Source organism: Bombus huntii, chromosome 7 (genome assembly GCF_024542735.1).
Source record: "Bombus huntii isolate Logan2020A chromosome 7, iyBomHunt1.1, whole genome shotgun sequence".
Taxonomy (NCBI): Eukaryota; Metazoa; Arthropoda; class Insecta; order Hymenoptera; family Apidae; genus Bombus; species Bombus huntii.
In genome coordinates this window covers 14,230,788-14,338,099 of record NC_066244.1, presented here as the reverse complement: position 1 = coordinate 14,338,099, position 107,312 = coordinate 14,230,788, and the positions used below count along the sequence as shown (strand labels likewise).

General features: G+C 34.4%; 6 protein-coding genes and 3 long non-coding RNA genes across 30 annotated transcripts in view; 5 read left to right on the top strand and 4 right to left on the bottom strand.

Annotated features, from left to right (window-relative positions):
* Positions 1–13,890: 13,890 nt before the first annotated feature.
* Positions 13,891–18,094, bottom strand: LOC126867423 (glutamyl aminopeptidase-like). Of its 3 annotated transcripts, XM_050621845.1 has the most exons (13): positions 17,827–18,094; positions 17,605–17,697; positions 17,059–17,144; positions 16,882–16,982; positions 16,519–16,653; positions 16,146–16,444; positions 15,994–16,079; positions 15,775–15,902; positions 15,484–15,690; positions 15,257–15,351; positions 14,987–15,153; positions 14,721–14,853; positions 13,891–14,479 (listed from the first exon to the last, which is right to left on the bottom strand). In XM_050621845.1, the coding sequence occupies exons 2-13, from the start codon at positions 17,688–17,690 to the stop codon at positions 14,104–14,106; spliced, it is 1,899 nt and encodes a 632-aa protein (XP_050477802.1). In that variant the 5' UTR covers positions 17,691–17,697; positions 17,827–18,094; the 3' UTR covers positions 13,891–14,103. The 3 variants fall into 3 exon arrangements, with proteins under 3 accessions (XP_050477802.1, XP_050477803.1, XP_050477804.1); XM_050621846.1 differs by lacking the exons at positions 17,605–17,697; positions 17,827–18,094 and adding an exon at positions 17,428–17,568; XM_050621847.1 differs by lacking the exons at positions 17,605–17,697; positions 17,827–18,094 and having other exon boundaries at positions 16,519–16,649; positions 16,885–16,982; positions 17,059–17,108.
* Positions 18,095–19,131: 1,037 nt separating this feature from the next.
* On the top strand, positions 19,132–21,848 carry LOC126867425 (uncharacterized). The gene is made up of 2 exons (XR_007690295.1): positions 19,132–19,570; positions 19,643–21,848. It is a non-coding gene; the product is annotated as an uncharacterized LOC126867425 (long non-coding RNA).
* On the bottom strand, positions 20,188–47,648 carry LOC126867424 (acyl-CoA Delta-9 desaturase-like). 7 transcript variants are annotated; one of them, XM_050621848.1, is made up of 8 exons: positions 47,461–47,648; positions 33,407–33,552; positions 28,380–28,645; positions 26,457–26,587; positions 25,846–26,051; positions 24,988–25,170; positions 24,324–24,560; positions 20,188–23,978 (listed from the first exon to the last, which is right to left on the bottom strand). In XM_050621848.1, exons 2-8 carry the CDS (start codon positions 33,469–33,471, stop codon positions 23,858–23,860), a joined length of 1,209 nt encoding a protein of 402 aa, XP_050477805.1. In that variant the 5' UTR covers positions 33,472–33,552; positions 47,461–47,648; the 3' UTR covers positions 20,188–23,857. The 7 variants fall into 7 exon arrangements, with proteins under 7 accessions (XP_050477805.1, XP_050477806.1, XP_050477808.1 ...); XM_050621849.1 differs by lacking the exon at positions 47,461–47,648 and adding an exon at positions 46,981–47,144; XM_050621851.1 differs by lacking the exon at positions 33,407–33,552 and having other exon boundaries at positions 47,461–47,637.
* Positions 47,649–52,286: 4,638 nt separating this feature from the next.
* Positions 52,287–67,644, top strand: LOC126867756 (acyl-CoA Delta-9 desaturase). 7 transcript variants are annotated; one of them, XM_050622636.1, is made up of 9 exons: positions 52,298–53,150; positions 53,277–53,498; positions 54,072–54,137; positions 54,224–54,302; positions 61,196–61,605; positions 64,460–64,590; positions 64,863–65,068; positions 65,160–65,345; positions 65,863–67,644. In XM_050622636.1, exons 5-9 carry the CDS (start codon positions 61,338–61,340, stop codon positions 66,176–66,178), a joined length of 1,107 nt encoding a protein of 368 aa, XP_050478593.1. In that variant the 5' UTR covers positions 52,298–53,150; positions 53,277–53,498; positions 54,072–54,137; positions 54,224–54,302; positions 61,196–61,337; the 3' UTR covers positions 66,179–67,644. The 7 variants fall into 7 exon arrangements, with proteins under 7 accessions (XP_050478596.1, XP_050478593.1, XP_050478595.1 ...); XM_050622638.1 differs by lacking the exons at positions 54,072–54,137; positions 54,224–54,302 and having other exon boundaries at positions 53,277–53,333; XM_050622634.1 differs by lacking the exons at positions 54,072–54,137; positions 54,224–54,302.
* LOC126867762 (uncharacterized) lies at positions 55,602–58,060 on the bottom strand. The gene is made up of 2 exons (XR_007690407.1): positions 57,926–58,060; positions 55,602–57,723 (listed from the first exon to the last, which is right to left on the bottom strand). It is a non-coding gene; the product is annotated as an uncharacterized LOC126867762 (long non-coding RNA).
* A 371-nt stretch (positions 67,645–68,015) lies between the features above and the next one.
* LOC126867757 (acyl-CoA Delta-9 desaturase) lies at positions 68,016–72,601 on the top strand. 2 transcript variants are annotated; one of them, XM_050622640.1, is made up of 6 exons: positions 68,016–68,684; positions 69,037–69,179; positions 69,440–69,570; positions 69,681–69,886; positions 70,214–70,396; positions 70,919–72,601. In XM_050622640.1, exons 1-6 carry the CDS (start codon positions 68,575–68,577, stop codon positions 71,226–71,228), a joined length of 1,083 nt encoding a protein of 360 aa, XP_050478597.1. In that variant the 5' UTR covers positions 68,016–68,574; the 3' UTR covers positions 71,229–72,601. The 2 variants fall into 2 exon arrangements, with proteins under 2 accessions (XP_050478597.1, XP_050478598.1); XM_050622641.1 differs by having other exon boundaries at positions 68,016–68,953.
* On the bottom strand, positions 71,990–95,582 carry LOC126867758 (acyl-CoA Delta-9 desaturase-like). 3 transcript variants are annotated; one of them, XM_050622644.1, is made up of 6 exons: positions 95,330–95,582; positions 77,621–77,844; positions 76,618–76,748; positions 75,975–76,180; positions 75,490–75,675; positions 71,990–75,314 (listed from the first exon to the last, which is right to left on the bottom strand). In XM_050622644.1, exons 2-6 carry the CDS (start codon positions 77,829–77,831, stop codon positions 74,993–74,995), a joined length of 1,056 nt encoding a protein of 351 aa, XP_050478601.1. In that variant the 5' UTR covers positions 77,832–77,844; positions 95,330–95,582; the 3' UTR covers positions 71,990–74,992. The 3 variants fall into 3 exon arrangements, with proteins under 3 accessions (XP_050478601.1, XP_050478602.1, XP_050478600.1); XM_050622645.1 differs by lacking the exon at positions 95,330–95,582 and adding an exon at positions 79,709–79,865; XM_050622643.1 differs by lacking the exon at positions 95,330–95,582 and adding an exon at positions 79,350–79,613.
* LOC126867761 (uncharacterized) lies at positions 80,149–92,646 on the top strand. 4 transcript variants are annotated; one of them, XR_007690405.1, is made up of 4 exons: positions 80,149–80,294; positions 81,799–81,898; positions 82,113–82,211; positions 84,545–92,646. It is a non-coding gene; the product is annotated as an uncharacterized LOC126867761 (long non-coding RNA). The 4 variants fall into 4 exon arrangements; XR_007690404.1 differs by having other exon boundaries at positions 81,799–82,211; positions 84,545–90,101; positions 90,185–92,646; XR_007690403.1 differs by having other exon boundaries at positions 81,799–82,211.
* Positions 95,583–104,208: 8,626 nt separating the features above from the next.
* LOC126867755 (uncharacterized) overlaps positions 104,209–107,312 on the top strand; it is a 12,386-nt gene continuing 9,282 nt past the window's right edge. The window contains exons 1-4 of one of the 2 annotated variants that reach the window (XM_050622630.1): positions 104,209–104,501; positions 104,596–104,973; positions 105,274–105,458; positions 106,822–107,006. In XM_050622630.1, the coding sequence (XP_050478587.1) occupies positions 104,823–104,973; positions 105,274–105,458; positions 106,822–107,006 (521 nt within the window). In that variant the 5' untranslated portion in view covers positions 104,209–104,501; positions 104,596–104,822. Of the gene's footprint in view, positions 104,502–104,595; positions 104,974–105,273; positions 105,459–106,821; positions 107,007–107,312 lie in introns of those variants that run through there. The other variant, XM_050622631.1, reaches the window with a different exon arrangement.

Below are 107,312 nucleotides of genomic sequence, written 5' to 3'. Positions count from 1 at the left end.
TTACTATGAGGCTGGAATATCGAAATGGAGATCGATCGAAGGTGTAAGTATTTATTTAATTAATGGAACGACGGATTAACCGGGAAATTGAATTTGGATGATTCAACAGAGAAGGTGCGAGGAATGTTTGGATGCACGGCATTCATGAATGCGTATGTAAACTTTTTGCGAAGTAAATAGTTGTTCAGGAACTCGCTTCCAGAGGATTATTAATCGTTTTATTTGTTGGGAAAACTGAAATTCGTGATTGTGCTTATGCAGTCATTGGAAATTCTACTTTATATTTAAATTGATCGGATGCCGAGATTAAAATATTTGCAAATATGAAAATATCGATGTGAAATAATCAATGTAAAATGATATGAAATAATTAATGGAATATATTTGCAATAGAATGTTTCTGCAGGTATCGTTACCTTAAAATTATCTTCGATCTTCGAAACGTAATAATTAAATTTCAAATTTCAAACCGTAAGAAATTTATAGGAAATTCTCGAAATTTGAAATTAAATTTGAAATTATAATATCTTACGGCTAGTATCCGATTGCATGTTTCGAATTCGAATGTTTACGTTACGATAATTCTTTGAACCTCAACTTAGTTTCAAAGCTAAACTAATCGTAAACTATCCTTGAAAGTGAAATCTCCAAAATTTTTGATGACTTGCCTATCGTATGACGAAAGTATCCTAATAATATATAGACATAAAGTCCGAATATTATTTCACAATATGTAACTCTCGACAGTACTTTTTCTTTTAAACAGCCTCAAATTCTTACCATATGAATCTTAACCATATGAATTATAGTCTTGATGAATAACAATTTCCCTAGTAATTAAAAACACCAGATATTTCAGTCATGGATATTTCAACATAAATACATACGATCAAATATTAGACCATTCCAATCGTCTAGCAACAAAATGTCAGTCGCCGATTTTCAATCGAAAAAAAAAAACATACGGCTGGACGCTTGGGAAAATTGTCTTAAAACACGTGAAACTATGTAACAGGGAAAATTTGAAGAAGAAAAGAGAGCTGCATCTCACCTGTTGCACGGAATATGTATACTCACCCACCATGGGCCCGATTCTTCTTAACGTCACGACTTATCGAACGCAAACGATCATCCATGGAGCATTTTTCTCGGATACGAGACGCTTTAACTTAACTTGACGGATGCTAGGCGACCGATCACTATCGATTTCCATCGGCTATCGCTGGTTGCTCGAAACACGAACAAGCTGCTCTACCTATGTTGCTTTCCAATTTTAATCCACGGCGGAGGAACTGCGTCACCTGTTGCGTTCGATGCATCATAACGGGTCACTGCATAAGTGAAAGCAAATAGCGCCCTGATAATCGTGATAGCATTTTTTTAACATTATTTATGGATACTATCATCTAGAATTAATATCGAAGCTTATTTTATCTAGAAATTTAATCCTTCAGCAAACTCACCCGTCCCTTTTCTATGCTGATTAAACGGTTACCATTATTTCGAATTGATTTAGAAGAATATTTCATCTGGAAATGCAATTTCTCAGTAGAATTATCCCTCTCTTTTCTACGACCATTAAAATTATCGTTCGATATTGAAAATATTTGATTAAGAAATACAATCGAGTAAGATCATCCTCTTGTTTCCGTGTTAATTAATGGTTACCATTGTTTGGACTTAGTTTGTAGAATATGGTATTTAGAAATAGGATCCTTGAACGAAATAACCTCTCACGCTTCTATGGTAATTAATGGTTACAAGCAGGATTATTTCAGTGAGCACAACTTCAGTGCATCTCTTCGTTGTATTACTTTAATTGGCTCGTAAAGTAATTAGCGTTCCCGGATATTTTAATATTCAATCGAATCAAAAAGTGAGTCGTAAGTATGATGCATAACAATAATAGCGAAGATTTTCGATGCTTCGTTGATTCGTTACTTGTAGAAAATTTATTGCGTACAACCAACGATAAGTTTTCGGTGTTACGGATGCGGGAAAAAGTCAAGAACGCATATTTTTGGGATTAGGATGCTAAAAGAAAGTTTATGGCTATCCAAGGCTTTACGTACACGCGATCGAACGTCTTTTTCTAGGAATGGCTGCGTACTTCCTCCGAATTGAGTGAAAATAATCGTAAAACAGAGCTTCTACATGATATGGAAAATACGAGCGTAGGACGACAGTCGACTGGAATTGTGACTGGAACGGGCATCGTTTTCTTCCATTGAATTTTTATATCCGAGGATTATCTTAACATGTTGATTCATCTGGGTGAATTGATGGGCGAACATTTTTTAAAAATCCATACGACGATTTACGAGTGAAATTGTTGCGTTATTGCGATATACAGGGTGGTTGGTAACTGGTGGTACAAGCTGAAAGGAGGTGATTCTACGTAAAAAAAGAAGTCGAAAATATAGAATAAAAATTTTACCTTTGAGGCTTTGTTTTCGAGAAAATCGACTTTGAATTTTCGCTCGGTACGCGTGCACTTTATCAGGTCTCGTTATAACGGATTTCACTGTAGATCGTTGTCTCGATGGAAAAATTAAAAAAAACAAATTAAAAAAAAGATGTTATTCTATATTTTCGACTTCTTTTTTCGCGTAGAATCATCCCCTTTCCGCTTGTATCACCAGTTACCAACCACCCTGTATATATATAACATCGCAAGAAATCGGAATATAAAAAATAGCTTGAGAAGAGAAATGTATACTTCCTCGCCTTTGAGCCTTCGTTTCTCAACCTAATCCTAATACTAATCCATAAACGAGTAAACGTTTTTAGTCTACCGACACATTTAGCCTAACTGACAAAGTTAACTTTTTGATTTAATCAAGAAATCTCGCTCGGTCCGTATCATTGGAAGTTCTATGACCGTTTTCATTTCTTTGTTCCTGACTTCTGCCTCCTTTCTGGCTATATTGAGATACTTTTTCTTGCGAGAAAGGCTAAATATAACGACGACAACCTTTTATACACGTGCGTAACTTATAATGGATCTATTTTTGATTAAACAAATATTTTCCATACATTAGAGATTTTCCGTTCATTATCAGAGTCTGATGTCATCAGAATACATTACAGAATATCGTCCTTGACTCACTAGTCCAAATCCTTTTTCGTATTTTTAATTTAAATTATTTCGGATGTCGGGATGTCGTATGGTCGATCTTCCGATAATTTCTCCTTAGGAATTGATCCTGAAACTATCGACATTATGCGTTCGAAGAAATCTTGGTAAATGATGAAGTCACTGTTAACCTCTTATGAACGTTGATCAAGTTCGTTGGATTGCTGTTACACTTGGAATTATTCCAACGCAGAACTAAATTCTTCAAGCCTTCGAAAACAGAAACTTCCGTCCAATGATATCCGCAACTTTCCTCGAATCGCATCTCGAATGAACATTCTAACATTCCACGCTTCGTTTTTGAAATTTTATGATATCATATCGTTGAACGATTAAACTCAAGCAGGACTGCTTGATTAATACATCGTTCGTTTATTTGTCTGCTTTCGTGAGCACAACATTTTTCAATATTCAATCTGTGGCAAAAGAAATGGGCAAAAGCATCGAGTTACGACGAATTATCAATGAGGATACAATTATGAATAATTAATTATGATGAAAGATACGTAGAGAGGCAAAGATTGATGAAAAAACATTTTATTATATAATTTACGATAAATTAAATCTTTCGGAGCTTCTTACTTGAATTTTAGGACTTGACGATAAAAAAAAACACTTTATTATATAATTTACGATGAATTAAATCCTTCGGAGCTTCCTACTAGAATTTTAGAACTTCAATGACAAATCAGAATTTGCCCCAGCTGAGTAGTTCGGTGGTCCGACTAATTACTGTTGTGATTTCATGGCGAAAACTGGTTATGTTTTAGAATTATTACACCGTAACGCTTATTCATTAGATCAGAATCACTGTGGGACAGGATATGCAGTTTATTTGCGAGCTAAGGCTGAGAAAATTACAAAGGAAGAAAGATAGTCTTATTCTTCCTTCGACTGCAATAATTCCAACTCTACAATGATCGATCGAACATTCGAGAAACCATATAGTACACGGTCAAAGATCATCTTAGATTTCACTAATCTTGATTTCGATCTCGATCGATGTTTTTTCGGTAAGTTGCCAACGATTCCATCAAAATCGTGTTACCTAATACGCTATTACACGATGGATTAGAAGTTGATGTCAATTTCAATTTTATTTTATCGCTGCTTAACTTATTCGTGTGGCAGTTGTGATTTTGATGCGAGATGTATTGGGTTGGCAATTAAGTGATTGCGGATTTTGTCAGTAGGTGGTGTTGACAAATACCATATTTGTCAACAGTTTTGGTGTACTGTTCATTTCTACGTTTCAAGACTCTAGAAACGCGTGCTTTCCATAGATTACTATGAAATTTGTTTTCGAAACTTCACGGCTTTTAAGCTATTAGGTTGGCAACAACTGCGGATTGTGGTATTGACAATACCACCTAATTGACAAAATCCGCAATCACTTAGTTGCCAACCTAATAGTTTAAAAGCCGTGAAGTTTCGAAAACAAATCTCATAGTAATCTATGGAAAACACGCGTTTCTAGAGTCTTGAAATGTAGAAATGAACAGTACACCAAAACTGTTTGTCAACATATAATACAATTAACGAAGATTTAATCAACGATGAACACGTCGATGTAGAAGAAAAGAATCGAATTAGGATATAAACAAGCAAAGAATCTCCTTCGTGAATCTTATCTTGTGAACGCGAACGTGATATAGAAGGTTAGGTTGTCCAAAATGTTTCTTTCGTTTTATGAGGAAATAATAGACGCACAACGTTTTTTCTTTTATATTATTTTGTCGAATTACGTACGATCCATTTTGTTCTGTTGAGATAAATTTCACAGACTTGGTTTCACGTCTGTACAAAGGTGCATTGTTATAAAAAACACGTTTGCCAAAAAAGACACTTTTCGGACTGCAATTACAGGTCCATTTTGTATTTGTATCGTACGTACATCTTTATAAAATTGTAACTCAATAAAGGGAACACTGAATAGATTGTGTTTATCGTACATAATATAAAGCCTAAATCCGAAACTCTGTGATTAAGCTTTCCTTACTGATTACTGTGAAACTTCAATTTGCGTTAACCATTTTTTCGAGATTTTTCACGAAGCCACACTACGTTTTTTGGTATCTTCTATAACGGACAAATACGACAAAGCGAAAGTCGACTTTTAAAAGGTAAATCGAAAACACCGATGTAGCTCCTTTGTTGCCTCTCTTAGAAAATATAGATTGGAATAGTCGTGTAAAATGTGTATAATACGATGCCTTTTGTACACGTGGGTCGTTCAAAAAGATGATATGCTGAAAATGCTAAACTTTGATGTCGATGTCTCGAACGATATTTCATTCTATGAAACTCGCATACTACGGACGTTAAAACTTGAAGCGAAAAGAAGCTATAGAATACGGAATACATGAATTATTATTTGCACATGCAAATCAAACGTTAATGTTCTATGGGCCAATGTACAGTGTCAGAGTAAGAACGTCACCTGTTTTGGCCATAACAGAGATTTCTGCTATCTCTCGTTAAACGCGATTCGTTATAAATTCCTGAATACAAATTCCAGTTTTACCAGATACTTGGCGACACCTGCTAGGGAATATGACAAAATGAAACCACCTCGTTTGGTGCATCGATACCGATACGCGTACAAAACATACGACCTTGCGCCAAACTCGAAACGACTCGTGTGGATGCTGTTCTCTGATTAGTTCAACACAGTACGAGGAATGCTGAAAATTATACAAATTTTTCATACAAAATATTATTCGCAGGTAATCGTAGATCACTTAAAAATCATCTGACGAACTTTCAGATTCTATTTCACCAAATCCATGTTTCAGATGAATTATGGAAGATCGTGAAACGAGAGTTTGAAACAGCTTTGCTCTATACTTAATATGCATAGCATAAATCACGAGTACACGCGTCGCTGACCAGAACAGAGAGTAAAAATGGCGTGGAAACGAGAACGAATTTTAATTAACCGGTCACAACATAGCTTTCGGCGAAAACCAATTAACGGCGAACTGTATTTACGCCGTCAGCCAGAACAAACCATATGTTCCGATCACAAATCGTTGAATAATTAATTACGCGTGGAAAATATTGTGTTTCAATGAAAGTTGCGCCGAATATCGGATCGTTCTACTGAATGTTTAATAATCAGGGACTTTCAGTACGTGGGACGAGGCTGCTAATTGTTTTGTATCGTCTCGACAAATAGTAGCCTGTTCGATTGCATGATCCGGATAATATCGATGAATTTCCAACGATTCTATTCGTTGTTTGTTTAGTGTTTGTTTAGTTCTCTTCTGTTTCGTATCGTTTATACAGGGTGGTTGGTAACTGGTGGTACAAGCGGAAAGGGGGTGATTCTAGGCGAAAAAAGAAGTCGAAAATATAGAATACAAATTTTTCGTTCGAGGCTTTGTTTTCGAGAAAATCGACTTTGAATTTTCGCTCGGTACGCGTGCACTTTAACACGTCTCGTTAGAACGGATCTCACTGTAGATCGTTGTCTGGATGGAAAAATTAAAAAAAAAATTTGTGTTCTATATTTTCGACTTCTTTTTTCGCGTAGAATCATCCCCTTTCTGCTTGTACCTCCAGTTACCAACCACCCTCTATAATAATATCAAGATCTCCGATTCATTTCTTTTTTCTTTCCTTTTAGCGAATTACGAGCTTATTATTTTGTACCGCTTTTACATACATCGCTTTGATTATTATTTCCGACTTTTATTTTTGACTTTCATCAGACAGAAGTGTCGCTTTGAATCAACAGAATAAGTAAAAATGTCTTTTCCTTATTACTAATTAAGCTTTTTCTCTGTGCTCATAATTGGCGATAATTGAGCTTCAATATACTGCAGCTCCTTGCATAACTGTTGTTGCTTGCTTGCTTGCTTGTTTGTTTGTTTGTTTGTTTGTTTCTATTGGAAACTGAGTTCTATTTTGCTTTGATCAACTCATGGAGAACATGTGCTATTGTGGTTTACTGATCTAGTTCTGTTGTTTGTGCAAACAGGTTTCTAGAAGATGTTTATCGTCATTTAAGAGGATTTTAAGCACTTGTGTTGCTTGCTGCGACTTCTTTCTTTTTTTTTTTTTCTTTTGATGCCTTTTCGGAGATGGAGGAATCAACGCGCGTTGATGGTTTTAAACGATAAGATATTACAATATGTAGATATGGGATTTATGGTGCTGAAAGCAGAATGGCGAAAGGTTCTATAGCTTCGTAGTGCCATTTAAATCGAATTTCTTAGGAGGTAGCAGTTATATTTCAATGTTAACGTAAATAATCGGGTAATTAATTATTCGTAGGAATAAATTTGAAATATTATTCGCGCGAAAGTTACTGAAATTATACTAAGTTATACAATTACTGTATAAAGCCTAAATATTTCTACCAAACAGAATTACAGGAATTACAAATAAAGCGGAATTTTCGCGAGCGAATCTTTGCTTCGTAGAAAAAAGCTTTCGTAAAATTACTTTCGATCTCGACCACAGAAAAATACTTTTAGCTTGGCAAATCTGGACAGATGTTTCTGCCGTTTTTCGTCCACGCGACGATAATTTACACGTCAATAGACGGTTGTTGCCGTAACAACAGGCGAACGTTCGAAAGGAGCTGCATTCTGATTTTAGACGCGGGCAGCTTGCCAATAATTATAATGCATCGAGCTTTTCAATCGGGCGGAAGTCCGCGGAACCGGTTGCGTCTCGCGATGGATAAATCTGTTCGTGATCGCCAGAAGCGCAATCAAACGTTCTTGGTATCACGCGCAATTAACACGAAATGTTTTAATTCGACTGAAATTTGTCGCTAGTTCGCCTTGAAAACGGTAGATTTACATATTCCGCGACGATTAACTGTGCAAAATTATTCGCACGGTGGGACATTTCTTCGCGACGCGATCATATCGTATTGTAAAAAGATAAATTTTTTGGAAAGAATTTTGCCGATGAAGATAATGCGAATAACACGATGGTCGGATGATCTTTCAGGAATTTTTGAATTTCAAGATTACTTGTATTTTAGAGTAATTCTCCTAAGTGATAAAATAAAAATATTGGAATACATAGAATAAATCTTGTAAGAGAAATTCAAAATATTTTTAACGAAATAGAAACTTTGTGAGTCAGTAAAAATTTCCAGGGAATGATTTATCAGGCAGAAATAAAAATGACGAAGCGTCAGAAACCACGTAGCGTATAACGAAGCAACAAGGAGTTGATAATTCGTTTTGAAATTTGAAAACAATTGCTTGTTTCCTATTCTGCTCGATAAAATTCTCCACGCGTGTGCTAAGGGGACGAGCCCCGATTGTTCCCACGAAACGATCTGTTATTAAATTACACGCGACGTAATGACAAAGGACAATGTATGAAATCAGAGAATCGAAATGCAGAATAACGTGATTCTCTCTCTCCCTTTCTTCCTTGCACTTTCCAATAAAACATTCAACGGAGCTTGAAATGCTCGAAAAAGGAAAAAAGTAAGAAGAAACATAAAAAAATACATTCGGCAAAACACGGAATGAATCAGAACTGTCGAGGAACGGTTAAAAAATTCCGATGCAATAAGAAACTAGGGAAAGAGGAATGGATTCGTGAATTCTTTCGAAGAAAGTTGTTCGTCTTAATTTTTTATTTATATTCGCCGTTTAAACTTAGTTTCGATGAAATGATCGAAGATAAGTGGAACTATATCTGAAGATAAGTAGGATGATTTCGTCGTATAACACCGTATCAGGCTATCTCTTAACTATGATTCATTTATTACGAGCGAAAAATTATCGTTATTTCTTCGACGCCAGTTTTATTTTTCCAAACCGGACAAATTGAACGAAGATAAAAATTAATTCAAAACGTGTAACATAGCATTAGCAGGTAGAAACACGAAGAATAAGTATATGTTTCGGTGATTTGTCAAGACTGTGCTGTCTTCAATGATTTCTGACCAATTAATCTGTCACTATCTTTCGTACAGGACTTCAAGCAACAAAATTCTTTCGAAGATATCGAATACTTTCGATATTGAAATGATTATAATAATCTGAAATTTTGTAGTTGCTGCAATAAAATAAATACATTAATTATCGTTGACCTTTTAAGAAACTTAATTAAGAAATTAGAATAACGCAGGGGAATGCTAATATTACCGCGTAATTTCAGTATTACATGATAAATCTGAAATTTATCGGATGTTATTTTTTCAAAAGCCAATTTATAGTAAAATTGTGACTTTGATGCAACATCTTCTTACCAGCGTATACTTTCGTCTTACGTTCACGTTCAACCTATTTTTGTATTATGTTTTATGAATGATTAAATTCTCAAGCTCGGTTTACCAGAAAACGAAGTGTTGTGCGACAAAATTTTATTACTGATTTTATATTTATTCTTTTCACGTGAAATTAATTCTATCACGAATACCGGGATATTCCGAATGTGTTTTTTAGTGACGATCCCTCGAAGAAATCCTTCAATTCGAATCAAAAAGTTTGATAACCATAAGGGAAAAGCTGAAAAGCTTTTGCCATTTTATATCGGTTTCTTCGATCTTTTAGATTCGTAATGTTCTGGGTGGCGGAAAATCTCAGTGACAAGAAGAAGGTAGAAGAAACCCGATTGTGCGTGTAAATAGCTTGCGATTGAACTTTAAAAAGGTCGCCACGCGACGTGAAGAAAAGGTGAAAGTTACATGATGGAGATTCCGATTTTTCAAACTTCCGCTCAGCTTCCAAATGGAGCGGAAACAATTTCCAATCGGGTGAGTTCCATGCAAATTTCGAAATTCGTCGGAGGCGTTAATACGAGAGTTAGAAAGGAGAATTTTGACAAGAATGACTTTACATTTTGAAGCACGATCGAAAATTTGAGGGCTGAATGGAATTTTTAAAATGACGGCAATTGTTGGGAGCAATTTTTGGCCTATCGTGATCGAAGATTTGAATTTTTATGGCAACAGAGATCATCATGCGGAAATTAAAAATTTGCATTTTGAATTCCAAAGAATTCCAGAGTTAAATTTTCCATAATTAATTGTAGATATAATACTTATCCAAAAGCTGTTAAATATAGGAATGAAATAGGAAATCAAAGAAGTAACGAGACAATTTTAAACGATAATAATAATATGCATATTAAATATAAATTTTAAGCATAATCAAATTTAGTGAATTGTAAAATATTTATAGAATCTACGGAAAATTCACTATAGAGATATACTGAAAGAGTGTTACTATACGTAAAGGAAAAGTCGATAATGCTTGATCGTTCGGTAATAATCATTTATTCACATTTCGAAGAATAGGTTTTGTGTATTATACAAACACAGGTTGAAAAATTAAAAGCTCAAGAACGTCCAGCGCGTGTCGATAGAATACGAATGTACATAATCTTATCTATCGATAAGATCTGATAAACGAACAGAATTTCCATGCGAAGCTTCATGTGCGCTTTACTTGTCTCTCGAAGTGAAAAAAATCCACAAGAGAAATTCACGGCCACTTCGATACAAGGTAAAAAGAAGCGATAATCATTTGTGAAACATCTTTTCCACAGAAACTTCGTTGATTTTGTTCATCGAGTTTGATAACAGGGATATTTCGATAAATAGAAACTTCTGGAACTTATTCGATCGTTGTTGATAAATTAATTTTTCGAAGCCAGTCATATATCAAATTCACATATCCATAATACATTCTTGTATACATCAAATATTCCTGTATATATTCAAATAAAACCTGTATATATATTTTTTTTAAAAAGCAATAAATAAATTTCTCGAATTCGATCGCTTATAAAGTTTGACCAAATGGAAAATACTACAACATCACTGACGAAAGACTACGATATTCTACAGAAGGCGATCAATCGATTATTATTTTTTTTTTATGTTTATTAAAATTTACAATCAATTCTCGCGTTGAGAATTTTCAGTAATTTTTCTGGCGTGGCGCAGTAACGTGGCTAATTATTTATAATAAGTTAATACTTATTGTAGATAAGTATAATTAATCGATTATTTGGAAGCACTTGTTCATAAAAACATCACTTGGAAAGGCTAAGAACTATCGAAAATAATAATTAAAGACTGTTTTTCGAATCGAATAACGAGCGTCGACATTTCTCTAACATACATCCTAGATAAAAAAAAGTACGAAAGAGGATAACGCAGGCTGAAGATAAGTGATAGATAGGAAATGGTGTATAGTGATGCCACTGTTGCGAATACACTTTCATCGGACAGGAAATCGAAATGCTGCCGTGTCACGCTTCCGCTGAATACCTATGATATTACAGGATAGAGGACAACAGATGAAAAAATTAGCTAGATTACGTAGAAACCGGACAAATTGCCTATAAATTATTCTCTGATAAGGGAGCACCGCTTTCAGAGGGATGAGGATGTTACTATTATGCTTCTTCCCTAAAAAGGTAGAAATAATCTTGAACGATCATCTTTTTCTTTTTGATACCTAATGATTAAAATTTGGTAGATACACACAAAAACCTTCAGATCAAATTGAATATATCGAATATTCGATATATTCAATCCTATTTTATTGGGTTTCTTTTTAGATAATTGAAAGATCGTTTAACAAAATTTATTACTCGATGTTACTTAGTCGTACTTAGTTCGTTGATCGATAGATATTGAAAAAAAAAAAGAAAAAAAAGAAAACTATTCAAATTACACTACACCATCAGCATTTGGTTTCTTAAATCCACTACAATGAAAAAAAATATCAGTTAGTTTCTTAGTCATTTTCTTTCTATATAATTACTAATGTTGGGAAATTGTTCATCGAAATTTATTGTTCGATGATTGGTTTGTTAAATTCACCGATTAAAAGACGTTGATAAAACGATGTTCAAGTAGATTCGTTGTCTCAGTTCTTGCTTTTTTAAATTTGACGCAATACAGGAAAAATGATATGCAAATTTGTTGCTCGTTTGACGAACGAAAATAATCGTGTGATCGAGTATGCGCAGCGTTATCAACGCCAAATCCTCCTCGATATTCGTGAACTAACCTTTGGTAGTTGATTACGTAATGGATTATCATCGACCTCATTCGGATAACTAGATCTTGGATCGCGCGGCACAGCTACGAATTTTACCTGTTTCGTCTCACGAACATGTTTGAAGAAAACGAAAATATTTGTACCATACGGACAACTATATCAATGCAAACACTTATTAATTTCTAGACAATCTTTCCGCACTGTACAAATGTATGATTAAAATTCAGTGATGTTTATAGATTTATATGTTGGTTAAGATGTTCGTATCACCAATTTCTTAAAAAATACTCACAAATGAATGTTCTTCGACGGATTAGTAGTAACAGAATTTACTGTAAAAGAATTGTAATAGTATTCTCTACTATCAGAATTATTTTGATAAGAAAATTGCAAAGTTATTTTAATATTAAATTAAAATCCGATAATATCTAAAATTGTGAAAGTTTTGCGGTTTGTTAATTTACTGAAACAAATTTAATTGTACGAGCAAGTGTTTACACTGTTTATTTTTTCGAAAAAAGATCTGTAAGTTTACTCTCATAATTGAGCTTCGATATTTGCGGAGACTTAATTTCGACCTCCATTTGTGCAATGAATCAATTTGTGCAGCTCGTTTTGTCAATGACGGATCAATTGACAGATTATGAGACCCCTGGGTTGTGCGGGAAATCGATGATAGCGGAAGAACAAATAGATAGTTGTGTACAATAACGATTGTAAGCATTTGAGAAATTCAAAGAGATTTGAATTATGATCAATTTTTGTGGTATAATTGCTCCACCAAATTCTAATGATTGGTCAAATTACAATTGTGAAATTTTTCTGCGATTTACTATGCGACTTGTTGCCATTTATTTGAAGTTCTTCTTCAATTTTGTAAAAATATTCTACGAAAGTAGAACTTCGATTAAAAATTGCGTTCGAGCGTTATATGAAATAGAGTTTAGAGTTATAGATAAAATAGAAATATTGTTAATTAGTTTTGTATCTTTTCCATCTAGATATATGTATTTCTATATCTTCCAGGCGACGACAGAAAGATTTGAATAAGAAATATAAAAAGATATAATGAAATAAAAAATCATTGACAATATAATTTCTCGCTAATACAGTTATTCGTCTACAATATTTTCAATTCTAGTAGAAACTTCCGCAGCTCGACAAAGCTAACATCTCATTCTATGCAGTGACTTTAATAGTTGCCCTTTTCAGTGTGGACTACTCTAAACTGACGATATTGACGGATATAGAACACGGTTATATGTCAAGCCATTAACCGTGGAAGACAGGCGAAGGTAAAACACGTTCTATAAAGTCACGAAGACACGGAAACGCGACGGACAGGATGAATTAAAGTTCCGCATGTCTTTGTTGACAACGTTGATCATGATCGTCCAATAGAAGTGAATCCAATTGTACGATCCGGGAGGGAAGAACAATTATAATGGCTCGATTTATCCTGTTGATTACCCTTTGATCCGTGGAACAAAACATAGCATCGATTTCATTCGTCGAAACGACGAGCAACTTCGTTTGCTTCAGGATGTTTTCTTTATCAAAGAAACGACACGGATTGCTTACAATAAGTATAAATATTGTTGTATTATAATATACATGTAAAAGTATTTCTCCGATGTTCTTTTTTTCTTGAAACAATTATCTTCTAATGAAATTCTTGCACTTATTTCTCTTTCTTACACAATACTAACTCAACTAAACTAACTAAAAATAAATTTTCATATTGCAAGAAATTACACAACATATTTCTCCTTCTCTTTATTCTTTCTTAAATTAAATTAACAAAATAAAAACAAAAAACAAACGTAAATCTTATTCTTCTTCTCACGTTCATAACAGTACCTTCTTGCATGTAAAACTTCTTCTTTCCTTTGCAAATTCTGTCGATTAAGACAGAATTTTACATGCTTTTGATATGATTTGCCATAATAACAAGTGTCTTTATATCGACCTTCTTCACTTTTCTACTCTGTATCGAAGTAACCATGTTCCCAGCTTCATACGCGATCTGGCTCGCCATTTTATGTTATTGGATACTGTCTCTAATGCTTTGGCGCGATGCATGGCGCCAGCGCCAACATCGGGATACTTGGCAAAGAAGCATTCCATTTCGTCTAAACTTGTCTGTGTGGCGAACGTCTTCGTGATTGATGGGATCAACGAAGTGAGATGCCGGTCGTTCAGGGTATATCTGTCCACTAGGAACTCCCAATTGGAGCGCACCCATTCCCAGACTAATGGTGTTCCTACGGGATTTTCCGACATGGCGATTAAACAACCGAGGAAGTCTTGGACGGCGACGTATTTCTCGTCTGTGGCCGTTACAATGAATCTGCGAAGAAAATATAAAAAAAGATACAATGTAAAAGCCTATTACACTTCTATAAATTTATTCTCTTAGAGTACCATAATTTGAAATTTATTTCCATACATCTTTGTAGTTTATTTAAATTTATTTTTTTATATTTCTTTAATTTCCAATTTTTGAATAAAAATAAAACATATCGTGTGAAATTTGTAAAGGAATATTTTCAGATCTTTAAAGCTATTTTTAAAAGAAGCAAGCGAGTTACTGTTCCAAAATCGAAGTGTCCTTGATCGCGGTGAGCGTACGCATCAACATCAGTTTCTCTATCCTATTGTTCTCAGCTTTATATATTTTGAATATACTTTCCCATGCTGATATATCGCCAATGAAATGCATTCCTAGAAGAGTACAATATATGGTTAGTAAATTCAGTGTAAATATTACGTAAATGTAAAATTTCAATATCAATTGAATCTTTCTTGTGAAACGCAAATGTTGAATATTAAAATATAAACTAGTTAAGATGTTTACCGTAATAACTGAAAAGATCACGGATATAAGGGTTTGCTGGAACGTGTTCTATTCGATCTTCATCATACGTAGGAAAGAAATATTTTATGAATATTCGTTTGACTGCGAGACTACAATCTTTGTGTTCCACAGCGAGGGCGAATTCCAAGATTGTCTTTTGAAGTCTTCTACGTGAACCAGAGTAAAATTCGAAAAAATGTAAAAATAATGATAAAAATAAAAATTAAAAAATAACGACTATTTGTTTCGGGACAAAGAATTTTTACCTACATATCTGTATAATCTTTGTTTTTAGCGTCTGTTACTTCCTTCAATCCCCATCCTATTTCATGGTATATGCCGTCTACCAAGTCTCCCGCATATCTCTACAAAATAATTTAGCGAAATGATAAAATCACTTCGTTTCACAATTCTAAGAAACAATGCGGCCTGGTTGGGCCTAGATAAAATCGTAAATACTTGAAAAAATATAGAAATAAAATTAATTGTTCTTTTACCTTGAATGCCTTCGGGAAAACGCCCTCATCCCTCAAGAGAGAAAAGATGTACATTAACTTTGAGGAAGCCACACACCATGGAATAGGGTGTCTTTCTCGTTTCAGGTACTTCATCATATTCATAACCAGACTATAATCGAGTTGCCCAGCATAGGCTAAACTGAACACGTCTTCCAGAAGATGCGCTCTATCAAGCGCCGACAATGTCTAAGAATACGATAAGAATTTAGTTAATTGATTATTTAATTAATTATAAAGAATTGAATGACGAGAACATATTACATGTTTTACCTCATGTTGGCATCGAAGAATATTGTAAAGGGGATTCCACTCATTTTGTTCATAGTTAACACGATAATATCCAACTTCATGTGCGTTGAACTTGATCCAGTCAACTGGGTCGTCCAATTCAATCACCACTGCAAAATTCATATAATTAGATGATACTTATATTGTTGAAAAATGCTACATGAAATTTCCAAATTGTCCTAGGTGTAAAATAATATTTACGATCTTTGGCATCTTTATCGAACCACACAAGAATAGGTGTGGATATCTTGTTGGTGATGTAAGTAATAGGAATAGTCCATTTGTACCTTAAACAAAGATAATCTTCCTTTATTTTTTTTTTAAATGTGTTTTGACTGAATTTATTATATTACCCGTATTCGGATTCCGATGGATCAAAGTCAGCATTCGGATCGATCAAGAATCGTTTCTGCGTCAATATATATTTATTACCAGATTTCTTCACGTTCACCACTGGGAATCCTTTCTGTCTGGTCCACGTATCTGTTATAGCTGTCACGTTCAAGTTATCCAGAGAGCATTCTTGTAATATTTTGGAGAGGTAAGCGGCTTCCGAGTTTTGGTACATAAGTTTCTTTAGATCTAAGTAATTTTCCTTTTCAAAAATTGTTGATTTTATGGAATTCTCCATCATTCTAATTATCGAGGACATCTTGAAAATAAAGGAACGATATACATGTGAAACGTGGAGTATAAAAATCTAATATTTTTCTACGATAAAGTTACCTTTTTGTAAGATATTTCATCGAATATTGCAGTTACTTCATCGGTATTGTTAACAGTTTGAACGATAGGGTGCGAGCTCAGTTCCGCGTCGATTGCAAGAGCAGAATGCATTTGTTCGAGTAAGAACAAATCTGTCTGTAAATAAATTTATTCGATAATATTGTATTGATTGTAATGAAGTATTGATTCAATCGATATTCTATTAATATGTCGGTTCTTTTCAAGTAAAATAATTCCTTCTAAGTACATCTTTTAATTAAGAAGCAGAAATAACTTTGTAATGAAATTATCAATAAAAATAGTTAATTAACTAGATAATCTAAGAAAAAGTGTATCGAAATAGTTATAAAGTGAATAACTAACGACTTGCCAGCCAGGAAGAATTGCATCTTCTGTAACCTTATGCTTCAGAGAATAAGCAAAACCTTTGCTTAGCCATAACTCATCCCACCAGGACATAGTAACTGAATTAATAAGAGCGTTTTAATCCTTTTGAAAATAAATTTTTTTCTTATAAATGCAATAACTATCTGTATTTACCTAAATTTCCATACCACATGTGTGGAGGTTTATGACTGATTGTGCAACCATCTTTCATCTGTGTATTTAACCAATCCCCAAAATATCTAGAAAATTAAATTAAAACTCTAAATTTTAAAAATATTCAGCCAGTCGATCTCTGATTATTTTTAATGCGAAACATTTAATGTAAAATGTGAAATGTGTAAAAAAAAAGATAACGAAGAAATTGATATTCAGTTTCAAATTTTTCTTTTGACTATTTTGAATTATTTGAATTTTCGAAACTTTCTTTGCTCTAAAATCTAAAGAAAAAGAAAACGTCCGTTATGAAATTTGGACTATCTTGAAATCACTTTATTTCTCATTGATGATATCCCTGACACTTACCTAACTTTTGCATAGGATAATCAATGCGAAACAAATTAATATTGTACTTCATGGTTCTCGTGGCTGCACCAAAAGCAACTTTGGTCTTATTTCATTTAGCATACGTTGTGTATACGTTAATCGGGAATTAGCGATCATTCAGGCCCTTTACCTTTTTTGTGAAGAATACGAACTTACCGATTAAGAGGCAGATTAAGTAGATCGGATATCGGTACGCCTTGTTCAAAAGTCATCGATGTCATTTCTTGCGAATGGGGATACATTCGAATGCTAAAAAGTATAATAAATAATTAATATTTAGAATAAATATTTTGAATTATTTGTAACATAACAATGAAAATTATGCTGAAATAAGGTTATGCAATTCATTGATGATCAGGATCAATGTTGTTGGTGTACCATGTACGAGGAATCTGTTGTTGTTGGTGGTGGTGGTTGTGGATGTGGATGCGTACGTGAAACTTCCCCGAAAATAAGCTACATGTAGTCTATTGATTTAGTAATAACCAACAAAAGGGAAGAAAACTCATACGGGAGTAAATTCGTTGTTATTATAGTATAAGAATTGTCATTGCTGAAAACGGTACAGTACAGTTTTCAGCGCCCCCAGAACTGCGTCTCGACACCTTTGTCGCCATTCGAGCGCATGCGTGGCCGAGGAGTGGATCTGAATAAATTTTTATTTCACCTGGAACATCACGTGTTCGTTGCAATTTCTCTTCTTGTAACATAGCAAGAAAGAATCGTGAAACAATTTTCTACGTATCAACTGATCATTGAAATTGCATTTTTCAGAGATGAATTGAAGAAATAAGTTTTGGCGGGAGATTTGAAATAAAATTCCAGATCGAGAAAATATGTGGTAGAAAAGAACGTTCTTGGTAGATTTCCAATAGTTAATATATTCTTATGAAACAGTCATTTATGTAAATTTTGTTAAGATATCAACGTTGTTCACTATTTTTTATCGATAGTTTGGACCTGTGAGAAAAGTTATTTTTTATTATTTATTAAGAGTAAAACCACATTTTTGGAGTAGTTTTGTGAAACCAGATTCAGGACAAATACATTGTCGTTTACTTCATTAATAATTTATAAAAATCCAGTTCTGATATGTGACATTTAGTTCAATAGAAAGAATACATTGCAAACAGGTTCGTTTAATCATTCATCTATTCAACTTTAATTTCTTCGTTTCATTTAAATATGTAATTTTAATAAATTTAATTCAAATCAATCTCAGAATGTATTCCTCCATTTTTCACAAATAATTAACACTTTCCCTAAATTCCGAATCCGTTAAGTACTAACGTTTATTACATTATTATGGCACGAGCGACAACGACCGGAACAAATATTCAAATAGATACGGAACGAACGTGAATGACCAGTAGATGCAGCGAAGCTGGGAAACTCGACCAGACTGGAATGAAATGAAATGAACGCACGGTTCCATATCTGTACAACACTGAAACGAGTAAACTGACAACACTGAATGAGTTCATAACAGTTATTGAATTAGTTTTCTCTGTCTGTGAAATTGAATAATGATCAATCAAAGCCGGTTAGGTTAAACGAACCGCAATAAATATTTGGTAATGAAAATTTTCCTCGAACCATCGATAACGATCGTCGAGATTAAACATTTAATTGACTATCAAGTAATTATTCTATCATTCTACTATTAAAAAGCAATCCAATTACCTTTGATTTCCGGCGAACGCTTTCTCTACGACTTTTGATGTGACTCTAAACGAAACTCAAAATTTTCATCAGTTTCACGTTCTTCTTAATTTGGGCTCCAAACGTGACTAGATCTCGCTCTTAATTAAAATCAACTCTGCCACCCGATTGAATTACGCATTACATTAGGTGAAGCAGCGACCTTGACCGCGTTATCGAAATTGTTCGCAGCTACTTGTCTTTTTGTGATGCAGTTGATCCTTGAACAAATTCAACAATAAACGTATTAGCAAATGTAATAAATTGGACAGAAGCATTTGAAAAGTTTCGTAATAGAGAAGTTTCTGCTGGAAATTGGAAAGATTTCGAATCGTGCGTTTTTCTTTGGTTTCTTTCTTTGGTTGCTGACATTCTATCGAATTAGTCGAACGTGGAATCTGTGAAGGAATGTAAACACAGAGTAAGTAGAGTAAAACGACACACGAAAGTATTTAGGAATTTATAAGCAAGCTTTCATGAATGATATTTGTAGAAAAAACATTTTGAAATTTTATAACGAGATACGACACGCTATAATACCAATACTAGTTAAGTGGGAATAAGTGAAACGAATATTAAGACGACGTGTTTCTAACACCGCTTCACGGACTAATTACCTTGTCTTCAGTCGCAGTTTCTCACTGTTCATCGAAGTAGGACAAAGGAATTCGTCAAGTGCAAATTCGGCACGCGTAAATTTCATGATGATCATCTTCAAGACAAATGCTATGACAAAACGTGTTTGCAAACTGGGAACACTGAGTACACGAGGAAAAAGTTTGCATAAGAAATCCGTGGAGCAAATAAACTAAGCATTGCGATAGTATTAGACCATCCCATGTGTACTTAAGCATGTGAAGAGGTTTCTGTGTAAACTAAATTCGAAACAATGTAATTCGTTACGATAAGAGGTTTATGGAAAAAGAGTAAAAAACAGCACGTAAATTAACGTATGTTAGATCGATAGGTAGAAAAACGAGGACTTTCATAATTCGGTATCCGATATTACACGTTGCACAGTGACAAAGAACACGCGTATTTCTACGGATAACAATAATTTATTTATAAATACACTGAAAATTGTCAATATTGTCCACAGTAAAGCTTACATACGCAACGGAAACAGTACTGTTTCCTTTTCGCTCGTAATTAACCTCGTGTTTATATCCCCTACATTCTATTCATATTTTTTAACATATCTTTTTTTTCGAGTTTCTTTTTTTCTTTTGCGTTGCTTCCATTAATATAGACTTTACGAGTCGGACAATGTTCGCCGCTCCGCGCCTTGGACCCATAAGTATTCTTCTGTGAGATCTTCCAGTTCTTTTCCTTTAGCTAACTTGCAGCGTTTCCTTCCTTCTGACTATCTCTTGAAAACTGTCTGTCAAATGAATTATATGTAATTCAAGTACTACGATATCTGCTCTTTTCTCTACTCTAATCGCGACACATTTTTCTGTATATTATTATAAAGAAATTATTTAGAGTCTTATATGTTCATTCTGTTTTACTAAAAAAATTATTGGCGAAAAAATGTCTAACCTAAACCTCTATGTACTACAATATACTAGGTATTAAAGAGAGAAACGAATACGATGCTTATTTTTTTTTTTAATAATATTTAAATAATCGAGCATAAATAACACTCTGTATAACATAGCTATATATAAATATGTTTTATATGTTAAAAATAATTATCAATTTATTTACGTACACTGTCTTTGTCAGGACTTCGTAATATTTGCGAACTACGGCCAACCTATTTCCTTCTTTACGCGAATAAATATATACACCATTGTTTTTAGTCTTTTCACGCCTCTTTTGTCAGAAGAACGTTTACGAACGTCCAGGAACGCTTACGAAACTCACGATTAGATAATAAACGCGTTAGAGATGCCGACACTATTTCTGTGATTACTAGATAGGTAAAGTCCTGTTGTCGTAGAAATCCATATTTACAAACAAACGCAATAAATTAAAAGAAGCTCAAAATCGTAATCGAGACAGGATTTGGAAGAAACAATTTACAGCCGCACCTGCTCGTCCCTTTCCCATATTTCTTTTATCACTATCAAACTGAACGGTATAAATTATATAACCAGCAACGGATTTTCGTATTCTCGACAATAAATACATAACAGGCGTTGAACAGAGAAGAAACCCACGACCGCGTTCGTTCTCCTTCGATTCAACGATCGAAGTTTTAGAATCGTATTTTGCGAAATCGAATCGACCATCTGAAACAAGCGTAAGGAGATCTAATCCTGATACGGTCCTGATTTCACGAATTTTTATGGCCCAATCTCACTTTCGTTCGAATAAAGGGATCTTTTCTTAAATTTTACTACGAGATGATCATTCGTATCGAAAACGATTCTTTCACATTTTTCTTCCAGCTTAAAACATATTTTAACTATAGGAAAACACGATTGATAGCAAGGTTGGCAAAAGAAATCGAAGAATTTAGAAACTCCTAGCAATCACGCAGAATGTATCTGTATCGTTGTATACAGGCCGATCTTCGAGTAACCTCGTGAATCAAATTTCAAAAATTCTTATTACTAAATTGCGAATTTAATTACATTTTTATATACATTTTATATATTATCGATTTTACGTTTAACTACTGTTCAATTTTCTAAATAAAAAGGGTATCTGCATTTCCATCAAATAAAGCTTGGTTATATAAAAAAAAAAAATCATGTCGGATTAAGATTCTCTCAAAGAATCTCTGAAATCTTCGACTTCCTTTTCAGGCCACTCTACGAATAATTTTTAACAAATTATTCGCGCGTAATATATTTTTTAACAAATTCTACGGGATGGATTCGCGCGACAGGACAGTCTCTGACAAGACAGGATTCTTAAGACAAGTGGTCGATATTGGATTATCGCACTTGATCGCTGTCATCCGTCTGTCATTGAGGAACGATTGTCGAACTGTATGACACGTATTCGTGAATCGAACCGTTTCCACGACCGTCGATCGCCTCACGATCGAATTGTACATTTAATTGACGCTATGTCCTATGATGAAGTGATCGCGAGCAACTCGGGCCCGAATTCTTCAAGAAACATTTGACGGAAGACCAACGAACGAACATCGAGCCCGAGTCCTTCCATCCTGTCTACGATCGATCGTTCTCGTCGAATCGTCGCTCACGATGCCTGGGATCCTGCGATTATTACTCCCTTTCGCGTAATCTTCAAAATTCAAGGCATTACATTAATAGTATACAGTAAAATACTTGACGAGATTGGAAATTTCGAATGGAAGAATATTCCTGGTTGCTGAATTTCATAAATCGTCGATATCGTATAATATGTGCCAGGTGTGCGTAGATTGTGCGTGATTCTATTTTTGAAAATATTAGTGGAAGTGATCCTTATAGAATAATTAATCTTTCGTGTATTCGTAAGTTTGTATCTTTACAAAAAAGTATAGCTGGTCCTTTAGAAAATATCGTAGCTAAAAATGCTCGTATACAAGTGGACCCTATATACTGTATTTCCAAGTTTAGATATGTAAGCCTATTATAGTTTCTGTGATAAATATTCAACAAAATAAGTGTAGTAACATTTGATAGTTTCGTCTCGATTCGATAATAATCAGTGTATCAAAATTGAATCGATCGAGCAGCATTGCATGAAATTTTTACCGATCAACCGCGTTTCCCTATTACACGTTTACGCTATTCGTGGCAGGAATGACTATGTATCGTTTGCAATAGTAACAATTTACAAGCGTAAAATTCGGAGAGGCGACTAAGAGTAACTGTCGTCTGTCTTCGACCGTTTCATTCTACTTGTTTGCGTTGACGGAACGAGAGAGGAAGTCTTACGTGATCCCAGGCGATTAACCATCGTCAAGATTCGATCTCCAACGCGTAAAGTGTCTTTTCCGTCTGTGGGTCCAAGAACTAGTCGATCAATCGATATACAGTTTACTTGGTTACTTTGGTTACGATAAATCTATGCGGCTTGAAAAACACCACGATCCACAGTGTTGTATAACAAACATTGTATAACATAGAATCGATGTGATCAACCGATCAATTGTTCAACTACCATACGCCCGATTCTCCGGATCGAAGTATCTAAGAAACGCTCGAAAGTACGAAAAATAAAAGGTTCGCGACGTTTCGGACTATCGCGACACAAAGGCCACGAATGTAGTCCGATTCCGTGAGCTAACAGTTGACTGCTGTCAAGAGATTCGTAAAATTTATTTTTTTATCCTTTTTCGTTTTCATTCCTTTCGTCTGTCTTTTTATTTGTATCATTTAAACAGCGGATTTTTATGCAAATTTATATCTTTTTATAAATAGATTTAAATAGAGATAGAACCGCAATACAGAATTGTTCTACCTGTTAGAATCAAGTTTTATATAAATGCATAAAAATCTACAGTTTAATTCCTTTCTTGTTAATTTATTTTTTTTCCTAATATGTTTCGTGCTACGAGCGCAAGCTGATTATGACGGAAATTATATTGCTGTGCGTCGTCTGTGTCGAATTGTTTGTTTGCCTACGTTTCAGTTTGCTGGATTTCTGGAGCTTATTTTAAATGAAACAATTTCGATTAAGCAGCCGATCTCTTCACAGAGGAACGATAACCATAGACCACTGATAACATATAACGAATATTAATTGACGTAGTGAACGGTTGATCGCGTGTTGATTAGCGATATCTAGCACAAATGATCATTTAGTTGCTCTTATTAATGATTTCGACCTCCTGGATTTCCTCCGGCTTCATATCCGCGTCACCCCAGCCCCATTTCATGTCCACATGCATATGATGATGAGAGTCGTCGTGTTCATTGTACCTGAAAATTGAAATTTCCAATTTCAAAATCCTATCAATATTATCTTTCAAACAGTAAGAAGCGAAACCTTGAATCGTGATATTTTTGGAGTATCAAAAATTACTATGCAAAAATGGACGAGTTGTTTCCAATTTTTTGATTTTAAACTTTTTCGAAGTTCGCTTCTTTTTCTCCAAGATCAAAAGATCTTGGAGATTCTTGATCTTCTTGATCTATATTTGCCTCGATTTAATGAAAAATATTTAAAAATATAGAAAATTTGGAGAATTGTGATTGGAAAAATCGAAATTTTGCAGTTCGACGAGATTCTCTGTTTTAAGATATTAATAACGGTAATTTCGGTACTTAGTTCCATCGCCAGTTCTGATCGCTCGTCTTTTAATCGCCTCCACGGGGACGGTTTTCATGTCATACGCCAAACCCAACCGAGCACAGAAATCGATAAATGCGGTAGTGATGTTGACCTTATAGTCGCCGAGTTCGGCGGCTTTATAGTCCCACGGGAACACATGGTGGTAATTGTGCCACCCCTCACCGAATGCCACTATGGCTACGCTTTTATTTTCGGTCGGACCAATATTCCTGAAATTTATAAAGTAATGCTTTGAACAATTTATAAATCGTATTTCCTATAATAACCCTGGAAATTTACACAACCCCGTTTAATTCGATTTAGAATTTCATAGAATCGTATCTATTGCCTATAATGATTTTGAAAAGTTTTAAATGCAACGTTACAAAATTGTATAAACTGTGATAATTGTAATAAAATAATTAGAAATCAATTGAATGTACAACTGCAAATTTACAATATAATTTAATATACTTTAATTTAATATAATTAATATTTATATATATACATAAATTAATATATTTATAATATAATTTAATGTCAGTAAATCAAGTCCTTCTGATTGTTAATTTAATTAAGTATTATAATACAATTACTATTGATCGTTACCCAAAAAGATAAAAAATTGTTAGAAATACAAGTAAATTAATCGCTTACTTGTCATAAGGTTTAGCGCCCCAGATATGAGCCGCAGAGTTCACCAGCCATGTTCCGTTCAAGCTCAGTGTGTATCTAGTTAGAGTGCTGTACCAGGAATTAAATAACGTCTCTTTCCAGAGATAACAGGGCACCCACACGGGAAGCACGAAGCATAATGTTGGCACCAGTAAAAGATACAGCCTGTAAAACGTCAAAGAAAAAGGTTCAAGGCACATCCCGTGTCGTAAACAGTTTTCGTTTGTGTTTTTGACACGCATCAAGAGCTACTTTCATTAGAAACCAGTTGGCTTGTTACGCGATACTTAACACCACTAGGAGCAAGTCCTCCATTACGATTACTTTACAGATTTAACAAATATTTTCTACAATTTAATGGAATTTATTTTTATCCTCATAAAATCATCGCGATGAGTAATAGAATCCTGATTTTAAAGATCACTAAAAGTAAAAAAGTTTAACTTAGTTTTATTTATTTGTGTGCTAGCAAATATTTCTCAAACACTAAATATGAAAATGTTTTAGTAAAGAAAATCAGCAAATAAACGACTCAAATTTTAACGTGTGCTTTTTTTCTTTTTTACTTTCTTTGAGTGGACACTGCACTTACCATTTTTAGTAACAACCATTCTAAATGAAAACTAGCTTTCCTTGTCGAGAATATTCCAGAAAATATAATTTTTCAAGGCTCAACTTCCCATTTTTAGTAACAACCATTCTAAATGAAAATTAGCTTTCCTTGTCGAGAATATTCCAGAAAATATAATTTTTCAAGGCTCAACTTTAAGATCTCTTTTCACTCCTTGCTGGATGATTGTTATTAGAAATGAAAAATTATAATTCGTAGTCATTCTTCACCTTCTTTGCCAAACGACGATGGGGTCGTTTTCGAGATCGCTCATGTCAACTGTGGCACCTTTCTTCAACACATCCGGGTGCTTTCGAACTAGAAGCCAGCCTACGTGCGAGAAGAAGAATCCTCGTTTTGCGTTATGCGGATCTGCGTTGGTGTCCGTGAATTTGTGATGAACTCTGTGATCTCTCACCCATTCGTAAATGTGATTCTACGAAGCAATGTTGAAGTTTTCAAACGTTCTGATTTCTAGTAATATTGTTGAGGGAATTATTGGAACATGTTGCAATGAAAACGCGATATAAAATTATTCTCTTAGAGATACAAGAAGCCTGATCATGACCTCGATACACAAAAGATATTTCGAATCTTAGAATTATTTTTCTACGAACGATATGACAGGATTTACGAAACATCAACCATCAAGGATGAAAAGAAATATAGAATCAATTCGTATACGAACGTGGTAAAACAGTATTAAAGAAGTAAATAATTTAAATATGAAGATTTTTTTCTTTCTCTAAATATCATAACGATGCCTCGTACATTTTAAGTACTTACGTTTTAATTTTTTAATTTCTCATAAAGGAGAGAAAGCAGGGAAATAAAAACTCACTTGGAAGGCAATTGTCTGCAGGATCATCAATAGGAAACGCATGGGCCACTTCGCTTTGTACGTTCTGTGGGCCCAAAGTCTATGGGCACCAGCTGTGACACCCATCCCTCCAAGTGCTATCAGGCTGAAAACTGAAAGTATCACAGTTCATTTATTTCATTTTATTCCCCTACATTACATCTATATTATATTGTATTTCATTAGAATTTAACTATGCATATTACTTTATATCATATATATTTTTGTATATTTTACATTGTTTAAACTTGACCTATTTTCGTCCCCATTATACTATATTTTGTTTCTCTATTTCGTTCTACTGCTTGAATTATACTTGATTACCTTCATTCTACTCTACTTTCTTTCTTATTAACCTTCGTTTTATGTTACATCATGATATCAACATTTCCTACCTTATTGTGTTTCATCTTGCTGTCCTCTACTTAACCCTATTAATGGGTCCGCTATTTTATTTCATTCTACGCAACTTTATTTTTCCTCTATTTTACCTTATTATACTCTGTTGTTTATTGTCCTATTCGTTTAAATTATTCCACAGTAACTTACTCTATCTTGTTCCACTTAATTCCACTACAATCTATATACACCATCTGTCTAATTCTACTCTAACTCATTCTACTCTAACATAATATATCCTATTTACATTATTTGATTAGTCTATTTATGTGATTCTTTTCCTGTTTATTTCTGTTCTAGCCTCTTCTCCTTTAATTACACTTTATTTCTCGTTAACATGTATTTGATTTCACGAAAATCTTATTGTACTTGACTCTGCTCTATCCTATCCTACTTTAACTTTTGTCGTGTTCTACCTTCTCCTGTTCTACTTACTTTCACTACGCTTTACTCTATTTACGCCAGTACATCTCATTTCATTCCGCTACTGTTCTGTCCCATTCTACATTAATTTCCCTCTACTTTCTTCCCCTTCTACTCCATGTAGAGACAAAATCTCTAACACGAAATTTCATTAAATTCAAATACATACAACTAAATACGAAAAATCATTTCCTAAGCTCCAAATAATTCTCAATCCGAAAATCACGCCAGACTAGATCAAATATTTTCTCATATTCAATACCCATCAAAATATTGATTGTATATTACTTTATTGCAATTTAAAAATCCCTGAACTTATAAAAACGCTTAATAATAATACCAATAATAATAACAATTGTATAGACACGTGATTCCTTCGTTCACAATGAACTCGTATAAAACAGTCAGAACAGCATAGTTTAAAATGCAACCAGATGTACAGGACTCTAACGCAGTTCACGATCACGCTTTCATCCCATCGATTTCTACCAACAAGAAAGTGAAATGTTGCTGTCGAAGATCTTCATTGTAATAGGATCTTCTGTAAAATGTTGCGTAGCATTTATGCAGTCTTTGGCGTTGGCGACTTAGACTTAGATAGCTTTTTCAAAGTTGCAACCACGGGTATTCGAGGTCATGCGTTCTTAAGATTTCTATCTTCAAAGTTTCTATATTCGACCCAGTTATGCGCGGCTGTTATTAATAACTGTAATCGCATCGTATAAACATGATAGCGAAGAGAAGAAGAAGAATATCGTCTAGTCAGGCAAGATGATCATTTTTGTAACCGATCGAATACGAAGCACGTGATGCGCAATACCAACTTCAGGATAGCGAAAGAATGACGTTTCTTGTGTTTCTTCTGTGTATTTGAGTTGAAATTGAAATTCTAGTTGTAAGAATTCCAGTCATTAACTTTCGATCTTTTTCTTTCCTTTTTTTTCCATTCACCCAACGATTAACAATATCACCTATAAATAGATTGTATTTAAAAAAAAAAAGTTAAATTTAGAAAGAGTCATCTTTTCTTCTCAATTTTCTTCCTAAACTACATGCACGTTTCATCGAACAATTTATACTTACGCCATATAGTCGTCTGGTATTTGGCTGAAGTAAAGGCAAGGTATAATCCATAGATAGCTCCAATGTGAAGATAGGTGAATGCAATCACGTTTCTCCAAACGATTTTCCATTCATAGCTCGACTCGGTATTCGATGACTTTTCGACCAGCAATTCCTGATTGTTCGTCTTCTCTGTCGTCGATTTCTCTTGATGAATATTTTGCTGAGATGCCTCCAAATACAACGTGGCCGATGTACCAAACAAGTTTGGTGCCATCTTGAACAATCTGAAACAGATATCGGTTTCTGTAACGTCTCGCGTATCATCGATAACATATACAGGTTCGTTCAAAACAAAAGAAATCTTTCATCGACGAACGATCAGAGTGTCCTGTATTACTGTATATATTTTACGTTATTATTTTACGATCTAGAAAACCCTTCGTAACAGCTAAATAATATTTTTATAGCTTCGGAAGACTGGAAATTCAGCTCGGGAATTTTCTTGAACGACGTTCAACCAAGATGTCTATTAAACCAAAAACCTCGCCGGTATACTGTAAACAACGGAAAGCAATTCAGAAATTCGATATTCTCCAGGATTCTGGTTAATGAAAATGTTCCAACGTTTCAATACTAAATACTCCAAATCTTCCAACTATCCAAATACATTCAAAGTTTTCTACAGCCTACTTTTTAGATTCGATATATTAATATTAATATACTAATATTTAGATTCGATAATATAATAATATCGTGTAATACTTTCCAGCTTTATTAAATCAATTTTTTAAACAAATATCTAAACGTGAACATCATTGATCATAATAAGTGAGCGAATCCGGAGTTTCGAAAAACTGAAAATACTCTGCTAAATCGCTCTAATGACCAATAATTATAAGTACGATCGACCACTTATAAGGAAAAATAAGATGTTCTAACAGGTGGACTAGGTAGGTTTTACACGAGTCACTTAAGGCGATTTAACGAGAGGATGGTCTTCTTGGTTCAATTATCGATCAGGTATCGATCAAGGGCGAATCGTTTGGAAACGCGTGGTCTTTACTGGTTGCGACAAAACGTCTTCAGAATCGAGACCCAGTGACCTAGTAATAAACACTTTCAAAAAACGCAAAACCGCGAAGCGAGTCTCGTTCCACTTGCGACGCGTTTTTAGACGCGTGAAAGTTCGCACTTTATTGTGACTGCCAGATTAATTTCTAACGTGTGTCCAAAATTGTATTTTAGGTACATTCCACGTTTTTTTCAGTGTCTCTCGAACGATATAGACGACCTTTCCTTTTCGCTTCTTTGTTTTATCTGGAAGGAAAAAGAGGAGTAGTTTGTTCTTGAAATTGAACTTTCAGAATATTTTCAATTTTAGATGGCGCAATTTGAAGCATTTCGTCTTTTTTTTTGGTTTAATTTTCAGTTGACATTAGATTATCCGATTAAAAGTGTTAACTTTCGGAAATATTTTCTCGAACTACAATTTTCTGGTTGACACGGGTGGATTATATTGTTGAAAACGTTATTGCACATCATTGAAACGAGATTAAACGATCTACCACTGGACTAGATCTTCGATCATTTGTAATTGGTCGATTATACATCTGAAAACTGAGACATCCTCGACAAGTTTACCAGTCGCTCAATTTAGTAGCAGATCTCTCCTCGAATCGCGTTATTACATCTTCAATTAAGCAGTATCAAGTAGAAATAAGAATAAAATTCAAACAAGATTTAAGCATTCGAATGAAATTTTTTTCTCATGAACTCTCGCCTCATCTTCTTACGTTCTTCTTCCTTACATGGAAATCGATTCATAGAAAAATATCAAACAGGGAAGGTTTATCGATCATTATCATATGTCAAGTGTGAAGAAAATTTCCATTCAAGTTCCGTCGCTTCCATGTAAAATATAAAATATACAAACGCATAAATTTTCGGGACTGTTATTGTTACACTGTAGATATTTGCGCATTCATAAAAGTTTGACGTATGCAAAAATGTTTAGAATACGTAAAGTACGTGAGAATATATGAAATATTCAAGTAAAGTGAGATATATTCATAATAGTTTCTAGTCGTTATACGCCACAGAATATTTAAAACTTTAATCAGACTTTCCAATCATTCGTTTATAATATTTCAACATGCAAATCCTTCGCACCAGAAAAGACATAGGCTTAACAATCGCTCGTACGAGGACCTGAAAAACTGGGCAAGAAACGATTTACTAATTGATTCTAACAAAACAAGGGGGGGAAGAAAAAAAAAGAAAGAACCAAAAAAGAAATAGAAACTAAAAAAATCAATCTAAACGTATCGCTAATCTTTCATCGGATTTCCTTAACTATCCACCAATTACGTGAAAGTTAAAGACGTTGTTCAGGGTTTGGACCGTGTGTAACGAATGGTCGTCCTAGTAAAAGTGCTCGACGATAGAATTCGAAATGAACGGTACATGCTGCGTATCCGGAAGGGAGTATTCGCAGAGAAAGGGGCCGAGTGACGAGCAAAGATCAAGATTCGTAGAACGCAGGAGAGGGAAAAAGCAGGAAGAAAAGAAATGGAGTCTCGAGCTGGGAACAGGTTCTGCATAAAGGAGGTCAATGGCGCGTTTGAAGTCATTATCGATCCCCAGAAAGTATTCTACCCTGTCTCCTGTGTTTCACGCGACCTCGCCGACGCGAGGAAATCATTGTTTCGTTCGTGTGTTCGACGTATTATCGATGATAATGGGATAATAATTAGAATAACAACGGGGATGACAATTTGTCGGAAGAAAGCAAGCTTTCTTTCAAGGAACGCTAATGAGCGACATTGAAATCGCTGTTGATCACGTGCCAGTTGTGACTCGTTGCCTTTTTCAGATCCATCTTTGACATTGGTACGCGCGGTGCCGTTTGAAAAGGAGATGAATGGCGATTTCGAAATCGCCTGGTTAGCTCTCCGAGGGCTATTAATACGTTTGGAGAGATTACCGGAAACAGGAACGTCGCGAAAGCGAGCAGGTCGATGTTTGGAAAGAAAAGAAGATATTGGGCACGTGTCAATATATTCTTGCCTGTTTCTGAGAATCAGTGCAAAGAAAATAATTACAAAATATCTGTAATTTTGGGAAAATATGCTGCAATTGTTATTCACATTCCTGACTTCTTACTTCCATCCTATGCTAAACGTTAGAAATTCTCTTATTTGTCGGAACAAAAATACGTCAAATATACGTTTGGAATCAAAAGGTGGATCAGTAGGAAAAACATAGCAAGTGTCCGATAAAAGATATATCGATAAATATTAACATCGTTGATTAATATCGACGTATCGCGAATGATGTATTTTCGATTTGAGAATCATTTGGAAATTTGATAAATGCGATGTTGCTATCATAACTTTCAATGTGAAATCATATGCACATACAAGGATCAATCTCGAGCGAGTACAGTTTAATGGAAATATATTCAGGTCAACGGTTGAACGAAACCTGCTTGTAATCGTCGAAGAACCGATTGAGAAACCTGGGTCAATGCGCTCCGGTATCCTTCGATCCCATAAACTTCCGTTTCGACTAACTTTGATTTTATAAATTATCGAATCCCTTTTGTACCTTTTTAATTTCTTCGTATATTTATATATGTACACATACGTGCAAACAGATATAACAAATAGAATCATGCGACTTAAATTTCCAATTGAATTCAAAGTCCTATTAAATCTATTAGATCTGATTCATACTATGTTACTTACACGTCCAAGTGTCTGCACTTCCTCTTAAATTTATTTATGAATGTAATCATTGAAAGTCCTGACTGTAGAGAATTCGAATTTTATTCGACGTATTGTCAAAGTGCGTTACGAATAACTCTCGCGATATAAATGTGGACTCGTGGCTTTAAGTTTCGAGATATTTGAATCAACCTTGAACAAATCGGCAGATCGATATCAAATGCTAGAATGCGAATTCCTCTAAAAAAAGAAAAAGAAATCACAGACTTCAGCGTATTTTCAAACCGAAAGCATTGTACGACTGCCCGATGTTGAAAGGTGAAACGACGAAGAAAAACTACGAAGTCGACGATAAACGTTTGATTCGCTATCATCTAGATCTAGATTCTAGCTCATTGTCGCCAAGAAATGAGAATCGAGATGGAAAGAAAATTCCACTTGCAATTTTCATTTCGGTATTCCTACACAAATTTGTAATATTGATTTTAAATCAGAATGAATTTGTTGGTATTATGAGTATTCCAGGAGAAATGTATCTGCATCGATTGCTATAATAACGTTAGAAAACAAATAACGTTGAATGTATGAACAATCTTTAAGTAATCAGCCCGTTTCTCATCTTACCAAGTATCGAAATAAAAGAAAAATGGTATTATCGTATCGTTGGTGTTTCACACTTTTTATCTTTTCTAATATATTACAGTTTAGCAATAATTATAGTAAAACAAATCAATAGTGATAGTATACGTAATTAGTAACTAGTTCTACGTAATATTATAGTATTACAATTTATACTTTAACCGCAGAACGCACTAATAAGTTTCGAAAGAAAACTCTTGGAACGAAGCACTACACTGTACGCTACATAGAAATTGGCACCTCGTGGACGTTAGATCGAGCTCGGTAAACTCGTAAAATCTACGATACTTTCTTTAAAAAAATAAAGCCTTTCGTCGTTAGAATCTCGACCATTCAATTTAACCATAACCAATCACGCGCACAACATCACCATCGTTCATTCTCGCCTCCTTTCTCCACGTAAAAAGACATTCTTCGACACTTTCGAATATTGTCTAGGATTCCAAACTTGGACAACTTTGAAAACTTGCACAAGTTTGAGATGCTGGAAAATTTTTCAAGCTTTCGATATTCCAAAACTTTGTGGAATCCAAAGGCACGAATTCACTCGGAAACATCGTCGACAAAAGTTCGCGAATTTTTCGAACCGATTTCTATGAAAAGCAAAATGAAAAGATAGTGTAATCGGGGAATGAGCTCGTGGCCAAAGCTTTCACCAACGAGGTCGTAGACAATACAAACCGCGAAACGAGCGAGTATCTTCTCATTGCTCCACCGAATTCTCCTTTGTACTGTCTCGCAGTCATCCTGTCGCAATCGTCAGATGTTTAAATTACGTCAGATGGGAGGCGTAATTACGGCAATCCACGATGGTGCACCGAAGGAATCTGCAGGCGACCAAGTATTTGTTTCTGATTGGCGACAGACGATCTCGAAACGGAACAGAGACGGATAAGTTTCGAAAAGGATAAGAATGGAATAACTTTTTATAGAATGCTACAGAAACGTGGAGATGCTGAAAGTATTCGTTACGCACGATTGTCTAGCAATAATTAACGCAACTTACCGTGAAAATAATAGATTTGATTTGTAAGCAGATTATCATGCGAAATGAACAAAAAATAGCTTGAAATGGAAAAAAATTGTTGAAGAGTGATAGGGTCATTCTTCTAAATGATAACGAAGAGTATTCTATTGGATCTCCTTTTGGTAAAAGTAGTCGAATAATAATAGAAATTAAATTCCTAAAATACATCATTTTTTCACTTGGCAGTATATCTCATATATCTATATATATCTAACATTTATTGTATTGTACATTCGATATTGTGTATTCGTACTACTTGCTATTGTACACTGTTATATTTGAAAATACGAAGCCCGTAACTTTCACGGGTTTGTGACGTTAAGAGTGACCACGCGCTGCCGACAATTCGCAAGAGACACGCGACACTTTTGTCGTTGTCGTTCGCATCAATCAAAAGTTCAATTTCATCTTCTGCTAATAACGTTATACAGGGTGGTTGGTAACTGGTGGTACAAACGGAAAGGGGATGATTCTACGCGAAAAAAGAAGTCGAAAATATAGAATAAAAATTTCTTTTTATTTTTTTTTTAATTTTTCGCACGCGTACCGAGAGAAAATTCAAAGTCGATTTTCTCGAAAACAAAGCCTCAAACGAAAAATTTTTATTCCATATTTTCGATTTCTTTTTTCACGTAGAATCACCCCTTTTCCGCTTGTACCACCAGTTACCAACCACTCTGTATAAAACTAACAGTTTCGTCGTTAATACTCGTATGGCCTAAAAAAAATCAATTCTAGCATTAAACGACCAATTTTCCAACGTACCAAACAATTAATATATCACCAATCTTTTTGATAGAATATCATATTTCATCGCTGTTTTGCATTGAATCAAAATGGAAAATATTAATTAATTAAATCGAGTTTGGCCTTTTAAATAACCATACAATACCTGCCCATAATATATTCCCATATTTACCTCAAAATCCATTATGGACTTGCACATTTTCTAATAATTATTCATAGCATCGTATTTCATTTGAATATATTTAATATATTTGCACACAATGTTGCACGGCTCTACGAATGTTATTGTTGTTAAAAATATTATACGGTTATCATTGAAATAATATAATTTATTTTTCATGAGTCGCTTATGAACATTTACACGTTCTTTATACACCTAAGTTTTGTCCGCCAACTACTCATCTGCTATCGATATTTTGATCTTTGTTAGAATCTCGTCAACCAACATTCCATATACTTGAACTAGTTTATTTTACTTAATTATTAATTATTATATTTAATTATTATATTTGTAAAGTTTATATCTGACATCGTTGTCTAAATTTGTTTCTAACTATTTTTCAAAAGGACAAATAACAAACGTGTTTTATATAAAATTCCGTATGTGGTTCACAAACATCAAATCACAAATAAATCATGATTTTCAATATCTTCCTAAAGAAATATCAAAATGATCTTGCTGAAAGAAGAATATAAATTAATTTGTTAAAAATGTGATCCACGCTAATAATAAAACATAAAAAAAAACGATTGAGCATCAGGCGTCCAGAGGTAAAATAGTGAAACGACGAGAAAGACAAACATGGAAATAGATGAAATGGTTACGTTCGGAGTTTTGATATTGATCAACTTGATTGGACAAACAACACCGAGGATATGAAACGAAAGTTGTTCGAATTAAAAACAGGGGATAAGGAAAATCGTGATACGATTCTGCGCGGCGAAGACTCGATATCAAAATTGCAAATGACCTCGCTTCTGTGTTGCGGATCTTCAACGACGATTCAATTCCAGTCTAGTAAGCAGACACTGAGAAAAGTATGCCGTAGTTATATATGCTCCGAAACGAAACGGATTCGTTCAGAAATCTGCAGGGAAAAGTCTCGATATTTTGAGTCTAAGAAGAGAAAAAAATAAGCAAGAATGTCTCTCTTCGAATTTAAATCAATTTCTTTGAAAATAGATGTCGAAGATATTACAGTTAAAATTAATAAATTTTGCAGTAACATAGCGGAAAAAACGAATAGACAAAGTACCTAAGATTTGGATATAACTATAACAAAATAATATAGATATATTTTTTAATGTTAATTTCGTTCTAGTGTCAATTCGATTAATAAATAATTTTATCACGATGTAACGTGATAATAACGTGATAGTAACGTAATGATACGCATAACGCACAACAAATTTTGTTTACTGCTAAGAAGATGTTATAAAGATATCGTAGCATTGAAAATGAGTTTAGAAAAAAATATTAATATGGATTTCATTTAGAAGAAAAGAAGTACAGTGACCAGAATCATATAATACACGTTTATAGAAACCTCAACCTGAATGAGAATGCGTTATGATTTGAATGGATAAGTTTTGAATTTTTACATTCGAGTATGCTTCTCTATACGATTCCATTCTCAAAAATCTTTTCAATTAATATGTATTAACAAACAAATCAAAATTCTAATAAATAAAACTGCAAAACGACATAATGTCATATTTTCGCTTCTCCTATGAAATTCCAATACGCGTTAATTACATAGACGCCAATTACAAAAACATAAATTCACTTCTCTAATATTATAAAACTTTGTCTATTATAGTTCTGAAAATATTATTATACCAATACCTTTCTTACGAACCCTTCGAATATCATGTCACAAGCTATACAGACGCTAATTACGTTGTACATCGAATAAATTACGAAGCCAATGAAATCGAATTGAATTACGCTAAACGAAATTAACTAAGAAACATTCAATTTTCCAATTTCGAAGAAAATTCTCCTACAATGCAGATTTTTCTATCGCGGTTTTACTCGGTTTTTTTCTAGATTCTGGATTTTCATATTTCTAGATTCATGTCACTAAACTCTACCGCTAGATCAGTGTGTAATCATTTCAAATGCAAACAGATGTGGACGGATAAGTGTAAAGAACTGTAAGACAAATCCATCCCTAGGGATTTAATTATTTACTGTCAATAAACCTCTCCTTAACATTTTTCTCTGTGGTAAGTCCTTTCTTGAAACGTTTCTGATGTTCCGATTTTCCCCTAGAAAGTTATACAATGATAAAGTGTCAGGAAGCTGTGTTACAGAGACCCGTTTTCCCAGTTTCTTATCAATTCCGACTGATGGACGTTGGCGAAACTTCGAGACGATGACTGAACTGAACGTCCTGACACGTATGACAATACGAACGAACATTTCAAGAATATTTCTTCTGCGTTCACGTGCTCTATCTATTTGTATGCGTGTTAAAAACGTTGTCATAAAATCATTTAATCAAATGCACGTGACTCTTCCGACGAAACAAACAATATTCTTTCGTTTGATGTTATGTTGTTTCGTTTATGAATTTTAAAATGTATTATATTTGAAAATGTATGATTCAGCTGAGAAAATCGATGTAAATCGATTTCGAGAGAATCGTGGTTTCCTTCCAATAGGATAAATCCCGAACGTACATGTTACACAAATAAAAGAAATTTCGGGGAATTGAAAACGAGGATTTCATCTTTTGAATCTCACAATTCCTTATAAATAATTCATGTTATGAATTACTATTATGGTTCTGGAACTTGTAAATTTTTAGAATGGCACATGTTCTCGAGTTGAAAAAGAAAAAAAAAAAAAGGAATCGAAAATCTTAAAGTTCATCGAACACTTAACATAGAGTTACGTACAACGAGGATATACGAAATTTGAGAAATTTCAAAATGAATTTACTTTGATAGGAAAAGCGATCTACTTTTCGAGTGACTCGAACTCTCAGTAATTAAAAATAGCCTGTTTTTTTTTAGTAGAAATAGATTTTGCTTCCTAAAGTTAACTGCGATTGTTCGTTCTTCCTACCTTCCTTTTCCCATCGAGAAACGAGCACGTTAGAAGCCTGATTCGATGAAATTCGAAACCTGCTGGTTCGTGAAAATATAAACCGATCGCGAGGAAATACGAACTTTGTCGTTGTTGCAACTTTTATTAAAAAGACATCTTTGAACATTTATAAAAAAGGCATCTTTGATATTACGTGACACGAAGATCAAGTTGTCTTTACACTTTGATAAATTTGCCGCCTCGGTTGAACGACAGCTTCGAAATAAAACGAATTTTATATTCGAATCAGTCGATTGTTATTTATATCACTTATATTTTATATTTATTTTTATTTATGTAAAGCGCAATTTTTATTCCACATAATCCTTTTATCTTAAAAGATTCATTTTTTCACGTTCACTCGAATAAAATTTGTGTCGTGCAATCGTCACTGTATAAGAATTTTACTCGAAATTCCATACTTCAATTCTGCATCGATATGCGAATTAGCAAGCTACGCTTGTTACACAGCAGATTCATAAAAATCGCGCAATTCTATCGTTAAATCATCTAACTTAAAATCACTGTTTCGTATCATCCGAATCTAAACCACAATAATACTCGACCCTCGTTTATAAAAGTTTCCGTTCTGTTCCTATCCTTTGTTAACCCAAAATTTAAAAACCCTATCATCGCAGTTCGTCAAAATTCTCCATTCTCGCCCTTCGATACCGTCAAACGTTTCTTCACACGAAACCCAAGCAGAATGTATCGAATTCTTCGTGCACGAGGTAAGCTCGATGGAGAAAGCTCGAAATTTGAGTAGAAATAAAAATACAAATCTGTGCTCCTGTTTATCCAAACAGTCGATAAATTTGCCAACCAACCTGTTCAACTCTCTTTCCCACCAACGAATCAAACTTAGAACGTAAGTTAAAATAAAAATTTGCCGAAAAAGTTGACACCATTGAAATGCCAACTAAAAATCCTATATATCCAGAATTCCGATATACATCGAACAATTTGCTAAACGTTGCTCGAACGAAATTCAAAGTCTCGAAGGATAACAACGACTTACTGTTGTCGCTCGTCGCTAGTTCCCCCGAATGATAGAATCCCTTTGGACACGATGTTGCTCTAAGGACCTGTTCCGAAGTAGTCACCTAGGCTGCTGATGATCCGACCCGATGGCGAGTTCACTACGAAATACGGAGATGCAAGAGCGTATGTCCCACTTATCAACTCCGCGACGACCCATAAAACCACGTCGACGAAATCCCCCACACGATCGGTATGTCGGTGTGATCTGGACATGGGAAAGAATGTTCCGATAGGAAACGGTGCCGTTTAATGAAGTATTAGTCGGTGTAGTGAAGTATCGAAATATAGGAAATGATTTGAATGGTACGCGCAGGCTCTTTGTTGCGAGAGATATCGATGGTCTTCAAAGTTGGAAAGAGACTCGACGAACGGCACTCGATGTACATCGAACTGTACTGTTTCGACAAGTGTAGAGCCAATAAAGCGATTCGCTTGGACTTGCAGTCTGATAGTGAAGAAGAAAAATATTTTGGACTTATTATTATTTTTTTTTTATTTATTTATTTAAGAATTTTTAGAATAGGTCCGATTTTATTTTGGTATTTTGTAGTTTAAAGGTAGTTTGTAGTTTGGTATTTTGTAGTTTAGTAGTGCAGTGTAGTTTAAAAAGAAATTTTCGAATAACTTCGACTATAGTGTTCGTTTCTGCGGTAGGTTCCAGTTGAATCGTGAATTACGTCGGATAATTCGTACTTCAGTTCCAGCGTAGTTTAGAAGATACTCTTTTTAGATAAACTGGAATTCCTTTTTCGGCTGAATTTGGATTACGATAAACGTAATTGGAAATCGTTCTTTGGTATAGCTTACGAGAAATCTCCATAAGAGATTCGAGAATAGTTCGAATCAAGTTTCATGTTACGTTGGAAGAACAGATTGTATTAAGGTAGCCTTTTTCGGTGGCTATTTCCAATTTCCTATTTTCGAAACGGCCGATTTGAACGTTGTTCTTGCCGTTGGATTGCGATTCTAAGTGCGTTATAAATATCTTCAAATTGTTTGAAAAATTCAATAAAATGTAGGTTGGACAGAAATCATTGGAAATCCTACAGTGTTTACTGGAGAGTTGGTCTCGCGCAAAACAACATATTTATAGCTTCATTTCGCTTTCATCTGCTCATCGACGTGGAAAATGTCAAAGAATAAAGAACCGAATAAAAGGATGTAAAATCGGCATTTCTATCGTTTCGTTTGAACGTCGCTGTCTTTCAGTTTAAACGGTCAAACGCGAAATAGCAGACGAAAGAGGCTTAAAGGGACATTGAGTAATATTCGTCCGGTGTCGTGAACCGAATAAAGGAAATCCTCGGCTGACGTTCAAGGCGAAGCGTTCATACAAAAAAAAAAATTTCGTCTCGTTACCGTGACAATTTGCATGTCTATTCGAGACACGTATGAGATGAATGTAACACTGTTCGACGGTATTAAATCAATTTGACTACGATAAATAAAGGGACCGTTCAAAGAGCTTTGACACTGTCGGCCGAGGTTTAAAATTAACACTTAAATTAGCTCCTTAAGGAAGACCAAGCATTATTTAGACGAGTATTTGAAAAATAAAGAAAAGATGTTTTCCACAAAACGAAAAATTTCCTTCCTTGTTCCGTGGCTACTAATAGTATTACTCCATGTAGAGAATCTAATGAAAACACGGTAAATATAATATATGATTTATGTTCTGCGGAAAGCCGCTCGACTGATTTGAAGATCAATTAACTTCCAATTAATCATTCGAACGATATCGTATAATACATATATTAGCATCGATTATTTTTTAGTCCGTATATTGTAAATATTGAAATAATAATAATATATATGTCATAGTATAATATAATTTTTATTGGAAATAAAAAAATTATATTCTATACGTTAAATTCTATACGTTATGACGTATACGTTCTAAGGCATCGTATTAATTCATATTCATGTACCACAGAGAGGAAGGACTATGAAAGATAAATTTGAAAGAAATAACAAACATGTATGTACGTGTGTATTTATCTTGAGCTGACGAAAATTGATGGAATCTAGTTTCTGAGTGGGCCATACAGTACATAAAAATTATGCTAAATTATCCATTCCAAGTAAAGGAGTAAAAAATTCGAATCATTTGATTTACTGTTGCCACCTAACTGTAAATTCATGGAAACCTAGAAAAAAGCTTAGGTTATAAATGCATCTTTGCAATAAAAGAACGGGAACGTAGTTCAATTCTCTGACATAGGTGCAGTAAGTGCACGAAGCTCGAGCAAACGTGTAATCAGTACGTCGTAAGTTTCTTAGCGACCTGTCCCACTGATTTTCGTTCGTTTCCTTGTTTTTTTTTTTCTCTCGTGTCCCAATTCCCTCTGTTCTTAGAAATTTAGAAGATGTAAATATCTACAGGCAAAACACGCCTGCCACGACGAAAGAAAGGAAGTATCGAGGACGAGAAGGAGACCGAAGAATATCGTGAATTATTTTTAGGTGGAATGTAAATCATGATCTACGTGTCAAAAATTGATGCACACTGTTATTTCTACTTGCTATCAGCAAAATATGTTACAATATGAAAATAGCATACGAAAGTAATACAAATGTCAAATAAACAATTATATAGGAAATCGCTGATTTTTAAATAACAGTGTATTAAAATGATAATCTTTTCCGCGTGAATAGTTTCATATTTTTATTACAACAAGTAATAGGCTGTTTTTTCAAAGTCATTTAATTTTCTGCTTCATTAGCATTTCCTCCAATGTTAAAAAGTCGCTATTCTTATGCAATCTTCATTGTATACCAAATAGCTTGTTCTTCGTGTATTAGATTTAATAAAATCGAAAATATTTGTTTAACGCGCAAATACTTTAACACTTCGTTCAGAGGGAATTGAAAATTAAACTGATTGAAGTAGAATTAAACTTAGAATCTGGCAAATTCTGGAAGAAACGCACGTAATATTTTCTATTTCGCCGGTTTACTAAAAAAAAACTGGCAGCGAATGACAGTGAGTGATAATGCGGAAGAAAAGATCAATTTTCCAGCAAATTAGTATTCAAATCATCGTCGAGATAATAGTCTGTAGATTTGAAATGTGCCTAGTAAAATATTGCTTTTCCTCAAATAGAAACGTCAATGTACCTCGAAGATCATTTTTGCAACAAACGACGTTTCTAAATTCAATAACACAAAAAAGTAAACATTTTTATTCGACTCTCTTAAAATAAGTTGGATGATTCATTTATTTAGTAAATTTCAGAATCGAGCTTCAGCGCCTCGTGAATTACTTTCAGGACAGACGAAATTCGCAAAATCCAATTATTCCAGAAAGTAGAATATCCGACTCAATTTTCTCAAAAGGAGTTCGGATTGCTCGATCATTTGAAAGAGATTGTTTCGTAAATCAATGTCAAAATATTCCACTGGTGAAATTGCCATAGTAAACAGAATTAACATAGTAACACAGGTGCAAATGTGCATAATGTGCAATTGACACAATTGTCGTTATTGTCGATAGATATGAATATTTCTATATCCATCGTTGACACATGATCGATCGATTACGTAAAGCTGATATTCAATGATCATTGTTAAACGTTTCTCACATGCATTTGTTTCTTAATTACGATTATTGACTAAGTTTTGTGACATTTTCTAAGAATTTTCGCATCATACGAAAATATTCACTTACGAAATGTAAAATTCAAGTAGAAAAGTGAACTTGCGAAAGTATGACTAAACGTTTCAAGACTAAATTATTGGAGCCGTTGTAAAACTGCATCATTTATCTCCGATTATTTAACAAATTTATAAGAACAAAGAGAAATAGCATTATAAACTCTGAATATATTTCGACCGTAAATCAGTTTCGTTTAAGAAAAAGTCACAGTTCGTCTTCGTCGATAGGAAGGCTGATGTATCGATTAACATTCTTCACTCTTATTCTTCTTCTTATTCTGAATATAATAAAGTTTAATCGATATTAATTAACATTTAAAAACGCAAATAGACAAATCGAGGATAAGAGTAAACACCAGTATGGATAGGAGATAAAATAAAAAATAAAATCATTGCAAGAAATAATCCAAAGTTCGCTATGCATGTCTCAACAGTTCCATCGCATTGATCGGGTAAACAGATATTTGTTTATTAACGTTGTTAAATATTATTCCATGAGAATGCAATCAAAATTGTCTTTCAACTGATTATTAATGGATAAAATAAAGTATAATAAATAAAGCATATAGTAATAATAAAAGGAAAGATAATAGTTCGGTCTCAACTAGCAAAACGCGTGAACATTAAAACAACAAATGGGACATAAGCGAAAAAGAGAAAGAGTACAGTTACAGAACGAATCGAAAGAGTCATTAAATCAAAATAAAGAAGGACGCTGACCGTACAGCCGCATTTCAAAATGGCATCAAGTCATTACCATCGAATATTTCTGATTTCTTCACGGTCGTTTCGCTCAACGGAAACAAATTGTTATCGATCTCATTGAAACTATTGGCGCGCGTTCCAAATAATGAAACACTATGAAAAGTTCGCCTGCAAACATTTGTCGGGCATAAACTTCCATTGCAATGGCTAACATTAAGTCATCGATCAGTCAATAGCGCGGTTTCCGGTTAAAATATCGCTCTGTGAAATGGTTGGGTATAGCTCATTCTTCGTTACTACATTTATGCAATTTCATTCTTGAATTATTAAAGAAAGAAACAGCTAGCTACCTTACGAATAAAGATATCTCTCTGAACACCGGTAATTTGTAATTTATATAATTACTTAATTACTTTTCGTAATATCATTTGTAAAATATAATACTTGCAAAATTGGATTTATCAAAATTCTTCTAATGGCAAACTGTTAGTCGCAGATCGAAAACTATCTCGAATAATAATCGTGTTGTTTCGCACGTATCGGCTCTTATCGATTTCGCGGTAACAGTCAATTTACATGATAGTTATCAATATCAGGCTCGAAAGAAAAATATTGATCCGTAAACGTACATACCCAAAAGATACACAAGTGAATTAGTTTAAGAGACAATATTAGGAACCAGAACAAGAGATGACTTCATCCTCGCACTTGATTTTTCGCCAACGAAAAGACAAATGTAAATCTCTCGCTGGAAATAGGAGGAAACTATTTGCAGACGTTTCTTGATAATAGTTCCAAAATTATAAATATATAAAATAAAATAATTATCAGAATTATAAATACATAAATATAATTTTGGATTTGCTAATAGAATAATTATCAGGATTATAAATATATAAATGTAATTTTCGAATTACTGATAGAATAATTATCAGAATTATCATCCATATATGTACAACAAACTATCAATGTATCTTATCGTTAGCATTTTATCTTTCGTTCGTCTCTAATTAAAGTCAAATAATTATCATTATTTTCCTACAAACGCGACTTCTCGTCAACAAGTGATTATAAACGGGAATGAAGAGAATGTGATTTCGAGTCGAGAGGAAAAAATGTATCCTTGACCTAACATTAAAATGGCCTAGATACGCGAATGACAGAATATTCGGAAGCCAATGTATCAGAATCTAAATCTCGTTCGAATTTACACGAAAATTACATTAGAAATATTATTAAATATTCGGATATTAATCATACGAATTGTTATCGATAGATTAGAGATACGAATTTATATTTTTATGCCAGTTAATTGGAACTAAAAGCTGACAGTGTCTTCGATTGCAAGTATTACGAAGTACTCAGAGATACTATAATCACGAAGAGATACTAACGTACATCTGACACTGAGAAACAGGTGGCGAATAAGTGCGGCCACAAATTGCATAGAAATATCGATCTCTCTAAATACCTAACTTGGGATGAAAACTATCGGTCCGGTATACGTATAATATTCGAAACCAAACGCAATTAATAATACAAGTTAAAAGAACTATGAATAATCGATATGAGAAATCCGACTGTCGCCATAAATTCCGGATAATCCTAACTCTAATAATTATTTTTCCACAAATAAATCACGTTTAAAGGAGTAAATGCGATTAATTTTATTAATTAAATCACATTCGGTACCAAACCTAACTACTGTCCCAAGTTCCGAACAACGCTATCATCGATAATCATTATCACAAAGTTGTGTTAGTGTTGCAAGATTAAATTACTCTGCGAACCAAGACAAATTAACATCGCGTTGATCAAGATTGGAAGTCATTTAGCTTGTAGCACACGATTTCGCGTATCGCACTGTAAATCAACTTGACCTACAGCCAGAAAACGAGTTTCAGCAGTTCTTTTAATATCATCCGCGTCCATATCGAAACGCAACAAGTACCAAGCATCACAGAACAAATTACAAGCATCGAGAACCACAACGAAACGTCCTCAACGGCTGCTCCAATTATCTTAGCAACGAAAAAAGAAAGATTAGTAATGAAACTTTCTCTGGCGATCGAATCTGATCGAACCTGTTCGATGATCCAGTGTAGTTCGTCGTCGACGAAGAAGCAGAACACAGAAAGGATGTCTGTGAGTATATCTGTAGAAGAGCATGAAAAAGGGAACACGATGTTCAGAGATGAAGTTCCGTTTCGAACGAAACCAGCTGGACTTTCGAGTTGCCCTCGGGCAATTCATACGTGTTAAACGGTACTCAGCTCTCGTACACATCTGCTATTACGCGAGAGAAGGACACACGGCTGGTTTAGGTTGAAAATAAAATTGAGCGAGTCTCGTATAATGCTTTAGAAAGTGTACAGTTCCAGCAGACGCGATTCGCGTGTCAGAGATTCTGCTCCATTGACACATGACTGAGAACTTCGTGCCTCCGGTAAGCAGCTTTTTGCTGACAAAATGTCGTTGTAGCTAATCCAAGCTCTGCATTCGTTGTTTTACACGAGGTTGTTTCGTTAAAAAGTTCGGAAAATATTTCTTCTTAGCGGTGAATAACGAGAGTCTGACGCATGATTTGCGGATAGAAGAACTTTCCACGTTTGTGGTTTTGTCAATATCAGGCATGGTATTCAGTGCTTTTAATAATAATATTCTTGCTAGCAAAGATCACCGAAGCACAGGTTTTGTCTTTCAAGCTAAAGGCGGTAAATAGTGGAAACGAACAAATTTCTAAGATTGGAAGCAAGATGATATATTTTATGTTCGTGTTAAGTTTACGTGCAGCTATTAAAATGACGAAATCGATCAAAGTTTCTGCGAACTTCTTCGATTTAGCGTTTAGTTTCTATGATATTGTATTATTTCGCGATATACGCATTTAGCAATTTACTTTCCTAGAATGCGGGATTACAGGCTTTAGCTCGACCAATTAACAATTAATTACTTTAATTGTGACGAACGGTATGGCGGTATGGTTATTCGATTTACGGTTCTATAAGCGTTCCACGAGATGAATATGCATGGATATATTGTGTCGTGAGTGAACGTTTGGAAATAATAAAACGTATGGGAATGTAGATCGATAAGCATAATTACAAGTTGAGATAAATACAAGTAAATTGGAAATTATAAATGTACGAATATCGTTACTATCTGCAGCTGTCTATAAGCGAATTCCTACATAAAAGTTGGCAAAAATATACAGTAAAATAACTAGTAGCTGGAAATAAAAATTTAAGAAGTTTGAAACATCGTATGGGCAAAATCGTGTCTCTGCCCGGTAATTAGTAATTAAGTCCACGTACACATGCATGGGACGTGAAACCAGATAAAAGCAAAATTTTCAAACTTTCTTTATAAGAAAGCAGACGAACATTGAAGCATCTTTATGTGGCAATAGCTTTCCTTCGTTTAAATAACTTTTCCTCGAAATAATAATAATATTGAACGTTACAATAGACGCAGCACCATTGGAGCATTGTGTGATTTAATTTCTTGGCTTATAACATTCGGTCACACTAGTGAATTATAAATTTAACGAAGATGATATAAAAGATTTTATAATTATAATAATATAATCGTAAACTGTAACGTAATATATATTATATATTATACTGTTGACTATTAAGTGAAAAATATTACAATGTATTATCGTGCAAAAATTTTGTACTGTACAAATATTAACAGTATATTATAAGTATATTATACGTTAAGTTATACGTCTGCGTAATTCCAATACAATATTATCAGTATTTGTATAGTGATAAATTTCAATATTTTACATCCCTCAAGATGTTACAGCAATCAACTGCTGGAAATGTGGAATGAGGCTAGGTGTTCAATTCTACTAATTCGACGAGATGAGATATTATATGAAAAACAAATTGAAATTAAAATAGAAGTTGCTTTTCATGAATACGTGCATTATTTTTCAGCGACTAACGACACACTGTTAAAGATACTCATAAATAATGTTACCTGTCTCGTCTAGGAAATGAAAAAGATATTCCGCGATTCTTGAACAATGTGCTTCGAATAAAAATTGAACTCTTTAATTAACAAACTTCCCACATGAACTTTCACGAGACATTAACTTCAGTGCAACGCGAATAAAGATGAAAATTATCCGAGTTAAATATCACGACCGATGTTTAACAACTTACACAACACAAATTTCACCACCCGGTAGCTTGTTAATCCTTGAAATCGCGTGTACAATTCACTTCGGTACTATATCCTATTTATTTCTATGAATATCTCCCATCATCGATCAAAACGAACCCAATATTATCCACTTAAAATTCAAACAGCAAACAGTCACGTCAATTATCACCTCGATACGATTTATCATAACCTAGCAACAACATTATCTATGAGCAATCCTTAACGTGCAATTATATACACTTCCTAATTCCAGAGTAAGTAAATCACCGATATTTGATCAGATAGAAAAACCACCTTCATGGATCACCCGGTGAAAAAATCAGTCAATAACTTCGAATCAGTATGGAAAACGAGCCTAACTACGCTGTGATAACTGGGGTTGCGACCATTGAACCACCCCCCCAGCTCAACTGCGGTTTTCTATCTCCCGATCCGCTCCTTTCTCTCCCTCTATCGTGTCGAAACCGTGTTGTCCGCGTGGGGGTAGCTACCCCTCGGTACATGCGCGTCACTGCCGTAAAAAAAGGGAAAGAATGGTAGTCTACGAGAAATATTTAATGGATTCGAAAAGCCCAGCGTATCCGGACCTCAGGAGCGCACGATTCAGCACAGCGCCACCGACATCAATGACGGAGGCGTTGGGAACTATTTATTCGTTCGACTGCATCGATAACATTCACGGAGGGTAACGAAATTGATTTTCTTTGGGAGATTTGAAATGTTCTTGGAAGATTTTTTGAAAATTTGAAATTGTTGCTAGTTTAATATGGCGTTTAAAGTTTAAAATATAAAACGCAAATTAGTACATATTATGTGTTTGTAAAATATGTATCCTCCATACACACTGTTATATCTCCTTATTAATTATAATTTAATATCTAGTTTGTTAAAGGGAATAAGGTACAGTCTGCAGAAAATCGTTAGGGACAGATAACCGCGTTATATTTGACTCTCAGATAGTTTCATTAATTATGTCTACAAAGACGGAGAATATTATAAGTTATGACAATAAATCGTTAAAACAAAAATTCGTTAAGAAATTCATTAAAAATAAAATCTTTCAATAAAAATACGAATGTGGTAGAATTCGTGGCAATTATAATAATTATTATAGTTTGTATATTTTTTGCCAAGTAATTATTCGTTTAAACCTTCGCGGTATTAATCGTCGACTTATCACTGTGATAACATGTATCACATGATACAATGATTACCACAAGAATAATCGTGCATGATAGTTAAAAATCGAAGCGACCAGCGAGCATCGATATACATATACGGAAACTCTGATTTGTATAAAATTAAAATTCTAATATTTTCTACCAAAGGAAAAAGCAATTTACATATCATTTCAATACGTAACAATTTATAGATTTCTCATAATTTCTTATTAACCTTTGGTTCTCGTTATCTGTCGTAATTTCTTCTGATAAATATTCACTCTGTTGCGCTTAACGTTCGTACATTTAACGCTGCTTCGTCTAACACTGTCTGAGGCTTGCGGAAAAGGACCGATATCAGAAGATAAAGAATTCCAAACTTTTGCCAGCATTGCGATTGGCTTCGTCAGGGTGTCGCACTGATACTGCTGTGATTCTGGAAAAACACTCTTTTAAGTAGGTCGTTCCGGAACGGTAATCAGGATGACGACGATTTCCGATTGGAACCTCTGAGCCGGTGATTAAGATGACGTGCATTTCCGGATTCGCTGATCAGTTAACGGAATTTTTAATTTGTCAGCTGATCGCTTAAAAGATAAAAATTGCCCCGTAATTAGTTGCTATTCTGCTATTGCTGTCGTATACACAGTCGTATGCTTCGGTCTCATGTAATTTTCGCATTCTGTGACCAATGTACTCGCATTCCTCCAGTTTCACGAATATAGAACTTCCCACGTGTGCAGGATATTTTACAGAGACCTGGTGTCTCTAGTTATTGGAGTAGGCTCTTCAGCCCGAGCAGCTGATTATTCGTGATATCTTAATATGTATAAGGAAAACTGTTTTCATATCGTACTTGTGGGAGATTCTTTCGATGAGGTCTGTCGCATCCTCGACAGAACAGTGTGGCAAGAAAACAGCGAGACAGGAAGGTTGAATAGCGTTTGAGTTGTCTTGCGAATTTGTATTCTCGGGAGATTTCTCTCCGATAAGTCTATCGATAATACGGTTGATTCTGTTGAGGTCGAAATCATTTTCGATTAAATTTGTCTTGGGTCTTAATGTGAAGCAGATACTGCAGTTTATATGCAATTCTAACCGTGGAGGTTCATGGTGAAAACAGAGATAACAAAACGTCTATTATCTCATGAACGATTGTATCTCAGAGAATGCGATACGAAGTTGAACGAGGTGACCAAACCTGTCCTTTATCTGATCGATGATGAAAAGTTTCTCTCTTGCTATGGTCACATTTACATTCGAATTTCGAAATTCAGTTATTTTAGTTTATGTATCTTTACACATTTATGGACGTAATTAAGGAAATGAAACCTAGGTGAAGATTTCATGAATTCAATCGATATGATCGTAGTAAATTTTCGAGAATTTTTTATACCAATTCGTCCACGAATAAATTTTTTACGATTTTGAAATTTCTTAAGACTATGATTAAACGGTTGTAAAATAGAATGATATTGTACATTTAAAATAGGATGGTAATACATAACGATAAAACGACTATTGACATTTGTACTCTAGACGAAAACAATAAACAATCTTCTCATTCAATATTATATCCGTGATTCATTTTGTTGTGGGATTATTTGTACTTAATATCTTGATAACTCGTTACTTGATAAGAAATCAAAGAATCAGTTCCTTTAGTGGTTCTGTAATAATTTTACGTTACGATCGCACGCAACGTAACAATGATAACAGCCTTCGTCGTCTCTTTCTATTAAATAACTATAATAACTTAATTCCGGATGTTTATGCATACATAGCGAACTGAAATACGCTAAAACGTACAAAATAGACATAATACTTAAAGATACGCAAAGTAGAGTAGCGGTCATAACATTTGAAGAATAAAACCAATTTCTAGTTACGTGTCATTTCTTTACTTACGTTCATTAAAATATGAAATTGCATAAACCGCAAAACATAAATTCTCGACGAGATTAACTGTCTAAAAATTATAATTTGCTTTCAACGCATTATATTTAGATCCTTGAAGCTGAGACAGATTCGAATCGAGATCGATACCGATCACGAACTAGCTACCTGTTATTAGAAACTTTAATCTCTTAATTATTTGACACGACAGAAAAATGATGTATTCCCATTATCATCAGACGTTTTAAATCAATATTTAACGATATTCCGAGTAATCAAATTCAAGATATTATTAACGAAGATAATGAATTCGTCGAAATAATCTTTCAAATAAATAAAATAAAAATGAAATTGACAGATTTGCTCAATGTTCTCAAAATTGTATAATATCGATGATCAGGCATAGGATTATTAATGAAGATACGAATTTGGAATAAGTTTCGAAATATAAATAACGAAGAATAAGATTGATATAAGATATTCAAAACATTTTTACGTTTGTTTGAACGCGTCCTTTGAATTCAAACTAGTATAATAGGCTTGCAAGGTTGATTCTTGTGTAACTGCTGCTACAGACTGACGTATAATCTTAAAAAATAAACATCTGACATCACGGAATTAAAAACGCTATTTTATACACGAATCAGACTTATACATCAGTTTTTGTGTAAACAAAGATTTTGTGTAAACAAGATATTTAAAAGTGATAAGAATCAAGTTATATTATTACAGTGATATAGAAATAAATATTTTGCAATATCTTTCTAATAAAATACAACGATATCTTTCCAATAAATCTTCCGCGAATAATAATAAAGATAAACGCTTGGTTTTTTTCGTCCTTGCACTAACAAAGAGGATGTTCACACGAAATGCATGAACAATTATGAAATCGACGTTACTTTTTGCTGCCTCGTTATATTGATAATCGTTGATGTTTTTCAACGCCGCTAGAATTTCGCATAACGCGTAGCGTGTGTGTCATCTATTCGAGTAACATATTCTTAGTGTATTTATAATAGTCAATTATCAAAGAACATACTGAGAAACGTTACTAGTCGCGTAGCATTGTAGCAAATTGTAGCATTTTACACGTCTCTATCTCTGATTATCTTTAAATTTTATCACATCACTGATCTCCAGATCTTCCTGAGATTTTTCGTTTTATGATGGCTCAGAGTATGATGAATTATATTGTTCAATGGAAAAGAAATTACCCGTGAACTTTGCTGCCAGAAGTACCACTAGTTGGTGATTTGAATTCGCAAAGAAATAAATAGAATTTTGTAAATTAAAATTAATTGGAACTTTCTGAAAGTTCCTCAATTTTAGGATCAGAACATACGATTAGTATTTCATTTTTCAGAAACGGTTAACGTCGATGAAATTGATCAATTCGTCTGCAGTATAAAATCTTCTCTTGAGTCGCCGACCGATCTGTATCACGCAAATTTTCGCGAATGCAAAGGATTAATTTGCATCCTGTATTTAAGTTACGTTTTCGGACATATTGTGAAAATTCGTGGCAGAATTGTACCTTCTCTCCCTACAAAATATCGTGTGAAATTCAACGAAGAATTACGACGACCAGCGACCGTTTCGTCGAGGAAAGAGATTTCAATTTCACCGAAGGACCCTATGTTACGTTGACCATGTTATATAAAAATAAAAACACATATGGAAACTCTTCATCGTGAAGCTCTATAATTATTTCTAAAGAGGTATTGCGTACATCTCTTACATCTGCCATCATCCGCGAAGGATTCAAGGAAATTTTTTATAAAATAACATTAGTACATTGAAAAATATACAGAATTTTCTATTCACAAAACGAGCATATGTATATCATACAAGAATTTAAATATCAATTTTCACTTATTCATTGAATTCTGAGACGTATTTATAAAGTTTTTACTAAAAGTCTTTCGCGTGATGCGTACCCATTTATAAAAACATAGCTAATTATTATTTATTAGCAAATAACGTATTGTGTAACACAAGGAACCAGATCTAACGAAAGATTGCCATGCTTCGTGCCGATCCGTGTCTAGTCGGCGTGTTTCGTGGCGGCGTGAGTACACGCGCACGGAACGAGCGAGTTTGTTACTCGAGGCGCGCGAGTTTGCCATCAGGACAGTGTTTATTCCACGCGGATCGCGGAACGAAGCATGGAACCGGCTAGAAATAACACGGAGGGACAGGTGTCACACTGTAATCCATTTCTACCACATATCTAAATACTTTCATCCAATCGACATCCGAAATTCTTCGAAAAAGTTCTCCTCCTTATTTCGAAGAATCTTCGTCGCTATCAGATATCGCTGCAACTGATACGATGTCGCGATCGTAAGACCACAATTTCCAGAATTTCCAGTTGCGAGTTATCATGATCCAATTGATTGAGTTGAAAGAGCCGCGAAACACCTGAAGAGAACACCTGTGTTAAATTCTACGTATCCGTCGTGATAGTAGCCGCGTCATTGCAGGTGTTTCAATTCGGTTCTAATCAGATGCTTAGAGAAATCTGCTTTCCGAAAGTTTCTCGGAGTTTTCAAGGTGAAAAAGTACAAAATCGTATCGAAGAAGCGGATATTATGAATCATAAGCGATCAGATAATCTTATTAAATGGTGATTTAATGTGAACTGATAAATGCTATGAAATGCTTCTCTGGCGCGAAGCTCCTCCGAATTTCGAAATAAGACGTGTTTAATGGAGATTTGGGAAAACCATGTTTAAGAGTCAAGCATGTTATAGTGAGTGATAGATCGGATAATCATTGAAATAGTGATACAACACGATATGATAAATATGACGATGAATCGTTTGATCTGAGAATCAATTAAATAACGAAGCCTGATACGGATATATAATGCGAATTTTGATGGATTTTGCATGTGGGTATTCGACAGAGAATTATATTGGAAAGGTAAGTGTACTGTAAAAGATGATCGATTGGATAATCATCATACCGGTGATAAAATACATATACCTGATAGCTGTCAACGATATGCACGTGTTAATTTATGACTGTTCGATCACTTTCAATAAACAGGATCGAATATTAGAGGAAAAAATGATTCATAAAGTGGTGTCGTCATACAAGTGAAAGGTAAACAGGTGCAACTCATAACCACTATGATAAGTTTCTACCTTTTTCTTCGTTAAATTGATAACGAATAAAGAAAGCGTATAGAAACATAGACGAGACAACGAACCAATATCTCTTATCGACTTCTACGTACTTCTTGAATATCTAGTTCTACCGTCAATTTACGTAAGTACGTATGAGAGTTTACACACACGTCAGTTTAATTGATCCACGCCTTGCCTTGACAATTTGTAAGAGTCAAAGCGGAATCTTTTTCTTATCTGGCTTGAGTGACCTCGAAAGTTGTTGACAAGGATTGGTCTCTTCAGACTGGTTCAGTCACGGCAAGTAGTTCAAGTATATTTAAGTACACAGCAAATAAAGCTAAATTTACACTGTATCATTGCGGATGATCACTATGAACGATTCATAAAAAAACATCGTTTTCATTCTCGTCTCATCCGCGATGATCCTTCAAAGCTAGCAATGTAAATTCAGCTTTACTTGCTACTTGGCTAAACTACTAACCGTGTTCCAATCAGCCTGCAATGTGGGATACCCTAACTGCGTCCGACGCAATCTTATCGTAGAGGAGAATTAAAGACGATCAATATTATTGTCGATATTTATGGTTCTCAACATTATCCTACGTAAGAGTCTTTCTAGACCATCGATATATACATCTATCAATATATTGACGATACAATGTCGAAAACCTTAAATATTTTGGTAATAATATTAATCTAAACGCCCCTTTAGATCCTAATTACACGAACGATATCGCAACGCCCGTCTGCGCCAGTCGAATGACAATACCTCCGCGAGGTACGTATTCGATGCACGCTAATATGATAGACGACTATGCCGATACCATGGACAGCGATGTTTCTATTTTTCGAGTATATTTTTAGATCGACGTCTGGTTAGATTTGGCTTGAAGAGATACGTGAAAATATCGACGTGATCCGCTGGATCATCATCAGCTGCATAGTACGTGCACCTGTACCACGTATATATAATATGCTTGTACTCATACGTGGTTCATGTTAGATTCAGCCTTGGAGCGCGATGATGAGAATAATTATTTATAGGCGCTGGCTCCGTATGCGTTGTGGAATTCTTATTTAATCAAATAATTTTTTAGCTACGTACACTTCGCGGGAAATTGGTGTAATATGTTACTGTGCTATATAATAATACGTAGACGTCTGTTTAGAAGCATCGTGTGTTTCGTTTCATTTGATCAGCACTAGAACTACCAACGTTTAGTGTATTTTAAATAAACATGAACAAATATATAGAATATATCTTTTTATCTTAATAAAAATCAATAACAATTTTGCCAAAATTGCCAGTATCTATATATAGTAGATACTTTCATGGTTTCGATAATTGTAAGTTTCAAAGTTTCAAAATGTAACAAATTTTTCATATAACGATGACGTACATATGACAGAAAATTTTTAACAATTTTAAAGTGGAATATTCGTCTCGTGCTAATCTACCCTAATGGAAAATACGAGTTCTATGAACGGAAATAAATTTATTACAACTTCAATGATTTAAGATAATCAAGGTTAGAAGTTATGTGCTCCTTTAAGTCAGGCATTCCAATGGAAATTGCCATAAACAGGAAACATAAATCGGTAGTGATTGATGGTTAAACCGTTCCTCGATTATGAATGAAATTCTAGGATAATCGAGGTACGACTTCATAGTAACATAGAACACGTATTTCGATCGAGAATTACGCGATACTTATATTTAGTTCTAGTGACTAGTTTGATAAACATTCAATGGATCGCAATTACGAGATTTTTTATTATAAATTTTATCTTATCCTATTTGAAGATTCGCAGAAACAGTATGCTCCTTTGGCTGAACTGAATTTGTTCACGTTCGATCACACGATTGATAAATATTTTATTAAAGTACAAAGCTACCATTTTTTTCAATTATGTAATCGTAAATGCTAACGTACACGTAAGAAGCGAGACCGAAGGCAAAAAGACCAGCTCGCCATTCGTTTACAAAACGTTACAATTCAGATCGATGATTGGTTTTATGTGGTCGTGTCTTAAATACAGCGCGTGTATCCATCTTATGCTTGTATGTTCAAATGATTCATCACTATATCAGATAGCCTTAAGAGACTCGTAACAAGTCTTTATAGATACAAAGAGTATACTTTATTACTCGTAAGTGGCGTAATATCGGGCGCGAACACCTATTCATTTTTGATTATGAGACCTGCGACTAGTTAAAGATCACTGCAAACTTTGACCTCAATCGTTTTCTGTTTTTTCTGTGATAGAACGTAAATTTAAAAACAACGAAGATCAATGAAAAATAAAAAGTATTCAATGAAACTATTAAAGTTTACGAGCGATATTATTTCGATTGTCATCGGTTGATCGTTTCACATCAACTTTAATAGAGAATCACGACCTACCAAAGGCAAGAACGATTCGGCCGTGAACTATGAATTCTCAACAATAAATTCCGATTAAAGATTATATCGTCGTAAATGGAAGGCGAGCCACGACACAGAAATTGTGTCCCACATTTGTAAAAACACATAGTTATTAGTCTCGTGCGTCACTAATCGATCTTGATGTATTCATTCACGTACTGCCTTGTATAAACGTATCGTCGATAATCTATTTCGCTTCTTTATGCTTCTTATTTGTCCTTAAATGTCGTTTAAAATAGGCTTGTAAGCGGATAATGCGTTTGTAATATCGATAGCTGATCGATTGTTTTTCGATTCGTTACGATAAAAGGTAGAAGAATTGCAAAATGAAATTTTTTACATCGTTGCAAATTTATGAATCACAGACTGTTCTTTCTCATATACACGAGAGTATTTACTACTAACAACCATAAAACTATGTCCAGTATCGAAAATATGGAAAATTATTCGATAGAATATTAGAAATTAGAAATTAGAAGTTATTAGGCATTTTATAAGTAACAAGCGTTGCAAGTAAAATAACAAAAATTGTAAAGAAGATATCTACCACTTATTATGTGTAAGTTGTTGATTGCTTAATATCAGTTATATTAATTGATAAATTATTGCGCAACAAGACTCTGAAAATGATCTTTTTGCAGCTTCGTGATGTCAAGTGCTTCACGCCTTTTTACGAGTTTCTAAATCGTCTCCTCTGAACGGTGTCTTTTTCCATTAAGACGCCCTCCCTCATTAAGATCCTCCCGCGACGACGAACAAGGAAAATCGTTCCTGTCGTCCGTATTCCGGTTGTTTCTCGATTAAATACGATCGCTACTGTGTTTATCCATCTACATCGATTGCAACATTTGCCTTAGATTCTTCTTTTTTCCCATTCGTTACATGCTGTGACTCTCTACATTAGCTAATTACCAACATTTGCCGTGTTGCGTTTTAATTAATCATCATTTAACAAAGGACGTGGCTATATCGAATGTTTAATAGAAGAAAAATAATGGACTGAGCTCCAACCGTGTACTCGACGTAATTATTCTTAATCAAGTTTCTTATTACGCGCACGATCGTTTTACGATGATTAAATTCAATTTTAGATTGTATTAGATCTTACTGGATATTTACTCGTGTCTCTTTGAGAGCTGATAAATTCAAAATAAATCTAAAAAAAGAAATTAATCACGAAGTCAGGATGAAACGTTTGCAGAGAAGATTCACACTATGGTGAAAATCCTAAAACGCAATTGATATGTAAAACGTGTATATATTTGAACAGGAAATTAATGTACAGTTCTTTATGAAATGTTCTCGGAGTGCAAAATTTCGATGCTAGTTCCTGGAAAAAATAGTATTTGCACGTTAATAGTATATTATAGCTTGCTTGATAAATGTAAAAAGAAACGTTTATTACAAATTGATATAACATTGGCCGGAAATAACTCGGCGCTGAGTGTACACGTTAATTTCGAATATATTTTTTAACTAACTGAATGAGACAAATTTGTCGATAGAAAACTGAGATTCAATATTTCAATTCTATTACATGGTTCGATCAAATTCAACATCAAATTCTATAAGAAACACTACATAAAGTTCGTCGCTTTGGCATGTTTATCACTCCGACAGACTTGGCTACAGTTAGAAGTTTGTACTTTTTTACGAGATCAACGTGCAAAACTTTATGAATTTTCTAAGTACCACCATTTATCATCCATGATTCCTCAATACCATTATTATAACTATTTGCATCGTACCTGTGAAGAACGTCGACGTCGACGTATAAAATTTTCCAAGTCACGCGGTATAAACAGTCTATTACCGAAGCAAATTTCCGTCGTAACTTTCTACGCTAAAATCCTGGTCGCCCCAACTTTGTGAACCTCTGCCTGGTGTCTTTGAAGTAAACGATGCAGAGCTGTGTCAATCTTTGTTCGAAAATAGTTCCTGGAAGTATTTTGTTCTAAATAATTCATTCGTACGATTTTGTATAATTCATTGCATGAAATTCATATTGAGGCTTCTACAAGTTAAAGATAAATTTTACATGTCGCTCTTAATACTCTGAATGCCTGTTACACATTTCTCTGAATATCTTCGTTGAAATCGATATAATAATACGGATAATATTTAGATCGTTAAATACTACCATTGTATCATCACGTCACGTAAGAAAATATTTCTCAGAATCGACGACTGTATTTGTCCTAGTATTTATGCTCCTTTTATGCTTCTTTCAACATCTCAGAGGTATACAATGCTATGTACAAAAAGGCGTAGAGCAATGGGCAGAGGGTGGCGAAAGGGTTTGCACCATCTACCAGTCGACGGGAGCTCTTGCATTTTGCAACAGGGTCGATCCTTTCCGAAACGGCAGACGTACCGTATCGATTTGCAGTCGGACATTAACCGGGCGTATTAGCAAAGCAAGTTTTGCATTTCCTATGTGCAAAAGCTCCAAGGAGTATCTTCTTCGTGATGGAAATGTGGCCAAACGTTTTTGGCCGAAGTCTGACACAGTAGTTTTACACTTATTTACGAGTCGTCTACATATAGGCGGCACATATTGTCCAATCAAGGGGTCGTTAACGAGATTCGTAAATACCGTTTCGATTCGTAACGTAATTTTCCGTGAACATCTGATCGAGTTCCGAGAACGAACTGGACGCGCTGATTGAAAAATAACGAAGCATATACAAGGGGCTATAACTCATTTCGTAAGGACCGTGATAAAAGTAACTATTTACCAGATTATATAACTATCTTGTATTAGGAGAGTGGAAAAATCGAAAATTGTGAAAAAGAAAGTGTATTCATATTGTTGAACGTTATGCGAATAATATCCATGATCCACATAATCGAAAACCGAACAGAGAATAATATCTTCCCTGAATATCAATTCTGCTTTAGAAAATTTGACTATCTTCTTAATTAAAATATTCCTAATTAATTATTCCAACGGAATGCTTTCTCTTCGTTTTACCGTGCATCTTTTTCTAACGCATCAACATAAAAACGAGCAACATCACCTATGGCAAAGGAATATTACCTCCACCGCCTAGTGTTGAAGATACGTGGCGCCAGTCGTATCGTTCCTGTATCCGTTTCCTTTATTGAGTGTTCATCAACGTTCGTAACTACGTCAACTTTTACGAGATTCACGATACGTTTAAGTAAGAACACGAATATGAAATCCGTACACTCGGAAAGACTGGCGCCAGATACATTACCCTCCGCTATTTTTCGTCGTTCTAATAGAACGTTTTTCGATAGCATTCCTTCTTTTCGTCCTTTTAATATTCTTCGTGTACACAATATAAAAAAAAAAGTTGAAGCAAAACTAGACCATTTGGTGAAAAATGTATGTTTTAGGCACGAACCAATCGTCTCCGAAATGACTTTGAGTTTTCAGTTTATTGGTATAATACAACACGGTGGAGAATTTTGGGATTTGTAGAAGAAACGATTACGCACGTATTAAGAAGAAAAATTATTTGCCACAATAGCAACAAAATTTCTATAGTCAAGACTTAAATATTTAGAAATGAAACAAATTAAATATTTTTCATAATTTTTCGTTACGATATTTAATCGTTATTTGACGATTCGAACAAGAAGCATTTTATTTAGTTTTATTTAAATTGATTTTCGGCATTATTATTTATGATTCTAAGTTATTTCCAGTTCGATGTGTCATTGTAGAAGTGTCGAAATATTTCGTTTGCTTGTCCTTCATTTTCAACACTAATGTGTGACCCGATTATCCATCTATATTTTAGGGAGAATATTACCAATAACCTATCATAACATAGGGCAATTCTTCGAACCAGATATCATCGGAAGCATAAATTGCGATAAACGTACACCACTTAAAACATTGTCAGTATATACATAACATGTAACAGTGTTTCTATTGCGACAATTATTATCTATTAAAACGACAAGTGACGATCTAATTCGAAGCAGGAACTTATTTGAAGATTCATCTTCTTGAATATCTAGAAACTTTAGTAATTTTACACATTGCAATAGAAAAGCTCAGTGTTGTAATTTTCTAACTTTACTTTTTTGTTCTTTCTCAATGTAATTTCTTGTTTCACAAAATACCTGCAGATCGTCGGACACGTAACTAGACTAAAAGAATACTCACGAAATACAAGGATACAATCACGTGCGATGGTAATGAGTATCTGAAAATAAATTATTTTATCAACGCATGTAGTGATACCACACATGGCAATATCTACGATCGATAGAGTTTATCGTTCAGCATTCAGTCGGGCTGTATCACTCAGTCTTTCTCAACCATTGGTTGCGTATAGTGATATCCTTCAGTGATTGAACGATTCATAGGTATTCACTTATTGTAGAACCGACCTACACAGATCGCATAGCCGGAAGAAACATTGTACGTTGTTTCACGTGTAACATTGTTTCTATAATTTATTAGATAAAAAAAGGGAAAAAATTTATTATCGATAAAATATCGCGGTTGTTTAACACATTTCCTAAATAATACATAACTTATGGTAAAGGAAGTAACACAAATTGCGGAATTTTATTCAAAGACACGTGATTATAATTCGAATAAAGTTCCCAAAAGGAAAGTCTATCATTGGGAAATACACCTGTTTGGTTTAATAAACTTCCCAATAATCTAATACTGAACTAATATACAGGATGGTTGGTAGCTGGTGGTACAAGCGAAAAGGGGGTGATTCTACGCGAAAAAGAAGTCGAAAATATAGAATAAACATTTTTCGTTTGTGACTTTGTTTTCGAGAAAATCGACTTTGAATTTTCGCTCGGTACGCGTGCACTTTATAGCGTCTCGTTATAACGGATCTCACTGTAGATCGTTGTCTCAATTGACGTTATTTTTAAAATTGTTAAAATTTTTAAATTTTTAAATTTTTAAATTTTTAAATTTTTAAATTTTTAAATTTTTAAATTTTTAAATTTTTAAATTTTTAAAATTTTAAATTTTTAAATTTTTAAATTTTTAAATTTTCAAATTTTTATTCTATATTTTCCACTTCTTTTTTCGCGTAGAATCACCCCCTTTCCGCTAGTACCACCAGTTACCATCCACCCTGTATAATATATAAAAAGACGGAATGTAAATTATGAAATTTTCTTAAAAGATGTATGAAGTATATTTCAAAATCGAATTAAACTTCCAGAATGATGGTTGAAAGCCGAAGGAAGCCGATCGTTCATAACAGCTATCAATAACTTTTCAGTGTAACGCGACATTAATTCTTAACGAATGACTAAGCCAAATGAAACATCACGAGAGAATTGCTCTTCTTGAAGGACATATACTTTACATTCAAATTATATTTCCATTAAGCTTCGATTGCATAATAGCTATAGGATAAAGAGTTGAAAATAATCGCTTCACCTATTGTTGTTACAGGAAATATTTTTCGTCCACCCAACTGATATCACCACCTTCGAGAGAAGCTACGATGCAAGAAATAAATTTGAATAACATCTGAATATATTCCTCCTCCATTGAATTAGAATTTTCTGACGAATTCGTGAAAAGTGAAATAAAAATGTCTCCGAGCAAGGATCGAGTTCCAGCCACCGCGTGCGAAGTGTCGCAGTTGAAAGATGAATATAAGGAAAACGATTCGAAGAATCGTAAATTGGCTGAAACAGACGACTATTTGGCGGTTGACGAAACTTATCGTAGCAGTAAAGTGGAATATGTTCCTCGTATCACGTGGCCGGATTTCATCGCGTTAGTTTTCGTTCACGTAGGCTGCATTTACGGATTGTACCTTATCTTCACCGAAGCCAAGCTTCTTACCACGTTATGGGGTAAGTGTAATCGAAACTATGTTTGTTCGTGGTTATTATTATCGATGAGGGAATATTCCGTATCTTTCACACTGTCGTATTCAAAGATATACCGTGTGCGTACAATTACTCACGAACATCTTCGTTTACAATATGAGAAAATTCATTGCTGTTCAAATGACATGCTAGAAAATTTGACTGCCAAGTTATTGCACTTTGTATTAATTAATACGACTAAGAACCGTTATATCACTGCTTTAAAAAAAAATTAACGATGTATACATGTGGTCATTGTACGACGTTCTAATGTGCTTCGTTTAGATGAAATTGATTTTCGATGAAACCTTTTATAGAATGTACGAGGACTTTTGTGGGTGACTGCATATTGTATACGATCGATGACGCACTGTATGAATCCAGGAAAGAAATTGATTTTTTTATAACCTAGAAAGCTGCTGGAAGGATAATACCCATTTTTCGTCAATCAAGGGTAAAAAATATATCCTTGAGCGTGAAATTGCTAGATCGCAGGACAGATTGTATAATAGCAAAAAATAAGTATATCGTATAAAGAATAGATAATAGAGATAAATATATAGCGGAAAATACAAATTAAGTTTAATCGAACTGAAATTCAAATGCAAAAAGAGCGAGTAATCCACAATGTTAGAATCGTTTCACAATACTCTGCATTGAAGATGTATATCGTATCAGCACGGTAGATTGTATGACATAACAGAAGATTAAATTAAAGAATAAAACGTTAGTAGCGATATAATCACACCTACTCTTCTCAATACTTCAATATTACTTTTTCATGAGTCTCATTCAAGATAGAAGACCATATTTCTTCAGATATTCAGATAATTCGTTTATCAAGTCGATAAAACATTGAAATTTTAATGTCAGTCTGATTCATCGGTTATTATTTATTATTATTCAGCGTTCTCAGTGATTAATATACATATGCATACGTATTGTGCTTATAGGTCAGAATCTGAAATCAATATTGTACTGTGCTATCATATGTTACGTATCATACTGAAAAATAGTTAACTGGGCTGCGAAAATTCTACGAAGTACTCAACAATCAGATTAAGCATCGATCGCTGAGGTTCACGGAAGGGGATATGTAAATATATATTGTTGGTCATCGATGATTCTAATTCCGTTCCTACAATATTCTTGTATCAACAATTAATATAAAATCGAAAAATAAAAAATTGAAGGAATAAAAGGGGAAAATTCGAGGTATAAGAAAAACTTCGATAGAACTGCTATTTAAAGAACTCTCCTCCAGTGACCTTGACCATCACATACGTTATCAGGATTAGACTCTTGAGTAAGGGCGACAAAGATTAAACTGACTCAAATCTAATAGGAATCGAAACAAAACGATAAATGTGAGAACAATTGTATACAACACGTATGCACCACGTGCTGACTCCTTAAATGTGCACCTAGTGTCAAAAACGTACGTTCTACTTATAAAAGTTATTTTGTTAATAACTTTTTAAGTCGAAGTTAAGATCGATGGGTCTTCTAAACGACGGTTTTGTAAAAATTTCTCCGATATCTTGCTTCTAAATAATATCCTAGTTCTTTACTCACGCTTATAAATTCTACTAACATTTTAACGTACTTTCATTGCGATTAGGAACGATAGAAAGCGACATGTAATTCATTAGATGAAACTTTTGTGTCTCGATCATTACATAATGCATTTCAGAAACGAGAGCCACGACGGAAGTGCGTTGCGTGCTGACTTCGGAACGGTTCTGCTGCAAAAATTCGAACCGACGACAGAAATAAACCGAGGCCATTTTCTGATTATTATTAATCTATGACACTGTTCTTGGCCTCGCAAATTACGTGGACTTCGTCATCGATGCTCGACAAGCCGAACTAATTCTCGACCATAACACGAATAACTCTAACGTACAGCGCAAAATACGATAAAATAAAGTGTTTATAGAAATTTTTGTTGAAATCCACCGCGCAATCTTTAAATAATTATTTTCATTAAGAAACAGAAATTTATAAAATTTTCGTTTCGAGAAATAGAAATTAAAAAATTCCTCCGTCCATTTAAACTGTTATATCTTTACAACGCTAGGATCTTGGATGTAGAGCGTAATATTTAAAAATGTGGAAAACCCGAAGAAAAAAGCACGAATGAGAGTACAGAAGCAAATCGTTCTCGAGTTTAATCACCTTCTAATATTAGAATCGGAACATTCCTCTTGATTTTGGTTAACCGCGCGTGTGGAACGCACAAATCCTCGAATATTTGGTGATGATTCACGCGATAATCAAAACAGGCAGGAAGATGAATGAAAGCGAGAATATGAACGAACTGGAAACAATCCGATTGCGTGGAGTTAGAAATACGCAAATTTAATCCGTTTCTCATGCTTCCGAAACATTATGTAAGGCTGTTGTAACGAACAACTGTTGATCATCGTGGAATATTTTCTCGAATTTGCAAAGTACATCGTAAATAAGTTTGATAGATCGAATGATTTATATGAACGAGAATTAGTCGACATTAAATTAAATTTTAGAATTTTTCTTAGAATTGGAGAGGATAAAGGAGATTGAGAAAACTAAAGGTGTAATTAATGGTATCAAATTTGATAATCGGTACGGTAATACAAATTTCAAACATCGAAGACAGAGATAAATTTTTGTCTTATCATTCGGAGGATTAAATTAAATATATCGCATAATATAAATATGTCTGTACTGTGAATACATTGTATGTGATCAAGTTCAGATTATAAATATGTCTGATGCGAGAGTAGAACTAGAAATACACTTGTTACGTTGGACTCAAAAGCCAGAGCTATGAATATTATGATGCGTTTTGTTGCAGCGTTCGTGGTTATATACACTTCCGGATTCGGTATAACCGCGGGGGCGCACAGGTTGTGGTCCCACAGGGCGTATAAAGCGAAATGGCCTCTTCGATTCTTACTAATATTACTATTCACCATAACTGGACAAGTTCGTAATTTTCTCTTCATTCCAATTTTTATGAATTTTTATAAAATCATCTTCTGATAATTAACTGGTTCTTTAGAAACGAATTTTCAATAACCAATCACTGAAAGATTAATTTTCTGCGACCAAAATATCTAAGAAATTAATTTCCGGTGGCTAAATTATTCTAACAAATTTCTAAAAAAAATTCGAACGTCGCAATATAATTATTCCTTTTTAATTTCCCTAAATGTTCAACAATTTCTAAACGATTTACAAACACTTTTCATCTACAGAAACACGTATACGCGTGGGCGTTGGACCACAGGGTACATCATAAGTACAGCGAAACCGATGCGGATCCCCACAACGCGAAAAGGGGTTTCTTCTTCGCCCACGTGGGCTGGCTTTTTACAACACCTCATCCTGATGTTGTGGCAAAACGAAAAGCAGTGGACATGAGCGACTTGGAAGCTGATCCACTTGTCATGTGGCAAAAAAGGTAAATATTGTTCGAGAATTTATGATTCTGAATTCTAAGAAGTAATTCCAATAATTTGATAAGTTTCGTTGAGTGATATATTCGTTTATAGATACTACATACCTCTGTTTGCCCTTCTAACCATTGGATTTCCGGTCGGCGTGCCTTGCTACTTCTGGTCAGAATCTGTCTGGACATCTTTCTGGGTGAACTTCAACTTTCGTTTCTGCGTTACGCTCAACATAGCCTTCTTCGTGAATAGCGTGGCTCACATGTGGGGCCAGCGACCTTACGATAAGTAAGCAATCAATTTTCAATAAATTCCAGATCACAAATATCGAAATTACGACGTTTCGAGTTACTCGAACACGACACCACGCGCTTGCACGTGTGAAATTTCAGTTCTCCATTCATTTTAATCAGCGAGATAAATCTCTGATTAGAATCCATTTGTTTAAGCGTTCATCGGAATAGAAATTTGTACGAAGATCCAAGCTTCTCCATTATCGTAAAATCAATACTTTGCACAAAATTACCTCCATCGAAGAAACTTTCTCCCACGAGATCACAAAAATTCTCCGTACGTTTCAGAGGGGATTTATTAATTTAATTCTGCGTCATTGTTTTAAGTCTGAAAGTAGCATTATATATTCGTATGATTTTTAGTTTCCACCCTTTTGCGATCAGATTTCTCGTTTGGTGAAACTTACATTCTATGTGTATTCTCCTTCGTCATAGAATACTTCAAATGATATTACTTCTACCGATAGAACTTTCTTCTTCGTGATCAAATAAAAATTTTGCAAATTTTTCAGATACATCTCTCCAGTGGAGAACGTGGTGGTTTCGATCGCGGCCCTAGGCGAAGGTTGGCACAACTTTCATCACGTATTTCCGTGGGATTACAAGACTGGAGAACTTGGAAACTACACGTTCAACTTGACCACGGGCTTCATCGACGCTTTTGCACACATCGGTTGGGCTTACAATCGCAAATACGTGTCACCAGCGATGGTTCGGCGCAGAGCGATCAGATCTGGCGATGGCAGTCATGTTTGGGGCTACGGTGATGCCGACATTCCAATTGAGGATCTCCAGGAATTAAAACAGATGGACAGGAAGAAAGAGTGATAATGTATTTTTAGTGATTACACGTCGACGTTATGTTCCTTCTATTTCCGCGAGTGTTGTGATCAATTGAACGTACAGGAGTGTGTGACACGAATTATGAATCACCATGTTGTTATTTTTTTTTGTGTCGTTCGGTGAATTTTATATGTTATTGTTTTATATGTATATATATATACATACATATATGTGTATGTGTGTGTGTATGTTATTGTTGTAAGTATTATATGTATCGAGCAGAAGCTGCTTCAGTGTGACGAAATCGATAAATGTATCAAGCGTATCAATGTATCAATGTTTCTACGGTGGTGATAGCCACTCTATGCCATTAGACGAACAATAATATTGTCGATATTTCAAGGTTCTTAACGAAAATGTGGTTTGTCAATAAATATTGACACTATATATTGATCCTTTTAGTTGAGAACCTTGAAGTATAATGTATATGGAAAGTCTGTAAAACCCCTTTAGATCTTCATGCTCGATCATCTATCGCTCTAACCGTCTTCCAACGGTTCCTGCTTTGTTTCTACGATTCTTGATCGCGCATTACTCTTACGATATAGACGAATTTGTGTCTCCTTTTAATTTATTCTTTCCCAGTGACACGAGAAATTCGAAAATATCGGTATTTTTAAATATTTCTAACCAAATTAATAATTTCAATATTGAATAATACATTTCCAACTATTTTCAAATACAATTAAGCGAAAAAAAGAAAACTGAGAAAATTTTCGTCATTGGGCTTGGGATTTTAAAAATCCTCCCGCATTGAACGTATTAAGAAACTTGGAAGATGTCAGGTGAATTTCGTCTCTTATGATAGTTTCTATTTGGATGTATAATCTTCACGAGACTGTTGGTAGAAGAATTCACTATGTGTTCTTTGGAATAATTTGCAACTTTTCGTACTTGAAAAATTTGTAAGTCGGTCTCATAAGTTAATGAACCTATCGTTAATCGATTTTGAGTCGATTAAGACAAGCTGTCTTTCTGAGCATAATGTACAAAATAGTTTCTATTTTTAAATAAGAAATAAAATATGTGTACGATGTGAATGAATGCACTTGGACTTCTTTACAGAACGTATATTTAATTTTGTTTATATTGCGATGCTTGTTATCAGAGTTTCAGTTACCATAATTAAAATAATCTAAGGATTAGTTAGAGCAAGTTTTAATACCTAAGCTTTCAACAACTATTTGTAAAAAAATTCTAACGAATCTAGAAAATAAATCTAGAAAATAAATATAGAAAATTGTAAAACACAGCTGTGCGACATTAAAAATAATTAGAAAAAAAATGCTAAACGATAGCAGCATGGGAATTTAAAAAAGAAATGTCCGCATATAATTGTAAACGGAGCAATTACATGTATCTTTTTAATTATTGTATTAAAGAATCGATTGTGTGAAATTGAACAAAGGCCATATGCACATGAGGTATAAATATTCAATTTCTTTTTATTACCTTGAGAATTATTTTCTGTTCGTTTTTACATACTCTAAAGAATCCATGAATCGCGCAACAGGTCAGGATACGAATGCCCCACGATATTATGAGATTGAAATGTATTCCATGTTAATTTGAATGTAACAAAAATCTGTACTGTGTAAAATCTAACTAAACTACTGTTAGAATCGCATCAAGAGAAAAAAAGGTAATGAAAATGGCAAAAATTATTATCGACCTGTAAGTAAAGGAATAAAATATTCATACCTATAAACGATTTTTACTGATTATAAATCGATAAGTTATGAAACTCTCTTCCTCGTTATATATTTCTTGCTAAATTTTCATTTTAATTTTTCTGATTAACATTTTTCCCATGCGCTTATTTCTTTGATTACAAAGAAAATTTAAATAATTTATGATGCTTCGTGTATTATTTAGAAATTTTTCAAGAATTGTTCAAAAGTTACCCTTACAGTTGTATTCTAAATTAATATTGATATTTTCACACGTTCTTAGATATTTTGATAAAGACGAATAATTAATGTAATCTGGTGATTCAGTTTATAAACAACACAGCGCAATAAGTGGCAGTAACGAAATTACGTGTTCTCAGATTTGCACATATCTTAAAAATTGTTTAATCTTCTAACTGAAAAGTTTCTTGATACAAAAACTTTGGACAACGCAATGCAGCCCTTTTAATTTCTATTTTCCTGTTTTTGAAATTACCGATTTGTCGTCTATTCGTTATGATGTTTCCCAATAATTCCATCTAATGGCAAAAATCTCAAAGGCAGTTTCAACTGTAACTAATGCTAAACATCGTATCAAGGGGGCGATGGTTATCGGCAATCGTGACCGAGTTGGAAACGATTCTTTAAACTCATTTTCAAATTAAAGAACGCTAAAACAAAGGAAATGACGAAGTGAAATCTTAGTCATTAATGAGATTCAAACAGAAGCCAAAAGGTCGGTCGACAAGGCTTATGGTTCGCATTCGTTTAAGTAGTTCTTTTCCGACAATTCAGAAGCGTGTCTCGTGCTACAGAAAAAGGTAAATTTCGATCCACAACTGCCTGAACACGTGAACTCACTTTTCAAATTGTATTGCCTCTCGTTTCCAGTGTGTTGTTCGATTTCGTGGCATTCTTAGCTAAGAGAATATATAAAGAGAATATCAATTTTTAAGCTGTAAACGTTCTTCGAAATCTTTTATGGATTCCTTCATGGAGACTTCAATTTGGTGTTGCTAAAATGTATTTTTCGTCTTTTCCTTTTCAACTTTATGTGACTTTTATCGAACTTTATTTTTTAATGATCTAAGTTAGTATCCTGAATAGATGAAAATGTGTGCCGATTGTGTTTCGTCGAGCGACATGCGTAATCTTCAATTTGTTTAAAAACAGCGCGATGTTGGACGAGAAACAACCAGCAAGGAAACAAGAAATGAAATGGGCGGCTATTTTATGGTACATTTATATACACGTCCTCGGAGTATACGCTATCTGGTTTTTGTTCACTTCCGCTAAATGGATGACTGTGATTTTTAGTAAGAAAACACCCACTTTATTATTCTTTTGTTTCACACGACGAATTTTGTAACTTGTGGTACATTTATCGCTTCAATCGTTCCGTGCCCCTCCACTAAGATATAGTCTTTTCAAGAGTTTCATTTATTATTCGTTCTAGGAACAAACGGTAATACAATTATTACGGTTTATGATCCATATTGCTTTATTCTTTCATTCTATTAAAACAATAATCAAATTCTAGCCTATACCTTTTGTGATCAGTCAATAAATTTTCCAGCGTTGTTTATAACGACCCTTGGTTGCCTTGGAGTGACAGCAGGTGCCCATAGATTATGGGCTCACGGTACGTACGAAGCCACGGGATCTCTTAGGCTTCTCCTCATGTTGTTTCACACCCTAGCAGGAGTGGTAGGTACCTGAAATTTCTGCTTAAGGGAAGAACCGGTTAATAAATTAATTGTTATTATTACAGCTTACCTGTCATGTTCTTATCCTAGTAAATTATATTTTGTTTACAGGGTTCGATACACGACTGGGTATTGTATCACAGGCTTCATCACAAGTATTATGGGACAGATAAAGACCCTTATAATCATAAGAAAGGATTTTTCTATAGTCACTATGTAGGTAATATATTGTCACCGAGTATGGACCTTGAAGAAATCAAACGTGAGATCGATATGCGTGATATCGAGCAAGATGGCTATGTTTGGTTTCAAAAGAAGTAAGATCTTCTTAACGAACGCTAAAAATGTCTAATTTCCTTACATTTCTTATTATTCTATCAAAAATTATTTTTGACTCGTTGCTTCCACTTGTTTAAATTTCATTTCTAATAACCTGCATTGCTCTTTCTACTCTTTCCAAACAAGAGACCCTCGTTCTTTGACAATATAACACTCGCCTAATAATTTCTGGCACTGACTCTTCTTCGCACAATTCCATTTCTTCGAACATAGATATTTTCTTTCGTTCAAGCGTTCAATATTTAACTTCTTGCCTAATTTTTCACGCATCTTCGTAACGCAATTTCTCTTCTTTGTATTTACAGATTCTACTGGCCATTATTCATAATATTCGGACTAATATTGCCATTGAACGCGCCGCTGGAATACTGGGACGAATCGATGACTGAGACCATACTGATCACGGGAGTGCTGCGATTCGCCATTACGGTGAACGTATCTTGGCTGGTGAACAGCGCGCGCTTGATCTGGAGTATGGAAACGCAAAAGTTAATGCAAATTTCAGATACCTTTAGCATATTGTACAAACTGTTCTTTAAAATGCCTGGTAGCCACGGCACTGTCAGGATAGACAACGATGGAATCACCGTTCAATAAAATGTTAAATTCGTTGAAAATATAAGAAGCTTGATGAAACTAATACAAACGATCCTCTGATTAATCATTTCGCTGTAATTGTTCGACGAGATTAACAAATTCCTTGAATTCGTAAAATACAATGTAATTTAATTAGAAAATTATTTCCTTTAGTTGTCAATATCGCTTCATATCCATCTTCGTTATTCGATAAAACATTGTTCATTAGTTAACGAGAAAGAAATTCTCTTCTTAATATTGAAGCAACGCGAAAGAATCACGAAATTTCATACAATGAAATTTTTATAGGAGAAATTGAAAATTAGAGAAAAGATTTTACATCGATATCGCAACAAAAAATTAAAGAAATCTTTGTATCGAAAATTTTTGCATGATCAAGTACCGAATCCAAAGCAAACTACTCACGGTTCCAGATTGCCACAAGACAACATCAGTGTATTCTTCCTAACGAAGTCATTTTGGCCGATGTATCACTACATGGTACCATGGGACTGGAAGTGCGGTGAATTCGGCAGCTACGCGGACGGTTGCGCCACGTTTTTCATCAAAATATGGCACGAGCTCGGTTATGTTACTTTGTTGCAAACAACTGATTCCGAGGATGTTAGAGAAATGCTTCACGAAGTGAGCAAGAAGAAAATGACGCTTGCGGAGGGCCTTGGAAAGCTGAAAGAAAAATCTATGTACAACGCAAAAAAACTGAAGCTGATGGTTAAGAACTGAGCTGAAATTAAAAGTGTACCGATTTGTCGCAGCTTAAAACGATAGATTTCATTGTTCTTTTATCGTCGCTTTTATCGTCTTCCTTTACCAACGTTATTTAATATGATTCTGAGCATCGACAAATCGTACAAGTTATTACTCACTGACGAATATAAACCTTTGTTATATTTTGATAATATATTAATTTTATAATAACAATGATATAATTTATGATGACAAAACCACACAAAAAAGAAAAGATCATTAAACATCCATGATTAAAATTTCATGCAATTACCTTTAGTTTATTAATCATTTTGTGTACAGAATAATATATTAGTTAATTAGAGCATTTCGTCTCAATTGAAAATTGCGAAACTGTCAATTGCTCTAGGTTGATCGGTATTAGAAGAATAATAAGGCAATGAAATATAGTGGAACAGATATCACCATGTGAAACAAGCTTAAATTACTAAATCGCGATTCCATCAAATTATAGTTTAAACGAAATTACAATTAAATTCACACAACAAATTTAATTTTGAATTCAATAAAAACAAAAAAAAGAAAAAACAAAACAAAAAGTACAGTAAGAAAGAGAATTAAGGAAAAAATGAGAAAGTATGTCCGCTCTAAATGAATCGTTCAGTAAATGCCCGGTTACGTTACTACTCATGCAACGAGAAAGAAATTAATCAGACGAAAGAAACGATTATCCTGAATGCTCTTATATAATTATCGGCATGCTACGAAATGGAATAAAATCAATCATTTCGTCCTGATCTGGTAACAAAACAACATATATATTTGTCTCTTAAAATCTGGTAACACATCACACTTTTATTTAAAGTTAAGATTAAATCTTAGAACTAATCTCAGATAGTTCCTTGCACAGTAAACGTCTGCGAACGGACATATTTGTACGTCTGCGAAAAGATCTTAGTATACTTGTATGCGAGTTATTTCTTTATACATATGGAAAAAAAACACATAGAAAAAACGAGGGCGATCTCGTGAAAAATACCGTCATATATACTTTCTTCAAAATTTCGCACAACGTTAGCGAAATTTGCCCCCCTCGTCTTTTTTCACACTAATTGCTAATCTCTATGTAATCTTTGATATCAATCTTCTGTGTACACCGTCGTACCGCCATCGTAACGCGAATTCATACAATTATCACACTTCTTATACTCACAAGTGAACACCTGAAAAGCCAGTAGGGTGAAGGAAAATAAGTAGATGCTATATATGGAAACGAAGAATCGGTCAGAAACATGTAATCATAGCGACAACCAATTTTCAGAAAAACATATATGACGGATACGGCGAATGTTCTCTAAAAGTGTACAGATCGGTGAGAAACATGTTGAGCATCCTTTTTTTTTTTTTTTTTAACAAATCAACGAAGAGAAAGGATTTTGTTTCTTGTAGTGGTACTTCGAAATTAATGTTCTAAGACACTTTTAGCAAAGACAGATTCACCATATGTTTGAACGTAGAAAGAATTTTGCTGCCTACTGTTCCTTTTTTTAATGAAGTTCTGAAGATAACGAAGGAGACCCTTGCCTGAGAATTTGTTTAGCTAATTTTTCAATTCTTTACACGGGGAAGGATATTTTATCAAGGATGGAATGTCTCTTAGAAAAACAAATATTAAATATATCAACAAATTTCACAAGCGCCCGCACGATAACAAAAAAATATTCGAAATAAGAGGTTCAAGTAGAAAACTGACAGTCGTTTACATTTACATTAAGCGTACAATGTTTTTTTCACTTTCTTTACAATCTTTCTTGCAATCGACTATGTCGACTATGCAAATAATTTTACAAATATACACGTGCAAATCGTTGCAGAGCACGGCGTGCTTTTCTTAAAGGTACCAGAGGTCTTCGTATTGATCGACATCATCTTAGTTTCGTTCGGTGTTTTCTTCTTCTTTTTTACAATCACGCTTTCTAATGTGTTTTTTCAAATAGTGTCGTCGAGTACAAATATTATTGTGTTTTTTACGCACTCACTTCTTATTAGGAAGAGAGAACAAATTAGGAAGATATCTTTTATGTGTTTGTTTCTTCTATCTTTCTTAGTGTTTCACCCGAGAAAGCGTGACGCTTCTTCTATTTTTTAAACATCTTTAATTGAAGAAATGTATTGTACTATCTTCTGCAATTCTACATATCACAAATTATAATGTCAAAAACGAAAAGAACATTGCTTCCTACCATACGCATAGAAAAATATTTAGAATCATATCAGTAATAATCGATGAAGATAATTAATGTTGTATTCAGTAATAAAAAAAAGTAAATATAAAAGAAGAAAAACGAAAATATTCGAAGAAAGATCAACTAAAGCTATATTTTTTTACATTCTTCTTCTAGTTTCCGCTTTCTAAGGTTAAATTCGACCCAATAACGAGTCGAAAGAGAGGAAAAGGAAACGCAATATATTAAATTCCAGTGTTCCCATAGTTGACTCAAACATCACTACTAAATAATTTAAGTTGTATTGTAATTAAATTTCCAAATAAAAATAAAGAGAAAGAGAGGAAAGAGAAAGTAGAAACGAAAGATAGACTTTTTATTACAAAAATAGCATGCTATTATATAAGTAGGATGAGAGCAAGCATCTTGAAAGGATTAAGGAACGATCATAAAAGGGAAAACGGAAATGTGTAAGGCGAAAAACAATAGTGAAACCGTACGAATCAGAGTTACGAAAAATTTTCAATTTTTGAAAGAACGAATGATCTGTAGCATTAAAACGGCTAAAGAGGCATATTATCATAAAGCATAAAATCCTCGACGAGTTTCTCTCGATTCACTTGGTTCTTTATGAGAATACGTTTAACGCGTCCTAATTATGTGGTCGCTATAATAATTCGCGTTAACATAACATTTTTTTCTCATTAAACATGCTAAAAACATCCATATTTATCTCCTTTTATCCTTCGCAGCTCTGATATCGACTATTAATATGAAATAAATAAAAGACAAAGACAGCAAAGAAGCCTCCTAAGAATAGAATCCACACTGCCATCGGATAGAGAGCTCAAGAACAGAAATTTAATTCAATATCCATAAATCCTATGGAACAGTTTCACCAGCTATTACAAGCATCAATGTTCTTCGAAGTTTGGTGTATATATATATATAGTTATATATATATAGTTATATATATATATATTATATATATATATAGTTTTAAACTATCGTCGTCTGCGAGTCTATCGTTACGATCTAGGACGTCGTTAAAGTGTCTAACCGAAGTATCGATTTTCACCCATAATCACTGAGGACACTTAGAGTTCACGTAACCATAATATCGGCCGCGATCAGTAATCCGCAAGACAGCCTACGCCGTCAATCAAGATATAAATATTTTTTATTTTGTAGAAATTGATATTCAAAGTACGTTAACTATTATTTTAAGATTACATTACAATAACATAAGGCTAATAAAATAGAATAAAGATTTTTGTTCGATAGTAACGCGTACTTTTGTACACTTGGGGCGAATATCAATCTTGGCGGAAACACGCAACGAAACAATATACAATATTTTATCCTTTATTGTAAACCAATATCGGAAAAATTGGATATAACTGATGCTAATATAACCGGCTAACTAAGAATATTAAGAGCTATCCCAAAATATTTCAATTGATTACCGGATAACTTATATACCACCCCTTCCGTAAAGAACTGTACAAAGAAGTAGGCTGTCGTTTACTATTTTCTATTGAGAAAACGATCAGCCTAGCACAATATTTGTGTCCGTTAATGATCTTTCTTCAGATTCACCACCATTGTCACATCTCTATCTTGTTGCGTTTGATCTTTGTCACCCCAACCCCACACGTTATGGCTTCCGTCGCCGGTTCTCTCTACTCGTTTCCGCACCAGATCTTGAGGTACTATCTTCATATCGTACGCGAGGCCAAGTTTTGAGCAGGCGTCAATGAACAACGTTGTTATGTTAACTTTGTAATTGCCCAACTCTGCCGTTTTGTAGTCCCATGGAAATACGTGATGATAGTTGTGCCAACCCTCACCTAACGCCGTTATGGCTACCATTTTATTTTCCACGGGGTTGATATACCTAAAAAATATCATTTAATTCCTCTTCCATTACAGTTTTTTTAATACAGCTTATTAGAAAATTAGAGATTTTTGTCGATGGTTTTTTTTTAACGCGAAATATACGACAAGTTCTGTTTCTTTCGAAACCGACTAACTCGATAAATAGAACCAAAACTATGACAAATAATACTAACTTGTCATATGGTTTGTTTCCAAACATATGGGCCGCAGAGTTGACCAACCAAGTCATATTCAGCGTATAGACGTAGCGCAAAACAGTAGGGACGAAGTAACCGTTTCCCCAAGTCTCGTTCCAGCAGTAGACAGGAATTATAGTCGGTACAATAAAACACAGTAGAGGCATCAGAATCGCGTAATATCTGTAGACACATTGTACAACGCATTAGAAACCTTATCTTTCTTTATTTGTTTATTTTTATTTATATTTATTCCGTATATAAAATATATTTTAATAAAATTATCTAAAAAAAGAACTCAAGATCGCTTCATTCTAGTTAAAAATACTGTAACACTACAATCTTCTGCCATAGTGATCAACTTTCCTGAATGTTTCGAATCGATTCTTAAAAATCTTCTAATTTAATACTGAACGTAGAAAAAAAAAGATCAAATTTTCCATTTCAGCGGATCGCAAGGGGAATCGATAAAGGGCACTCACTTTTTCTGGAAACTCAGTATAGGATTGTTCTTCAGATCACTGAGATCAATTCCTTTGCCTTTCGCGCGGATGTCCGGATGTTTCCTACACAGCAACCAACCAACATGCGCGAAGAAGAATCCCCTCTTTGCGTTATGAGGGTCTGCGTTTGTCTCGCTGTATTTATGATGAAGTCTGTGATCTCTGGCCCAATCGATTGCCGCATCCTATCGAGGATAAACGTATTAGAAAAAAAAAAGAATAACTTAAAAACAAAAATCTATTTACTCTGAACCATTTCTAGTTGCACCAAGAGTCGGGCATTAGGGGAAGTATCGCTACTTGATCTTTGATATATTAAAGAATTAGAGATCTCGTTTACGTTTGATTTCAACTTAGAGAAATCGAATACTCTAAGAACCTGTACTTCTAGTAGAACTTTTCGAACAATCCAATGATTTAAATATTTTTTTATCTCTCAATGTTGTCATATCTACTTCCAGAGATTCCATAATTTCATCCACTAGATACAATACAGTTCGTATTAAAATGATTTAAAAGCCGTCTGGACAATAATTTGTTTTCTCTTTTCTTTCCCAGTCTTATCATGTAGCGAGGTCATCATACGGTTCATCGTTCACTAATTATTCGATCGATTGCTTACTTGGAAGGCTACTGTGTTGCCAATCATCAGGAACAACTGCAAGGGCCATTTCGCTTTGTAAGATCTGTGTGCCCATAATCTGTGAGCGCCAGCTGTAATTCCCAAAGCACTGTATACATGCAAGAAGATCGCTGCAAAACAAAAACGAACGTTAAGGATACTGATCTTGATCGTATCGATACATAGGAATCATTGAATTTTATGAAAGAACGTACTAGAATTGACCGTTTATAAACTGGGTTATGTAAGTTTCATTAAGTGCGACAAAAATTTTATCAACATGTTTACTACGTTGTATTTACGATTGTTCAATAATTAAAACTCTTTCAAAGCGAAGAAAAAATCTTGTTAAAGAAAATCAAGGATAAAAGAGAATGAAGTAAAAAATTAATTGCTATTTTACAATCTATTGATAATTACGTTTATAATATCAACTCTATCACGATAATAATAATTATTATCAGAGTGAACAACAATCCAGAAAGAATTTTTCTAGAACAAACAAGGAAATCTGAGTACGTCAACATGTCAACATGTGTGTGCAATTTAACGTCTCATTAACGCATATTATTACTTCCCACCTTCCTCTTTCGAATAATTAATTAACGCTGACTAGCTTATTCGTACAAGCTTTGGTTTCGTTGGCATACAACCCATCGAACGTACGATTTCTGAACTCAAATTTGGTACGATGCCATTTTACGAGGTCATTTTATCGCATAGACAATATAACTGGGTCTAGACAATTCCACAGAAGTTGTCACGAATTTACAGGTAATTAAGAGAATTCTTTTTCAAAATATAGTTAAAAATAGTTGAGTTTAATAGAATGTTTCCGTAATGGTACAATAAGGTGAAAGAGGGTGAAGAGATAAGCTGAACGGATCGGTTGTTGACTTATAACAGGTCAATCCTACAGTTACAAGATACAATTCTGGTTACACGATATTATAAATATTAGTATTAGGTAATGGACAAAAAATATTTTCACACTTTCACTCACCGAATAATAGTGTCGCCCATTTTGCCGATGTAAGAGCGAGGTACAGTCCATAGACGGCGCTTATATGAAGATACGTGAAAATAATCACATTCCTCCAAACGATCTGTCTCTTGTATTTCGTTTTAGGCGCGTCGATCACCCTTGAGCTCTCCTCCAGAGTTTCACCCTCAAAGAGTACACCTGTCGGGCTACTCGTTATATTCGGCGCCATTCCTCCTTTCTTCCTAAAAAGGGAAAACAGTGTATTAGAATTACCGAAACAATTCGTACAAAGCTACGAGAAATTCACATGGATATTAATAAAGAGTGCAAATTTATCTACATAATTTAATATTTCAACTTCGTAATAGTATTACGTTATAATGAATGCATAAATACTAATCAAATCCTGTTATGTTTTTATACATTTTAATTCGGCGCAATCGAAAGAATTGACGTCAACGTAGGTATACACAAATATGTGACGCATGATATATGTATATGAGAAATGAATCATTGGAATTGGAATGAAAAAAGTGCAACATTAAGTATACATTTCTTGCGCAGAATGGAATTATTATTTACACGGGATTATTTACAATGGAGATTCTTTCCCTTTTGCAGCTTAATAATGCGACATAAAAAACACTGTTTGAAAAAACTTCCCTGACATATATTCAAATTCAACTACGTATGTATAAGCTATTACATAATATGTATAATGTTCTATTGCGATATTGTGCATATCATTGTATTTCATTCTAATTATGAGGCAGTGAATAAAATATAAAAGGAATTGGTTGTTGAACATTGAACGTTAAAATGTTGAAACATCTTAAAAGATATGAATAACGCATGTTAAATTCTAAGGAAGGTTCAACTATAATGATTTTCTGTTTCCTTTTCTGCTATCTTACAACGATATATGTGTATCAATGTTACTCTCGGTTAATCAGAATTACCAAAAACTGAAAAATTCCGATACGATAGCGTGGAATATATATGGCAAGTTCACCAATATTAATTAATAATGCGCGATAATAAAATGCTACTTTATTGAGAAACTCGAACATTAATCAGTTGTTAATTCATCGGCACAGTTCTTTGAACGTGTTGGCAAAGCTGATGATCATCGTGCAAGTATTACACAACAGGGCAATCTTCGAATCAATTTATTAACATATGTGACCCCTTAGGTATTTCTTCGATATAAGGGTATCAATTAAATTACTCTGTAAATCTTTTTATTCCAGTAATTGAAACGATGATATAATGAAAAATTTTTATTCGACGATATTTATATCTTTTCGTAAAACAGAAAATTGTTCCATAAAACGATTATGAATCGAACTTTTTTCTAATAAACTGACATGCATTAACTTCAATTGTATTCAACTGAACATTAAAATATTTCATTCTTTATTCAAAATGGCAATTGAATGTTGTAATAGAATTCATAATACGAAATGACATGAAATACAACAAACTCATTACAATATGGTCGCTCAATTAACGACAAAATGACACGAACGAAAGAAATATCAAATAATAACTCTCCAGTCACCTGAAAAATAAAATAACTAACTAAGAAATTTACTAGAATTCTTATCCTTGGAAACACAAAAGTGTGCCGCAGGAAACGCAGAGAACGTCGAAGAAAACACAAGAGAGCAAAGAATAAGAGTACCGAAGGAAAAAAAATTCTAACACTCACCAAACCTCCTTTCTCCGTAGTAACAAAAAACCATACCTGTTCATCGGTTCACAGATGTGTCGCCTAAGTACATTCTAGATCCTCATACATGGAATCTTGTGCAAACGTTGCGAAATATTTCCCGACATGAAACCGAACAACCATCCCTTCGTCCCGTCAAAACAGGACATCCCGACGAAATCGATAACACCAGCAGTGAAAACAGCTTCCCCGACCAACCTTACAAATTCAATCCATCACCAGCGACTCTATTCGTCCATGAATCAACGATTTAATCCTACGATTAACTAATTCTTTTACCATTTCCTTTTGCTAATAACGTCTCGCATTCAAAATTCAAACGAAAGTGTCCACCGTTAATATTTTACAGTTCGAAAATTCACTCTGTCTTTTACCTAGATATGTTTAATGAACCTTAGATCGTATTTAAATCGTCCTCAAGAATCGCCACTTTCACTGTTATCACGGGTTTATCACAGTCGTCGACCCGTAACGTCTATACATATATTCAGGGACAACAGCTGCCAGACGCCCGTTTGGCAACACCTGTAACCTCCACTACGGGTCCAGCGACAGCAAAGGGGTGGAAGAGGTGGTGGCAGTAGACCGAGTCAATGGAAAATATGCTACTGGGGTAGAAAAGGAGAATGAAATATTTCGTCGATGCCCGAGCGTGGTCGTCTATCGACTAAAGGCTAGATCGCGAGACGCGCGCCCTCCTTGGCACGCAGGCTCGTCCGTACTGCGTACCGACGCGACACCACCGAAATATGTACATCTTCCTCGCGACGGAGTTTCGTTGGTCGAAATTCTTTCCTAGGATCCGTTGATCCTTATCAAAGACCATAAAATCGACTAGAACGTACGTTGTCCAGAACCTTGACGCAAGTTCAGTTGAACAAGTTGGGGTAGGAACGAAGGTTTGAGGGAGTTGAGAAAAAAAGTTCGGAGAGAGAAAGACAGAGAATGGAGGTTATGAAGGTACGAGAGAGTAAAAGTGTTGCTATAGAAGACAGAAAATGTTGAATGATAACGTTATGGGGGGGAGTATAAAGGAGAGCGAGTGTAAGGATAGGGTTAGCATCGGCAATGAAATGGCGGAGATGTGGCTGCAGGGTTTTTTAGAAAGTAAAGGAGTCTGTTTGCTTTGAAAAGAAATTGCTGAATAGGAGGCAGAAATATAGCGGAGAATGGGGTGCCATGAAATGGGGTTGAAAATGATAGAGATTACGGAATGGAATGTCGTTTCGTATCTTATGTATAGAAAGTCGAATCGCTAGGACGGAGAGCGAAGGACAATTCACTAGAGATTTTATAGCAGCAAACGCGAAATTTTGGGTATAAAATATAGTGAGATATGCTAGAACGGAAGATAAAGAATAGATGAATATTGCAATTTTTATCAACAAAATCAAGATTTCAACATAACAATTACAGTTTTTCCGGTTTTTTATCATTTTTATTAAGAGACGTTTGTTCATAATTTAACATGTTTAGTACATGAAAGTGAAATTAACTTCGTATTACTGTTATACTACGTGTACTGATAATTCCTAAATACGCATACATATACAATTGCTAAACGTCAAATGTATGATCCATACGAAACGAAGAATCTCCATATTCAGTAATCAAATTTCTTTATTCAATTTGATTCGCAGGTCACATCCGTAAGTCATAGGCAATTGTCAATCATTTACGTTACATTAACCAATTATCAATTATACATATTCTGTTCGTTATATTGGCTGAAATTAAAGGGTCGGAAAATGGCTGATTTGTCACTGTTAATAATCTCGTACATTCATCACAATGAATTTTTGAATGACCTCGTGTAAAATTACACAGTGGAAAATAAAAATATGTGTAAAATTGCAATTCACCCTTTCCGCAGATAAAAAATATCGCAACAATTTATATATTATACAATGTGTGATATATAACTAGCGACGGAATCATAACATCATTATTTATATAAATTTATTTATAATGTACAATTTATGTGAAGTATATTCCTCACAAGAAAAAGGTTAATACATTCAGAATATAATGTTTTGTCGAAGCCATAAAAAACAGTATCATATCCATGTAACATAATTTACGTCTTACGATATTGTTTCTCTGATAATTACATAATTAACTGTTAACGTGTTTGCATTTATAGCGACAGCGTTATAACACAAATTATTTATCTATGTTCGTCAACAATTTGTTAATAAGGAATGATATATATGCCACAAATTAAAGGAATCATCAGTCGAAACGCAATTAAATTGAAAATTGAATTCTTTGACTTCTTTAGAATCTAGCACTCTTCTCAGATAACGTACAATTTGCTATGGGCGCTATAGCTACAATATTTTAGTTATTGTATCTTTTCACTTCTTGTTTAACTTTTTACTATATACAATCTACTATATAACAATTTACCATATAAAATAAATTAACTTTTTATTTCATTATTTATAAGCATTATTTTATTTAGAATAATAAAGTGACCGGAAGGAGGACAACGATACCGATCGATATTAGACTATTCGTGCGTTAATTCGATAGTGATCAAGGGTCATAGAGATTTTCTAATGGTATGAAGATAAGGAGAGATTACGTACCAAACAAACGTATCGCGTGATTACATAAAGCTAATAGCATTTACGTAATTCGTCTAATAAAATACTTTTCTATGCTTACATGCAACACACTTTGTCTATATCGAAATATACATAGTCATAGTTCTAAAATTTCAATCGATCACTTCGTCGAATGGATATAATTTATTCTCGACTTATTTACAAGTAGATACCGACTACTATATAAGACCTTGATGAAATAACCGAATGATGTTATATGATGATTAAATGGACAAGCAATTTAACGGTCAAAGAAGTTCGTACACAGGTGAATATACGAATTATGTAGAATTGAATAGAAACGTGAACGAATACATTTTTAGACTATTTATGAATGCACGAACACGCGCGGCTAAATATTTAGAAATTCATGTTCTATTCTAACCCACGTTTGATCAATACCATTTATCACAACAGTATTACATATTTATAATTTTTCAATATTTTATCACATATATCTTTCAGACATTATCATTCTAGTATCAGTGAAACAAATGATAGATACAACAACGTTATTGATTTTTTATCAATTTTCCATTGTACGTGATCGGTCAATGTTGATTCTTTATCTTTTATATTTATAGTGTCTATCCTCGACCTAGCAAGAAAAGGTTCTCGTGTGTAACTTTAATTATTTGATTAGCCACTGGTACCTGCTGCTCGAAAAGTTAAAGCTAATAATATCCAGCTTCATGAATTGATATTGGTTATAAATGAATAAAAGAAAAATGGAATAAGAATAAATGGAGATATGACAAGAATTCAATATACATGGTGGTTGGTAACTGGGGGTGCAAACGGAAAGGGGGTGATTCTACGCGAAAAAAGAAGTCGAAAATATAGAATAAAAATTTTTCGTTTGAGGCTTTGTTTTCGAGAAAATCGACTTTGAATTTTCGCTCGGTACGCCTGTGGTACGTTATAACGGATCTCACTGCAGATCGTTGTCTCGATGGAAAAATTAAAAAAAAAAAGGAAAAAAATTAAAAAAAGAATTTTTGTCCTATATTTTCGACTTCTTTTTTCACCCCACCAACCACCAACCACCCTGTATAATGCTATATATGAAAACATGTAAAAAATTAATAAAATGTATATTTACAACCATCTAAGTTTCTTTATATATTACTAAAGAAAATATTCGATATTAGGAGCAACCTACACACATGTAATGTACATACCTGTAAGTATATTATAACATCGCATAGATGATTGTAATTGAAGTGACATGTTAAAAATACACAGACATGGTTTTATCTCGATAAAAATTAACATTAATTACTTTTTACAATGACAACAATAGTCTACGTGTATCGTAAAAATAACAAATCTGTCAAATATTCCACCAACTGGTTATTTTGGACAGTTCTCATATTAAAGATAATTTATAAATGGTAAATATATGAAAAAGGATATTGTCTTGAAAATAGGATTTGAATTTGCAATAGACTGCATATCAGTACGGCTGGGATCGTACAGATCACGCCACTGTCATTTCAGTTACAATCACAGTTTCACGTTAGAAAATAAAATTTTAATATTAACTCTTTCGTAACGTATAAAACTCTACGATATTTATGCATAAAGGTTGCATTAAATACCACCAATTACGTAACGTAGTTATTTATATACTAATATTTATCCCTTCACAAAATATTGTGTATCCAGAAATACGAAAATAAGATAGTTATTTTTTATATCACCTATCGTAAATCTTTCGTTATTTTATAACACTTATAACTGAGAGTCTTGAAAGTTTAGAAATCTTATGAATTATTGATTAATATCATTAATTTCAATTCGTTAGACTCTACGCTTGATTCATTCATGACCTATGTATTGTTACCATTTCAAACGTTACTATTGTGCAAAAACTCATTAAAAAGATTAAGATGTGTAAGAGCTGTGACCGCACTCCTTGTAACAGTATACACTGTCACATTTAATTCGCAAAAATACGAATTATAGAAATATTTGAATCAAACCACAAGCACGTGAACTGGTAATCTAATCTAAAGTGATTCTGAATATGTCTTAACACTAAGTGTGCAAAGTTAAAGCCTAGATATATTATGGAGTTATCGATGACTTTTGTTCCTTAGATTTGTTGCAAAATCTGACGCAAAACTGCTCCCTATTAATATTCGATGTCTGACAATGATAAAACTTCAGATAATATTTACTTGTATTAAATATAAATGATAAAAAGCTAGAATTAACTTCGTCTGATTTGAAGTTACAAATAAAAACCAGGAAAGGAAAAAACGGATTTACATGTAATTGTATTTCAATTATAAACTACGTAAATGCGCCAGCAATATTAGAAAAACATTTGTAGATATGTGTATATGCATAGTTCTTTTTGTTACAATTTTCTGTTGTCATTGAAAACATTATTAAATTAGCTATTGCTACAAATGCAGTAGTACAATGTTAATCCTAAGAAAAATTGAATGAAATATAAATCGAGTCTATAGAAAGGATTAAATACCCTACATTTCATAATAACGTCCAATAGATACATAGTATAAAAAATACACATTATACGCACATAAGTGTTATGTTTCGTTCAATCATCCATGATATTTGTATCTGTTCTAGGAAACCAATTTCTGAATGAACGAATAACAATCGTAAATCGTTCGAATTGCAACGAGCAATAAGGATCATGAAAGGAGGTAAAAAAGGAATTAATGTTTACCAAGATTTTCTGAATTGCGCGGGAAATTCAAGTAGCATCAGCAGAGTATAAAGTAGTGTAGGCAGGGTAAACGCCAACAAGTGCAGAACCGCTTCGATAATAGTGAGTTTCTGCTTGATAGAGGGACACCTAAAATCAGACACGTTGCGACGCCCCTCGAACTACGGCTCAGCTGAGATGGTCTGAGCCAATCACGCTGCGCATTGCTGCTCTCGCCACTTCAAACCAGCGAATGGTGTTCGTTGAAATACGTGCGGCTGGTCGCGCACCACACTAGAATAGTATCGACGTGTTCCTGCACCGTATACTAGAATACATATACCTCGTGGAACTCGCAATCCGCAACGGCCACGTGTCTGTGTGGTTGGCAGAATACGTGTGAGGTGAGCGCCATACGCTTTGAGAACGGGGAAACGTGAATTTACCGGGCCGAACAATCGAGAAAAATGAATCGAGAGCCGGAGAAGGGAGAACAAACTGATTCTCCGTTCGTACCGAGTCGAATTATATCGGAAGACTGATTTTCGAACGGTGAATGCAAACGTAACACGCTCTGAATCGTACGGAAGACACGCTCAATCGATGAACCTACATGGAGCAACCTTGAACATGAAAATAAGAAGATTTAGGTTCAGACGAAGGATTTCTAGTATTTCGGGTATACACGAAAGAGTTCTAAGGAAATTATGGCTAAAAGAGTGGGAGATTGGAATAGATCAATTTCGTTACCGCATAAGATATAAATACACGCCGCACGTATAGTCGACAGAAACTGTAAGATGTTAAATCTTAGTAGAGTTATTTCGCAAATGGATGTTAATTCAAAAAATTGTTTTCTTTATATAATGAACCAGTTTTAACAGTATTAGCTAACACTTTAAAACCATGAATGATATGAAAATAAAACTCACGATGTTCATAAAAGATATCAGAGATATTAATCTCCAGAAAGATTAAAAAAAATTAATGAAAAAGAATTATGATGTGGATTTAGTATTCGCATTCGACAATATTTCTCTAAGTGGAAGTAATTTAATCTACGATATCAGCGTGTGGCACTTGACAATTATATATATTACGTTTTGCGTTTGGGTTGGCAGGTGTAAAAATCGTTAACACGTCATCGTAGTTTTATTCGAGGTTCCCACAGATATTTGAGTTGATGCCTTTGACTCGGAGAATGATTTTGCTTCGACTATTGCTTTTTAGTTTATATGTGAACAGGATAAAATATATTATTTGTTTCTTTATCTTTCTTTATACTTCCATTACCAAATATTACTTATATTTCTATAATTCTACATTACAAAAATAAAAAAGTCTGAAACTTTATGAAACATTACTTTGTAGACATATTTCTCTCAAACCTGTGTTTTTTTCACGAATATGTATTTCAATAGCAACAATTGGGAAACTTCGTTTATACGAAATATTTAAATAATCGATAAATAAATTTCTTTCGTATCGCGTGCAATTTGTCATAACTAGCGCAATTATAAAACGTAATTAGTGACGTTGATACAATTGTCGTAACTTCATATACAGTACAGGTTTCGTTACGTTCCTTAATTCACACTCTGGCGAAGATTCAACTCAATGATATCTGTATGAGGTCTTATAGCCGCGCTTATAAAGAATGTTGTGCCAATAGCGTGTGTTCTGTTATTCACTTATTGACTTAATACGTTCATTGGTGATTGAGTTTTCCCAGATCAATTTTATCCTACTATATTTTCACTTCCATTATCAGACATATATTTTTTGAAAACAAAAATTAATGAAAGAGGATTTCAATATAAAATTTTTATAATACATACAAATGGATATAACAAAACCTATATCTATATCTATATATACACATCTTTGGTTTGACAGAAAAGTGACATAAATAAGAAAAATAAATTATTCTGCAAATCAATTCAAAATAAAAAAATTGAAATAAAAAATAATTAATTATTCGATTATTTACCGATGAAAGAGTTTTTTTCTTATAATTTAGTTAACTTTAAAGTTTTAAGTCTTTAATAAAATATTATCCATGCATATAACTCACTATTAAGAAAAGAGCTACAGAATTAAAATAATTTTTGAACCTATGGTATTTTTTTAAATAATATAATTTCATTACATAAAATAATAAATTTTTAATTCTCGAAATTGTTCCTCTTGCAGCAAACTGACGATATATAGCAGGTGGTTTTGACCCGCTTTCACGTCGCTTCATCCGATGTCCGAGACTTAAAAGCAATAGCTAGCATTGTGTCTGCATATTTGCACTGGTATGCAATTTGCGCGGGCATAAGAATCAATGTATTTTACTTTTTGGATTTGCTTCAGATCTAACAAAAACACATATGGCAGAACTTCGTTACATCAGAAAGTGCTACTTTAGTGCAAAAAATAATCGATAATTAACTTGATTTAAACAATTTACGAGAATCTGATTGCTCTTAACGAGATCGTCGAATAACGCAATTTTCTATAATTAAAAAATTGAGTCGATTTAGAGAAAAAGCAGATGCGAAATAAGTAAGGAGGAAACTTTCAGGAATGTTGAAATACGCATGACACGTAAGATTTACGCAGGTATATGGGTTACACTATACGACATAGAGGCATGCATAAAGATTAAAAAAAACGTGGAAAACGTAACTATAAAATGAAAATAAAAGGAAAATCCTCAAGCGTGGTTAAGCACATTTATGAAATTTTTACACGATCTCTCTTTCTAATTAATTTCAAATGCTAATCAAACTATTATTATTACTATTACTATCACAACTATTATACATAATATTTAGATTAGAGTCATAACTATACATATATTAGCAAAACTTTTAATATTTCTACTTAAATTAAACTGTAGTCATTTATACATACATTACATATTTCACAATTTAGGAAGTATACGAAAAATATAGGAGTTCATCTTAAACTAAATTAGCCTATGCATACTTGATATTTTAAACGTTCGACAAATATGTATATTTACATGTCGCTTCAAATATTGAACGGATCTTATTGTATTAATAACTAAAATGACAAACTCTTACCGAATTCCTACGAATTAACAATATTAGTATTTGCACAATTACACATCAAGTAGGTATTCATATATTCACTATGTTTACTTGTTCGTGTATTTCATATTTTAAACTGTACCATAAAGTCTTTATCCAAATTCGTAAGATGTACGATTATTGTTAGAGTCGCATATTTATATCGTTGATACAAAATGAATACACGTACCAAAACATTCTATCAATTTATTCTTTCAGCGTTTTTGGGAGCTTCGTTACACCGCGAGAAGCTTGTAAAAATGTTAACTCTTCTATCTATATCGATTTTATATTCTTTTGACAAAGAAATTCGCATATTCTAACGTTTTAAGTTCAAGAATTTAAAAAAGAAGAAAAATTCTCCTTTACAAAAATTTGTCTATACCCCACCAAAAAATAAACCGTTTAGTCGCTTTATTACGCGTCCAACATTGAGCGTATCGCAAATTTTTTTAGGAACATGACTGTTCATTTCATGTAAACTAACTTTCTGTGTCATCGAACATTGGTGACTGTCATAGCGGTCGACATGTTTGACCTTTGCGATGCATAATTAATTTCTCTAATCGCTTTTGAAAATCTTCAATTTCAAACGAAAATGTTATGTTAATAGATAACGCACGTAACATCAGCAGTCCTATAGAGAAGGGGAATGAATTTTAACGATATGTAAATTACATTGGAATTACAAGGGGAAGAAGTGTATAGCTAAACTAAACTCTGAACTTGGAGCTAAAGTCGTATATCGAAAGGCAAAGGTTAATCTGGAGATACAAATGATTCGCATAAATCAGAAAATGGAAAAATTAAAGCAATGAAACTTCGACTACATCTCCAATTAACGCTCAATATATATATATGTACATGTACTAAATAAGTTTATCCCTCCATGTCCAGTAACAATGAACGTGCATGCGCGAACGTTGAACAAATGCACAACGGAGTACACACTATATGGTGTAATAAATGTGTAGGCAACGAACGTCACACACGAATGACGAGAAGCACGAGATGCTGCGTGCGAGAGAATCACGAGGCTTCGTTCGCTTCCTCGTCCGCGTATTACGTGACTCACTTGTTGACTAGACATTAATTTGAAAAGTGAAAAGTGTTATTACGTGGTCGATCTAATTTCTTTAAAGAAAAATATTTTAACAGAAACGTTATATCAAATCTATTAGATAGTTCAACTATGTGTATAAATACTGCCCGCTTAAGTGACCCCGAGTTTTGATTAACGACGTCCCCACTACTTTTTAGAACTGCACGTTCCAAGCAAACTTGGAACTGTATAAGTACGTTGATGATGCAACCTTACAATTAAATTGTTGAGATGCGTACCATCGAAACAATACCAAAAGCAACGATCGATGTTAATTGCGCGGTAATTAATTTCTAATTCTTAAACATTGTCGACTCTCTGAATATGGATTCCATAGGGCAGAACGTAAAGGTCGATGTTATGAAGGTAGGACGTTGTTATGTTTCATTCACGATCACGTATTCGCAGTAGAGTGAGCCAAAGTAAGATAACACCGGGGATTGTAAGCGAATAATGCTGTATACATAGCATGTAGTACATGCGTACGCATATAGCATATCGTACAAATCTCGTATTCAGACATAAAGTAATTAAGTAAGATTTATTATAACTTTATGTAAAATATCAGATGTTTATAATTACAGTGGTACTCCATTTACATGAACGATATTGTAGATTTTAATTCACTATATTTTAGCTGATTTCATATTATCTAAATTATTGCCGAGCGTCAATCCTCTTATATGAGCGTCTAACATTGAAATGTAAACAGTAGGAACACGTGTTACGTGAAATACTCTCATGATTTACAATTAATACAATTTTGATTACAACATTGTTATGTATTTAAGAGCAAATGTTCGGTGGAATTCTCTTATACGAACGCGAATTCCTATTAACAGAACGAAAAATCACAGATGATAGGGAGAAATAGGTGGCACTCGTATCATATCAACAGCTTGGTTATATGAATCAACTTGTCCCCCGGCAAGTTCAAGTTTATATATCGTTATATGATTGACGCATAGTAGATCACGATTTAAATTACATACATGGCAAAAATGAATACTCATCGTTCCTGATATTTGAAGATTTTTTGTATGTACAGATTCTCGTTTCGAACAATTTGCATTTTCATCGAGAAATTGCAGAGAGTCCATTTAGAAAATGTTCGAAGTCCATTACGTCGATGTGCAAAGTTCTTCCTTCACAGAATTTCAGAGTTAAAGTCCACGTATGAGATTGTCAATCGTCATCGGTTGAAGCAAGGAAAGGCGCAAATGCAATAACACCGGTGATGATCTCACGTACTTAAGATCAAATTGTCTTATGTGGAATAGCTGCAAAATTTCACGCGTAATTTGCGCACTATATTTAAATTGTGCCTTAATGCGATGTAATAATGCGAATAACACGATGCAAACTATTATCATTTACAGGGTTATGAATATTGAGTCAATGAGTGTATGAAGCAAACATACATCCTTTATTATTCGCTACATCATTGCGATTTTGTCATTGAACTTCCGAGATCAAACCGAGGGCATAGTTGATTGAATCAACTTGAAATACGTTCGAGAGGAGTTTAAAGAGGCAGTCAAGTGAATAGAAGTTGTTCGAGCATTATGAGGTATTGTAGACTCGTACTTTCAACTGATTTCAGTTTCTTTGTGTCGTATAATGAGCTGATTGCGAGCCGTAATGGAAGAAAATACCGAGCTGTGATACTTCCGATGTAAAATAACAAGAGAAAGGTGTTGCGAGACGTGAGAATTTGCGCGAATACATTTACCGAGCAAAGTATACGACGCACAATTATCGAATCTTCAAAAATTCGGCAACTCGGAAATTTAGGAATTTGATAATTTTGTAATTTTGAGATAATCTCTGTGAGATATGAATTTCTGACAATTTGAATTGCATTATTGGGACAAACAACTACATCCACGCAGTAATGGATCATTAAAAATAATTAGTCTAATAGGTGTTTTAAAACGACAGCTTCCAGTATTCCTATTATTTACTTCGACTTTATAAATAATTGAATAGCCTCAAGAAGCATAAAAAAAGACTTCCGCATGATATATAGCTGCATGCCATTTTATATATTTGTTTAATACTGTATCATGTATATGGTCAGTAAATTCAGCATGCAGCTTTAACATTAGTCCATTGAAACAAGATAATGACAAATAAATGTCATAGGGTGCCGCTTTTTTATAGCAATGTTAAATAAAACGTAATGGGCAATTAACGTTCAAGGTTGGGGCACTCGCACACATACATATTTGCATATTATCGCAACTATATTCAGGAAGTAATCGTTTACAATTTAGAACGACACACTTCTGATAACGTATAACCACGGTCTCATAATCTTTCCTGCGTACATCCGATAAAATCCAGCATAACAGTGGTATTGAAACCACGTAATACTAATATCGATCGTAATGACTATGCTAAAAATGTTACAGATGTTCACGAAAATTACATGGAGAAAGTTGCCTAACTAAATACATTAATCGTAGGTGACATTGCACGAAATTCTAATTCGGAATTTCTATATTTTATGGAAATGCGTGCATTAAATTCTTAGGAAAAAGATTATCCCGTTTTTTCATATAATCCGAGAATCTGTAGGAATATTGTTTTAGTACATGTGTTGTAGATGTATTGTAGGTGCGAGTTGTACACGTTTTAACCGTACCGCGTGTAAATATATTTCTGTTTATCTTTGCGAAATATGCTGATAGCTGATGATGATAATTCTTTATTTGATGTATGCATGCATGATGGTACTACCTCATTATATTATAATTAAAAAATTAATTTTCTTTATTTGCGAAGTTACATAATGTACTGCTATACTATGGAAAAATTATTCTTCATTTTTATTTCTTTTTTTCCCGAACAATTGTCGCTATTTGAAGAATTCGTAAAATACTTAGGATAATATGGAGTAATTTCCAGATTTTATAGTAAGTAAATTGAGATTATTTTAAACTTGAAAGAGGGCTCAAAATGAACACGACTGAATGAATTATTGCGGTCGTTGAAGTTTACAAAGATATGTATATAGCCTTAACTAATTAACACCTATATATCGCAGAACACCTGAAAACTGAAACATTCTAGTTATAGAAATTCGAAGATAATAATTAAAATATTATTATCTAATATTATTTACATGTGTTTTATAATATGTATTATATATTATTATTAATTTTACACTTTTAGTCCAATACGGTGTGCAGATTTGTCAATACAGTACTAATTAAGAAATCTAAATAGAAGTTTTTGATACAATATTTAACAACATAAATGATGTATGTACTTTGAAATAATGCGTCAAATAATGCTAATATTTGTTATGTAACTAACCGAGGAAATAAACAACAATTATGAAATAGTGTGAGAATTTCAAACATGAAAATCTGTTATTGATAAAAGCTTATTCGATTTTTGCACGATAGGACATGTAAAATAACTGACGCACAAAAATATTTTCTATCGTCGGAAGTGCAATATACAGGAGCTGGATCGAACCGCTGCTACTAATCGACTTTAATCGAATCGACGTTTCCGGTGGCCGATTACATCCTCGTATCTGATCAAGAATGAAATTGTAAACGACGCGCCGCGAATGTATCATTGGTCTTAAAAATTGCAACTACTTTCAACTAGATTATAAATTTAGCTTTCACTCTCAGAAAATGAGAAACTGTTGCACGCAGAAAAACAGGTTCAAAGCCGTGAGATAACTTGTAATAAAAATACCCGAGTTAAATTTTTCACGAGTAAATTTACCGAGAGCATAAAGTAATATTTGTTTCAGCCTCTTAAGATCCATCTTTGAATTTCATTAAATTGATTCTAAAAAAAAAAAAAAAAAAAAAAAAGGTTCTTATGTAATTTTGTAAGTATTAGTGTAATAAAGTTATGAAATAAAATAGAGGGTGTTTTATTTCGTTAAAATTGAACGAATTTTTGAGAGATTAAATTATAATATGAATATTGTTGTACGCATCTCTCAACTTTCTTAAACTTGTAGGCCTAGTAACGGTATGCGTTGAGAGAAATACTTGGCTGCCCGAAGCAGAAGCGGAATAAACACATTAGATGTACTTATATCAACGGTCAACCTTTGCCAACAACGAGCGAATCTAAGAAATGTTTCCAAACAGCTCAACAGGTTTGACACCGCTGAGACGCTGGCCTGACAATTGGCACGTACTGTATCCTTCAACCTCGTTAAAGAATTGCTAATTCGTACTTCGAATTCAATGACCTTGAACATGTTTCGAATAAATCATAAGCCATTGGCATATCTCATACAAATAGAGCATGTCAAAATGATAAAAAAATATGTGTAGAATTATGGATATTGTGAGATCGATGAGAAAACCTTGGCATTGAGTGGTGAAATTATGGCGTGAATGTAGATATATTACATTAAATTTCGTCTACTATCTCATAATTCCTATACTGACTTAAAATATTTGAATTAATATTATATACATTATTCTACCGAGATATACAATGAAGCTGAAATTTTTAAGAAATTACTATCACTATTACTAAGAGATTACTATCACTATTACTAAGAGATTACTATCACTATTTTCACAATATCTTACACTATCTTGCAACCACTATCTATACTATCTAAGCACTGTAAAAAGTGCATTATCTTCCCTTCGAAAATTTCCGACAAATCGATATTGCGAACGTAAAATAAAAGATCAAATATTATACCACGCTCGGAATTAAAAGTACTAGTTTAGTTTGAATCGCTTAGGTTATGCGGAACAACCCATCTCCGCGATCGCGAGAAATAGATAAATATTTAGATTTCAAATAGTAAGCAATGCCACGAAAAGACAGTAACAAAAAAAGGAAGAAGAAAGGCACGTAGCCAGGTTTACATCTAAATAAAAACATAAAATAGAACAAGGAAAGTGTAACTATTTTTACTACTTGTCGCGCGGTATCGTAAATTTTGTTATCGCTTCATAACTCTCAGGCGAACGTTCGTGCGACCGTAGTAGCCCGTTCCTAAAGTTACTAGGATCACATATATGTGCATATATTGCAACATACTAGAAACGTATACGAATTAGAAATTCAAGAAATGTCGCCTCATGTGCGTGTTCTCATACCGTATCGAAGGAAGGAAAAGTTAAAAATTTGTATTTTTGCCTGCGACTAAACAGACTTATATTACTTACGGCAATATCAAGCGATAAAACATCTGACAATTTCAATACTGAAGTGAACGTAACATTATAATATTTGACTCGTTATATATAAAAGAGAAATTACTTAAAAGATGTTTATAGTCGCAAAAGAATCAACAGAGGATAATATATATAATATAGAGAGGATAATATAGTTTACAACTAATTATACGAAAGATCTTATCACTCGCATGTACTCAAACAAAGTACTTAACGCTAGAAACAACGCGTGTGATTTATTTAGACGCCATAACGATTAAAGACTGCGACAAACGTGATATTGAGACTTTATATTGTAGACAAGATACACAGAAACGTAATTAAAGCTGTCGTATCTAACACGCGTCAATGAAATTTACCTTGGATGGATGACCTTACGTTACCTGCGGTCGTTTATTTTTTCAAGTTATATTATTTAAAAAAACACGTGATTTACTTGTCTCATCCGAATCAAGCAATCGCGAGTTTTCTTTTTCAATTTCGATTCGAACTTTCATGGGGGAAAAAAAATTGAATGTTTGTCACTCAGTGTTCGTCAATCTTTTAATGTTAAATTAAGGTTTTTTTATTGCTATTGCCATGGTACGATTCACGCGAAAGGAGAAATTTCTTTATTATACGCCGTATACATGTATATACGTGAAATAGGCAATACGCAAATCTGGTATTATCGAGCCAGCAAAATTAAAATTAACGGTATATTATTTAACGCTATCCTAGTTCGTCCGTTAACACTAGAAATATCAGAATTGAAATGACTTATTTGTAATTTTGAACTTGAAACAAAATTTTCTTGGTTTACAATGGGGCATTTTTAAAACTGTGAATGATGTTTTGATGATTTTATACATACAAATACAAATTTTATATTTATATACACATGTATATATATCTATATACGTTTCTTCTATCTTGATTTATTTGCTAGAAATATCGTACTGTAGTCATAAATAGTTTTAAAATCGAATTATTTTGGATCAGCGAAACATATACAACCGCACTATAACGCTATTACATCATCTAGAACACTGATAAATTCTCAAACGTACGAAAAATCTGATCACGCGATGATGTGATGACCGGCCGTCTGCCGAATTGAGAAACACAAACGGAATTATCCCAGTCTTTTATCAATTCGCAAACGAAGAACGTTGAATAAGAAATGACCGTGAAAGAAGGAGATTGTCCTATAAACTTTGATTTTACTATCTTCTCTCCTTCTTTTTTTTCTTTCGTCTTACAGAATTTTACTAAATGGAATAATTCGAAGATTCTTAACGACGAATATACACGATCGTGTGTAAGGGACAAACAATGGAAAAAGATAGAACAGTAAAGCAAACATACCTGTTAGCTCTATTACTACCCTTGTTGAATTATTCGCCGGTTAACCTTTCTTGTTCAATCAACTTGATGAATGTTGTCGCCTTACGTCGTCGATGTGACACGATTTTATAAATTAATTACTGCTACACAAAGCTCTTTCTCTTCTAATCGTTCAAATTGACTCTTTGAGATGCACTATTATCGCTCGCGAATGGATTCCCAGTCTCGAAATTGAACGATCTGACAGCAAAGCAAGACTGAAACGCCGGCAACACGAGGCAAGAGCTAAATAGCCGACAAACACAAGCACAAGCGCGCTCAACGTTAGACGAAAGAACTAGTGGCGCCTCCCCGCGTTTATTCTGTGATCTTACCGGCAAATGCGCAAGTATGCGTGATTCTATATATATATATATATATATATATATATATATATATATATATATATATATATATATATATATGTACCTATATCAAAGAAAATACAAATGTACATAATTCTTTACGCAATATTCAATATATGTACATATCCTTCTGTGTTAATGAAAATAAAACATATTTTTGTACGAACCTTTTTTGTCTTTTGGTTTCGGTTAAGTTATGAGATTTAAAGGCTTTGTCCAAAACGTTCCATTTCTTTCTTTAGATTCTTTTATAGATTTTTTTTATAGATACGCTGATGATCCTGAACGCGTAAATAAAGAAAATTAAAATATACGTAAGTCCTTTGTATTGTCTAGAAAAAATATCTTCTTATTTTGTACCATTGCTACTATTTCTCATTTAAAAATTTGGGAACAGATAAATGGAATAATATGTTAAATACATTTCGATAACATTAAGTACTCAATTATAGTAACCTTCTAGCTATTTTATTTCCTATATAATCTCCTTTATATTGTAAGAAGTTAGAGTATAAAAATATTTCTTTAACACTATTATTAAGGTCATGTTACTCGCTGTAATAGTAAGCTTACTTAATAGCGATTATCATTGGCATTATGTAGTGGTAATTTATTTACATTTTTAATATTAATCATCTTCGATATAGCTTTAATATTCATAATATTGATTTAAATATTTCGGTCTCTATTAGTTAGCACTCTGAATACTTACTCGTAAAAAGATGAATCTAGTATTTACAAACATTTGCAATAATTCATTTGTGAAGAATCGTTACCTTCAGTCGGTTAACTTGCCCTTTTTATGACGTATAACAGAATATATACTTATGAATTAACCGAATATGTTTTGTTTACCTGTAAATAAATATCTTGCGCATATTCTTAAAAAATACAAAATTATCGACAGTTTTTAAGAAATATACTTAATAATATGTAATAGTTTCAATTGTTTTATAATGATTCAGAATGAATTTAGGACGTAACTAAATGCAATTAGATTATAAATACACATATATATGTTCTTCCCTTATACAAACTATGAATAATTGGGATTGCATATGAACAGAGAAAAATATCTTAAAAGATGTGACATTTATAATATTTTTATAAATTCATATGCTTATGCTTAAATCGGGAAATAAAATCACAGTAAACAGTTGCTTCTTACTTAATTTTTCTTAGATTTACATAGTGAATCTAATTTGAAATTCAAAGTTCAATGCATGATCACGCGAATCACATAACATTTCACGAAGCGGAGCCATAAATTCTTATTCAGATATCTTCGTGGAATTGTGCATGTCTTTAACGTAATACGAATGGAAATATGTTGAATCATTTTAAGCAAGTGATTGTAATAAGTTTTGTCACGAGTCGTCTTTTATGTCGAACTTGAGTCATCGAAGGGTTGAATAGCTGGGAAGGGGAAATATAGGAAGAGCTATTTGGAATAGTTTAGAAAAATTACATAATAACGATGGTGAATTTTATGTAATAGTATAATATGTTTGTACAACAACGAAAAAATAAATCTATCATTTTTGTAATTATTAAAAGCATGTAGATAAAGACGTATAGGTTTTGCAGTAATACTAAAAACATAGTCAATAACAAAATTAATAATAATTACATATTGATTCATTTCACCGCGGAATGAAATAAAAATTTTTTGTTGAAATAAAAACAGAATTTATAGTACAGCTATATATCTCATCTTTAATTCTAATCTTGTATACTATATGTAGTATCGGGGAGAAGGGCCTAAGAAACGTCGAGCCAACTATAATGTCGCGAGAGCCGAGGCGCTGTCGGCTCCATCAATGCGTTATCGGGTCCTTCAAATAAATAGCTTCGCCGAAAAGGTCTACGTGACCCTGGCTACGAGCATCCGCGAAACACGTGTGCGGTGGGCCTAGCAAAAGACAAAAGAATGCTACAACGACCAGAGAGTCAGTTAAGAAGCAGAGTGTGAGTTGAGCGGACACAGAGTGTGAATCGACGTGCGACGATATTATAATCGGTCCTCTTGTTGTTGAATATCACTTATTAAAATACATTAAACTTTGAGTCCTTACTCTAAGAATCCATCAGTTACTACATATTTTTGGGGGCCCCTCCGGGATTTAGAGTGCCAAGTGACAAGTGAAGTGTTCAAGTGACTGTATTCGTGAAAGTGATATCTGAAAACAATGGCTGACTACGATACAGGAGAAGCAGTATTGACCGACGAGCAGGTGGCTCAGATGCGAACATCTGAGCTAAAAGACGAACTGAGAAGACGACGGCTGAGACTAGCGGGCAGAAAACGCGAGCTGGTAGGACGATTCGGAGGATGAAAACGACGACGATTCAGAAGAAGACGACGACGACGATGAGATTAGCGTGGTTGGGGACCGTTTGGACGTTAACGGCCCAGGAAATCGCAATCTCAATAGCAAAGACGACGGAGTTCGGGTAACTCCAGTGTTAAGACGATCGAGGCAAGACACAGCCTACTGTTAGGTACGGATTTCTTAGACCAGGTAGAGTTGCGAGTCAAACGGGGCGAGGTGACCTTTTTACGACTCGACGGTCAGACTGACGGTCACGAGGACGCGCCGGATGTACTGAAGGTAAACGCGATAGAACAAACCGACGAGATAGACTTATCGCATGTACGAGAACCTCATTACCGTGAAGCCATTCGCGATATCATTAAAGGGTATAGGCCGGAGAAGAAGCGAGACGTCGGGATAACTGCAAAAATAGTTCTGAAAAGCGACAAACCCGTAGCACGAAGACCGCGAAGACTGGCGCCGTCGGAAAGAAAGGAGGTGGACGATCTGATGGAAGCGTGGACAAACGAGGGTGTCATCAAACCGCCAGACTCGGAGTATGCGAGTCCGATAGTGGTAGTCCGAAAGAAAGATGGCTCCATCAGGGTTTGCGTCGATTTTCGTGAGCTTAACGAACTCATTGAGTGTCCACATTTTCCGTTGCCTTTAATTGAAGACGTTTTAGACGCGTTGCAGGGCGCCCAGCTTTTTACGACGATAGATCTTTTTTATTTGTTGAAATTACAATCAATTCTCGCGTTGAGAATTTTCAGTAATTTTTCTGGCGCGGCGCTGTGACATGGCTGTTTATTTACAATAAGTTAATACTTATTATAGATAGGTATAATTTATAAGTATTATAAGTAAGTGCATATGCTTAATTTGGATAACTAAATGAATCTAGCGTTTAGGTCTAGCGGGTAGTGCCTCTTCAGCCTGCGAATCTGGTCCGTCGTATCGAGTAGTCCAGTGATTAGGGAGTTTCGGTGTTTGTTGACTCTTTTGCTATATCTATCGCTATATTTTGCTATTTCCTCTTTGACTGTGGGTATCTTGAGGTCGCGATGGATGGTTTCGTTGGTAACATACCAAGGTGCGTCTATTAAGGCTCTTAGCGTTTTCGATTGGAAGCGTTGTAGTATTTCGATGTTGGAGTTACTTGCTGTTCCCCATAGTTGGATTCCGTAGGTCCAGACAGGTTCTATTACGGTCTTGTAAAGGGTAATTTTATTCTGTATGTTTAGTTTGGAGCATCGGCCCGTGAGCCAATAGAGTTTTTTTAGTTTGTCCTTTAGTTGCTTCGTTTTATCTGAGATGTGTTTCTTCCACGTTAGTCTCCTGTCCAGGGTCATGCCCAGGTATCGGACTGAGTCCCTGCTAGGAACTGTTGCATTGTTGATGGTGACCTGGGAGCAGGTTTGTTTTCGGAGCGTGAAGGTTACATGTGAGGATTTCTTTTCGTTAATTTTGAAGCCCCATTTGTGTTTTTCCATGGAGTCCAGACTTCGCTGGAGAGTGGATGAGGCTATTACCGGGTCTGCGTGGGTAGCTAATAGCGCTGTGTCGTCTGCAAATGTCGCTATTGCTATATCGTTTGATATAGGTAGGTCGGCAGTGTAGATGGAGTACAGTAGGAGGACACTACCTTGGGGTATGCCGGCTTCTATTGGGAATGTTGCGGAAGTGGCGTCTAGGCATTTAACCATGAATTGTCTATTGGTTAGGTAGGATTTTAGGATGGAGTAGTAGGGGTGAGGTAGGATCTTTTTAAGCTTGTATAGTAGCCCTTCATGCCATACTTTGTCGAATGCCTGTTGGATGTCTAGGAAAACCGCTGAGCAATATTTTTTCTTTTCGAGTGTTTGGCTGAGACGATAGATCTAAAAAATGGGTTTTTTCACGTAAGTCTAGACAAAGATAGCCAGAAGTATACCTCTTTTGTTACGCCAACGAAGATCTATAAAGAACTGATGGACAAGGGTATTGTCATCGTGTACATGGACGATATCATTATCCTTGCGAAGAATTTAGAGGAGGCATGGGAACGCTTGCAAATGGTCGTAGAATTAACTAGGCAGTATGGGCTAGTCATAAATTGGAAGAAATGTCGTTTTATGCACAGGGAAATCGAGTATTTGGGACACATAGTCTCGGAAAACACCATAAAGCCGTCCGCTCATGAAACCAAGGCCGTTGCAAACTTTCCCAAGCCAACATCGGTTAGAAAAGTCCAGAGTTTCTTGGGGCTTACGGGATATTTCCGAAAATTCATTAGAGGTTACGCGAAGATTGCCAAACCCTTAACCGATCTGTTGAAAAAGGAGATAGACTTCAGGTTCGGGGATCGGGAATCAGAAGCTTTCGAAACCTTGAAAGCAGCGCTTACCAGCGGGCCTGTGTTAACACTTTATAGAATAGGCGCAGAGACCGAGTTGCATACGGACGCGTCCGCAGAGGGTTACGGAGCAATATTAATGCAACTAGATCTAAACGACGGAAAATTCCATCCGGTCTACTTTGCCAGTGGAAAAACAACTCCCGCGGAAGCGAAGTACACCAGTTACGAACTAGAGGTGCCAGCAATAGTAAAAGCGTTGAAAAGGTTCAGGGTATATCTGTTAGGTGTGCCGTTTACTATTGTTACGGATTGTCAAGCATTCGCCATGACGATGAGAAAGAAAGACTTGTGTGTGCGTGTGGCTAGATGGGCCTTGTTACTGGGCGAGTTTAAGTATCAGGTGTGTCATCGGCCGGGGAAAAGTATGCAGCATGTAGATGCTCTGAGTGGGAACCCCCTGCCGAGCACTATGTATGTAACGGAGAGTGAAGACGGGCTGATTGCACGGTCGAGAAGGGCACAGAACAAGGACACTGAAGTCCGTAGGATTTTGGACGCCGCAACGTGCAGTCAGGCCGATGGGTATGTAATAAGAAACAATATTTTGTATAAGGAATGTAAGGACGATGTGCTAATAGTAGTACCGAAGGCGATGCAGATTCAAGTAGTCAGGCAAGCGCACGAGCGTGGGCATTTCGGGGTCACCAAAACAGAAGCTATGGTCAAGAAGGACTTCTGGTTCAAGGGGCTACGCGAGAAGGTCGAACACGTGGTATCCAACTGTCTTGACTGTATCCTAGCCGAACGAAAATTAGGTAAGCAAGAGGAGAATCTGCGAAATTACAAGAAAAGAAGAAAGAGTGCGAAGCAGTACCTAAGGGGGGATCTTGTCGCCATAAAGAGAACACAGTTCTCAGGGTTAAAACTCGGGGGCAGATTTTTGGTTCCGTACCGGGTAGTGCGAGCCATGCGGAATGACCGCTACACCGTGGAGAAAGTAGGGGAGCATGAGGGACCCGCGCACACCTCGACGACTGCCGATTTCATGAAGCCTTGGGTCCTGAACGCCGAAGATGACGCATCCGACGATGCTGAGAATGAACACAACATCTGAGGGCAGATGTTACTGCAGGATGGCCGAGTGTAGTATCGGGGAGAAGGACCTAAGAAACGTCGAGCCAACTATAGACAATGAGCCTACCATCATTACTTGTCCTTACTCTAAGAATCCATCAGTTACTACATATATTTAGTTTCAGATATAGATATTTCAATTCGAATTAGTATTTTTTGTCATGTCCGTATTTCCCTGAAAATGAAGCCTTACACGAAAGAATTTTATTGTACATTTTTCGCGTATTTTTTACATATTTCCATACGTAGAATAAACCTCCTTCCAATTGTCAACTTTTGCCTAGTCAGTAACTAAATAAATCACATATATCGAAAGAATTTCCAAAGTCAATTCTCTCGAGAATTAAGCTGCGAGCAAAAAATTTTATTTTATATCTTTTCATTTTTTCGTGAGGAATCGTCTCATACTTGCTTGTACATGTTATTCGGCCGCACTCTGTATCGCAATCTGTACAATACAGTAGCAATGTGTAAGTGGTAGGAGATGTGTTGGAAAGACTTAATGGAATAAATATTATTAATGGAATTTGTCTTATTAATTATAAAGTGTTACATTGAAAGCAATATCTTGTTAGAGGGAAGTGTTTCTCATTTTTATTCAATTCATATTTAACCTTTAGTTGTTGACAATGTATCATTTGTTTATTATAATTACGATTTCCTTTTGTGTGTACAAGTTATTATGTTTACAATGCCATAGAAGCTTCAAATGTACAAAATTAAAAAATTTGCACATCGTCAAACGGATATGATTTCATATCCATATATTTAAATCATATTCTTTACAAAAATGTAAAGAGGGAATCTTTAATTTTGAAAATAATTTCACGACATTGATGTAAAACACACTGCAACATAATATATTCGATTAATTTTTATGATTAACCTTTTAGTTAAAATATACAGGGTGGTTGGTAACTGGTGATTCTACGCGAAAAAAGAAGTGGAAAATATAGAATAAAAATTTTTCGTTTGAGACTTTGTTTTCGAGAAAATCGACTTTGAAAAATTAAAAAAAAAAAGAAAAAATTAAGAAAAGGAATTTTTATTCTATATTTTCGACTTCCTTTTTCGCGTAGAATCACCCCCTTTCCGCTTGTACCACCAGTTACCACCCTGTATATGAAGACTGAATGTTACTTATGAAATTTTTTCATAAAAGATTTTTATTCTTATTTCATCAACAATTATAGTGCGTCACCTGAACGGTTGGTTCAGTAAATTTGCAATTCACGTAATCGTTATTGAAAACAATTTCGCATCACATTAAAGACGCATAAGTAATAAGATAGAGGAAATGCGAATTACCCTAATCGTAAAGTGTGATATATGCCTAACAGCTTCTAGTTTGAATAAATACGAGCATTATAAAAACGACCAATCATTAGCAATCTAGAATGAAGAGAAGTTAATTAAACGATAGAAAGTGAATATACTTGGAAAGATTTATAATATAAATTGTTGTCTCGTCGAATCGCAAACTGAAGCTAAAGTTTTCTGAAGATAAGGAAAATCATTCAGACTGATTACGAAATTGTGTAATATAATTTCATTGGAGATAATTACTACATATGTATGTCAACACGATGAAAAAGAAAGTGAAGTCTCAATATAAAAATTTGCTTCGTCCTTTAAATATAATAACAAATACTTTATTTTCAATATTTTTCTACATTTCCCCTTAAAGGTATAAATATCTGCGATTTAATAACTACGTTTAATAGAATATCGATCGTAGGAATATTATGAACTAGCTTGTTTAGGAAAGTTTTTTAAAATTTCGCAAATGAACTTTCAATCTTTCTTATTGATGCAGTTCACGAACAAGCTTTATAAATAAACGTTTATGGGACGCACCGATTCTTTTCATCGGTCGAATCGATAGCATCAATTCTATCGATTTGCTGTCATCGTGGGGTAAATACTATTATCGACGCATCATTGTCTTCGTTCACGGGTTTTCAGTACAAACGTCAATAATACACCTGCCGCGCTGATTTTTTCAAACACGGTAACCCGATTCCTTTATTACCATCTTCTTCCTCAGGAAATCATTTTGTAATCTTTATAAACAGTCACACATACTTTCGTTTTCAACAAACTTTGTTTAGGATCCGTCAAATTTAATCAGAAAACCTAACACAAACCTTATCGAATTGAACTTATATAACTCGACAAGATGGATAAAAATAATATTTTAACAGACTGTTTCCTTTTTAAAACAATACAAGGGAAAAAACGAAGATCTTTTCACAGCTCAAGGAAAATTCGATTCTGATACGGTTGAAGACGATTACAGAGGTGAAAATCGGAATGGAAGCCATTTACAACTTTATATTCGATGTGGCTCTTAGAGAAAAGTCCATGGTTCGTTAAATTATGGGAAATTCTTCCTTCAAACGTCATGCCTCGTATTCAAAAGTGACTGTCTGAAGGCATCCTTTCCTCGAGCAAACTTCAAAATTGTCTAGAATTCTTTAAAATTCGTGTTATATCGAAGAAAGTGGAGCGTTACGTTTCCAACATAATTTTCACTTCGATTGTAATCTTCGACCGTCTTTCGTTTCCCCGGGGGGGCGATGTCTAACAACGATACGGGACACCATCCATTTAATTAATACGCTCGAAGTGATGTAAAAAACAGAACGTTTTCTCGATCTCTATATGGAAGGTAATTTTTACCGCATGCGTTGAAGGTAAGGACGAGAGGACTGCGTTGAGATGATTCTCAGTCTACATTCGATCGCTGTCTGGGGCGTTTCGTGTTTCGTACAGGTATCGATGGACTTAATGCAAGTAGCCGCTTTTTTATCTTACGTAATATCTTTCTAGAGCAAATTAATGCATCGAATGAAGTGAATAAACGAATGAAAATATCATTAAGACAGGAATTTATTTATCTATGATAATTCGAAGTCTCGTTTGACGCGTAAAAGTGCTACTTGCTGACGTTCGATTGCAACGACCGAGGTCGTTTCTAGTGATTTTAACTTTCCTGAAAGGTACCTTATGTGAAATGTTTTAAAGATTTTTCTATCAAACGAGTATACATCCCTAATAAAAAGATTCGTCCGTTAAATTGAATTTTCTTATTAGACGAATAGTTGTAATTACGTATCTCCATATTTCAAGAGGGAAATGTTGTTGCATTATTTCCACGAGTTTCTTCAGTAGATTAATCAACGTCAATGGAAACAGCACCGTCGATTCTTATAATTATTCACAATTAAAGAGTCTCGTACGAGATCCATAGCTCGATAGAAATAAAGAAGATTCTTCAAAACTTATCCATAGTTCTATTTCCCTTCGAAATTTATACAAAAATGAAAGTAGAACTTTTCATGGCGGCGACGTTACACATGGTCACGAGCACTTGCATCTTACCCTCGCCGTTGGTATTGCAATTGATCTTGGAATTTGCTAAATGGAAAGATTGGGACCAAGTAGTACTATTCCAGGATTTAACTTCTTTTGGTGAGTACGATCAAATCTTTGTGTACTTTTCTCCGGCCTCAAATAAAAAGACACTTATCGTATGTTTCTCTCGCAATGTATTACTTAGATTAATTAGATCTTACAGATCTGTATTAATCACGTATAGCGACTCTTCTCGTTTCCAAATGTTTTCAAGAATTTATAACATAACGTTCCTGGCGATTAAACGGAGGTCGCAACAGCGCGACCTTCGTAATATTATTCAATTTCCCTATTTCCTCGCTTCGACGTAGTATTTCCTACTTTACGCGTTTTCTTTTCATTTTCCTTTTATTTTAGATTGCGTCTTTACTTACACAAGACCTTTGATCGCGTGTCTCTCCGACGAGGGAATCGCCGTGTCGATTCAATCGGCTGCCAACCCGAACATACCTGACGTCCTAGTGATCCAGAAGCATCGAATCGGATCGATCGTTCTACTGGATGGGCTTAATCTCACTTCCCCTGATAATATTCTTCATGTGGTGAGGAGAGGCTACGTCGTAACACTTTATATGAAATTTACTTTTTAACACATTCGCTACGGCACGTCACGTACTTTAAGAACCAGCTTCATATTCCTGTGAAGGAAACTGTCTTTGAATTTTCGTCAAGAAAAATGGATAAACTCTCATTTGCCTCTGTACGGTATCTACACAGTGACAGACTTTTTGTTTACAAAGGAGTTTATTGAGTCCAGAAAATACAGATTTTAAGTACATTATTCGCAATAAACATGAATTTTTGTAATGGTATGTTAGGCAAAGTACGACGTAGCCATGCTGTGTTATGTGTCGGCGCTTTACATTTTTCGTTGTATGATGCAGTTTTTGGGTTTAAGTCTCTGGGGAGCGGAGCTTTTTTTATGTATTTTTTTTTTATTTTTTTCTGTCCTGAAAAACTTGGTCGCAAAACAGGACGCTTCGGTCATACAGTGACAGACTGCATAGACTCGTATGATGATGTTGGAACACGTTTCTTTTCTTAAATAATTTTTTAACTATTCAACATTCACCGAAATGCGATTAGTTCTCTGCTATAGCAGCGCATTTTTATTGCTAGAAATGTTTCGTATATCGAAAGGAGCACGTTTCACCGATTTCAATGATCTTCGAATAGGTCGTCAGGGTCAGAATTTCGATAAATTTCGTTTATGCATGTAATGGGCGCTCGACATCAGTTTCCGAGATATTCATGAAAATATTCTGCACGCATACGGTAATAAAGTGTTTAAACGACAAGAAATATTTATAGCAAAGACATAATACTTAATCGATTTTGCGGACGAATAGTGAATAATTCATTGTAGTGGTCCATGCGGTTATAAACAATCAATTAGTTAAATAGATAGAAAAATGTATTTAGCTATTGGATAATTAAAAATTTATGATCTGCACACAAGAAGCATTTGATAGGAAGGAAGACATATCAATAGCTTAGTAATATCTACTTGTCTTCGACTTTATTCATTCGTTTATTCGGTACCACGATCTTTCCCTATTACTCACTCGACATACTACATGTTAGTTAATTAATCTACATATCTGACGCATAATACATCGGTTATGTTATGGTTTCTTGAATAACTAATTACCGTTTCGTGTAAAATTATCCTGTATCTTTCACAATAATTGCTACATTTATTATCAGACAAGAGATATGGTATCGCATGGCAATATCATTTGCAATTAGCTGCAGTTGGAGTAAAGTCACATGATAAAGTATGAAAAATATCATTGGTTTAATTTCGTAATTATTATTGCTCCAAGTTGTTGTTTCTCTCTCATAAGTCGGCCGTCTTGCTTCAAGCTCGGTAATTAACTATTCTTAATGAAAATTTCATTGCAGGCGTCGCAGAAATTTCAGTTTAATTATTACGTGTCTTGGCTGATGATAACCATGAGAAACACGGATGCGACGATCGATACCGTACTTCGACACTTGAATATCGGTATCGATAGTGACGTGATCGTTGCAACGCCTTCGTCGACGTACGAAGTGATTCAGAAAATGTCTCGAACGTACTGGAACAGGTAGATTATATTCGTCGAACAATGCATCTAGCATGTTCATTGATTATCGATCGTCTGAATAAGGAACGTGGTAAATGTCACGTTCATGTCACGTTCTCATGGTTCCGAGATAATTTAAACGACGGAGAAAAAAATTCGGAAAAAAGTGGAGCAGACTTGTTAAGATAAATCTAAAAATATGAATAATCGAAAACAACTAGTCCACCGTATAGATTATACCTATACATCGTTAAGTATTGAAAGATTTTCGAACATTGTGACTCTCTTATCGAGAATTTAACGCTCGAAACGAATCATTTAAGATTT

Excerpts from the sequence above, each read along its gene's own strand:
- LOC126867423 (XM_050621845.1), bottom strand. The coding sequence starts at position 17,690 with ATGTATCCCCATTCGCAAGAAATGACATCGATGACTTTTGAACAAGGC. Across the intron at positions 16,983-17,058 it reads CATGTGGTATGGAAATTTAG|TTACTATGTCCTGGTGGGAT; the intron begins GTAAATACAGAT and ends TTATTAATTCAG. Across the intron at positions 14,480-14,720 it reads GACACTTCGATTTTGGAACA|ATTCATTGTAACGGCCACAG; the intron begins GTAACTCGCTTG and ends TTTTCTTCGCAG.
- LOC126867424 (XM_050621848.1), bottom strand. The coding sequence starts at position 33,471 with ATGACTGCGAGACAGTACAAAGGAGAATTCGGTGGAGCAATGAGAAGA. Across the intron at positions 24,561-24,987 it reads GGCGCTAAACCTTATGACAA|GAATATTGGTCCGACCGAAA; the intron begins GTAAGCGATTAA and ends TATAAATTTCAG. Across the intron at positions 23,979-24,323 it reads AGAACTGGCGATGGAACTAA|GTACAATGAACACGACGACT; the intron begins GTACCGAAATTA and ends TTCAATTTTCAG.
- LOC126867756 (XM_050622639.1), top strand. The coding sequence starts at position 61,338 with ATGTCTCCGAGCAAGGATCGAGTTCCAGCCACCGCGTGCGAAGTGTCG. Across the intron at positions 65,069-65,159 it reads CTTGTCATGTGGCAAAAAAG|ATACTACATACCTCTGTTTG; the intron begins GTAAATATTGTT and ends ATTCGTTTATAG. Across the intron at positions 65,346-65,862 it reads GGCCAGCGACCTTACGATAA|ATACATCTCTCCAGTGGAGA; the intron begins GTAAGCAATCAA and ends CAAATTTTTCAG.
- LOC126867757 (XM_050622640.1), top strand. The coding sequence starts at position 68,575 with ATGAGATTCAAACAGAAGCCAAAAGGTCGGTCGACAAGGCTTATGGTT. Across the intron at positions 69,571-69,680 it reads TTCACACCCTAGCAGGAGTG|GGTTCGATACACGACTGGGT; the intron begins GTAGGTACCTGA and ends TTTTGTTTACAG. Across the intron at positions 69,887-70,213 it reads TATGTTTGGTTTCAAAAGAA|ATTCTACTGGCCATTATTCA; the intron begins GTAAGATCTTCT and ends TTGTATTTACAG.
- LOC126867758 (XM_050622643.1), bottom strand. Across the intron at positions 76,749-77,620 it reads ATGGGCGACACTATTATTCG|CGATCTTCTTGCATGTATAC; the intron begins GTGAGTGAAAGT and ends TTTGTTTTGCAG. Across the intron at positions 75,315-75,489 it reads GGAAACAAACCATATGACAA|GTATATCAACCCCGTGGAAA; the intron begins GTTAGTATTATT and ends GATATTTTTTAG.